At 34.6% G+C, this 119,821-nt stretch overlaps 2 protein-coding genes across 8 annotated transcripts; both read left to right on the top strand.

Annotated features, from left to right (window-relative positions):
* Positions 1-56,919: 56,919 nt before the first annotated feature.
* On the top strand, positions 56,920-67,604 carry LOC131162003 (uncharacterized ATP-dependent helicase C29A10.10c-like). Of its 6 annotated transcripts, none has more exons than XM_058118095.1 (8): positions 56,920-57,084; positions 59,979-61,524; positions 62,836-63,024; positions 63,549-63,644; positions 63,751-63,913; positions 64,042-64,174; positions 64,270-66,036; positions 66,283-67,604. In XM_058118095.1, exons 2-8 carry the CDS (start codon positions 60,129-60,131, stop codon positions 66,580-66,582), a joined length of 4,044 nt encoding a protein of 1,347 aa, XP_057974078.1. In that variant the 5' UTR covers positions 56,920-57,084; positions 59,979-60,128; the 3' UTR covers positions 66,583-67,604. The 6 variants fall into 6 exon arrangements, 5 of the variants coding, with proteins under 5 accessions (XP_057974078.1, XP_057974075.1, XP_057974077.1 ...); XM_058118092.1 differs by having other exon boundaries at positions 56,991-57,084; positions 59,925-61,524; XM_058118094.1 differs by lacking the exon at positions 56,920-57,084 and adding an exon at positions 57,110-58,056.
* Positions 67,605-68,354: 750 nt separating this feature from the next.
* Positions 68,355-97,721, top strand: LOC131162002 (proline-rich receptor-like protein kinase PERK14). Of its 2 annotated transcripts, XR_009138666.1 has the most exons (4): positions 68,355-68,615; positions 76,848-76,983; positions 85,423-85,759; positions 97,340-97,721. XR_009138666.1 is itself a non-coding variant. In XM_058118090.1 (3 exons), the coding sequence occupies exons 1-3, from the start codon at positions 68,602-68,604 to the stop codon at positions 85,702-85,704; spliced, it is 432 nt and encodes a 143-aa protein (XP_057974073.1). In that variant the 5' UTR covers positions 68,355-68,601; the 3' UTR covers positions 85,705-85,927. The 2 variants fall into 2 exon arrangements, 1 of the variants encoding a protein (XP_057974073.1); XM_058118090.1 differs by lacking the exon at positions 97,340-97,721 and having other exon boundaries at positions 85,423-85,927.
* Positions 97,722-119,821: the final 22,100 nt, after the last annotated feature.

Genomic DNA, 119,821 nt, shown 5'->3' with positions numbered 1-119,821 from the left:
ATCATTATTCCCTTGAATTCCATAACCAGGTGGTATTTTCATGTAAACTTCTTCAAATAAATCACCATGGAGGAATGCATTATTCACATCCAGCTGATGAACAAACCACTTTTTAGATGCAACAACAGCTAGCAAGCAACGTATGGAAACCATTTTAGCAACTGGAGAAAAGGTTTCAAAATAATCAATGCCCTCTGTTTGATTGTAGCCTTAAGCTACTAACCGAGCCTTAAATTGCTCAATAGAACCATCTGAATTAAATTTTATACGATACACCCATTTGCAACCAATAGGTTTGTGACCAGGAGGCAAAGAAGTAATGGACCAAGTTTTGTTTTCCTCAAGTGCCTGTATTTCAGCATTCATAGCATCACACCATTCAGGAATCTTGACAGCTTGATGATAATATTTAGGTTCAGAGTGAACAGAGACATTTAATGCAAAAGAACGATAAGTGGGAGAAAGATGAATATATGATAAAACAGAGGATAAAGGATAGGGATTACTTCAGGAATGCTAAAGAGAGCTATGAGAAGAAGAAAGCACTAAGTTAAAATTTCTGGCCAGAGAACAATAATAGTCACGAAGATAAGAAGGTGGATGTCGTGATCATGTTGAATGTCGTATTGGAACTGAAATGGGGTTAGATATGATGGAAGATGGGAGTAAAGTGTTAGAAGAAGATGGGATATTTGATGAAAAAATAGAATCATTAAGAGCAACATCTGTTGGTTGAATGGGCAGAACAGTATTAGAAGTCAATGGTTTTGTAAGGAAATCAGATGGTAAAGTAGCAAAAGGAAAAATATGTTCATGAAAATTGACATCCCGAGAAACAAAAATTTGATGAGTTTGTAAATCAAATAATTTGTAACCTTTGATGCCAAAAGGATAACCAAGAAGAATACAAGGACGAGAACGAGCTTCAAATTTATGACGATTGAAAGGAAGGGTAAAAGAAAAAAAAAGTGCACCAATAACTCTCATGTGAGAATATGAAGGAGGTTTATAAAAAATAATCTCATTAGGAGTTTTGTTTGACAAAAAGGGAGTGGGGGTGCAATTTATGATATATGCAGCAGCTAAAACACAATCAGACCAAAAAACTAATGGTAGATGTGCTTGAAGACGAATTGCTCTTGTAACATTAAGCAAATGTTGACGTTTTCTTTCCACAACTGAGTTTTGTTTAGGAGTAGCAAAGCAGAATTTTTTATGAATAATGCCATTTAAATGATAAAATTCAAACATATTGAATTCAGGACCATTATCAGTTCGTATAATTTTAACGGTAGCCTAAAATTGATTTTTGATTAAAGCAAAGAAAGAATGAAGTAGCATGTAAGTTTTAGATTTGCACTTTATGAAATAAATCCATGTACACCTAGAATGATCATCAACAATGGATAGAAAATAACGAAAACCTTGTAAAGAAGGAATTGTAAAAGGACCCCAAATGTCTGCATGAATCAATTGAAAATTAAAAGTTGATACAAATTGACTATGTTGAAAAGGTAATCTGTGTTGCTTTGCTAGGGGACAAATATTACAAATTTGATGATTATTTGAAGGACAAAGTGAAATATAATTGTGCAACATGTGTAAACGACTATGAGAGAGATGTCCTAGTCGTTGATGCCAAAGATCAAACGACCAGTGTACATTATTTGAAAAAGAGGAATTAACAATAGGTGTAGTAGAATAACTTCTAGTTGAGAAAGGAAGCAGATAATAGAGACCATTAAGCAATCGGCCCAGTCCAATCGTCTTCCACAGCCGCAGGTCCTGAATATAGCAAAAGGAAGAAGAGAAAATTGTTGGCTGAGAGAGAAGAGAGAGAGGAAGGGAGAGTGAGAGAGTAAGGGAGAAGGAGAGGGGCCGCGGGGGCTTCACTGAAGAAGAAAGGAAACAAAATAAATAGGATAAGGGGGAGGCTACCCTACCCAACGAGGATACCCGACCCGGTTGCATGGCCGGGGTCACATCAAATATGGCTTTTCATTTTTATTTTTTTTTTCTTTTCCTTCTTTTTGTTTCACGAAAAACAAGGGTGATTTTGACCCTTGTGGAGCTCGTTTGTCTTGAAGCTCAAAACACTGAAATTTTCAAGATGAGGTTGATGATAATTTGCTAGGATAAATAAGATTGAAATTGAAAGAAGGGATGCAAAGAACATCATGTAAAATTAAGGATGATGATAAAGTAACAGTTCCTATATGAGTTACAGACACACGAGTACCATTTGGTAGATTAACAAAAGATTTAATTGAAGAAGTGATGGTGGTTAAAAAAATATATATATCACTAACCAATGATCCAGGAAGTTGGGGAAGATAAAGAAGAAGAAAAATTGAAAGATATACCTGTCATACACATTGGAGTTAAAGAACTACCAGTAGGAACAGATGATGCAGCCAAAGCTGAGGATGAAGTAGGTGAAGGTTGAAGAAGAGCCAACAATTGGTTGCATTGCTCTTGAGTAAAAGGCAAAGCAGGAACCTCTGAAATGGCTTGATTTACAAAAGACTAGCCTCTTTTTTATTTAGTAAATTTAAAACCTAGCGGGAAACCATGAATTCTGTAGCATTTGTGAATAGTATGGCCAGAAATTCTACAATGAGAACATATAGGCCTGTCTTTCTTGAAAGATTTTGAATTAATGGATGATGGTGAAGCATTTGTAGCCATGGCAGCAAAATCAAAAATTGGTAGAAGTTGCTATAAGCTGACGTTGACCTTCATCTTGAAGAAGAAGAGAAAATACTTTGTTAATAGTGGAAAGAGGATCCCTCATTAATAATTGCCCTCTTATGGTTAAAAATGAATCATTTAATCCCATAAGAAATTGAATTGTGTAATCAAATTGTTCACGATCAAATATTTGCCGAAGTGCTCCGCAAGAACATGATGGTGAATAAGAACAATGAGGAGCTGGACGATAAGTTTGAAGCTCATCCCAAAGTGTTTTCAAATGGCTTTAATATTGAGTGATTGATAATTGGTCTTGAGAAAGATCTAATATCTATTTCTTTAACTGATAGACACGCGGAACACTACTTCTTGAAAACCTTTGTTGCAGATCCAGTCATATGCTTCTTACATTGTTAGAGAACAAGACACTAGAGACAATGTCTTTTGATAATGAATTTGTAATCCATGCGACAACCATTGAGTTGCATCGTCCCCAAAAAGATCAAAGAGGATCATTAACCTCTGGCTATGGAAGAGAGCCATCAATGAATGAGAGTTTATTTTTAGCATGAAGAGAAGTGACAATGGAACGACTCCAAATATGATAATTTGTTTCACTGAGAAGTGTAGTAACAAGGGCAATGCCTGGATTATCCCCATGATGCAAGAAATAGGGATTAGTAAAATCGTCTACCATGGATGAATTAGAGGTAGACGAAGATGCCATGGAAGCTGCAGCAAAGCTTCAAGAAAAAAAAATATAGAGAATACAGAGGAAGTTTAGAAAAGCTCTAATACCATGTTAAAACGGAATGAAAATATATCTCTTTATTCATAATAATAAAAAATTCTTACACAGTGCCTTTTTATACACATTATAATAACAGAATTTGTACAACTGAAGAATATAATTTATAGCTGAAATATTCTTCTGTAACTGATATGTAGCAGCTGTGGGCTGGTAAACTGTTGCTGCTGTATAACGAACTGAAGACCAGGATTGCTAACTACTAATCCGATAAACTGCTGCCGTTGTGTAACTGCTTAACTGAAGATGAAGACAGCTAATACCCTGTGTTCAGAAATGGTTGCGCCGCAAGTTATAAAGGTCATGCGGCCGGGCACCTGACCATTCTAGCTAGATTGGTGAAATTGCATGCGACTTTTGAGTAGGTCAGGTCAGAATGGCCGCCTGGCACCAAATTAATTTGGCCAATATAATTTGTTGATGTTTTCTTCGTAAGACATGATCAAGTCAATAAGTAAGAGAGATCGCATGCCCTGCACCCAACTGTGTCAGGTCGGTGAGTCGAAGCAGCAACCAAACCAAGTCAGTTAGGTCACATGTGACATGCCCAGCATCGGGCCTTGCTAGATGCGGGTGAAACCATACCCAGAGTGACGAGAACTCTGGATCATGTCAAGACGTCCTAGGTTGTGCATATTGCACATGGCACGCCTCTCAAACGCCTTTCATAGCATTGTTTGATAAAATGTTAAGCACCTTTTACCATGATTGTGTGGAGATGGAGAGATGCTACAAAAGAAAAGGTTTTAGGGAACCCCTAGTGATTCCTAAAGGTAGAAAATTTTTTCTCTACATCTCTAAAGATGACAAAACTCATCCCCGAAGTCATTCTAAGAAGCTCTATCCTCAACGGTTTAAATAGGGGAAGACACACGCAATAGTTGTCCCTACATAGGAGATGAAAGTTGTTCCCAAAAAGTGGATAATTTTCATCCCTAGAATGACAATTATAGGGGAGATGTCGGTCCCCATAGCTATTGTAGTTATTCGCAATATAAACAATAAGGGAAAGCATAATACCTTTGAGTACTCATAGCTCAATGTAATTATAATATCATATAAGGGTATTTTGGAATTTTTGTGTGGGACTATATATATATACATATCATAATTGAGGGTTGAAATCCTAAAGGTAGTTCTTTTTTTTCAATGATAGCAAAAATTGCATAGGGGTTCCATGAATGTAGGCACATTGCCAAACCACAAATATTCGTTATTCTTCTTCTCTCTTTTGATTTTCTCTATTTTTCATATTTATTGAATGTATGTGTGCATAACCTTAGGGTGTAATTTCACAATAGGGACAAATTTCATCTCCTGCTCTTACTTTTGGGGACAAGTGTCATCCCTTATTTTTACTTCTAGGGACGAGTGTTGTCCTCTATTCTTACTTTCGGGGATGCGTGTCATCCACTATACTTGCGTATGAGGACAAGTTTCATTCCCTATACTTGCGTATGAGGGATGAATATTGTTTTCTATATTTGTCTTTAGGAATAAGTATTGTCCCCTTTTCCTAGTTTTTGTTGAAGAAATTTGTGCCCTATCACTACAAAAAGGAAGCCTTTTAGTGACAGCTTCAAACCGTCACTAATAATAGAAAACTGCAACTAATAATGGACTATTAGTGACAGTTTTCCTTCGTCACTAAAAAAGTAAGACCATCACTATAACTAACACAATTTTTGGGCTGAAAATCGTCACTAAAGACATACTATTAGTAACGATTTTGAAAACCATCACTAAAGACACACTATTAGTGATGGTTCTAAAATTATCGCTAATAGTCACTATTTCTCAAATTTTAGTGACAGTTATAAAATCGTCACTAAAGAAATACTATTAGTGACGGTTCAAAAACTCGTCACTAAGGACACAGTAATAGTGACGATTTAGAACTATCAGTAATAGTCACTATTTCTTAACTTTTACTGTTCTACCCCAAACCCCAACCTAATTAAAATAGAAAACAAAGTCCACTTGGATTGGGTTCATCATCATTTTCTAGTTAAGTTTTAAAGAAAATATGTCAACACTTGATCCCACAATGGGTACATAGGAAATTTGTTACTTAACAAAAGGTTTGGTCTAAACTATCAATGCCTAAGAATATTGGAGGACATGAACATTGGTGAGTTTTTAAGCTTATTATCCCTTTATTTCTGAGAGTTTTGTAGCCATTGGCTATATTTTGTCCTATTAAGAGTCCATATAGAGATTCACATTTTTTTGCAATAGATTCAGCATGCATATTATACGATCAAGTTTGGAATCTTAGAGCGTCATGTAGGCATGAACGACTCTTGGTTAAAACTAGAAATGGTGCCAAAAGGGAATATATGCATTCAAAAAAAAGAAAAAAAGAAAGGAGAAGCAAAACTGAAAGAACAACTCACACCATGATAATGGGGCAGTTTTGTTTTAATATAGATGGAATTAGCTCAACCTTACCTAAAATTCAACTAATGATAATGCATGCCTATTTTTTTTTTCAATGTTGTTTCATAAGGGACATGATGTTGATCTCCAACTGCTTTCCTTCCTCACTATGGGATTGAGGAAAGGTTATATTGTTGCACTCAATTTTTATTTATAGGTGCCCAACCTTATTTTTTCATTGATTTTCTTAAATCACTAGCTTGACACATTCTTTTAAACCATTCCCATGACATATTGGCTCATTCTATTTATAAAAAAAAAAATTGTGATTTTTCACTAAACGCAAGATGACAATTGACACTCATCTAATGGTGTAATCAAGGGCGGGTAATTTTGATCTTTGATTCATACAACAACCATATAGTGTCCAATGATTCAAAAAATTTTAGAAATACAAAAGAAACATTAACAGAGAGTTAAGTCCTTACATGGTCAATCAAGAAATTTTACTAGGCCCTTATAGTTTGGCATAACTAGAGGCATCAACAATCCATGCGTAATGATGAGGTTTCAAGTAGTGGATGATAACTCTCTTGGATAAGCATTATAGATTCTTTGTTTTAACCTTTACTTCATTCTACCACTTGAGTTGTACACAACCTATTGTTCTAGATCAATCCAAGGTCTTCAAATCCTTGAGGTTTGTTATTTTAGGGGCAAGACAATTCAAGGTCATCCAATCCCTGAGGTTTGTCATTTTCTTTTAAGACATGTCAATTCTAGGTCATTAAATCTTGGAGTTCTATCCTTTACCCTTTTTGTGTGGGAAAATTAGTTTTGAATCATCAAATCTTTGAGGCCTTTTCTTTATCTTTCTTTTTATGAGCAAGTTTGTACATAGTTATCTGAATTTTAAGGTTTATTATCTTCCTAAATGGAAATTTAGTTTAGAGTCATCAAATCTTTGAGGTATTTTCTTTTATATCTCTTAGGAAAACTAGTACAAATGTTTAAGTTCTTCTCTCTTTCAAATAGAAAAGTCAAGTCAAAGTCATCGAATCTTTGAGATTGGTCATCTTCCTATTTAAGGATAGGTCAGTTCTACGTCATCTAATCTCGGAAGTCAATATTCTTGCTTTTCATAATTCAAACTTCCTAAACACTTTAGAGCAACCAATTTGAGTTAGCCAAACCCTTTAGGACAAGTTAGTTCAAGGTTGTCAAACCCTTGAGGACAAATCAATTCGAGGTCATCTTGCCTTTTCACAATTCATTTTGGATTTTTATTCAAATTCTTGCCCAAGCGCATGTAATGGCTTATGGTTTCACATGTTTTTCTCACGTGAATCTTTCCCTAGCACATATAATGGCCCTCATTTCCACACAATTTTTGCACATCAAGTCTTCTCCTGGAATAGGTAATGGCTCTAGACATTCAGATTTTTCATTATAGGTGTTGCCCTTAGTGCATGCAATAGCTCATAACTTCACGTTTTTTTAGGTGGATCTTGCCCAAATGCATGTAATGGCTCCCATTTCCACACACTTTTAGCAGTTCAAATCTTTCCCTAGCACATTTAATGGCTTTCGACTTCAAGATTTTTCGTTCGAGGTCTTGTACTAGCGCATGTAATGGCTCGTGGCTCTACATTTTTCACATGGGTCTTGCCTCAATGCATGTAATAGCTACTATTTCCACACACTTTTTGCACTCTGAGTCTTACCCTAGCATTAATTGGCTCCCAACTTCAAAATTTTTCTTTTAATGTCTTGCTCTATCACATATGATAACTCGTGGCTTAAAATTTTTTCATGCAAGTCTTTCCTAAGAACATGTAATGGATCCCATTTCCATATACTTTTTGCACATCAAGTCTTTCCTTGACACATATAATGGCTCCCAACTTCCAAGTTTTTCAATCCAATTCTAACCCCTAGCCATGTAATGGCTTTTAGCTTCAAGTTTTTTTCACATAGTTTGTTGCCCTAGCACATGTAATGGTTCTTGCTTCCACACACTTTTTACACATGATGTAACAACCTGAAAATTGTATAAACCCAAAAAATAGAAATAATAAGAAAAACAAAGAAAAAGTGGAAAATGGTTTGGTAAGGACCAAACCAGCAACGGTTTTCTGGAGTGCCTATAAAACCGTCGACGGTTTTGTATTTACCGTGGGTTGGTTACAGGTGAAATGGTAAAAAAGGGCGAGTTAAAACCCAAACTGTCTACGATTTTGTGAGGGGTGCAAAAAATCATCGACGATTTTCTCGGCAGAGCTGATTTTAAAGGGAAGACCCGCGAGCTTCATTTGTTAAATCAAAATAAAATCTCTCTCTCTCTCTAAACCCTATGGCCCTAATCCCCTTCTCTCTCTCTCTTTTGCTCCGATTATAGCCCATTTTGACGATCCGAAGGTACCACGAGGTTCATGGGGGTGATTCTCTGCAAATTAACCAGATCGAATCGTTGAGTTGGAGTTTTGGGGCACCTCTCTAAAATCAGGGTAAGTAAGGTATCTTAGGGTTTAATTGTTAATTTGAAGTATATGGGGCCTATGAAATGCTAAATGAGAAATATTCTAGGGTTGAGTTGATTCATATGGGAAAATGTAATTTCAGGGTTTTGAACTTCGAGCACTGCGGGGCGTGGATTTAGGTTTGTTAGCAGGCTTCTCAGTAAGTTAGGTAAGGGAATAGATTAAATCAAGTATTTTCAGAAAATTAATTATTGAATATACAATATTTGACTTAGAAATTTATATATGATTTAGTATAACTTTGGGGAATACTGATGTTGAACTGAGGAAACTTGAAAAAATATTTAATATTATTTTGTCAGCAAAATATGTTTTCCCAGGCCAGATAATTTATTACAGGGTATTACTCACTTGTGTGTGGCATGAGTATAAACTTTACTGTAAACAATGATATTTCAGAATATTTTATGAATTCATAGTAGAAGCCTAAATTGACGATAGTTTTTAGAAAAACTATAAATAGTATAGAGATTATATTTTTAGTATATTATGATATTTAGTCGGCCCAGATGCCATGATTATTCAGTCGGCCCAGATGTCGTAATTATTCAGCCAACTCATATGTCGTGATTATTCAACCAGCCCATGTACCGTAATTATTTAGCCAACCCATATGCCGTGATTATTCAACCGGCCCAAATGTCGTGATTATTCAGTCGGCCTAAATGCTTTGAACAGATTTATATATATATAACTGTTTATTCATAAATTATAATATGACAAATTTTATGCAAAAATATGAAATGAGATATGTTTCAGTTATATATTATATGAAATGTACTATATGGTATCAAAATCCTTGATGGACTAAGTATGTTATGAGCACAGTACTATAGCTAGCTAGCCAGATAAGACAGTGTAGTGTGTCGACCCGCAAAGTGTTGCGGAGAGTAGGACGGGCGGACCAGGTTGGTGTTAGCTGACAGTGTAACCCCTATGTGCCAACCTGAGAAGTGTTGTGGAGAGTAGGATGGGTGGTCCAGGTTGGTGTTAGCTGACAGTGCAACCACACTATTCATAAATTGTTGGGTCAGAGACCGATTAGCCCTGAAGTGTTACGAAGGGTAGGATACCTACTGTGTGCTAACTCGATAAGTGTTCCAGAGAGTAGGATGGGCAGACCAGGTTGGTTGGGCAATCGTGCGTAGTTATGTCATGTTTGACTTCGCTTGGTAGGCTAGTCAAAGTTAAGTCCAGCCCATAGGCCGCACAACCTAATAATGCGGGGTTAATTCATGACATACAGTTATCCATCCAAGACATAATTTCAGTAATATTTAGATATAGCATATTTTTTATATGTATAAAGAGATTTAGTACGATACAGTATGTTATGTTGATTCACAATTTATTTATATTAATACATAACAGTTTTACCTGACTTGTCAAATGCAGTTAAATTATGTACATATTTTCCTTACTTATCAAATACAGTTTATCATGAACAATAAATGTTTATAACAAAATAATACTCATGTTGCAACACACTAATAATAGTCTATTTCTCTTACTAAGAGGTGTCTCACCCCAGAAATTCAAACATTTCAGGAAATCCCATAGACGAGTGGATCGAGCTCCGAGATAGAGGAGACTGATAGTGCTACCTAGGCTGAAGGGTAAACAGTTGGTTTGAAATCAGGATGGATTTTTGGGGGTATGACCCCAAGGTATTTATGGTTCTTTTTGGGATGTACATGTGTATTTTGCTTATAGTATAACTCTGGTATTGTATATAAGGTTGATTAAATCATGGTTTCCATTGCGTAGTTGTCATGTATGTATGGACATGTATATCCCCAATTTCCTTTGGGGTCTAGGTTGATTTAGTGTATATTTTATGGTATCAACGTTGAAAACTAATGTATAGTCCCAAGAGGGGGGGTGAATTGGATTTAAAAAAAAAAAATTCCTTCAAATCTTTTTAAGACTCCTTAACCTCTTTTATTTCTTTTAACCAATTCTTAACTTGTTTGTTTGATTTATCAATCACACAAGAACTTAGTTCCTTTTATACAATCAACAATACAATTACTTAAACAATCAAGTAGCCAATTAATCAACCAAACCAATTTTCCAACCAAACACAATATTCAAACCAAGATATAAGATACAAGATTTCAGCTTTTGTTTGCAGCCCTATAAATATGAAAGTTTGATTCAAGCCATGTGGTTAATGCAATCCTTTTGATAATGAATTGGCTTTGTTAAAGTGATTTTCAACAAACCATTCACTCTCTTCCCAAAATTCAGAATTCAAATAAACTCTTAATTAATTTATCTTTGGGTGTTTAACCAATTAACGTACTCCCTTATGAATTCCGCAAAGTATGGTTTAACCAATATACTCCCTTTCGGTTTCTGCAACCCAAATCAAAATTAGAATTTAAGTTTACTTGATTTCCAAATATACGATGTATGTATGATTAAAAAATTAATTAATCCATGCAATTTATATGTGCTGAAAATAAAGAGTAAGGGAAAGAGAGAGTGAGACCGCTGTTTTTATGAGGTTCAGCTTATCCTCGGCCTACATCCTTGCCTTTGGAAAACCACCAAAAGATTACTAAAATCAGTTCCTTTGCTAAGCGGAACAACACCTTTTACACACTCCTTCAGAAGGCTAGAGCCCACCTCTCCAAACGATATATCCTTATTTGGTCACTCCTTCAATTAGGTTAAAGCAGCACCTCTCTAAACGATATCCCCTCGCTTAGCCAATTATCCGAGCACCTCGAATCGTCCAAGAACTACAAAAGATATGAAGTAATCTCTATGTACAATAGCACTCTCAAAACAAAGTAGATTAGCACAATTTCAACTCTAGGTACTTTAATAATTTAAATACCAATAAGAAATAGAATTGAAGTTCAAGTGTAGAATTCACCAAGAGTTCCTTTGTAATTTGAGAAAACTTAGTATGAGAACCTTAGGTTGGTGTTTCAGTAGCAATTCAGATGATTTCCCTCCAACAAGAGTATGAGCAATATGAAACTTTGAGAGAGATTGGAAGATTTGATGCAAGTATGTTGTGTGATTGCTTGTATATAAATTTCTTGGGATTAAGGTAGTATTTATAGGATTCTTAGAATTAGTTTCCTTGTTCCCTAAGTTTACTTGGAGTGTCCTCCAAGTTTTTATAATGTTCATAATTGAAAAATCAATTTTTGAAATTTTCCTGTTGGAGTTTTAAAAATCAAATCTCGTGAAGTCAGTCGGCTGGACAAGCGACTAAGTAGCATATTTCCACAGGGTCAATCAGCTGGACAGGCGGCTGACACCCTTCTGTCTTCCAAAAATTATTCTGAATAATTGTCAGTCGGCTAGCTCATCACAATTCAAAATGGGTCAGTCGACCGGGCACTGTCAGTCGGCTGCGTATTTTTAGTTTATCGAGTCAGTCGGTTGGACAATTAATTTCCCTATTGATTTTATATTAGTCGGCTAACTAAACCAAGAGTATTTCTGGTTAGTAGGCTGACTAGCCCTTTTTCTGATTTTTCATTTTTGGTTTTCAAATTTATTTTTTCTTTCTTGTTTTGGTCTTTCATAAAATATTTTCCGGGATTTTAAAATAGGTCTCTAAGTCCATGTATTTCCCCTAAAAAGCTTCAACAATTTTTCAAAAGATATTTAAATATTAAAGCACTTACATAAAGACTTCTAAGCCATTTGTCATTCTTAAACACTTAAGTCTTCATGTTTTGGTCTTCTTCTCGTCTTCAAGTTTTAAGATACTTTGAGCTTTTCATCGAGTTCTCTTTAATATCCATGCTCTTATTATCTTCAAGCTTTAGTCTATCATCCATGCCTTTAAGTATTCTTTAAGCTTCATATGATCATGTTTCTTTGGAATATAAGCTTTAATTGATCCTAGTGATTACTTGACCTTGCTTTCACTTATGTGAGATTTGAAATATCATCACTCAACCAAATATGTTAAGTTCCATTTGTTTGTTAGCGTCAAAATAGGATGTTAAGATTTGTAAGACTAACAATCTTCCCCTTTTTGATGATAACAAACAATGAGCAAAAATATAAGTAAGCCTTAAATAGACTCCCCCTTTCAATAAGTATCATCTTCAACATATTTCTAAGATCAAGATTAATATCAACACCATATTTAAGATCATTCAATATCATGCATATCAGTACCAAATGCTCATTGTGAGTATCATGCTAAGGCAATAGGCCATTCAATTGAAAAATGTTGGGCCTTTAAGCATAAAGTACAATCATTGAGAGAGGCTGGTTGGTTAACCTTCGATGTCAAGCAACCAAGGGTCCAGGGGAATCCTTTTCCCAAACACGAGGTCGGAGTGGCGGATATGGAGATGGTTATGCAGGATGGCTGCTCTTTCTCCACAGGTATCTTGTTGTAGAAACTTCTGGTGATTCTGAAACTCTTTGACTATCCATCCTCTTTTAATGCTCTAAAGAATAAGAAGGGTTCCCTTTTTTTTTTTAAGGAACAAGGAATGATTATGCAACTTTGACATCAACTTGCTAAATCAAAAGGCCGTCTGCACTAAATAAATGTTTTACCATGTTTCAATGCTATCATAGGAAATATTCATGCCAGTATTCAAAAGTCATGTAACGTTGATTTTCCAGCTTAGATGACTGTCATTCTCTTCAACTGCCCCTATTTCATCAACCCATGCTTTGATCTCAAGATGGTCTTTAAGACTCGGGACGAAACATAGGCTTAGGGGTGGAGGATTTCAAAATAAAAGGAAAACTAAGGCTCAACAATACCACCCCAAATAATGTTTTATGCCCCCAGTTCGAGTTGAGACACCTCTCGGTAAGATAGAATATATTATTATCAATGTGTGGTGACATGAGTTTTAGTGTTCCAAATATACATCCATTATTGACCTTTTTCTCTTCTTATGAAATCATGTAAAACTGTACACATGCATATAAAGATGTATTTCAAAATACTTGCTTTCCTTTCATTGTATACTATGGCATATAAATATCTCAGTATAAGTAAATACACATATATGCATAGAAGAACTATCCTAGATGGATAAACATATAACGATATGAATTAACCCCGCATGATGGGGTTGTGTGGTCCAAAGGCGAGACCTATCCATGGTTGGCCTAACCAGACTAAGTTAGTTGTATCTGTATCTGTATATGTAACTATAACTACAATTGTGAGTACAATTTGCCTACCCAGCTGGTTCGGACTCTAAGGGGTAACTCTACACTTCAATGGCAAAATTGACTATATACCACCAACACTCTATCTGAGAAGTGTGGTTGCACTGGTATCTGTGAAGCTACGACACCGTGCTTAGTTATGGTCCATCAGGGTTCTTACACCAAATAATGCAATTTCTAAAACTATATAATAACATGATTTCATATTTACAATTCAGTAAAAACTTTCATACTATTAATCTGTACTTAAAATTACTATAATACTATAACTCTGTATAATATGTTGTACTGTAGTTCTATATATAACACTGTAACTCTATATATTATGTTGTGCTGTAGTTATATATAGAACATTGTAACTTTGTATAATATTTTGTGTTGTAGTTCTATATAGAATGCTTCAATTTTGTATAATATGTTGTACTATAGTTCTATATAGAATGTTGTAATACTGTAAATCTGTATATAACTCTATCTCTCTATAGCTTTGTATAAAGCACTATCATATTATACTATTGTATAAGACCATATCCCTATATATATATATATATATATATATACTACCATACAAAATGACAAATTTAATTATACATAACATTCAAACCCATGCCATACAAATTGAGTGATAACTCATACTATAATATTCTGCTGAAAATACTGATATAACCATCTTTAGGGTTTTACTCAACTCAATATCCCAATTTTCTCAAAACATACATTTATCATTTCAAGTTCCCATTTTCAAAAGTTTGTAATACTCAGGAAAACACATATAATATTTTTGAAGTCACATACTATAATTTAATCAGTTAACCTTCTAAAAATGTCTGACATAATCTATTCCCCTTACCTTTTTCCTGGAGATATGCCTACAAGGATCCTAAAGTTGTGCTTGTGGCATTCGCACAAAACCCTTTATTCATATACCTTAATTTAATCAGTTTAAACCTAGAATAATAACCATTTTAGTATTTCCTAGGCCCACACACTCCCAATAACTGAATAAACTTAAAAAATAATTGATTTAATTCATCTCATTTACCCTAGTTTTGGAGTGGTGCCTGGAATGCCGAAACAGCTAAACTGCTCTAGTTAAACTGCGGAAAATCAATGTTGGCATTCCCTAGATGCCATTTATCCTTTAATTCGGGCTTAAAATGGGAGAGAAATCAGAGAGAGAGAGAGAGAGAGAGAGAGAGAGAGATTCGCAGCTTAGAAAGAGAAAGTGAGAGGAGAGAATTTTTCCCAACAAAAATGAACTGCAGCCTGTTTATAAACCTCTGTCCTAGACAAAATCGTCGATGTTTTTCCTGAATCCATTGATGATTTTCCTAAAACCAAACCAATTATTTACCGTTTTATCTTTACTGTGCCGCGGTAACTCAAAACCATCAACGATTTTTTGAGCTCCACAAAACCATCGACAATTTGGTCCTACACCAAACTGGTTTCCTTTTTTCTGTATTATTTTTATTATTATCATTTTTCCTGGTCTCTACACATGAGGTCTTGCCTTGGCGAATATAATGGCTATTGACTTCTAGAATTTCCATTTCAGATCTTACCCCGATGCATATAATGGCTCCTAGCTTCAAAATTTCATATGCAGGTCATGCATAAATGCATCTAATGACTCCCGTATTCACACACTTTTTGCACATCAGGTCTTGCCCTAGCATATGTAATGGCTCCTGACTTCCGTATTTTTATTCCAGGTCTCAGCAAAGCATATGTAATAGCTTCTAGCTTCAATTTTTTTTCATGTGGGTTTTGCCCAAGCGTATATAATGAGCTCCATTTCCATACACTTTTTCCACATTGGGTCTTGCCATGGTGTATATAATGGCTTCTTTCTTCCAAATTTTATTCCAAATCTTGGCCAAACACATTTAATGGCTCTCGGCTTCAAGTTTTTTTCACGTGGGTTTTTCCTTGGTGTATGTAATGACTCTCATTGTAACATATTTTTTGCACATGGGGTCTTGCCTTGGCACATGTAATGGCTCTTGACTTCCAAATTTTATTATAGTCTTTATTAAGCCCATGTAATGGCTCCTAGCTTCAAGTTTTTCACACACATCTTTCCCTCGTACATGCAATGGCTCCCATTTCCAAACACGTTTTGCATATTGGGTCTTGCCCTAGCGCATGAAATGGCTCCCAACTTCCATATTTTTATTTTAGGTCTTATCTAAGTTTATGTCATAGCTTTTGGCCTTAAGTTTTTTTCACATAAATCTTGTTTCAGGGCATGTAATGACTCCTGTTTCCATAAACTTGTAGTACATTGGGTCTTGCCCCAATGTACGTAATGGCTCCTAACGTCCAAATTTTAATTCCATGTCTTGACCAAGCCCATGTAATAGCTCCTAACTTCGAGTTTTTCTTGTGGGTCTTGCTCAAACACATGTAATGGCTCCCATTTCCACACACTTTTTGCATATCAGGTCTTATCGTGGCACATGTAATGGCTCGTATTTCCACTCACATTTTTCAAATCAATTCTTGCCCTAGTGCATGTAATGGCTTCTTATTTTCATATTTTATTCCAAGTCTTGCCCAAGCCCATGTAATAGGTCCTAACTTCAAGTTTTTCACATGGGTCTTGCCCAGGACTTGTAATGGATCCTATTTCGACACATTTTTTACACATTGGGTTTTGTTTTGGCACATGTAATGGCTCCCAACTTCCATGTTTTTATTTTAGGTCTTACCTAAGTGTATGTTATGGCTTTTAGCATCAAAGTTTCTCACGCGAGTCTTACCTTAGCACAAGTAATTACTCCCATTTCCATATATTTTTTGCACATTGAGTCTTGTCTTGGTTGTCACAGGCCAACTATTTTCACACTTTTGTGAAAGGACCGTGCAGCGCTAGCTAAAGCACTCTTGCTTAACTCACCAGTCTATCATTTACCACAATTCATCCATGAAACACTTTCATTAGCATTCAATCAAATATAAGTTGAAGGAATATGCAATAATGAAAGTTGTGGCAAGCAAGTAGTAAAAATTAAAGCAACGCAATTCATTAACAAAACCTCCATTGACATTGTGTGTTAGCAAAAGAGGCAAGTAGGCTAATCACGTTGACAATAGTTAGTGAGTTTTACAAGACTGATGAACACTTACCCTCCCCTAAAGAGCTTTACATGCGAAATTCATCTTGGCATTAAGAAAAATCAAAGTGACCGAGGAGTCATACTATCTTATTTGGCATACAAAGAAACAAATACTAGAAAATAACCTTACCCTAGTATTTACATGATGGAAACCCATCCCAGCACACGAGACAAGCGGTCATGGGCAAGCATAATTTCCTGAACAAGCTTAGCTCATGACACTCCTCTACTTAAGCAGTCGATGTCCTCGTAAACTTTGGCACTAGGTACACTTCAACTTTGTGCATGAACGGTTGCATATCTTCCGCATAAATCCAGTTGATTTCTTCATCACCATAGCCTTTCCACTTCACTAAGAAGTCATGTCATTTTTTTCCTTGAGGGTATGAACTCTCTTTCTATTAGGATATCTTCAACCTCACATCTGTCAGGTTGCACTATCTTCAACTTTACTCTATTTGACTGACTTTTGCTTTGATCGTCTCGGTGTCGGCGTTGAATGGAAGGAAGTAGCCAACATGAAATACATTATGCACTTTCATCCAATTGAAGTGTTATGGTCTTCCCTTTGATTTTCCCACTCCTTCATCTAATTATAAGATTTCTCTAGATAGGCTCGAGCAAACTCTGTATTATGTCTCCATTTTCTAGTGAAGATGTACGTCTTGGGACTCTTTCCTCTATACGGTTCACCCACTGTGTGAGGTAACAGTGGTGGTTGGCATGTAATAAGCTTAAAAGGGCTCTTGTTATTTATTGAGCTCCATTGGGCATTGAAATAGAATAGAGCCACATCAAGTAGTTGCACCCAATTCTTCTGGTTGTCGTTGACGAAATTGTGCAATTACTCTTCCAGTAGCCTATTGAATCTCTCTGTCTTTTCATCTATCTGTCGGTGATAACTCAAAGAGATGTCAAGGTCTGAACCGTGGATCCTAAAAAGTTCTTTCAAGAAGTTGTTAGTGAATATTAAGTCTTGGTCACAAATAATATTTTGGGGAACACCCCCAATATCTCACAACATTCGTAACGAATAATTGTGTCTTCTCCTTTACCAAATAATACTTTGGTGCAGCTATGAACGTATCATACTTCGAATGCCTATCTATAACTATAGACCTTGAATCTCCTACTCTGGGCAGGTTGATGATGAAGTCCAGTGAGACACTTTCCCACTGTTTGGATAGTAGTGGTAGGAGCTCCCACAGCCCTGTACTCTTCTTTCACTTCCCCTTGTCTTATTGGCAAGTAAGACAAATCTGGGTATAATCAACCACATCATCACACATGTGTTGTCAATAATACCACTTCTCCATTAGTCCTATCATCAAAGTCAATGTCCATGAATACCCCTCAATGAACTTCCTGTAATAGCCGTTAAGGCCTAGAAAGGAACTCAAATCCTTCACTATCATGGGGATCTTCCATTCTTGAATCACCCTTACCTTCTCCATACCCCTCCAAATATAACTTTTCTTGACAACTTGGCCAAGGAATTTGTTGCTCCGTCGAGCAAAATAGCACTTCCCTTTCTTCACAAACATATTGTTTCCGCTCAGCCTGTCAAACACCTTCCGTGGATGCTCCCTATGTTTCCTATGAAACAACACTGATGCTCCCAATGGTGCTTTAGAAGGGCAAACATATCCCACTTCCAACAACTCAAGTTGTTTCCTTCACTCTGCTAACTCTGGAGGCACCATCCGATATGGCCCTTTAGTAGGTAGTTTCACTTCCAACAACAACTCGAACTTATGCTCCATTGTCCATCATGAAGACAAGTTATGAGGTAGCTTGTTCAGCATCACCTCCTTGTACTCATCCAACACTGCTTGGATGGTTGTAGGCACTAGCTCTTGGTCTACTTCTTCATCTACCACCACCGTGGCTAGATGTGTATGCTCACCCCTTCTCAATCCCTCCTTGAGTTGCATGGCTAAAGGGGATTTCCCATCATCTCCTTTAGTTGCAATGACTTGCACCATACAAGGGTGATCTTCCATCAGACATAGGGAACCAGTAGAAGGAATCAACATTACATTTGTCCCCCTTAGGAACTCCATTCCCAAAATGACTAGAAAGTCATCCAATGGCACCGCTGCAAAATTTGCATGACCTTCCCACTGTCCAAGCTTCACATTCACTTGCTTGGCTACTCTTAGAGTAGGCTAGGCTACAAAATTAAGTGCTTTCATGCGTCTTGTATCCTTCTCCAAGAATAAGTTGAGTCTCCATGCTTCCAACTGTGAAACCAATTATGAGTAGCCCCTGTGTCCACCATAGTGCGGGTACTCTTCCCATTGATCCTCAAGTCCACAAAAATTAGTCCTTTGGCTTGTGTAACTTTTAGGGCTTTCGCCTACTTTTCCAATGCGCTCACCTGATGCATTGTACCCACCCTTGGGGTATCCTCCTCTTCCCCATCGCTTTCCACCCCTTGTCCCAAAGTGGAAGCTTCTAAGGCATTCAGTGATCCCTTGTGTGGCCACTCCATAACTCTATGAGGGCCTCTACACAAGTAACATGAAAATTTCCCCTTTCCATTGGGTGTGTTGAATCCTTGAGACTATGAAGCTTCCTTTGAAGTTGAGGCCTTATTGTCATCTCCCCCACTCTTGGGTTTGCCCTTCTTGAAAGACAATCCATTGTTTCCCCCTCCACCAAACTCTTTGGACAAAGCGGTGCTATCACTAGCATAGTCAGACAAGCATTATGCAGTAACTTGCATGGTAGACAAGTATTGAACTCTTTGCCTATGAAGTTCAATTCTTGTCCATGATTTCAATCCCTCAGAAAAATATAATAGCTTATCATTTTCCGACATGTCCCAAATATCCAACATCAAAGTAGAAAATTATTTCATGTATTCCCTGATTGACCCACTATGCTTGAGTTTTCTGAACTTTTTCCTAGCATTATATTTAACGTTCTCAAGAAAGAATTGAGCCTTGAGCTCTCGCTTCAATTCCACCCAACTATCCACAACAAAGCGTCAATTTTCAATCTCATTACACTTAGTACGCCATCACAATTTGGCATCACCGACCAAGTACATGGTTGCAGTATCAACTTTCACCTATTCTAAGACCATCCTCACAATGTGAAAGTACTGCTCCACATCAAATAATAAGTTCTCCAAATCCTTAGCATCTTAGGCACCCCCATATGTCCTAGGTTTTGGTACATTAGTATTACTAAACTCCCAAGTGTTAAGAGTTTCCCATATCAAGAACCATCAGATTAATATTTGCATCCAAATCACATATCTAAGATTGCAAAGTTTCCACAATCTAGTGAATGTCCTCTGACATCTCACCTATCAAACTTGCTTGATGTTTTTGTGATCCCATCACTTCATCAACAAGTTCCCTCAGTTGGGCCACCTCTGCGGCCACACTATTGGTTGTTGACTTAGTCTATGCTTCTAGCACGCTGATTCTCTCAGTATTGGTTGGTGCCATGGTCACTTACCAAAGCTATACCAATCTCACAACGAAGGTAGCTGATTTCATGTAGCAATTAACCATTTCTTTGATACCAAGTGTCATGGACCGACTATTTTCACTCTTTTGTGAAATGACTGTGCAGTGCTAGCTAAAGCACTCTTGCTTAAATAGCCAGCCTATCGTTTACCACAATTCATCTATGAAACACTTTCATTAGCATTCAATCAAATAGGAGTGGAAGGAATATGCAATAATTAAAGTTGTGGCAAGCAAGCAGTAAAAATTAAAACAACGCAATTCATTAATAGCACCTCCATTGACATTGTGTGTTTAGCAAGGGAGGCAAGTAGGCTAATCACGTTGACAATAGATAGTGAGTTTTACAAGAGTAATAAACACTCACCCTCCCCTAAAGAGCTTTATATGCAAAATTCATCCTGGCATTAGAATAAATATCAAAGTGACCAAGGAGTCATATTGCCTTATTTGGCATACAAAGAAACAAATACTAGAAAATAACCTTACACATGTATTTACATGATGGAAACCCATCCCAAGCACATGAGACAATGGATCACAGGTAAGCATAATGCCTTGAACAAGCTTAGCTCATGACACTGGTACATTTACCCAACTACCAAATTTTAATTCGAGGTCTTACCTAAGTACATGTAATGACTCCTCACTTCAAGCTTTTACGCGGGGATCTTGCAAAAACGTATGTAATGACTTCCACTTCCATATACATTTTGCATATCAAGTCATGCCCTAGCACATATAATTGCTCTTGGCTTCTATATTTTTCATTCCAAGTCTTTCCCTAGCTTATGTAATAGTTCCTAGCTTCAAAATTTTCCATACCGGTCTTATTGTAGTGCATTTAATGGCTGTATAATTTTCACACACTTTGCACATAAGTCTTGCCTTGGCATTTGTAATGGCCCCTAGTTTCACACACTTATAGTTTTTTTGGGTTTACCTTCATCTATGTTAGAATTGGTGTATTCCTAAAAAGGGGGTGAATTGGAAATTTTAAATATTTCTTCCTAGGTTCAACTAATCCAACAATAGTATTTCATAACCTAGGGTCTGTCTAAGCAAATACCAATCACCCAATAATAAATAAACTAAGAAAATAATCAAAGCAAATATAGCAAGCTCAATTTATCCCAATCATTCACAATATTCAAATTATACACACATTCATAATTAATAAATATAAGCATACATGTGCAGGAAATTAAAGCTCAAGAATTTAAAAGGAGACACAAGATATGTTATCGGGGTTTGGCCAATCCTACCTATGTCTCCGCCTCTAGCTCACAAGCCCAAGAATTCCACTAAGGCTTACTTCACCACTGGAGCGACACCGAATATAATACAAGGTCAAATTATCGGAGCTAACCTCAACCTTTACATACAATCCTTCCGGGCTAGATTATCATCCCTCCAGGTCACGCCTGGAATATAGCAGATATTTCAATACAAATTTTCGTGTACAAAGATATGTGCTTCTCCAATAAGCAGATTTGTACAAATATAACTAATGCACTTCACAATGATGAGATTTATAAGCTCAATAAAGCTAGTATTACAACTCTCAAGGCAATGTCAGTGTGGCAATCAAAGTGTGAGAGTGTGATATGATAATATCTTTGAAACAATACGTATAAGTATATCAACCACAAATAGGGTTTCAAAGATTTCAATAGTATAAACAAATATCTCAAAAAGATTTGCATAAAATCAAACACAAGAGATATTTAACATAAGCTTGTCAAAAATTATTTTCTTCAAAGAAAACACAAGACAAACTCATTAGTCTTGTAATAAAAATGCAAAGACTTATAAGCTAATAAAAGTTTCCCCACAAAACGGATTTATGAATTAAATTTATGGGGAAAAAATTTTCTACTTAACTCTCAATAAAAATCAATAAGCAATAACAACAAAGAGAGTTTAAGCTTATAGGATATCTCACAATACTCTCACAAAATATTATTTTTCAAAGGAATGAGCAAAGGAGGAGTATTTGGCCTTGTATGTGAAAGAAGAGCACTTGAAAAATCAGAGAGAATATTTCTTAACCAAATTGCTAATCAACTCTTAACCTTTGCAAATGAGGGTATATATATAGACTCTATCAAAAAAATGACCGTTGGGACATTTAGGGAATAATTAAAATTGTTTTAAAACGTTTTAACCTTCATTGAGCCAAGTTATCGTAATTAAAAATATGGTAACCCAAGAGTTTTGGTCGCTAGAACACTCACAACATGAAAAGTTGAATTTTCAATTTTGGGTGCCCGATAACAGGTTCGGGTTGCCCAAGGCGATTTTTTTAACGCTCGAGGTTCGGTCACCCGGTTCATAGTTCGGTATGCTGAACACCTAATTTCGGTCACATAGGGTACATTTGATCATTGGGTTCGGGTGCCTAGGAAAGGTGAAAAATTTATTATTCGTGGTTCAGTCAACCATGAACATTGTGTTCATTTTGGGCCGGTTGCCCGAGCCAAGTCAACTTTTTGGCTTTTTAACTATCCAGTCAATCGAGGCATTTTCAACGCACAGGTTCGGTTGCCCGAAGTCCTTTGAAACTTAACAACTAGGTCCTGATTTTAAGTGTGGTTTTCTTTGTTTGCATGAATATAATCTGTAGAATAGAGGGAATTTTTACAAGTGATTTGTGTAGAGGCCTAGGGTCGATCTAGGGTCTTTGAGCTTATAGTCTTATCATGCATGTGATGCAGATATTATGGACCATATTAAATATTACCGACCCAAAAAGAATAAAAGCAAATAGAATAAAGAGAGAGGTATTCAATACTTCGCTACTTCAAATGCCATATATGAATATGCCGGGAGTATGTGCTCTTTAAGGTCTTTCTGGAATCAATTTCACTTTCATGGATGTGATCTAAAAGATTAACCTGTTCAAGTACTTAGGCACACACATTAGTAACATATGGTTTGTCGTTAGAAAATTGGTTTAAGCTTGAAAAGGCTCCCCCTAAGAATATGCATAATTTGAAGATAGACAATATAGCACAAGCATATACAATAAAGAAGGCATTTCAAATTGATTATGCATATAATTTTTGTGTTTAAAGCACACTTAAGCTCAGACCATTCAAATTATGAGTGTAAAAGATATGCAACATTTTGCTCAAACAATTCTCCCCCAAAAGCAATTAGCTTAAAACCACTCCGCCTATTTGATTTGAAATTTGGGCGTAGCAATAAAGCACACAAAAAATGGTATAACTGGTCATTAAAGATTGAAATGACATAATAAACAAGGTTAGATCAGAAATATACACAAACCATTGCAATTGAAACCTATCATAAGACCCGTGAAAGATTTGAGTTTAAAGCACGCGGTATATGATAGCAAATAGTTGGTTTGAGCACAATTTCAGTCTAACTAGTTCGCATGCATTTTTGTATGTAATTACTGAACCAATTATGCAATTTTAATATGTGTGTGTGTGTGTGTGTGTGTGTGTGTGTGTGTCTATATATATAAATAATAAGGCACGAGATAGAAAGTTTTAGTTTTGAAAATAGTTCTTGCCATAAAGCAAGAAAAAAATTATTTCCTCCTTTAATGTTTTCAAAAAGAACTGGGGCTGTGCTTGCTGAAAAAGAAATTTTAATTTAATGATACTCATAACCTAGAACAATCTATATCTATTCATTGACCTTTAAGCATTGGATATGATGTTCGGGGTTTTTTGAAAAGCCTCAATATTCAAAAAGTGAAGTGATGCATATGAGTTCTTTAATCTCTTTCTATAAGGATGGAGCTGAGCTCCCCTAATTAGTTCAATGATTATGTGAGAATGAAATTTGATTATTCAATTAATTTTCACTCATCCTTTCAAAAATATTTTAACTTTCATTTTATCATAATCATCTTTGTACATGGTTTTATTTGGGAAAATTTTAATGAAATTTCAACAGCATGCCGTCTATAAATCAAACATTTTTCCATAAAATATGTACCTAATAAATGGTTTTTTCAACAAAATAGTTCATATAAAGCATGTAACAACCTTTAATCTACTACCAATGTGCAATTCACATCCACTGCATTTGTCATGCAGGAGACATTCAATTACAAGCATGCAAACCAGTAGTAATCAATAGTTTTTTTAAAAAAAAAAAAGAAAAACAAACAAAAAGCTATCCATCAAAGATATTTAACCAATCAGTATGTTATGGATAGTAATTTGCACTGCGTTTATCATAAGGGGATATTTATAAGTCACATATATGACTATTGTGTACTACTACTTGCCACTATATGAACAGGTTATTAACTTTGTGGTATATGTGCATGAAAGAATGACAAATTCATACCGAGTTAAGACCTGTTGGATATACTGTCAAAAATATTGGATATACTGTATACTTATTGGGAATACTGGTTATATGTTGGATATTCTATTAAATTGTTGGATATACTGACTCTCATTGGAAAAGTTCAATTTCTGCTTGCTAATTCATATTAAATGAACTTTCAAAACTCTATATGATTGTGCAATATAAAGTTGAATACTTTTGTCATGCAAGAAATGCATACAGTAAGAGGGTGGAATGTTTGTTAAACTTCAAACAAGTATGCATATTTTAAGATTGAGTTTTTAAGTTGTGTCCTACAAGAATACTGAAATTAGAATAGTGTTCTTAAGAGGGGGGTGAATTGGGTTAATTAAAAAAAATTAATTCTTTTTAACTTCTTACTTGTTTAAGTGCAACAACAAGAATGTAAGTAAATCAATCAATTTATAACCACTGCCAAATCAAACCACAAAGTACTGAAAATTAGAAAATCCAATCAACCACAATATGAAAATCAATCAATTATTCAAGAACTTGACGCTTTAAGCTTTTTATAGCAGCCCTGTGTTTATATGCAAGCCTTGTTTTGATTTTGATTTTTAATGTGCTCTCTTAACCAAGATTTTCACAAATTAACGAACGTACTCCCTTGTGGGTTTCCGCAAAAGGTTAGTTAAAACGTACTTTCAAAAATTAAGAGTCTTCTCTAAATTTTTACTTAAGCCCTGTAATCAGCAATATGCATTCAATAAATAAAAATATTGTGCAGAAAGTAAAGGGTGAAGTAGAGAGAAAAACACCAAGTTTTACTAGGTTCGGCTTATTCCAAGCCTACGTCCTCGGCTTTGGAAAACTACCAAAGGATTCCACTATATTAGTTCCTTTGCCGAGCAGAACAATACTATTACAACCACTCCTTAATTAGGCTAGAGCCCGCCTCTCCAAACGATATTCCCTCGTTTAGTCCAACGATCCAAGCACTTGAATCGTCAATCTACAAAACAAGATTTGAAACAAGGTGTACAAGAGATACTCTCAAAAGAGCTGATTAGTACAAATTCAGAGTTATATACTTCAAAAAAAATCAAATATGAAATTCAGATTGAAGCCCCAAGAGTATATCACCGAAGGATTCTTTCGATGGATTAAAGAAATTGGAATTGTAGCACAATACTAAAGATTGAAAGTCAACAAAGCCTCGGTATATTTTATGCAAATTGAGAGTGAGAGGGCCTTTGAGAGTTTGAGGACAATTTGAGAGAGTATGAATGTTGTAATTGATACTTGGTAATTGAATTAATTGTTCTTGGGTGTATTTATAGAGTAAGAAAAGTATTTAACTTGATCCCCACATTTACTTGGAGTAGTGTCCAAGTTTTGAACAAGTTTGAGCCCCAAGAAATTAATTTTTCAAAAATATGTTTGTTATAAATTTTAAAATCTTCTGCATGGCAGTAGCATGAAGGCTTCCTATTAGGCGCCTGTCAATGTATTTCACTTATAAATAACACAGGCAATAGGGTGGCAATCGCCTGTCACCTAGTTGTCAGGCGTTTGTCACTGAATTTCTTAGTTTTAACAAACAGGCAGAAGGGTGACAGCAACCTGATGAAACCTGGACAGGTTTATCAAAAAACCTCATCAGGCGCCTATCAAGGTCCAGGCAGTAGCCTGATGACCTTCTGTCTATGTATTTTAAAAGCCTTTATATCAGCAGCCTACTGACCATATGCAGTCAGGCGCCTGGCAAATGGAAAAACTGACTTTTAAAATATTTGTTATTCTCTCTCTCTCTTTTCTTATTTATTCTTGGAATATTAATTTGTTTTCTTTGAAAAATATGTTCCAAGTTTTAAAATTAAGGTCTTTAGGTCTCTTCATTCCTAGTGAGCTTCAAAATGCAATTCATAATTTGAAAATACTTGAAGTACTTACAAGCATGTCTTACTAGACTCTCTTTATTTCCTGAACTCTTTTTCAAAAAAAACTTCATCAAGATGTTGCTTTGAGTTCCTAAATTTTCAGTATTGATCACTTGTGTTTGATACGAGCTTTCAATGTCCTTGTGATTTTCAAGTCTTTCCATGTTGGTCTCTTGAGCTTTTAGAATTGATCACTTGTGTTCATGAACTATATTTTTGTTTCAATATTTGAAATATCACAACTTTGAAGGACATTAGATAACCTTACTTCGTTATCACCAAAATCAAGAGTTGTAAGCCTTGTTTAGTCCAATAATCTCCCTTTTTTTATGATGACAAATAAGGAGAAAAGATAGGTGAACTTTAAAAGTTAATATAACATTAAAGCACAATTTCTAATACTTCATAATTCATCATTTCATAATCATCATGCGTACTCCCCCTTTTGACAAAAACAAAAACATATTCCAATGTATTCCAAAACATACATACCATAACTATCTTTTGCTCATACACATACTCCCCCTTTTGACATCAATCAAAAAGATTAAAAAAAAAATGATTAAGTTCAAATAAAATCACATTTTGAGCATATTATCAAACATGCATATCAAACATATGTACACACTCAATTTATTATTTTTCAATATAGCATGTGTAGTGTGTTTTAATAGTCATGCATATGTGTTGTAACATCTTTACTAACAACATTCTCCCTTTTGACATTATTAAAGATACCAATTGAACTTTTGAATTGTGATACCAAGTAAGACCTTAAAGAATAATACCAATTGAAATTTGAAAATTATGTTACCAATTTAAAATTTCATTAATTCATGATATCAATTTGAAAATATTGAAACAATCATAATATAAGTAATAAGTCATAATCACTCCCCCTGAATTTAACACATTCAAATTTGATATTAATTATGCTTTTAAGTTTATCATCTTATGCTTCAAATATTGATTTATATCATGTAGGTGCTTATAAATACTAATATCAATTACCATGTCAATATCATCAATATCTACATGCTCATGGATACAATTATGTTAGTCATGCTCAAATTTCAATTGACTTTTTAAATTGTGAAATCAATTGAGCTTTTTAAATTGCGATACCATTTAAAGTATTCATCGATACAAATATACTTTATAAATACCAAAGCTAATATTATATCATGTATAGCTCATGGATATCATATCAGAATTTCATGCTTCAAAATCAAGCTCAATAATTTCATGCTCAAGTTTTCAATATATATAGTGAGCCACAAATCATCAATCATTTTCAAGATATACACATGTAACATATAGCATATCAACACATCACATAAGTAGGGAGCATATCATTATCATTATCATTATACTACAATTTTGCTCAAGTTGTTTCTTATTCTCAAATATCAACATGCAATAAGCTTGCTTTACATTTTCTTCCATATAGGTTCCCAATATTTATATTTCTTTTCAAGATTTAATACTTTCTTGTATGAATCATACTATGATTTTGGCCAACAATGTTATTTTTATTTTTATTTGTTTCAATAAGCTTTTAAACTCTTCTTTGATATTTTCCATACAAGGCTTTTTATCTAGGTACCCATACTTTCTTGGGCCTCGATGGTTTAATAAAGAATGTTTCTTTAAGTCTCCAAACTTGTTTAGTTTTCACATCCTTTCTCTTAAATGGACATTCAAACTTTATATGTCCCTTCTTCTTACATAGGTAGCATGTGGTGTGAGTGTAAGCATTTGAAGAAGTGCTTGCATAGTCCTTGGAGGCTTTTGTAAAGTACCCCATATAGAGGTTCTTCTTCCTTGTATTTTCAACACCATTAAATCCTATGCCTTCTTTGTTTAAGCACATTCTTTGTGATCCTATCATTTTGTCAAAGTTTTCCTTTTCTTTTGTAAAATTGTAAATGATCTTTTCTTTATCTTTGATTTGACTTTTGAGATCATTTATCTCAATATCTTTCTTGCCATCAATATTCTCTTGTGATTTCTCTAGATCTTGAGACATTTTTTCTGATTTTATCCTCTAATTCAAAAATATATTTATCTTTCTCATTTTCCATAGAGGATTGGGATCGAAGATCTTCTATTTCTTTCATCATCTTTTCATTCTTGCTTTCTAATTTCTTGATTTTCAAATCTTTTTCCTTTTCAGCAAGATTTATAGCTTCTAACTCTTTTATCACAGTTTCATTTTTTATTTTCTACTTTCTTTATTTTTGAATCTTTTTCATTTGCAGCAAGTTTAAGAGATTCTAACTATTTCATAACTCCGTCATTCTTATTTTTCAATGAAGTATATCGTTTAGTTACTTTGACTAACATTTTATGCACTTTGAATAAATCATTTTGAAATTCTTCATAAGATAGCATGCTCTCATCATTGGATTCATTTGATGAATCACTACAAGAACTATTAACCGATTTGGATGAAGGGTTTTGTTCTTTATCATCATCCCATGCCATAAAGCAAGTATAAGCAACTTCTTAGTCACTTGATTCATTATCAAAATTACTTGAACTCATATTGTCCCAAGTAGTGGCTTTCATTGCCTTTTTATTTTTCTTTTTAAAATCTTTCTTAAGTAGTGGACATTCCGGTTTAATGTGCCCTTCCTTCTTGCAATAATAACATGTGGGGATTTTATTCTTTGATTACTTTATATTAGTTTCTTCTTCATTTGATTCAGAGTTTTGGATTCTTCTTTTAAATTTGTTCTTCCTTCTTAGTATTCTTGCAAATTTCTTAGAGATATAGGCTAGTTCATCTTCATCCATCTCTTCTTCACTACTAGAATTTTCTTTTGAAGCTTTGAAGGCTATAGATTCTTGGGGTTTGGTTTTACCATTCCTTTCATTTTTTGACATTTCATATGTGAGGAGAGAACCTATAAGTTCATCTAAGGAGGTATTTTTCAAATTTCTTCTTTCGGTTATTGTAGTGGCTTTTGGTTCCCATATGGGTGGAAGACCTCTAAGAATTTTTCTAATCATTTCATAAGTAGTGTATGTTTTTCCTAAGGCATTGAGTGAGTTAATTATGTGTGTGAACCTTGTATACATACTAGTGATTGATTCATCTGGATTCATTTTGAAAGCTTCGTATTCACTAGTTAGCATGTCAACTCTATTGTCTCTAACATCGACCATTCCTTCATAGGTTACCTCTAACTTATCCCAAATTTCTTTGGCTATTTTGCAAGTCATGACTCTATTGAATTCATTAATATCTAGAGCACAATACAAAGTATTGATAGCACTTGACTTAACTTGTAGCATTTTGTGATCTAAGTCAGTCATGTCCTTTTTCTCCTTAGGGACTTGTTTTTCATCTACTAGTTTGAAGGGAATTTGGTCACCATCCATGACAACTTCCCATGCTTTCCAATCCATAGTTTAAAGGTATATTCTCAAACGTTGTTTCCAAAAAGTATAGTTCAGTCCACAAAAAATTGGTGATCGGGTTGAGGATTGACCCTTTCCGAAGGGAGCTATTCCTATTTGTGTCATTTTGATCTATATATATCTTCTTGTTAAGATTTACTATAACTAGACTCTAATACCAATTGAAACTAGAATAGTGTTCCCAAGAGGGGGTGAATTGCGTTAATTAAAAAAAATTAATTCTTTTTAACTTCTTACTTGTTTTAGTGCAACAACAAGAATGTAAGTAAATTGATCAATTTATAACCACAACCAAATCAAACCACAAAGTACTGAAAGTGAGACAATCCAATCAACCACAATATGAAAATCAATCAATCATTCAAAAACTTGATGCTTTTAAGCTTTTGGTAGCAGCCCTGTGTTTATATGCAAGCCCTGTTCTGATTTTGATTTTTAATGCGCTCTCTTAACCAAGATTTCTGCAAATTAACCAACATACTCCCTTGTGGGTTTCTGCAAAATGTTAATTAAAACGTACTCTCTAAAATTAAGAGTCTTCTCTAAATTTTTACTGAAGCCCTGCAATCAGCAATATGCATTCAACAAATAAAAATATTGTGCAAAAAGTAAAGGGTAAAGTAGAGAGAAGAACACCAAGTTTTACGAGGTTCGGCTTATCCCCAGCCTACGTCCTCACCTTTGGAAACTACCAAAGGATTCAACTATATTAGTTCCTTTGCTGGGTAGAAAAAAACCATTACAACCACTCCTTAATTAGGCTTGCCCGCCTCTCCAAACGATATTCCCTCGTTCGGTCCAATGATCCAAGCACTTGAACCGTCAATCTACAAAACAAGATTTGAAACAAGGTGTACAAGATATGCTCTCAAAAGAGCTTATTAGTACAAATTCAAAGCTATATACTTCAAAGCAAATCATATATGAAATTCAGATTGAAGCCCCAAGAGTATATCACCGAAGGATTTTTCAATGGATGAAATAAATTATAATTGTAGCACAATACTAAAGATTGAGAGTCAACAAAGCCTTAGTAGATTTCGTGCAAATGGAGAGTGAGAGAGCCTTTGAGAGTTTGAGAACAATTTAAGAGAGTATAAATGTTGTAATTGATACTTGGTAATTGAATTAATTGTTCTTGGGTGTATTTATAGAGTTAAAAAGTATTTAACTTGATCCCCATGTTTACTTGGAGTAGTGTCCAAGTTTTTAACAAATTTGAGCCCCAAGAAACTAATTTTTCAAAAATCTGCCGCATGGCAGTAGCCTGAGGGCTTCCTGTCAGGCGCCTATCAATGTATTTCACTTATAAATAACACAGGAAGTAGGGTGGCAGCCGCCTGTCACCTAGTTGCCAGGCGCCTATCATTGAATTTCTTAGTTTTAACAAACAGACAAAAGGGTGACAACAGCATAATGAAACCTAAACATGCTTCTCAAAAAACCTCGTCAGGCGCCTGTCAAGGTCCAAGCAGTAGCCTGATGACCTTCTTTCTGTGTATTTTAAAAGTCTTTAAATCATTAGCCTACTGACCATGTGTAATCAGGCACCTGGCAAGTGGAAGAACTGACTTTTAAAATATTTGTTATTCTCTCTCTCTTTTCTTATTTATTCTTGGAATGTTAATTTGTTTTCTTTGAAAAATATATTCCAAGTTTTAAAATTAAGGTCTCTAGGTCTCTTCATTCCTAGTGAGCTTCAAAATGCAATTTCATAATTTGAAAATACATGAAGTTACAAACATGTCCTACTAGACCCTCTTTATTTCTTGAACTCTTTTTCAAAAAAAACTTCATCAAGATGTTGCTTTGAGTTCCTGAATTTTCAGTATTGATCACTTGTGTTTGATATGAGCTTTCAATGTTCCTATGATCTTCGAGTCTGTCCATGTTGGTCTCTTGAGCTTTTAGAATTGATCACTTGTGTTCATGAAGTATGCTTTTGTTTCAAGAGTCATAAGCCTTGTTTAGGCCAACAAATACTAATGGTTTGCTATTATCGAAAATGGGGAGATTGTTAACCTTAGTGGCCAAAGTATCCCAATCTGGTAGGTTTTGATGATAACAACTCATTTTTGATCCTCGGGTTATCTAATCTTTGAACATCAAGTGTAGTATAGGTCAATAGGACAATACTAGAGCAAGCACAAGGATATGGTGAATTTCAATGAAGCAATGATCAAAGCTTACACAAGGAATACCCAAGCACAACAAACTGAAGTCATAGTAAGTCTTACATATATAATGGGTTGTGTGTGAGAGATATCACTTCTTGTAACTCTTGTGGTTATGATGTTTGTTAGAATATCTAGCAAGAGTTGAGCAAATGCATATGCATATTAGTTTATACTGAGTGTATAGAATATCAAAATGAGTTTTCATACGCATACTAATTTATTCTAGCATATAAGATATTAAAATGAGCTTTCAAATATAATATCACACACAAGATATCTTATAATATAATGGAACTTTGTAAAGACAAGCTTTAATTATCATAAGTATCAATATATTTCATAAACTCTTGTCCTAGAATGGTTTAATTCATTAAAGAGCATATTAGTATGAAAAAATAGGACGATTAGTCGACTAATTGACCCTACTCGTCGACCAATTAAACCAAGAGCTAAATGGAGTTTTCAGCCCTATCAAATCGTCGACAAATTGGTATGACTAGTCAACTAATTAGGGCAACTCATCGACAAATATGAGCAAATTGTTGACGAATTTTTCTAGTAGCTTAATGTGTTTTTTTGCCTAGGAAATCGTCGATGAATTGGGGTAAATCTTCAAAGAATTGGGGCAACTCGTCGATGATTTGGGTCTCATAGTCAACGATTTGCATCAAGAAACTTGAAACAACAAGCTTAAAACGGCTAGTTTTTTACTTGTCCTATCACACTAAATGCCCAATGACCAGATAATGGCTAGCTTGTCCCTTTGCCCATAAATACAACCTGCTTGTGTTTATTAAACACAATGATTAGTGGTCAATTGGTTGTGGCAAGCATTCTAGGTCTTTCATTGCTTAAAACTCTCTTGCTTGTTATTCTTGTGAAGTGTCATTTACTCAATAGAGTAGTGTGAGGTTTTATATTGTAATATCAACTCAAGAAGGAGCACTCTTTGTATCATCTACACTCTTGTGATTGTAAATTAGTTCTTGGTGAATAGGAGTTCTTGGTGAACTGTATCAAAAGAGGTTCTTGGTAAACTTCGCGTATTGGCTCTTGGTGAGCATTAGCGATTGGCTCCCGGTTTGTAAAGGCTTCTCCGTCTTGAAAGGAGATTGAATAGTGGATTTCGCAATCCTTGAGTGTGTCTCAAGGCATGGACATAGGCTGGGTGTCAAACCACGTTAAAATCATGACGTCAAGTTTTTCTCTCTTTCTTCTCCCTTATTTACTTGTGTTATTTAATTTGCAATTATTATGATTTAAATTACTTGCATCTTGCCAAGTTTTATTGTTTTGTATAAAATATTTAATCCACGAAAAGAGTCTATTCACCCCCCCCCCTCTAAACACAACTCTTGGGACAACATATATACCTCAGCTGATTAAATCAATTTAGAATTTGCAATTTTCAATAGCATTTTATTTACAAAGGAAGCCTAAATCATTCACAATATCCACAAGTCTATCTAAGCACTCACAATATCCTCAAATCAATCTCAGTATTCAACAATTCCCAAATCAATTTTAATTCATGCACAACAAATAATTATCAATTTATAATTACAGGAAAGTAAAGAGATTAAAGGAAAGAAGAACACCCAGATTTTCTACAAGGTTCGGCGGCTTGCCTACATCCTTACCTCAAGCAACCCGCCGCGAGGATTTCCTTTACTCTCTACGATCAATAGGTTGAGTTGCCTATCTCTTTTTAGTAGGTAGAGATACCTCTCTAGCAAGAACAACCTTCTTGCTAGTTCAATTCTTGCCAAATCGAAAGTTCAATAAGCAATACAACAGATTTTCGTACAAGCAGAACACTCTCTAAGAAGAGCAGATTTGTACAATATATAATCACTAAAAACCTCTCAATAAGAATATATATTGAAGCTTAGGATAATTCTAGGGTTTTCTGAATTGATAAATATGTAAAAGGAAGATCAAAACCAGAGTTTGATTTTCAACAAAATGGCGCATAGCAGCTAGAGCAAGATGAAAATAGTATGATTTGTGTGCAATTTGATTGATTGAGGTTGCCCTAATGTGATTAAGGTTGCTCTTAAATAGTGGGTTTTAAAATTTGACTGCTTTCCCAAAGTTTGGAAACAATATATTCTCAAAATAGTAAGAAATCACACTGTTTAAAAATTCAGTCGCGAACCTTCGGTCGCCTGAACCTTTAAGAAAAAGAATTTCAAAACAGGCGGTAGCACTTCGATCACTCGAGCCTATGCCTCCGATCGCCCGAACTTGTTCTGCCGCTAGGATTATCAGTTCAGTTGCTTGAACTTACACTGTCCAGGCTTTTTCACTGGCAGTACCAGTTCGGTCGCCTAACCTTAGAGTCCAGTGGCCCGAACACATTGATTCTAGAGCAGTTTGTTTAGTTTGTTGTGAAATTCAATGTTCTTTATTCCAAAACTTATTTGTGTTCTTTTAAAACTTATTTCAACTTTGAAAAGACATTTTTTGAGTTTTAATAATAGGTCTCTAAGTCCAATTGCATCCTAAGAGCTTCATACATAGTCTTAACATAAAGAAGTACTTACATGAGACTCCTAAAACAATACCTATGAAATAAAAGTTGAGTCCTTATGTTCTTGAAGCTTTATCTTCATCCAAGCTTTAGGCAATTCCCATTTAGCTTTTTGTTAGCCTTACAAGGCTTAATATCCTATTTTGATACTAACAAACAAGTAGAACCTAACATGCTTTGTTTAAGTGATGTATTTTCAGGACTCAATAATGAATGCAAGGTTAAAGAATTCATGAGAACTTGTACTTTAGATAAGGATGATTATATCAAGCTTGAAGTATGGATTTAAAGATAAAACCTGAAGATCATGAGAGCATGAGGATTAAAGAGAACTTGATAAAAGCTCAAAGAACAATGAAGATCAAAATCTGAATTTTTTGATGAAAGATCAAAAGAGATAAAGAATTGAAAGCTCACATATATTTAAGGATCATTGAAGCTCAGCAAAGAAGACAAAGAGAACTCAAAGCAATGAAAAGTTAAATGAGTCTTTAGGACAAGTCTTTGTAAGTACTTCAAGAATGGTTCAAATATGTTTTTCATTTTGAAGCTCATTAGGCAAAGACAGACTTAGAGACCTCAGTTTAAGTCATGGAACATGTTTTTTTCAAAGTTAAATAAGTTTATATTCCAAGATTAATTAACCAAAAATGAGAGAGATAAACAAATTTTTAAAAGAAGGAAAATACTGATGAACAGACGACTGGCAAGTTTAAAGGATTTATTTAAATGGACAGACGACAGTCAAGTTGTTGACAGATGACTGCCAGTGACAAGTGAGTGGTCTATGTGTGTTCTGCCAGCTGACTGCCACCCTTCTAAGTTTTTTTTAAAACTGAGTTGTTATGGTGATGGACGACTGCCAAGCTGAGGACAGGCAACTGCCACTTATCTGTTTGTGAATTTTATAATTGTAATACATGGACAGTCGACTGCCAGTGACTACACAGTCGTCTGGCTCACGACAGATTTCAAAATTTCCAATGGGCATATTTTTAAAATTTAAATTATTTGAAGCCCAAACTAATTTACAACTTGGACCCTACTTTAAGTAAACTTGGGGAACAAGCAAGAAGTCTTTCTACATCTATAAATACCCTCAAGTTTCATTAATTTAAACACCAAGAGAGATCAAGAAATCAATTCAACACTCATATTTCTCTCAAGCATTCTGAAATTATGAAAGTACTCTATTGCCCACATCTTGCACGAAGTTGCTAAAAGTATTGCTGATTCTCACTGAGATTGTGCTTCAATTACTACTTCTTTCATCTACTGAAAGAATCATATGGTGATACAACTCTAAAGCTTCAATCTAAATTTCATATTCTGAATTTTATTGAAGTATTGTATTGTGCTATAATTGTTGTACTAATCAGCTCTTTGTAGGAGCAAATTCTTGCACATGAATTTTGGTTGTATTTCTTGTAGATTGACAATTCCAAAGATTGTTTGGATCGTTGGCTAAGCAAGGGGATATTGTTTAGAAAGGTGGGCTCTAGCCTAATTAAGGAGTGACCAAACGAGGGGACATCGTTTGGAGAAGGCAGGTTCTAGCCTTAACCAAGGAGTGTTGTAAAGGTTTGTTCCGCCCATTAAAGGAACATGTTTAGTGAATCCTTTGGTGGTTTACCAAAGGTGAGGACGTAGGCTGCGTATAAGTCAAACCTCGTAAAAATCCCTGTCTCACTCTCTCTTTCCCTTACTCTTTATTTTCAATAGATTTAAATTGCATGGATGGTTTAATTGAAAATCATATAAACTACGTATATTTGGAAATCAAGTAAACTTTAAGTTCAATTTTGATTTGGGATTGCGGAAACCTAAAGGGAGTATGCTGGTTAAATTCTTTGCAGAAACCATATGGGAGTATGTTACTTGGTTAAACACCCAAAGATAAATTAACTGAGAGTTTATTTGGATTTTGAATATTGGGAAGAGTGTGAATATTGAGATGTTTGGGATTTGAATTGTGGATTGCATTGAAGAAATCATTTCATATATACAGGGCTTATTTCAATTTTATACCCAGGTTTGACAACAAAAGCTTTATTGTGATTGAATGGTTTAAAGCTTGATATTGAGTGGATTGTGTTTATATTCCAAAGAGTACTGAATCTTGCAAGCTTCCATTAATTTAATAGTGTTGCAGTTAACTCATACTTAGCAAATAAATTGATTGTTTCGGTTTGGAGATTGTGCTAAATTGATTGGTTATTTAATTATGTTGTTGATTGGATAAAGGAAATTAAGTTCTTGTGTGATTAACAAATTAAACAAACAAGTCAAGAATTGGTTAAAAGAAATAAAAGAAGTTCAAGGAATTTTAAAAGGAATTAAAAGAAATTTTTAGAATCCAATTCACCCCCCCCCCCCCTTTGGGACTACACCTTGCTTTTCACTTTTGTTTCTCATGGCTTTTAAGCTTTTAGTATGGTCCAATGGACTTCTGAGTTATGAGACCTGTAAATTTACTTGAAGTACAATTAAAATCCTTAGTTTGTTATCATCAAAACAGAGATGAAGCCTTGTTAGGTCAATAGTCTATATATGGAAATCATTTTTGAATTTGTGCTCCATGAATTATTATGTGATATTTATCTCCTCCAAAAAAAAATTCATGTAGACGTTTTGCAGTTATAATGTAGGATTAAAAATTAATACAATATGGTTATTTTGCAATACCATAAAGTCAGAAGCAGAAATAAGTATGTTGTAGTAAATTAGACATATCTTACTATAGAACATTTTAAAATATTTCATTCTTTTATAGGGCTTTCATAACATTATTGCACACTTAATGTGAATAAATATTTTATTTGTTATGAATTGTACAATTCAGCCAATAGATTCTGACCTCTATCATGAAAACAACTTAATATATCTGTAGTGTTTGTATTTTGTCTGTTCAAAAGGCTACTTCAATCTGCATGATTCTTTTTTTTTAATTGGAAACTAGAATTGTTGATAAGTCAATTTGAATTTTTGTAGAATTTTTTTGGTATTTGCATAACTATTTGTGATTTTATAAAATATATTATTTCACCAGAAAATCACACTTCTTGTCATATCATTGATTGTTTAGCTCTAACTTTAATCACATAGAGCAAAAACCTCTCCAAAGTTTAGTGGACAATTTTGGCTCTAAAAGAGTCCAATTTCAAGGAAGAAGCACAAAAGCAATCATTATAAAAATGGTTTTCCATTCTCCTCCATATTTCTAAGTGATCGAGTGTTTTGTTCTTGCTAAAAAGAGTGCTTTCTTATAAAAGTTCTTTTAATTAGTTTTAGCTCGCTTCAAGTTCCAAGTCTCGTTCCTCTGAGAGAGTTTGAGTTGTATGATTGAGTTGTATCATTTGTAATTTTTCATCATTGTAAGTGTTGTTTGAGCTCTGGTGAAAGGCTCATTTTGTATTATAGTCCTAGTGAAAGGCTGGGTTTTGTATTTGTACTCATGCTTCAATTGAAAGACAAGACGTGTGCTAGTGGAACCTCGGCTTGGATTCGATCGAGAGAGTGGATGTAGGTGCTCGTGAAGGAGACCAAACCACTATAAAAGAGTTTGGGCATTTCTCTCCATACTCTCTTACATTACTTATTATTTGATTGAATTAATTGCTCAATTGTGTTTGTGCATATTTCATACATTATCTTGGGATATTGAAGCATCTAGGGTAAGTTGTGAGTGAACATAAACTTATTCTTATCTAAGCTTCCGCAACACATTCACTAGAATATACATACTAGACTATTACTCACTAAGAGTTTGATAAAAATAGTAAGTGTCAAAAAAAATTAGAAATAGACCCAATTCACAACCCCCCCCCCCCCTCCTTTTGGGTTTCCTAAGGAAGCAACAAAAAGGAGGGGTTTCCATGTCGCAAGGGAGTTAAGAGGGAATATGCTATGGTTAGGAGGAGGGATAGGTGTATGTGAGTCCATGGCAACTTAGGTGTGAGGGACACAAGGGGAAAGATTGTGTGTGTGTGTGTGTGCATGTGCATTTAGTGTATATGTGTGTGACTAATGAGATGAAAGGCTAGGTGATGTGATTTAAAGAAATATTGGTGTGGAAATTAAATGTGATAATGGTGAAATTGGGTGAAATTAAGTGTGGCGTGTGAAATTGTAAATGTAAAACTTCTATTGTGTGAATTGTGGGTGTGTAATGTGAGAGAAATTTGTGAATTAGGTTTCAATTTGGTGCATATGGTGTCAATTTGTGCTCAAGGCAAGATTTTGTTTCCGAATTGAGTTTAAAATGTGGACGTGATTGGGGTTTTATTTTGTGACTCAAGGTTCAATTGAGTTCAATTTGAGAGATTGAAGTGCAATTAAACCTCAAATTTCAAAATTGAGGTCCAATTTGACCTTTATTTTGAAATTAATAGTTAATTAATCTAGTGCATGTAGTGTCAATTGGTGTTCAATGCAAGATTTTGGTTCTGAATTGAGTTTAAAATGTGAATGTGGTTGGGGTTTCATTTTGGATTCAAGGTTTAATTCAGCTTAATTTGAAAGATTGAAGTTTAATTGAGCCTTAATTTTCCAAATTGAGGTTTAGTTTAACCTTAATTTTGAAATTAATGGTTGATTGATCTCTAATTCTAAAAATTAAGGTTCGGTTGGACTTCAATTCAAAATTTAGAGGTTAATTGAGCCTTAATTTGAAAATTTGGGTCAAGTTTGGTGAAAGTGAAGTTCTATGATTTGGATTTGAAGTTTGTACAAATTTGTTGTTCTCTTAGGTTTTTGTTAGGTTTGTGTGATTGAAGTTTGATCATTTTGTGAATGTTTTGTAGGTGAAGATGGAGCTTGTTGATTTTGTACTAGTTTTGTGATGTTAAGACCGAATGTAGATGTTTTGAGTTGTGACGATTGAATTTGAGAAGGTGAAGGTGTAGCACATGCATGCAATGAAGGAAAAGACCCCATTGACCCTAAATAAATTGAGAGATTGCCAAAAGATAGGGAAAAGGGAGAGAAGATATCATTTTGTGGCAACATTTTTTTTTTAATTTTCTAATTTATTAGTACTTAATACGAAGAAAATGAGGAAGCTTTTGAAGATTTTGTCAAAATCAAATTTATCTATTGGAAATGAAAATGATGCAAAAATGCAAAGCAAATGCATTGAAAATGGCCAAGAGACCTTATTAAAAGAAACCAAGCTCATTGACCCCTTAAAAGGGGTAAAGAGAACCTAAATAGGGTTCACAAGGGCTCAATGTGGACCCGGATGAAATTGAGTCCATACACTAAGTCTACTCAAACTATTGATCAGGCACTTCACTTATTTTCTATCACAAAACTCTTGAGGTCTTGTGAACATCAATAACTTGAAAGGTACTATATTATTCCAAAATATGGTTAAAAACACTACATAACACTTAACATCCACACAATCATCAAGATTGAGATTAAAAATAGAGAAAAAAATAATAGCAAATCTTCAAGTTATTATTCCACTAATTGAAGCTAATATGATACAACTGCCAATTATATTGTTGGAAGAGTTCTCTCGACCTTGACTATAGTAATTTCATATACTAGGCCATTTTTGAATGTATATTATTGGTTGCCTTGCATCCCCACCCTCATCTAATGCCATTGTTGGAAAAAAAAAAAAAAAAAAAGGAGAAAAAACACAATTGTAGGCACCCCTCTTTAATATATTGATATGGCAAACTTTTTTTTTCTTACCTATGTTGTTAGTGTTTAACATCAACTTTATTCAAGTACTTCATGCTGAAAATAAATTATTTATTTCACTAAGATGTCATAATTGTTAGGGATTTATAATGAAAGACATGCTTTTATGTAATCTATTTTAGTATTTATTAATAATTTCAGTTATTCCATTTTAATGAGAATCTTTGTGTTGACTTTTTAAGTCTGATCCCTGGTTTTGATAATGACAAATTGCAAGTTACTTATGTGTATTCAGTGCTTGAGCAAGCTAAATATTTTAGCGCACACATAAGGACGAGATGGAAGCCAGGAGGAACATAAAGACCATATCATCCGACGTATTCCATGACAAATCAAAGGAACAAAAGAAGAAGGAGAAGACATTTGTTTTAATTGTAAATGCATTTTTGTTTCATAATTTGTTGGGTCTGTAATAACTATGGTCTGTAATATTTGCATCACATGCATGATAAAGATAAAATTCATTATAACCATAGACTAACCATAGGGAACCAAATCAGAAGGTCGACCGACGTTGGATTTTTAGGGTCAAATCGAGGGCAAAATTGTAAGTTAAATTATACTCAGTCGACCGACCGCTTGTGCATAATGATACCATGGTTGGCCAAAACACTACTCACACACTGAGTCAAACTTTGACCTTCCCTTGGTTGACCAAACCCTAGGCAGTGTAAATGCCTCGGTCGACCAAACTGACCAAGAAGTCAAAATGTTGACTTCACGGTCAACCGAACTGATAGGTGTTTGACCCTTAACTACTTGGTCGACTAAACTCATAGTTTAAAATGACCACGGTCGACCAAACCATATGAGCGGTCAACCAAACCTTAGTCATGGTCGACTAAACCTATGAAGGGTTCAAAATCGCCCTGAGACGGTTGACAATATCCTTAGTTCAAAAGTGCCACGGTCGACCGAACATAGCAATACGGTCGACTGAATCCTCAATATGGCCGACCAAACCTCTCTGGTTGGTCAGATTTTTTACCGAGGTTAAACAAGGTTACTTTTCATTAAACTCAATTAAACAATTTTCAAAATACCCTTGATGTCCCCGATGGTTATATTTCTGTCCAACTCTATATATACCCCCTCATTTGTCATAATTAGCATGAGATTAGTATATAGATTAGCAAATTTTCTCTAAAAATTTTATTGAGCTAAATCTTTCATACTCCTACCTTTTTTACAAGTATATTGCCAAAAACTCTTTCTTATACTCATTTGATCATATATCTTTAGAAAGAGTATATTTTCCTCACCTTCTTCATTTGCATATTGATTGCATTTCGAAGCTAGGTGGAATGTTATTCTTTTGTGAGAATATTTCATACTACTCAAAAGCTTATCTCTTTCTCATACTTACATTTGTTGTGTATTGATTTTTGGAGAATAACTTAAAGTTTTTCCCACTGTATTTTATTTATAAATATTGGATTGGGAAAAACTCTTCATTGGCTTAAGAACTTGCATCCTTATTAAAAGTTTCATAAGCTTGCTTTGTGTTTTGATAAAATCATTTTTAACAAGCTTAAACCCTAATATATCTATTGTGTTTGATACTTGAAAAATATTTTTGAGATATTTGCTTAGGGTTATAGAGATGCTTTGAATACTCATATTGCAAATATATTATCTTAAAATCAAAGGTCTCACTCTCACATATGCATACTAATACACATATTGTTAAGAGTTAACACATTGGTTAACGAAATCTCACTTGAGTTTAATATCTTATCATTTGTGAGCGCATTAATTATGTTAGCTTTGGTGCAATCCCAAGAGGGGGGTGAATTGGTATTTAAAAATTCTTTTTAGGTTTAGCTAATCCAGCAGGTAGTATTTCACAAACCTAGGGTCTTTCTACATATTCACAATCCCAAACAAATATTCAAATAATAAACATAAATATACAGGTGCAGAATGTAAATTGTAGAAAATGAAATCAACATCAGATATGATATCGGGGTTCGGCCAATACTGCCTAGGTCCCCACCTTGGCACACCCCCACAAGGATTATACTATAAGCTCACTTAATAGGTGGAGCGGCACCATTTACAACCAGGTCAATTCAAGGGGTTGACCTCAACCAATACGCCTTACCTGGATAGCGCACCTAGCTTTCCTAACAGGGTCTAAACCAGTCCGGGACTATTCCACAAGGCTAGTCTCCCTCTTTAGGCTTATGCCCGGAATACAACAAATGATATGAAATTTTTGTACAAGGAAATACGCTTCTTCACAAGCAGATATGTACTACAATGCGCACAGTATAATCAATACACTACCAAAATATAGGATTTGATAAGCTCAGTGTAGTCTAAATGTCTACTCTCAAATATTTATGCAAATATTGCAATCAGTGCGTGAAAGTGTAAATGATATGATCTTTGTGTCAAATAATGATTTCAATCACAATGTACAAACAAAAATCACAAGCACACTTCAAATATCTCAACAAATATTTTTTCTCAATATAAACCACAAGAGATATTCAAAAATGGTTTGCAAAAATTTATTTGATCTTTGTATCAAGATGATAATCTCAATCAAAAGGTACAATAGCAAAGATCTTTTAGCACTTAAGCAAATATCTCAATATATATATATATATATATATATATCTCAAATATAAGCACAAGAGATATTTTGAAAATGATTTCTAAAATATTTTAGCAATCGAAACACAATATGAACTCATGAGTATTGCAATGAAAATGCAAAACTCGGAAGCTCTAAGAAGTTTTCCCACGAAAGGTTTATTTACGAAGCCCCCTAGAAAAATTAGAAGTTTACTCTCAAAGAAAAATTAATTTCAATCAAAACGAGCAAGTGAGAGTTTAAACTTGGTGAGGTGAACACAAAAGCACTCTTACTAAGTGGTATTTGCAATATGGATGAGCAAAAAAGGGAGTATAAAGCTTGAATATGAAAAATAGGCTTTTTGAAATTTAGAAGATATTTGCTAATTATATTTGTTAATCTCTCCCTAAGTTTTGCAAATGAGGGGGTATATATAGAGTTTCCCAAAAATATAACCGTTCAGGACAGGTAGGGTATTATTAGGATTATTTAAAAACATTTTAGTATAATTAACCATGATTAAAAAATTTAATCGCGGTAAAAATAATTGTCCAACCCGAGAGCACCGATGGGCTAGACTTGAAGTTTGGTTGACCAAGTGATTAAGTTCGGTTAACCGTGGGAAATTTGAATTGAGAATTCAGTCGACCGAACTAAGTGTCTCAAGGGCAATTTTTCAATTTCGCGTAGTTCGATTGACCAGGTGATTTTGAACTAGGTAGTTCGATCAATCGAAAAATTGGGGCTTCTCCTGAGGATGTTCGTTCGACCAAAGCATTGGAGTTCATTTTCTGGTCGATCGACCGAATAGTCAATATGTTGACCTAGGGAAGTTCGGTTGACTAGGACTTGTATATATTCTTCTGGTTGGTCGACCGAGCGGTCAACATGTTGACCCGATGGAGGTTCAGTCGACTGAATATTTCTGCGTGTAGAAGTTTGGTTGACCGAACATGCCCTTTTTGTGCATTTTGAGTAAGTTTGAGCATTGAAGTATATAGACAAATAATCATCTGAATACAGGAAATGTTTGGAAAAAGATTTTTAGAAAATTCGACAGCATGTCGTTTGAAAATAGAAAATTTCCCAAAAATCTCTATAAACAAATGACCTGATTGAGTAATATATTTTCAAGATATCCACAACTACTTAAACAGTTTAGTATTCTCAAAACATAAATATAACTATCAATCATGCAAGAGATATGATAGTCATGCATTTCATAGCACAGACAAATTCATAGAGTATAAAGCAATGGCTGGTTTAGTAATTAAGCACACAAACTATATAACTGGTTATTAAAATATTTAAATGACATGAAAAACATAGTTAAACCAGAAATATCCTCAAACTATTGCAATTTAAGAATTTTATGAAACCCGCAAAAAATTTGAATTTAAAAACATGCAACATATAAAGAATAAGTTTGAGCATAAACACAGTCTAACTAGTTAGCATGCATTTTTATGTGTAGTTACTGAACCAGTTATGCGACTTTGAAACATATATGTATATAATAATAATGAGACGAGAAAAAGTTTGAGTTTTGAAAATAGTTTTTGCCATGAAGTATTACAATATATATATATATATATATATATATATATATATAAATATGTATCCCCCTTATGATGTTTGCTTAAGGTACTAGGGGTTGCTTGCCAAAAATAATTCAAATATCATGCAAGCAAGCAACAAATTTTCTAATTTGTCAATAAAGTACATACTAAAATATAACCAGAAAACCATAACCATGATGATCCTAAAGATTTAACAATCACATGCAAGATCATATGGCTAACACAAACAACTTATAACAAAGCAATATATGTCAACTTAAGATTTTCACAAAGATCATTTCATTTAAGCACATGCCACAAAGAATCCGCAATAGGCCTCACAAGTTGGAGAGCATATTAAGATGGAATTTTATTTTGGATGCCCCCCCCCCCCTCTATCAATTTGAATTATAGCTTAGATGAAATAAATTTCTTATACTTTACAAGGAATTGATTTCATTAGATATGCCAAAGTATAAGCGAGCACTCAAACAATTCTTCAACAACTATACTGGATATTTATGAACCATAATCATCTCTAATCAGTATAGTCGTCCCTATAAGCCATAGATGCATCAGAGAATGTATATTAAGGCATACTTTGGAATTAATGACATATAAACATTCCATATCAAATTATAAAGCTTTAAGAGCAGGATATAATGTTCAAGGATATCAGAAGAACCTCAATATTTTGATAAGTGAATTGATGCATATGAGTTCGTTGATCCTTTTTTATACGAATGGAGCTAAGCTCCTCTAAATGTTTGATGATTATGTGAGGATGAAATTTTATTTTCATTTAGTTTTCACTCATCCTTTCAAAAATATTTTAACATTTATTTTATCATAATCATCTTTGTATAAGGTTTTACTTGGAAAAATTCCTGTCGAAATTTCGGCAACATGTCGTCTATAAGTTGGACATTTTCCCATAAAACTTGTACCTAATAGATTCAATTTGAACATGCAAAAACCTATAATCCACTACCAGCATGCAATTCACATCAACTGCATCCGTCATGCAGGAGGCATTATAAACAAAGCATACAATCAGGTAGTATAATTAACTGTCCATATAAAATGTAAACCATCCAACTAGATACCATGAACAATAAATAACCATGGATAGTTAGGAATTCAGTGCAGTACTCATATGGACATTTAGGCATGAAATGAAAATATGAGAGCATTTTAATTTATATAAACATGAAAGAATATATGCTCCCCCTGAGTTATGCGCTAATTCATATTATGCCTTTTCTTATTTTTCAGGTTCTTTAGCTAAGTGTATTAAGATTTTCAATGATATAAATCTTGGCTTTAAATGCTTTCAACTTAGAGGACCCAAAGGTTACAATAGATATATCTTTAAGTGAACTAAGCCAATATTTCCATTATTGATATGAATTTTAATGCGTGTGAGAGGCACCAAGTTGGAATGGCTTTCGATTTAAACTGCATGTGCATAGGTTTACTTGAATTTTACACATTCATCTAGACTGAGACCTAGACAATTTTATTAGTCATTCAACTCATCTCTAAGTATATAAAGTTTTAATGGGTTTGACTTAGTGTTTGAGAGCTTTGTCTGAGAAGTAAAGAATGAATACTCTTAAAGATTAAACATTTTATTTAAGTTCAAGAGAGTATTCAAAAGTAGGACATTTGTCAATAAGTATTCGTTCTAGTTAATATGTCTTAGAGTGATGACTTGATTTTTATTTAGACTTTTAAGTTCAATGATGGGTTTAGGATTAAATTATATATAGTGTGAGATGGATTCCCTAAACCACAAGCTAGTGCAATGGACAAAAGATATGCTTAACTTTAGATATTCATATTTGAGAGCGAGTTAAGCAATTTAAGATTTAAATACAGGGCAAACATGCCATGTCCATTTGGAAGTGAATTTTTATTCAAGCGTCCAATAATTTCATATTTCAACCAATGGATATTTGCATTAAGTTCGGATTGGTTATTTTGTTTGAATTTCCATATTGGCTTAATTTTTCAAGATCCTTAGTATGTACAATTTTGAATAGTGGACAAATACTAAGTTTTTACGGTTTCAACCCAACCACTTCCTAAGTCTTTAGACAACACTACCCCCTATAGCTAATCTTAACTACTAAAGAAGAATTATGTGATCATGTAAACCCTATCTGAGTAGATTCTTCCTTGAATTTCAAGGGGTTTGTTTTCTTAACAACTCATACCATTTTTCTATCTTTTATTCTTGACGGGTTAGGAGTCAGTGATTCTTTGACTTTCCATACTCATTTGGGTTTCACACCTTTTCTTTTAAACAAGTAATCAAATTTTATGTGCCCCTTCTTTTTACACAAGACACATGTGGTGTGAGTGTATGGACTAGAGAAGGTACTAGCATAATGTTTCGATTCTTTTACAAAGTACCCCATGTATAGGTTCTTCCTTTTCTTATTTTCAACTCCATTAAAACCTATACCTTCTTTATATAAGGTCATCTTTTGTGAACCTAACAATTTATCAAAGTTTCCTTGCCTCCAGTGAATGTGTAGATGATCTTAGATTGGTCTTCTATTTTCTTCTCTAGTTCTTGCATTTTTTAGTTTTTAAGACCCTTGCAAACATCTTGAAACTTAATGAATTCCTTAGACATATTGTTTGCCTTTTGTTCAAGTTTTGCAATCAAATGGTCTTTATTATTATCATTAGAAACTTTAGATTTCAAGACAGTCAATTCCTTTTCTAATGATTCATTCTTTCTTACCAGTCTTTTAATTTTCAGGCCATTTTCTCTTTCAGCAAAAACTTTAGATTCACATTCTTTCTTGCATGCTTTATACTTGTTTTCCAAAACAGAATATTTCTTATTACATTTGACAAGTAACTTATGAGTCCTAACATATTCAATTTGCAATTCTTCATAAGTTGCCATGCTTCCATCATCAGTACTATCATATGATTCACAACTAGACACATCATTCAAATCAGCACATGAATCATTTTTAGATTTATCTTCTAAAATAGAAGGAATAAAGATAACCTTATTATGAGTTACAGCAACAAAGCACTAGTTACCTCCTTCATGATCAATAGAGCTTGAGTCACACGGAGAGATCAACTTGTTTTGCATGGGTGCTCCATATCTTCTCTCAAGTTCATCCCAGATCTCCTTAGCATTAATACACGCCATAACCTCACATAAAATATTAGAATCTAAAGTATGTAGTAAGGTATTCATGGCATCAAAATTAACCTGCGCTAAGTTCCTATCATGATCATTCAACTCATACTCAGATTTACAAACACTAGTACAACCAATGGGTTTAACTGGCACACTATCACCCTGATCAATGACATTCCAAAATTTCCAATTTAAAGTTTCACATACACAGTTATTCTTGTTAATTTAGGTGAAATCCCAAGAGGGGGGTGAATTGGGTATTTTTAAAAACCTTTAATACTATTTACCACTTAATCCTTATTTCTATATTTAATTAATTAACTGTGGGGGGTTTGACACTGATTCAAATTACTATCTCAATGAATTCTATTTTATCCAATTAATTATCAAGTGCGTGGGGTTATTCAACATACACACATGCAAGACAAGTAATGAAATGCGTTGCGAAAATTAAAAAGAGTAAAGGAAGAGAGAAGGCAAACACAGTTTTTACGAGGTTTAGTCAACCCAGCCTATGTCCTCGCCTTGAGCAACCCACTCAAGGATTCCACTAAATCCCGGCTCCTTTAACTGGGACGGAGCTTCCTTTACATCTGCTACTTACAAGAGCCACAACTTCCTCCTCACCTAGTTCACAACCTGAACCGTGATTATAATATAGAATTTCAAATATGCAAAACAACTCAATATTACTTCTAACAAAGCTAGTGAGTACAATTGAAACCCTAACACATATCCATATGATGAAATTTGAAGCTCAATATGTTTGTAACGATATAATCGTTATATGAATGGTATGATTCACCAAATTTCCCTTTTATCAATTCTCCCAAAATAATTATATAAGTAAATGCTTTAGAGAACTTAGGGTTCTAGTTCAACTTTCTAGATGCACGAATACCAAATGTGATCTTATTAAAAAATTTGCTTTGAAGATTATAAAGATCTAGATCAACAAGCTTTCTTCCAACTATCCAAACACTATAAGATCTTTGTAATATGTAAATATATATGTATATAAATATATATATATATATATATATATATATATATATGATATGAGTTCCAAAAATCAAAAACCTAATATAAGATTTTTTCAGAAAATATCCCTCAAAAATATATATAGTTATGAACTTCTAAGGATATTTAATCAAGTGGTTTTGTAATATCGAAAATATCGAGTCTTTAAATGAATACTCACTTGAATCAAAATAATTTAACCAATGGAAAAACTTTTCTCAAGTAGTGATCTTATCAAATACAATCTAATATAAGCACACTCAAGATCAATCTCTCAAATAATATTCAATAATGGATTTTGAGATGAAAAACTCTTTGAGAATAAAGATTAACAAGCAAATCGATTTACCAAACCTCAATACCAAGTTGAATGCACAACAATAACTAGAATGACTTTTGAAGATCAAGATAGCCTTAGCTCAAATTTGCCGTATAAACTTTAAAATCTAAAGCAAAATTTTTAGCAATGTGTTTCCCAAAGTTGTGCTAATCTTACAATATGCTCAATCGTATGCCAAAAGTTCTTTCTCTTAGGGGGCACTAGGGTTTAGATGTCGATTATATAAATAACCTTGCCCTTAGGATGAGTCTTAACTGTTGGATCAACTTGGTTAAAAAATAACTCATGTGTTCTCTCATTAAAAATTAAAATTTTAACTTTCCCGCAGGTTCAAACAACTGAGGGTTAAGGCTCAGATGATTGAAGTTCCTTATAACTTTGAAAAATTAACCTAGACACAGGGTCAGATGTCTGAAGTTGGGGTTCAGACTTCTGAAGTTGCAGGTTCGAACGACTGAAATCAAGGTTCAGTCTTCTGGTGTGCTTCTACCTGTTTCTATGTTTCTCCAATAATTCTTCAAACGACTGAATTTAATCTTCAGTCTTCTAAAGAAATTCTTCAGACGACTAAACTTAAACTTCGGTCTTCTGAAGTTGAATCTTCATATGATTGAGCTTACACTTCAATCTTCTGAAGTTGACACTTCAATCTTCTGAAGTTGACACTTCAATCTTCTGGTCAGGAAGTTCGGTCTTCTGAATAGAATATTTTCTGGATTTTTCTTTTTAGTTTCAAAAATCTATTTTTGCTCCCTTTCTTTGCTCTTTTATAAAATATTTTTTGGGGTTTTAAAAGTCTCTAAGTCCATAAATATCCCCTAAAGATGTTCATGAGATGCATGAGTCTTAAGGTTAGTCTAGGGTATATTTTGAGCTTCAAATTAAATCATATGAAATATGTAAACACATTCAATTCTAAATACCCATTCCCATGACGATCTTGAACTTGGCGCTTGCATCTTCATTCTTCAACTCTTTTTGTTCCATGGATTGTGCCAAGATGTATATACTTTAATCTTCATGACTTCCATGACTTTCTAACCTTTCATGCATGCTAAGTATTGTTCCTGTTCACAATCTCAATGCACAGATCAAATAGCAAGTGATTTTTCATTATCAAAACCAGATTGGACTCATAGAGTCAACAATTCTGAATATCCATACAACATAGTTATCACCACAGAATACTAGTGGGTGTTTGACCAATCTTCCCTCATATGAAAGAGATGCACTAACAAGAGCCATCATGATCTTTTACTAAATGATGTTTAATTTTAAGTTACAAGGCTCTGATACCAATTGTTAGCTTTGGTGCAATCCCAAGAGGTGGTGAATTAGTATTTAAAAATTCTTCTTAGGTTTGGCTAATCTAGCAGGCAGTATTTCACAAACCTATGGTCTTTCTACATATTCACAATCCCAAACAAATATTCAAATAATAAACATAAACATATAGGTGCAGAATATAAATTGCAGAAAATGAAATCAACACCAGATATGATATCGAGGTTCAGCTAATATTGCCTACGTCCCCACTTTGGCACACTTGCATAAGGATTACACTATAAGCTCACTTAACGGGTGGAGCGGCACTGTTTACAACCAGGTCAATTCAAGGGGTTGACCTCTACCAACACACCTTACTAAGATGGCACACCTAACTTTCCTAACCTGGTCTAAGCCAGTCCGAGACAATTCCATAGGGCTAGTCTCTCTCTTCAAGGTCATGCCTGGAATACAACAAAAGATATGAAATTTTTGTACACAGAAATATGCTTCTTCACAAGCAGATATGTACTACAATATGCACAGTATAATCAATACACTACCAAAAGATAGGATTTGATAAGTTCGGTGTAGTCTAAGTGTCTACTCTCAAATATTTATGCAAATATTGCAATCAGTGCGTGAGAGTGTAAATGATATGATCTTTGTGTCAAATAATGATTTCAATCACAATGCACAAACAAAAATCACAAGCACACTTCAAATATCTCAACAAATATTTTTTCTCAATGTAAACCACAAGAGATATTCAAAAATGGTTTGCAAAAATTTATTTGATCTTTGTATCAAGATGATAATCTCAATCAAAAGGTACAACAACAAAGATCTTTTAGCACTCAAGCAAATATCTCAATATATATTTCTCAAATATAAACACAAGAGATATTTTGAAAATGATTTCTAAAATATTTTAGCAATCAAAACACAATATGAACTCTTAAGTATTGCAATGAAAATGCAAAATTTAGAAGCTATAAGAAGTTTTCCTACGGAAGGTTTATTTACAAAGCCCCTTAGAAAAATTAGAAGCTTACTCTAAAAAAAAATTAATCTCAATTAAAACGAGCAAGTGAGAATTAAGCTTGGTGAGATGAACACAAGAGCACTCTTACTAAGTGGTATTTGCAATATGGATAAGTAAGAATGGGACTATAAAGCTTGAATATGAAAAATAGGCTTTTTGAAATTTAGAGGATATTTGCTAATCTCTCCATAATTTTTGCAAATGAGGGGGTATCTATAGAGTTCCCAAAAAATATAACTGTTTAGGATATGTAGGGTATTATTAGGATTGTTTAAAAACTTTTTAACACAATTAACTCTATTTAAAGAATTTAACCGCGGTAAAAATAATTGTCCAACCCGAGAGCATTGGTCGACTAGACTTGAAGTTTGGTTGACCAAGTGACTGAGTTTGGTCGACCGTGGGAAATTTGAACTGAGAGTTCGGTCAATCGGACTAAGGGTCTCAAGGTCGATTTTTCAATTTCACACGGTTTGGTCGACCAGGTGATTTTGAACTAGGTAGTTCGGTTGATCGGAAAGTTGGGGCTTCTCCTAAGGATGTTCAGTTGACCAGAGCGTTAGAGTTCATTTTCTAGACAATCGGCCGAGAAGTCAATATGTTGACCTAGGGAAGTTCGGTCAACTAGGGCTTGTATATATTCTTTTAGTCGGTCGATCGAGCGGTCAACATGTTGACCTGGTGGAGTTTCGGTCGACTAAATATTTATGCGTGTAGAAGTTCAGTCGACCGAACATGCCATTTTTGTGCATTTTGGTCCTTTTCTTCTTATAAAATTACCCCTATTCTCATGATAATAAACACTAAGATTATAGGGGTCATTTTCATGTAATTTTGTGTGTCCTATGGTCGATCTAAGGCCTTTGAGTATGCACCCTAAAAATTCGGCATCAGTCGATCGAAGGGTGATCCCTAAGGTCCATTTATGGTCTTGAACTTATCTATCCTACCATGCAAGTAAGACATTAATTATTATAGACCATGTTCCTTTGTTGCTATTATATACCCAAAATGATAAATATAAATTACGATAAATAAACATTCTAAGTCTTCGTCTTCTTTAAGATCATGTGAATGCACCATATGATACTTCAGATTAGTCCTACACATAAACTCATCAATCATTAAATATCAAAGTATTTGTCATAATCAAAATGAGATATGACCTATAAGGTCAACAAATTACATTGTGCGTATAGTGGTACATATCTACTTAGTGTAAGAAGCATACTTGTTTGTACAAAAAATTGAATATTTGTTGTATTCCCGACGTGTGGTCGAAAAAGGGAGACTTGCCCTGTGAAAAGTCCCAGACTGTTCAGACCTGGTTAGAGGAACTAGGTGCACCATCTTGGTAAAGTGTTGTATTAGGTGTCGCTCCACCCGTTAAGCGAGCCATAGTGGAATCCTCTTACTTGTAAGCTTGAGGCAAGGACGTAGGCAATATTGGTCAAACCCCGATAACATATCTGGTGCAACTTTTGTTTTTTCGCACTTTCAATTTCAACACATGTATGTTTTATGTTTGATTTATTATATGCAGTACATGTGTTTGATTGTTTGAATATTTGATTAGGTTTATGATTATATAGAAATACCTTAGGCTTGTGTAATATTATTTATGGAATTTGAATTGACTTAGGAGAAAATTTTTAAATACCTAATTCACTCCCCCTCTTGGGAATACACCAATTCCAACACTTTGTGAGCAGTGTTTGCCTAACATTATTTATTTAATGATTATGCATGTGTCTTTTATTCTATATAGTAGGTGATCTAGTGTGTAGAGTACGACTTATACACAGAAAATTAGATCATTAGTTTTTATAGAATATAAGTTTATTGTTCACAGTCTTAAATGAAATTGGACACACCATTGGTAGGACTTTAGTACAAGATTTTAATAGATCTGTCTTGACTATTGGGAATGGTACATTTCCAACTCCTTGTGCTAGTACACTTTGTGTGTATTGAACATGATCGTCTTGGGATAATTGTTTTTATACTGATTATATAAAATAATTAATATCTCATGGTTATTATGAGTGCTTATGTTCTTAATCCTGATATAATTAGTGGACACGTGCATATAGTGTTTATTACTTTGATTCATAGAAGAGTGAGATTCTTTATGGGTCAAAAAACGCAGTGAGTTGGGTGATGACATTATGTATATGGTGAACACTAATTATTGATGGAATCCATGTCCCAATGTCAGGATTGATGATACCCCCTTGAAAAAGCTTATAAGTTATGATTAATTGTGTCAAACTTTGCAGGTGGATTTTGAATCCGACACATCAAATAAGTTAAGTGAAATGTCTCAGGGAATTAATATGTTAATCAATTAAATTGTCAGTAATTTAATTTAATAAACGGGTATCTGTAATCTTTACGTGCGGAAATAAATAAGCATTTAATAATAGGAGCTCGAAATTTAATTTTGAATATGACAAAGAGTGCAATTATAATTCTTTAATGGTATGAATTATAATTAAAGTACTTAGGGATGAATTCGGGTCGGATTAGGAATTTTTAATTACGTGGGAAGCTCTAGTCATATTTACCCAGAAGTCCCTACTGTAACCTATATACACACGCTTCATTCAGCAGCTAGGATGAGACGAGCGAACTCTCACAGAAGCAGACATTTTTCGTGAGAGAAGAAAACCCTAGCAGCCACTTACGAGTCCATTATCTTAGGAATACGACATGTTCAAGGAATATAGTAGAAGATTCCTGGTCGTTTTCAAGAGCTCATTTTCATACTTACAGATTCGGGCAGATCTCGCAGGTATAATCCTAATCACGTAATTAGGGTTAGCATGATCAAATCATTATTTTTTTTGTTAACAGTATGCACTACAACCAAATCTTAGGACTATTCCGCAAGTCCCTCCAATAATCTACTAACAAATAGGATAATAGTGGGATCTAAATGAAGCTGCAAATGATGCATATCCAAATCACGCCCTTGATGGCTCACCAAGAGAACATGTTCTATACTAATTTTATGACAACTCTTTGAATTATTATCCAATGGAATAAGCTTTGTACTTCCTCTCCAAATCAACAAATATGTTGCTACATATAACTGTGGATAGTACATTCAAGTATCATATATTTGAGAACGAGAAGACTAATGTCATTTGAATGTTCTTATCATATTGTATTCTACAAAAGGATTCAAATCCAAGTATGCTCCATCAAGGAAAATAATTTCATGCTTAACTTTAGAATATCATGGACACAATTGATAATCATGACATTGAATAATTATCATATGAAACAATAGTAAAGGGAATAGGATGAAACAAATCGGAAGAACAAAATTTCCTTCTTGTAATGATAATAAACAATATGGTCTCTGTGTTGTTTCATTTCCCAATTTATGGTGTTAAGTCCACTTAATTATCTTGTTTCATATAATGCTTCTAGTTGTTTTTTAATCTCTAGTATTCATGTTTGCTTTAAAACTTCTTTGTTATTTGGTATTTTCAATTGATTTTGTATGCACTTATATATATATATATATATATATATATATATATATATATATATATTCCAAAAAATAATGAGGGATGTAAAATTTAAAATGTCACACATAAGAAAATTGGCACCACGTGCATCACACGTGCACCACACTATTTTTGTTAAAAAGGAAGAAGATAAAAATGGGGAGGAAGAAAATATTGCTATTATTTTATTCATAATAAAAAAGTGCATCATTAATTATTTTCTAGATTTTTAAAATTGTTTAATGTACGTCGTTTATTTATTTAATTTTTTGGTACATCAGGAAGTCTAGTAGACATGGGCTTTCGGTAGAGATAGCCCATCCCTATTCTAAACCCCTTTTTATCCTTTTATGATCCTTTATGTCATGTTCTATTCTCTTTATTTTTGTAAGGTCAATTTTTCTTTAGTAACTTACAATGCATCTTTTAATTGAAAAAAAATCAGACACTTTATAGAAATTGCATTTTATGTAAAATAATTATACATAAAAGAGAACAATTGAATATTTTTTAATAAAACAATCAAAGTATTTATTTATCAATAAATTTATAAAGAACAATTTTTAAAAGTCCAACTCTATTAAGCAAAAAGATAATGATTGTTCATAATTATTTGTCCATTTAAACTTGGGTACACATTTGATATCACAAGGGTTGAATTGATGTAACCAATAATTTAGTCATGTCAAGTATGCACATCAAAACTTACTGATTTTTTAATGATAACCTATCTTATGAAGAACATATATTTATTAGGAATTTGCATTTTAGTCCCAATCATACACTACCCCTTTTAAGGCATGTATTTTTTTTTTAAAAAAGAAATTAAATCTTAGAGAACAAAGTAAGGATTGGATTTTGAAAACTTAAAATATCTGACCAAAAATAATACACTTGAAGTTTCGTTTTATTGGGATTTTTCGTTGAAATCTATTTTTACAAATGAACGATTGGAAGATCTATTGATTCTAACAATTGAGATTGGTATTTCTATTTTTTAAGTGATTGGAAAGGAGGGGTATAAAGGAGTACCACTAGAAAAATAGAAATGAAAGTGGAATGAAGTTGCTGATACAACCTTTCCTTAAAAAATACTGAATGAAATAGCCACTTGTTCTTTCAATGGTTGTTGCAAGAAATTAAGAGAAACAAAATGTAATATCAAATTGATGGCTGCATTACTTCGTTATAAAAATATTTTAGGCAAAAATTCATAAGCCCTTATGTTTTTTGAAAGGAAATTTGTAGATACGTCTATGTGTCTTATGTAGAATTTGTTTATTGCACTCTTGACGTGAATTGACAAAGAATATTTTTAAAAAATATCAAAGACTCATGAGTATGCATACATGTTAATAAGGGAAGGTTCATAACAATTCTTCAAATTAATAAAAATTATGAATATATAATTACTTCATTACGATTTACAATCACAATAGATTTATTTATTTAATTATTTATTTATTTATTTTTGGGTTGGACTTGATTAAACAAGTTTTTTTTTTTTTCATTTTTCTTTTAAAAACTGGCCTATACAAAAAAAAAATAAAAAAAATAAAAATAAAATGATAAATCCATTATTCAAAGGGGTTAGGACACTACCACGAACAAAAGATGTAACGAGAAAAAAGGATAGATTTTATACCTTGTTTTCACCATTTTGCCAACTTCAATTTTTCACTTCTCAATTAAAGTTCGCCCGCGGTTAATAATTATGAGCTGTAAGTTTTTCTTTTGGGTAAAAGTGCACATGGTGAAAATGTTTTATTGCCAAATGCCACCTCATTGGAATGCGTGCCCAAATTAATTTAAGTATTTTCTATAATATTACTCTTCAATTATATTCTAAAATGAAAGGTTTTCTAAATAAAATATGCATCTATTTTTTTTTTATTTTTTTTTTGGGTGAGATGATCCTCGTCACGCTAATTGGATAAAGACAAAATAAATCATGTTATTGATGCATAATAGTTTAATATTTACACCCTATTAAGTGGGACCCAATCATTTCTACACAGCATTTTATTGAATCTAAAATTTAAAAAGTTAGGTACTTATTTTTATGTTTCTGAATTTAAATTTTTTGAATTGATAAAAGAAAAAGCACATAAATAAGATTAAACAAAGAATGGAGGAATGAAAATATTTTAGCACAGTGGGGAGAGGGGCGCGAGATTTTCTATATAAGGCCATCGCTAGACCCGCTTTTCCCTCATATGTGCATCTCTACGTTTCTGTCTCTCTCAAAAGAAGCCCATCGCTGCGTCTCTCTCTCTCTCTCTCATCTCTTTCCTAAGACTTTGAGGTAAAGTTCTCTCTCTTTTATTTTTGATATTTTTTGGACAGAAGGTGTGTAAGTTATTTTGGTGGGTCTGAGTGAGGGAGAGGCTTCTCTGACATTTGGGAATTCTACTGAGGTCCCTTTGTTTTTTTTAACTGTTGGGGGTATACTATTGGGACATTTTTTCAAACTGAGGGAACCATAAAACGCCAATCTTATATTCTTATTCATGTGAAACGGCGTCGTCTCTGCCTCTTCTTCGTCATCCTCCTTCCCCCATCTTCTTCGCTGCCTACCAAACCCAGCGCCGCCCCGGCCTAGCACCGCCCATGGCAAAGCAGCATTTCGGATGAACTTCCTTGGCATCCGCGACGCAACAGTCCCTGTTCGACTAAATCGGTCCTTCAGTGTCTAGAAACGCCGTTGCTCAGTTGACAAAATCCCGCTGATTGATTCTCTCGATTTTTTCAACAATCTGACGTTTGCGGAAAGCGAACTACTGAGGTATAACACGTTTCATGGAAGCCACGGAACAGATCCATGTGATGGAGATGCCTCTGATAGTTTTTAGGGAGACAGGAAGAAAGAGGAATGAAGGGATGCTTCATTAGAATATAAAATAATAGACCCACTTCCCCCAATCCATCACTCTGTTTTGCTCCGATCCTCTTTTGCGACTTAAAATCTTTTCCCAGGTCTATTCGTTTCCGTGGTTTCTGAGTTCAATTAGTCCGCAGTAGCAGATTCAAACCCTAGAACTCAACCTCCGAGCATTCGATCCACGAGTCTTAGCAGATTAATTGTTGTAAAAGGATGCTATTTTGCCATGAGTAACTGGTCCTCGCCTTAGGCCCCGAACCTTTCTTCCCCGTGAATGCCCTTAGATACCAAAATTTTCAGTCAGATTTTTGCATTTTACTTAGTGATCCCGAAGTCAGAGGTTGAGGAAGGCTGGGTATTTTTTAAATTTCAGGCGATTGACGAAATTCAGGGAAGGTTAGTGTGTTTTGCGCTTCAGTTATGGTGCATTATTTTGTGTTCTGTAATTTCAGAACTAGGTTTGGGTTTTACTGCTTTTTCTGGGTATAATGATTTATAGGTATTGGATGTATGCTTTTATGCCCTGAATTAGTTTTGTTGCTTTTGCTATAAGGATGTGCACTGGTGAGAAAGAATGATTGTGGGTTTTTACCTGCTTCTTGGAGCCCTTCGAAAATTCTTGGTCAGCTTATGAGGGGCTTGAATTGAACTAGTTTGATTGGAGATTTGGCACTTGTTTATGATTTGTTGTGCTGCTTTCTAGGTTGATTATTGGTGTTAGAATTTTTAGATTTGTAATTATCTGTGGATTGTTTAATGTGTGAATCTGTGGTTTTATCTATGTCAAATTGGATTTTGCATTAACACACATTAGGATTTTGATGTTTGTGGGAAATGTAAGGTTGTTCTGCTAAAGCATGAATAGAGGCTTTGATTTATAGAGTATTTATATGGGTTGCTTTTATGATATCATTATTGCTTGTAATCTATCTATATATATGTGTGTGTACATATACATGTGTGGTTATGCATGTGTATGTTCACTGCATTAGATATTGAATCCTGTCTGTGTTTGTATAAAACAGATATATTTATGATCCTATACTATTAATGGCTATATACATAGTTACCGTACTGCCACAATGTGTATGCTTGTTATCTTATGAACTGAATTGTGTCTGCACGACAAGTTCTGTATGGTCAGCCCCTCCTAAAAGTTTTTTTTAAGAGAATGAGAAAAAGAAAAGCACTGTCCGTTAATTGATGATATTCATTCTATTATGGCTCTGGGAGGTGATTTTGAGTAACTTCAATTATGCATGTAGTCTGTAAGAAAATGTGTGGGAGGGTAACTTGATTTTGTTGTGGTTTTGATGAGAGAGAGAAGAGTGGCTTCATTATGCGCCATGGAGCTAAGTAGGTGTTTAAGCATGTTGAGGAGCAATGCATCATTGCATCTTGTGCTTTGAGTTAATATTTATGCATGAGTTAAGTATCTTTGTAAGTTTAAGTAGGAGTTCAGCCCTTTTTTGGAATGTCGTAAGAAATAAGTACTTTTTCAGAAAATACTTTTTATTTGTACGTATGTCAATAAGTAGTGTTTGGTTTACACTTAAATAAGTACTTATTCCAAAAAGTTACTTTTCGAAACTACTTTTTTTTTAATAGGAAAATAAGTATTTTTTAAAAAAGTAATTTTTTTTTTTTTTGAAAAAAAGTACTTAGTTGTAAAAGCACTTATTATAAGTAAGTACTTTTTCAGATAAATGCTTTTTCCAAAAAAAAACTTTTCTGTAAGTGGTTCCAAATGATTGGTTATACAGGAGCAATAGGTCATAGTATCTAGCGATTCAAGTTAATAGTTATGCATGAGTTATGTATCTTTGTGAACATTTAGCATCATTGCCTATTACGTTTTTTATTTTTTGTGTGCTGTTTGCTTTTAAATGTTAAGGCTTTTGGCATAATCTGTTTTGAAGGGGTTGAGACTTGAGAGTTTGGATATCTTTGTAAACTTGTTCTGATTGCATTTTCTTCCCTTGGCTCTTTAGGTTAATATAATATGAAGTTTGTTTAAAAATAACTATTGTGTTTATCTACTTGTTTTTCTAGAAGGTCAATGAGTTGAGGATTTTGTACATTTTCCTTTAAATTAATTTTCCAGTTGAAGTGGCTGTTGCAGCTTGAAATTTAGCAGTCTCACTCATCTGTTAATTCTGCGAAACTAGTTCAATGATTGTTGGCTTCTCTCATCATTATGTCTTCAGTGTTTTCATATTTATTTATATTACTAAATGTTTTTATTATGCTTTCATTCCTTCTAGGTTTTACATAGCTTTTCAGAACTTGACTTGCAGAAGTTGTCATGCTTATTAAAGTTTTACAGATAATTAATAGACTTGAGGATTCTTTGTGACCTGCTTGCACTGTTGGCATGTCATATCCATTTCCTGCTGAGAGAGAACCACACAGAGAGTCAGGTGTATTTGTTTGGATAAATAGTTTAGTTTGTATGCATTTAATACAAGATGGGATCTCGTGGAAGGCAATTTTTTGATCTTAATGAACTTCCTGCTGAGGAGGACGAAGAGGATGATAATTTCCTCCATTTCCAGCCTCAAAAGGCACTTCCTACTTCAAATTCCCACCCTTCTGATATGTTTGCAACTCAAGTTGATCCCCAGATAATAGTCAACAACAATGCCTTTTCCCATGCATCTTTTGTTTCGGGTTTTCAGCCTTTTTTCAGGCCCAAATGTACCAATGGCTTGGAAGAGAGTGTTGAGCAGAAGGGAACATGGGATCAAAATTCCAAGGTTGCCTTGACAACAAGCTCAAGAAATGCTAAGGAAATTAAAGTTTCTCAACCACCAGATTTGGGTTCTGCAAATGCTCAAGCTGTTGCAAGAGAAGAAGGAGAATGGTCAGATGCAAAGGGCTTTGCTCATGGGTACAAAAGTAGTAATATCAATGAGAATACAACTTTTGAGTATGATAAAGTTAAACAAGAGGGCATGGTCGAGATGATGGATAATCGTGCATTCAGCATTTCCCCTGGGAATATTCCTTGTGATGTCAAAACTCACAAAACTACAAAAGACAATAATAATAGTTATAATTCTTTAGAGTTGGATCCTGAAGCACAAGATCAGAAAATCAATTGTAACGAGAATCTGCAAGCCAGTGCTAAAGGTGATGCATCTATCAGTGGTCAGGTAGAACCTGAGTTGGTTCTGAAACTAAGAGAAAATAAAGGAGTTGAAGCAAGCCATGCATTGAAATGTGCCAATAATCCTGGAAAGAGGCAGAAGCTTGATCAGCAGAAAGAAGCCATGCTTGGAAAAAAACGTAGCAGACAGACAGTGTTTCTTAACTTGGAAGATGTTAAGCAAGCTGGTCCCATTAAAACTTCAGCCCCAAGAAAGCAGAACCTTCCATTACCTGTTACTACTCGAACTGTGAAAGAAGTCCGTACTGTTCCTGTGCCTGCTGAACGCACTGGAGAAAAGCAGAGTCAGACAATGACTAATAAGGATAAGCAAGTTGATTTATCAACGGATTATGGAGGCTCACACATGGAAACTGGTGAAACCAAAGCTGAATATAATGGTGAAATGAGTTCTGGAGTTCTAGGCAGGCCTAGAAGAATAAATAGCACCAGTGATCTCTCTGCAGGGATATACCCACCGCCCAATCCAAGGCAGGGTTCATGGAAGCATCCCTCAGATTTGAGGCAGCCGAAGAATTTGCAGGTGTCCTTGAGGAAGCCTGCTCTGGTTGGTCAAAGTTCAATGGATCTTAAACTGGGAAACAAGAAACTTCCACCCCCAAAGAAGCAAGTTGGCGTTAATACCCAGTATCAAGATACATCAGTGGAGCGCCTTCTGCGGGAGGTGACCAATGAAAAGTTTTGGCACCACCCAGGTATGAAATTACATTGACTTGCTCTATTGATTGTTATTTCATGGTGGTTGATATAAAGCATTACTTTTGGGATCATGTAACAACTTCATGTCATATATGAGCCTTTTGGCTCGCTAAACTCCAATTTTGATCCTTATCAAAACATAAAGAAATTTGGATAGTATTTATAGTTTTGGTTAGTACTTTTTTTTTTCCTGTTTGTGCCAGAGAGATTGATTTAAGTGTTAAAGAGTTTCAGTGTACTAGGGGATATTGATGGATTAATATCAATGTTTCATTGTATTTGATTGTATTTGTTTTGAGAGACTGAATTAGACTAGTTTTGCTATATTTGTTTTTCGATGGTTTGATTGTCTCTAAAAATATGTATGCTTCTTTTGTATTATGAATTGTGATCCTTGTATTGTAGGCTTTAACTCTATTTTACTACATTCAGAGAGAATGCTGTTGTTGCTGCTTCAGCTGCTGTTGTTATTATTATGATTATTTTGTAATTTCCTTTCTTGAGTGGCCCTAATTTCAAGTATTAATGGCAATCTCTAATCATCAGAGAAGTGAAAGATGTTTGCATTAGAAATGGAAGAAAGCTCTGTCACATTGGATCCATGGCACTAGTTAAGTGTGTTAATAGAGGAAGTTTAACAATACTCTATATGTAATTCATGTTTGTATCATAGATTTAACGATTTTAATCGTGATTGCTTATTGTAATGTAGATTTGTGGGTGACCTGAGATGCCTGGTATTAGTTTATTAATAAGTAAAGGCTGTTGATTGTATTCCTCAGGCCACACATTGTGGAGGTAATTCTTACAGGATCATGTGGAGGGTGTCCAACTGTCATGAGTACATGTTGGATGGAGGAATATATCCGTCATTCTGAAGATTTTTGAGCAATTTAGCCACCGTCATAAATTTTATTTTCGAGGGTCTCTCAAGCTAACATAATAAAGCTGATATAGTTGTGCTTACTTTATTATTTGCTGAAGAAGTGTTTATTTCTTTTTTAGCTATATTTTTTAGTATTGATATGTGATATCTAAGAAAGTTTTTCAACTGTTGGGCTAATAAGAAAAAATTAGTTTGTTATTTAGTTGTTTGGCTCATGTGCATGCAAATGAATTTGGAGGCAGTTTGATGAAGTTTCCAGTTTTTTTGTTGTTGAGCCCTTTTGTAATAGGTCGCTGTATTGCATGACCTGCTAGTGCTGTGGTTTTCGTTCGCAGGTTTTGTTGCCTGATTTATCTTTATTTCTACTGTAACACTGTCTTGTTTCTCCATCTGTACTAATGGATAAATTTCTGTTTATCAGAGGAGACTGAGCTCCAACGTGTTCCTGGTCGGTTTGAATCTGTGGAAGAGTATATCAGAGTTTTTGAACCTTTGCTTTTTGAGGAGTGTCGAGCTCAACTTTACAGTACTTGGGAGGAGTTGACAGAGATGGTTTCAAGAGATCTACATGTAATGGTTCATTTAAAAACTGTTGAAAGACGAGAAAGAGGTAGTAATCCAAATACTTCATTCATTTTGCGTTGTACCTTTAAGTTGATATTGAATAAGCTACCCCTATCTGTTGTCTAAAAATAAAAAGTTCCGCATATTTAAACGACAGTGTGGCTATGCCAGTGATCAGGTGTTTATTCTAATGAAGAACAAATTGTTGTAGCTTGATCCTCTCTATGGCTGTGTTTGCTGTTTAAGGTATGCGACCAAGCTTCAAAACATAGCTCCATGAATAAGGTTGGCTGTTGGAGATTGGGATGTGTTCTTTAGTTGTTTTCCTCGCAATCTTTTTTGCTTTATAGTTTGCTGAAGTCTTTCGTTATGATAGTTTATGATGGAGCTATGTTTTGGAATATGGCCATATGATTATGATCTTTGACTTTGTTGCAAAATCCTTGGTATATTATTATTATCGTTATTATTATTTTATTTTTTTTATTTTTTAGAAGAGCTTTGTACTTCAGATATATATATATATATATATATATATATATATATAAATTTTTTTTTTGGTTGGATTAGGATGGTATGATGTCATTGTGGCTTCTGCAAATGAATGCAAGTGGACATTTAAGGAGGGTGATGTCGCAGTTCTCTCATCCACTAGGCCTGGATCAGGTTTGAAATAATAATTGAACTTTGCCTTGTCCAGATTAATACTACAACTGTAAATTTATTCTCAGTTTAAATATACAAATCTTAATACACATATGATGTTGAGCAGTCAGAACAAGGAGGGCCAACACGATATTGGCAGATGATAGTGAGGATCCAGAGATTAATGGACGTGTGGCTGGCACTGTAAGGCGACATATACCTATTGATACTCGTGAGCCTCTAGGGGCTATTCTTCATTTTTATGTTGGGGACTCATATGACTTTAACAGGTGTCTTCACGACTTTCTATCTTTTTTCTTCCTGGTTATTTTGAATGTCCTAACATTGAAAATTTTTTGTTCTTTTATCAAATGTTGCGTGCTAACATGTTGATGAAGCATTTTCCCCCCTCTTACAGCAAGGTAGACAACGATCATATTTTGAATAAACTTCGTCACAAAGGTGTTTGGTATCTGACTGTGCTTGGATCTCTTGCAACCACCCAACGGGAGTATGTTGCCTTGCATGCATTTCGTCGCCTCAGTTTACAGGTGTTAAAATCAAGTTTCAAATGAAAAAAAGGCTTATATTAATGCACAGAATGCTTGTATGAATGCGAAATTAACTGATATTTTTCTTTTGGTAGATGCAAACTGCAATTCTTAAGCCTAGTCCAGAACAGTTTCCAAAATATGAGGAGCAGCATCCTGCCATGCCCGAGTGCTTTACTCCAAACTTTGTTGATTATTTACATAAGACTTTCAATGGACCCCAGCTAGCAGCAATTCAATGGGCTGCGATGCATACAGCTGCTGGTACAAGTAGTGGGACAACAAAGAGGCAAGATCCATGGCCCTTTACTCTAGTTCAAGGGCCTCCAGGAACAGGTAAAACACATACAGTTTGGGGAATGCTTAATGTGATCCATCTTGTTCAATATCAGCACTATTACACTGCTCTGCTTAAGAAGTTAGCTCCTGAAAGCTATAAGCAAGCTAATGAGAGCATTTCTGACAATGCTGCCATGAGTTCAATTGATGAAGTTCTTCAGAACATGGATCAGAATCTCTTTCGCACTCTTCCAAAACTCTGCCCAAAACCTAGAATGCTTGTTTGTGCTCCTTCTAATGCTGCAACCGATGAGCTGCTTGCACGCGTTCTCGATCGTGGATTCATTGACGGTGAGATGAAAGTGTATCGGCCTGATGTTGCCAGAGTTGGGGTTGATACACAAACACGTGCTGCACAGGCAGTGTCTGTGGAACGAAGAAGTGAACAGCTTCTAATGAAGAGTCGTGATGAAATATTTGGTTGGATGCACCAGTTAAGACATCGTGAAGCTCAATTGTCTCAGCAGATAGCTAGTCTTCAAAGAGATCTCAATATGGCAGCTGCTGCAGGTCGTTCCCAAGGATCTGTTGGTGTTGATCCTGATGTGCTTATGGCTCGGGACCAGAATCGAGATGCATTACTGCAGAACCTTGCAGCAGTGGTTGAGGGCAGGGATAAAATTCTGGTTGAAATGTCCCGCCTTATTATTTTGGAAGGCAGATTCCGCGCTAGTAGTGGCTTTAATTTGGAAGAAGCCCGTGCTAATCTTGAGGCAAGTTTTGCCAATGAGGCTGAAATTGTTTTCACTACTGTGTCAAGCAGTGGTCGCAAGTTGTTCTCTCGTCTCACCCATGGCTTTGATATGGTTGTTATTGATGAGGCAGCACAAGCCAGTGAAGTAGCAGTTCTTCCTCCCCTTGCTCTTGGTGCAGCACGGTGTGTTCTTGTTGGGGATCCCCAACAGCTGCCTGCTACAGTTATCAGCAAGGCGGCTGGAACTTTGTTATACAGCAGAAGTCTCTTTGAAAGGTTTCAACAGGCAGGCTGCCCAACAATGTTATTGTCTGTGCAGTATAGGATGCATCCTCAAATCCGCGATTTCCCTTCCAGATACTTCTATCAAGGACGCCTTACAGACAGTGAAAGCATTGCTAGTTTGCCTGATGAGATATACTACAAGGATCCATTACTGAGTCCTTACTTGTTCTACGATATTACACATGGTCGGGAGTCCCACAGAGGTGTATCTGTCTCTTACCAGAACATACATGAAGCACAATTTTGTCTTCGTTTGTATGAGCATCTCCAGAAAACTCTGAAATCGTTGGGTGCGGGGAAAATCTCTGTTGGCATAATTACACCTTACAAGTTGCAACTGAAATGCCTTCAGCGTGAGTTTGAGGATATTTTAAAGTCAGAAGAAGGGAAAGATTTGTATATTAATACTGTAGATGCTTTCCAAGGTCAGGAACGCGATGTCATTATTATGTCTTGTGTCCGTGCCTCAGGTCATGGGGTGGGCTTTGTGGCTGATATCCGCAGAATGAATGTTGCGCTTACTCGTGCAAGAAGAGCTCTTTGGGTATGGATTTCTATTTCTCCTCTCACCTGTTGATGCCCTTGCACACACATGCATGCACAGGCATGCTCATGCACAAGCAGATGCATGTGTACAAGCACATGCACACGCGCGCGCGCACACACTATAACAAGACCATGACCTTAGAATTCTTGATTACGGAGAGTAATATTAAACAGCATAACATGTCAACTTATGCCGAATGCTTCATTGTAAGTCTTATGATAATTAAACTTGGTGTGTCGACAGGTTATGGGAAATGCTAATGCTCTAATGCATTCTGAGGATTGGGCTGCGTTGATTACTGATGCTAAAGCTAGGAATTGTTATATGGGCATGGATTCTCTTCCCAAGGATTTTTTGGCAACAAAGGGACCAACCTACCCTCACGTGCCAAGTAAAATCTCCAACATGAGGGTTCTGAGATCAGCCGGACCAAGACTTAGATCATTGGATATGCAGCAACAGGTGGAATCCAGGTCAGGAACCCCATCAGAAGATGATGAGAGGTCAAGTGCACTATTAGTTTCTAAGAATGGGAATTATTGATCCTCAAAAGTAACCAATGGAGAATTCTTTGCATGATTCAGATCAATCTTCTGAAAAATGCTGAGATGACTGGCAATTTGACCTTCAGAAGGATACATATGCTGCTGAGGGTTGTGAGGAAGAGATATTCCTAGCTGATGGTTCTCACTTTTGACTGACTGCAAATTCTCTGTGAGCATCTGCGGAACTTCTTGGTGTTATTTAATTTCTAGATTCCATGATGCAATGTCCTCACCCAAATGATATTGGAGTATCAGTTCCTTGTGCTGATGCAGAGCAGCAAATGGTTGATTTGAAGTGAGTTCGTGCTGAATAATTTGCAGGTAACCAAAAGACAAGGGGAAAGGGAGTTGGAAGAGGATGTTGAGCTTATGCAAGTGGCTTGTTGCTCTTGTTGAACCGATTCCTGTGATTTTCCTGAAGGAGCTGCATTGGGTTGGTTGCTGGATATTTACTGTTGATTCCACCATTTTACTGGGCCCTATGCATGGCATTGACTATCTCTCTTCTGTGCAATAGAACATGCAAGTTGCTACTTCTCACCTGATGAGAACTTCGCCAGGGCTTCCATCTCTTCCTCTCTCTAGTGAAGCTTCTGAGTCGAGCTCCCGATTTTGTAGTTCTGTTCTCACAATGTACAGCTGCTGACTAATTTGATATTCAGAACTTTGATGAATCGGCTAATCTCCAACACGGTTCACTATTGAAAGTTGCTGAAATATATTCTTGGGATGGGCAAATGTATTCTTGGTACAGGGAGACACTTCCGGATAATGTCTCAAAAGTATATCTAAAATCTTGGGGGCTAATTGAATCTTCCTCTTATTTTGATTGTTTAATGAGCCATGAAGTGTGAAATTTGTTTCAACTGAAAAAAAAAAAAGGTATACCAAAATTTCTGTATAGAAAGGTCTTGTTCAAATATTGTATTAGATCCTTTAGAGGCATTTGGAACGTCGGCAGATTTGTACATACATCTTCACCTGCGGAATAGAAGAATTCTTTTGATGTTTTGTTTAAAATTTGGAATGTTGCGTCTTATGAGAGCAGTCTCTGCTATAAATCCTTGCTTTTTAGACATTTTTAAAGATGTTATTACTTGTTAATTTGGACCCAAATTGTCGGCATGACCATTCATTCACAGGTAAAGTAATAGGGCATTGTATGGATGTTGGTTACGATTCAAAGGAGAGTAGGGTCAAGATGCAACCATGTGGATTTCAGGGTTGTGATTATCTTGAGCTTGCGTCTTAATTGACATTGGCAGAGTCCTATCTCAGAGCGCCATACCTTTGTAAATTTTTGAGAATTGGCTTTTTCCCCATTCCTATGATGCCATTTCATAACGTTGTTATTCTATGTTTGATATATTAGAATGGAAAGGATTGAGATTAGAATTAAAGAAAATTTGTATGATTGTATAATTGTAAAGATCAATTCCTTTTTATTCTATGTCATTCTTGTCTATCAAACAAATTGAAATTTTTATAAATAAATATGACAATAAGATGTCATGAGAATGATATTTTAAATCTTTTATTTGTTTGGTAAATAAGAATTGGAATGAAATTTATTTTCATCCTCATATTCATGACTTTTAAAATGAGACACATTCAATGCTCATTGACTCCCACTACAAGTGAGAATGGGGATTCCAATGGGAGGAAAGCTGATTCTAACCTAAAACTAGAATCGCCTCCAACTCCCTCCCTGACTCGCGCCGTACTCCCCTCGTCTCTTCTCATCCCTGACTCTCCTCGATACTCCCCTCCCTCCCTCCCTCCCTCTCTCTCTCTCTCTCTCTCTCTCAACATTCTTCCATCCCTTCTATTGTTTCAGCTTCTTTTGCGGGGATGAGCTTCTGGGAAATTTGGTTGGAAGCAGTGTGCTTTCGGGGGCAGTGATTAGGGATTTTCTTTGTTGTTTCGAGCTCTATTTGCGTTGCAGAAATTGATCAATTTGGGCGAGTAGCAACTAATTTTCTTCAGTTCAGTGGCGTTTGGGTGCTGCAAGTTGTGTATGCTGATTTACAGGTGAAGTTTGGAATTGTAGTTTAATTCTGGGAAATACTTTCATTTTAGAAGTTCAAATTCTTCCAAATATCTATTTTTTTTTTTCCTTTTTGGTTTGCTGCTTCATTATGCTAATGGCTTGGGCAATGACCTAGAAAGGGCAAAGCATTTGAGTAATCCCTATTCTTTGAATTGTTGTTTCTTTCTTAGAGCTATTGAGAAGCCCAACAAAAAATGTCGGCAGCCTGTCAATCCTTCCATTGTTGTTTTCTTTATTGTGTTTTTTTTGTTAGGGACCATTTTGATTAAGGTATGAATAATTTGTATTATTATGTGTGATTGGTATTTGTAAATCACTGGTTACGGCTGTGTATTTGACTATAAAATTGAGTTGCCAGATGGTTGTGTTGTGTCAAGGTGTCTGGCAGGCAATAGATATATATAGAACACAATCCTGAGATTTGCTCTTTACTGAAGAAAATTTGCCAACCCAAAAAATTAATTGTAGTATGATAATCTTAAATTTCCTTAAATTTCTTGATATTGTATAACCTTCCGTGAATAAGTTTTAGTTGTAGCACAATCATAATCTGACAATCAGAGCACCTAGGTCTATGTAGCTATAATCACGGGAAAAAAATGGAGCTACACTGTAGTTGAAGGGCCCTTTTTTTTTCTTTGTTGTTCATATAATTTATGAAGTAGAACAAAAAGTAAAGATACAATATTTGTAGGATAATAATGCTATTGCAGTTGTTTTGCTAGTTTAGAATATGTGAATACCATAGTTGAAAATAAAGCTGAAAAACAATGGAAACAAGCTAGCTAGGCAGTGTATGGCCACCAGAAAAAAACACACAACCCCCCAGTCTCCAAAGTTACAATCCAGCAGTATAAGATCATATTGCAGGTATACATTAATACCTTATCAAGCCAAGAATAAAATAGGGCTGATCATTTCATATCACAGATGTTTACAAAACTCCATGACCCAAGTGTTGAAAGCATAGCAAGCCACTCGAACAACAGAAAAGCTAGCCCTTTTGGCCAGAGCCTAAAATTCCTTCATGGTCCTCTCTTTGCCGGAGTAATTTCCAAACATAAAACAAAGTTTTTTTTTTTTTGAAAAAAAGTAAGGAATCTAGAGATCATTATACATGTGGCTTATTGGGAATTTGTGTGCTGTTGGTTACATGATAGCTAACCGAAGGTGCTGTGGTTTTCTGCATGTTATTGACTTCTGCTAGAAAGTTGAAGGTGCCTCTTTCTATGTTCTGATTTGTGTGCTTTTCTGCATGTTACTGACTTCTATTTGAAAGAGCATGGAAAATAAGGAAGTTGCTTATGGGGATTCGTAGTTTCTTAGGTCTCTGAGGGCATGTTTTGAAATATCATTCACCACTTTCTCCTCGGTACAAGTGTAATGTCCAATTATCTCTGGTTCCTATTGAAATTGTTGACCTTTTTAGATCCATGATCCTTCTAATCTGGTCTGTAAAGAAGTGCTAGAAATTCTGCTAATCTAAACCCCCATTTTTTGATATAATTCTATGAACTTGGTTATTGATATCAGCACCTACTTTTATTTGGGTGTTTCTTTTTTTAAGTCTTAAAATATATTATCTGTGATTTTGTACTTTGTCACCATATATTGAAGTGTGTATAACCATATACTGGTAGGAATTTTCAGTTGACTTGATTGTGTGTGTTTTTCCTCAATCCTTTAATCTAGGACAATTTGTGGGCGTGTCTTTTCCAGGCTTGACTCCTTATAGTCATCCTCTGCTTACCTTTTTTGAAATTAGAGATACTGAGATTGGTGTTGTGAATACTATGCATCTTTATTTAAAATAGGATTTTTCTCTCCTCATTTTTTTGTTTGGAGAGACAAATTAAGATTGAGCAGAATCCATTTGAAACCCCATATACCAGTGTAAAATACCATTTCCCCAGGATTTTAGTTCTGGGACAGTATATAGAAACCAAGGGTGCTGGCTATTGCCTCCAAGTGGAGAAGAGGTGAGAGCCACATATGAACAGAGATGAGCTTTTGGTGTGTTTGGAAGAAGGAATGGTCGGGTCTTAGATTTATATTCATGTAAAATTCATTTTCTGATATTCACAATTTTGAATTCAAGTTTGATGTCCTATTCCCAAGCACAGGGTTAGGCAAGTTCTATTGATTTGGTATTTGGGCTTGGCTAAAGGATGCCAAGGACAGTATCTTATTTAGCCCATTTCCCCCTGTCTGGGCTTTCCATGGCCCTGGCCCAGTAAAATCTGGTAGTAGCTGTTATCTAGGTATCATCACTATGGTCTAGTTAAAGCTTATTATTTCCAAAGTCCAATTTTGCTTTTAGAGTCCATTAATAAGGTTTTTTGAGTGGAGAAGTTAGAAGAAGCTTTAGTCAAGAATAGTCATTTCCCTAGGCATGTGCAAGTCTGTTATGTACTTCATTTATGCAAGCCTAGACAATGAATAGCAATACAGGAAACACTGCAGGGATTTTGTTTGGTTTGTTCATTACTATTGTTATTTGAATTTTTATTTATAAATTTTTATTTTGAGTTTATTTATTGCAGTTATGGTACTTTTAAACATAGACAAGAACTTTTTGATAAGACAAAATAAGTTGGTAGTAATACTCACATACAAAAAACATGCAATTTTGTCTAATTTTTTCTTTTAAATTCTACATGTGCATTATGAATGAATGCTTTATTTTTTTTCTTTAGTTAAAAGTCATCTTCGAAAGAGTTAATTTCTTTATAAAAAAAAATTATTAGATTTATCCATTCTAATATACTTTTAAAAATTGATGAGTATTCCATTTCATTATTAATTACTTATACCAAACATGAGAATGGAATGGAGAATGGGAATCCCCATTCTATTCTAGTGTGATTCTATGTTTGGCACCAAACAGTGGAATGTGACTGATCATTCCATTTGACTCCGATCATTTCATTCGACTCCCAATTCCATTCTATTCTCCAATCCATAACATTTTTATCCCATTCAAGTTGTCCGTAGCAAACATAGTGTTAGAAGATATTGCAAAAGAAACACTCCTTAAAATGTTTGGCAATTGGATGGGGGATTCATGAGCAATCTTGAGTCTGCAAATCTGATCTCTAGTGATAGTTTGGTTTAGTCTTCCATTGTTAATGTTGCTGTGTTTCTCGGTTCTACAATCTTTGATGGTTGTATTCTAATACTTGATGCTGTATGACTTTATAACCTTTTTCCCATCTTGTTTAATATGTGGGCCTTCATTCATTCTTCCTTTAAAAAAATAGAGAGAGAGAGAATGTTTGGCAGTTTGATGGGGGATACATAAGCATTCTTGAGTCTGCAAATATGATCTCTAGTGATAGTTTGGTTTAGTCCTCCATTGTTAATGTTGCTTTGTTCTTGGTTCTACAATCTTTGATGGTTGTACTCCAATACTTGACGTTGCACGGCTTTATAACCTTTTTTCCATCTTGTTTAATATGTAGGCCTTAATTATTCATTTTAAGAGAGAGAGAGAGAGACAGAGAGAGAGAGAGGGGAGAGGGAGGGGGGAGGGAGGTACTAACACCCTTTCAAATAGATATTACATAGTTAATTGTTTAATATATAGGCCTTATTTCTTCCTTAAAAAAAATTCTCCTAGAACAACATGAGAGAGAGAGAGAGAGAGAGAGAGAGAGAGAGTTTGAATGATGAATCTTGATTAAGACCTCATATTTTTTAACATGAAGAATTACTAATAATATCCTTTCAAATAGATATTACATAGTTAATTCTAATAGTCATTTCCAAAGAAACATTATCAAAAATTTAGTTATTAAATTTGAGAACATTAATTTCAAATGTAAGGACTTAAATTTACATATGAAGGTGCCTAGTGTTGGCCAAGAGATAAATATACATATATTTATACATTTATCTTTAATGAAACGATCCCTATTTTGATTATGACAAATCATAACATCTTATTTGTGCGTTTGATCTTTGAATATATTTATGATGTAGAAAGCGTAAATGAGGGATGCAAAATGGAAACCAAGGAGTACCTAATCAAGCACAAATTATGGCGTATTCCATGGAGTATTAAGGAGCAGAAGCATGAAGATTTTATTTATTCTTTAAGTTGTTATAGTAATTAGGTTTCAACTTGTGCATGCATAATCATATGATTTGAAATGAAGCTCTCACAAAATGACCAAAATCTTAGATTGATTTTAGGGGCATAAACTTTTCATGAAAACATTTTTTTTCTAAAATAAGTTTTTTATTTTTTTTTTCAAAAAACCTCATCATGTTTTTTTTGTCGCATTAATAAGCACATTTCTCTATTAGTAACTCCTTATTTTAAAAAGTGTCCAGTATAAAAGTTATCGGATTTTCCCTTAACTTTCTGTTGATACCAAATTTGTATAATTTGAAGTTATATAGTAAAAGTTATGTGGCTAATACTAAAGAGTGTCTGTAGTAGAAAATTTTTTTTCATGTTTCTTCTATCTCATTGATGAGCAATTTTATCAATCAAAAACTTCTTATTTTAAAAAGTGTTCAACATGAAAGCTGTGAGATTTTCTTTTAGCTTTCTTTTGATACTAAGAACGTTCAATTTAGAGTTGTATAGAAAAAGTTATGTCTGAAAAACTAAAAAGCATCCACGCAGAAAGCGCCTAAACGGCCAAAAGATGGTTAGTACTCAAATTTATTTATATTTTAATACCCCCAACGGTCATAAAACAGTTATATCTACAATTTGCCTATAAATACCAAGTCTATACACTTGAGAAGACAAGAGAGACACTTGGAAGCCTTGGATTATCATCTTTATACTCTCTTTGAAGATCAAAATTTATTTTCTCCTACTCTTTCTTTTTGAAAATTTTTTTGGAAAAATTTTTTTGGGTTATACAAATAAGGCTTGAGCATATATTCTCATCCATATATTTTGCTTGAGAGTCTTCTTACTATTTGTTTTCAAAGGTCAATCTTGAAGAAATATTCTTCTCCTACTCTTCATTTTGAAAAATTCTTTGGAGAAAATATTTTGAGTTTTACAAGGTAACTTTGAGCAAATCATTTCACTCTTTTATTTTTACTTGGAAAATATTTTTAAGAGGAATATCATTACTCTACTAAGTTTTAAATTTACAAATCATTTGAGAGTGCATTAAGGTTTTTACATTGTACAACTCAACTTATTGAAAAGCATAATTGTATGAAAAATTTATTCCTTATATCATTGGTATTTACAGTTCGAATTGTGAACCGTGGTGAGGTAGTTACCTCTCATGTGGAAGCAGTGGATTGTAAAGAAATAGTTACGCCTCGTGTAAGCAATGGATTGTAAAGAGGTAGTTACGTCTCGTGTAAGCAGCGGATTGTAAAGGGAAGCTTCGCCCTAATAAGAAGCAGATTGTAATGGGAAGCTTCGTCCCAGTTTTAATGAGCGAATAGGGGAATCCTTGGGTGGTTTGTCCAAGGCGAGGACGTAGGCGGGAGTTGTTGAACCTCGTTAAAAACTTTGTGTTTGCATTCCCTCTTCTCTACTCTATTTAATTTTCATACTTTACTTTCCGCACTCATATGCTTATGTTCAATTTGTACTGAATGTTATAATTATATTAAATATTTGCATACATTATTATTTGTGAGTATTAACTTTTTGAGTCTGATTCTTGGTTTTGATTATGACAAACTATCTATTATTAATGCGTATGCCTAAGTACTTGAATAAGTTAATCATTTAGATTACTTACATGAAAATGAAGTGGAAGCTAGTTTAGACTTGAAGCACATTATCCTGGTTGATTCCATAAAAAGTCAATAGCAAAAGAAGAAGATATTTGTCTTAATTGTATATGTATTTTTGTTTCATTATTTGGTATAATAATTTATGGTTTGTAATAACTGCATCACATGCATAATAGATATTTATGCTCAACATGACCGTAGATGAACCATAGGGAACCAAATGACTGTAGGTCACCCTTCGGTCAATCGATGCTGAATTTTTAGGGTTAGTTTTCAAAGATCATAAATTGACTTTAGGTCTCCAAACATCACGTGGCAATGCTCCTATAACTTAGAAATTACAATTATGTAAATATAGGTGACTCTAAATGTGAATCAGGACTTATATACACATTTTTAATGTGTTCGATCGATCGAACCCAAACCTACATAGATTATTTGGTCGACCAAACCTCGAGGGTCAACATGTTGATTATTCAGTCGACCATTTTTAAAATGAACTTACTTGTTTGATCGATTGAATTAGCATGTGGCTGATTCCCAACACCCTGGTCGACTGAACTTCTAGTTGAAAAATAACCTAGTCGATCAAACCTTAGAATTTGGTCAACCGAACATATCCTGGTTGATCGAACCTTGGAGTATCCAAAATCACTAAAATTTGGCCGATTGAAACCTCAGTTCAAAAATGTCACGGTCAAATGAACTTAGTGATATGGACGATCAAACTTCAAATCTAGTCAATCGAAAACTCTCGAGTTGCCTAATTTTTGTCGAGGTAAAGCAAGGTTAATTTTTATTAACCTCAAACTTTCTCAAAAATACTGAATGAGTCTCAAACGATTATATTTTTTAGAGTATCTATATATACTCTCTCATTTGGTTTGATTAGCAATGGATTTGGAAAATCATTAGTCATAAAATTCTCGAAAATTCTTTTTGCTTATACTACTTATTTTGAACAAATTCTTTCAATCTTTCAAAATATATTTGTTTACGAGCTCTTTGATTTGAAAAACTATTCTTGAAGAGAATCATTTGTTCATACTCCTTATTTTACAAATAGATTTCAACTTGAAAGGGAGTTTGAACCTTTGAGTATTGTGCATATTTTCATCCGTTTTCAAGCATACAACTCTCATATTGCATAATCTTTGAAAATTATTTTTGAGAGTTAGCTTAGAGAGTTTTTCCCATAGTATTTTATATTGATAAATATTAATTGAAAAAACTCTAGATTTGCTTAAGGTCTTGCATCGTCATTGCAAGTATTTAAAGCTTGCATATTTTTATTAATATATATATATATATATATATATATATATATATTTGCAAGCTTTTATCCTAATCTTTATTGGGCATTGAGAAATATTTGTTGAGAGATTAAGTTTCTCAAGTTCCTTTGATTATTTGTTAATTATAATATCTTGAATTAAAGGTCTTACACACACATTGATATACTTAAATTGTTGTGAGTTGATATTTTCACTTGACCAATCTCACATGAGCATAACTACTATTATTTGTGAGTGCATTGGTTATTGTTTGAGGGCATCGGTACGTATCTGCTTACTATAGAAGCACTATAATTATACATGTTGATTGTGCTTAAATTGTTATATCTATTGTATTCCTGACGTGTGGTCGAAAGAGAGATACTTGTTCTGTGAAAGTCCTAGATTGACTTTGACCCGATTAGGAAAACTATGTGCACGTCCTCTTAAGGTATTGTATTAAGTGCCGCTCCACCCGTTAAGTGAGGTATAGTGTAATCCTCTTACTTGTGAGCTTGAGGCGGGGACGTAGGTAGTATTGGCTGAATCCCGATAACATATCGTGTGTCTATTGTTAATTTTCAGCATTTTATATTTCTGCACATGGATGTTGTATTTGATATATTGTGAATGCGTGTGATTTAATTTTCGCATATTAATTTAATCTGCGCAATTGGTATATGCTTAGAAAGAACCTAGGTTGTATATTACTGCTCCTGGTTTAGTTGAACTTAGGAAGAAAAGTTTTAAAATTTTAATTCACCCCCCCTTTGGGAATACATCAATTCAAACAATTTGTATCAGAGTCTTGTTGCAAGAGACTTAAATGTTTTTACAAAAAATTGCAATGACTCAATTTGGTGTATCCCCATTCGGAAAGGGACAGAATTCCAACAATATGTATCAGAGTCTTGTTGTAATAAACTTAAATGTTTTTACAAAAAATTGCAATGACTCAATTTGGTGTATCCCCATTCGGAGAGGGACAGTCACATTTTAGGTCTCTTGTATTTTGTGGTATCGATTACATCACTTGAAAAATTAGAATGGGCGTATTTATAAAATCAATGCATTGGATGGCCTGACGGGTGATTGTTGATGGAATTCGTATGCCCCTTGATGAAAATGATATTAGGTTAATGCATGTGAATTCATATGTCATGGATTCATTATGCTGCGCTTTAGATTTTAATATTCTTATATTATGACATGTAAAAGTGCACAACAAATTTGGGAAGAGCTGGAAAGGAAATATGGAGAAAGCAAAGAAGAGGAGTCTACTTCTACGAATATTTTAACTCCAAAGGATCAAGAGGAGATAAATAATGGGCCTATAACATTTATTAATGACAAGGTATATGATTCACTTTTTATTTTAATTAATGATGTATTTGATGATGCTTGTTTTATATCATGCAATACATCATGCTATGAATCATCTTATGTTTATTGTGATGATAATGCATGCATTGATTAAGGTGGTAATTCTTGTATTAAATCTAATGTTGAATCATCTGCGTCTAATTGTGGAAGCATGACATCTTATGAGAAATCGAAAAAGAAATTCCTTAATGCTCATAAGATTACTGTGAGGATGTCTAAGTAAAAGATCTTTCTGAAAAACAAAAGTAAAAAGATGGCAATACAATTAGAAAATCTAAAAGATTATCTTGCCACATTAGAAAATAAAAAGATTGAGAAAATATTGAAAATTATATGCTTGGAGAAAGAAACGGATGATTATTCTAGATTTACATTTAATGCTAAAAATCAAAAGAGTAATCAGAACAAACCTTTAGGATTAAGAAGAAATATTTCTTTCAAAAAGAGTTCATCTCTTAAATCCCATAATCTTTTTCATGCCTCATTGAGCAAAAGCAGAATATATAAACATAATCCTTCATGTATATACAGAACATGCTTATTCTGGAAAAAGGAAAGGGCACATATGACTCAATTGTTTTCTTAGAAGTGCCAGAGGCATTGACAAGGGAATGATGTGGGCAACTATGAAGGCAAACCCCTTAGGACTTGAGGAAGATTGGTGTCAAATAGGTATAACATAATTATTTAATGCTTCTGTAGATCTTATGTTTAGGTATAGAGGGTAGTGATTTCAAAAGACTTGTGAAGTGGTATGTGCTTAAAATGAAAAATCTTAGTATATGCATTAATTGCTATCACACTATTGCACCATAGACTAAATCCACTTCAAAATGGACAGAGGCATTGTTGTCTGCTATATATTTCTAAACACTTAATCCATGTTTGAGTATAAAAATCTTAAGCATATATTGTCCATTGCACATATTTGAGCTTTAGGGAATCCATCTCAATACATATTATTTAACCCTAAATTCTTTTTGAATATGAAAGCCTTGATCAATTTTTGTCATCATTCTAGGTTTGAAGCATTAATGATAATAAATTTCACATCTATCCAGTGCAAATAAAAAAAAAATCATCATTTCTCAATCAAATTAGGGGCATCCACTAAGGGAATCAAGTCTTCTTCTAGATATCGTAAAATTTTCCCTTTGAGTTTAAATTGTAAACCCTCTAATTTTGGTTTATCTCATTCATAGGAAATATTTACCAAATCACGATCATATTAGGTAAAGATCTATTCTTCCCTTGGTTTATATCCTTGCTTAAAATAGTGATCATACTTAAAAGATACTTTCCAATCACCAAAGAGTTACAATCAAAATTCATATACTCGTCTATGCTCTTTGTCTTAAAGGATTGGACATTTTTGCTTGCATGCATATTTTTTATTATCCTCTCGTAATCAATCCAAAATACTTATCTGAATCATTTTTTCAAGAGTATTTATGCATACTCCTTCACAAGCTCTCAAATTAACTTCAAATCAGTTAGAGCTTTTTGAATAGCTAATAAGATTATTGTAGGTTTCAATTCATTTAAAGGTTCAAATTTCAAAAGAAACCTATGCACAACCAATTGAAAGCTATTTGAACATGAGTCTCTCACGAATTGAGATTCATAAGAAAAGAGACTGAAGTAAGCTTATTACACTTAAAAGAATCTTCATCGTGACTTTTTGGTCCGACAAGCCTATGCATTCAAAGTCAAGTCTAATTCATTGAAAATCTTAGAAGACTTGGCTAAAGAACTTGAAAAATAAGACATAAAATGAATAAGTACATAACTTAGGGCGAGCATTTCCATTTCATGACTATATTCTTTGAATGCGCTCATGATATTTATATCCATATGCGCTTATGATAAACACAACAAATTTCTATCCATTATTTGATTATATCATTTGTTGGATAGCATATATTTGAACTACTGAATTGCATGCTTGTATTTAATGTCTCCTGCATGACGGATGCAGTTGATGTGAATTGCATGCTGATAGTAGAATTTAGGTTGTTGCATGCTATGTATGATCTATCTTCTGAGAATAACCAGTTATCAAGTACAGGTTTTATGAGAAAATGTTCAATTATTGTCGAAATTTCGACAGGAATTTTTCCAAAGTAAAACTTTGTACAAAGATGATTATGATGGAATAAGTGCTAAAATCTTTTTAAAATGATGAGTGAAAGCTAAAAATATATTAAATTTCATCATAATATAATCATCAAAGGTTTAGAAAAGCTCAACTTCATCCCTATAGAAAGAATATAAATGATCTTCATGCATCACTTTCGTTTATTGAGATATTGAGGCTCTTTTGAAATCTCTGAACATTATATTGATTCGATATGGAATGTTCTTGGGTCATGAACTTTATAGTATGCCTTAATATATATTTTCTAATGCATCTATGGTCTATAGGGACAATTGTGCTAATCAAGTGATAATTATAGTTGACAAATATTCAGCATAGTTGATTTAAGAAGTTCAAAAATAATTGCTTATACTAGGCATAATCAAATAAATCTCATATTAGTATATGTAGTTCATTCATCTAAGTTATGTTTCTAATCGATATGGTGAGCATCTAAAATTAAATTTCTATCTTATTATGCTCACCCACTTATTTAGCTTAGATTTGTTTTGGATTCATTGTGGCTCATGTGCTTAATTATGATGTTTGTATTGAATATCTTAAATGAAATTAAATTGCTTAGCCACAAGTTCTTTTGTCATGCCATATGATCCTCATTTTCAACCTTATGATATTTTTGGGATTTATATGGTTGCTTTTATCTGGTTATATTAAGGGTGTGTTTAAATGCTTAAGCAGATGAATATTGTTTGCTTGCATTATATTAAAGTTATATTTTCAACAAACGATCCACAGTACTTTTTGCAAACATCAAAGGGGGATATATATACATATATATATATATATATATATATATTTACATATATTTTTATTATTTGGCAAGAAATGATTTTACCTGTGACATTTTATTTCTTGCGTATGTGCTTAAATGTAATATTTTTAAAACAGTTTTAAATTTTTACATGCCCTTTTACTGATGTTAAAAAGGAGAGAATTGTTTGAACAAAATATTGCATATATTTTATACTCATAATTTGAATGGTCTGAGCTTATGGGTGTTTTAATAATTTAAACTAAATGCATAATTAATTTTAAATGTCTTCTTTTTTGAATATGCTTGTATTGTACTTTTTATCTTTCAACTTTGCATATTCTTAGAGGGAGCCTTTTTTGGCTAAATCTCATTTTGTTTCGATGCGTTTGTCATCATCAAAAAAAGGGATAATGTTGACCTTTTGGATCCGATCCCCAGTTTTGATTATGAAAAATTGCATGTTACTAATGCACGTACCTAAGTACTTAAATAGTTTAATCATTTAGATCACACACATGAAAGTGAAGTGGAAGCCAATTTGGACTTAAAGCACACTATCCTAGTTGATTCCATAAAAAGTCAATAGTAAAAGAAGAAGATATTTGTCTTAATTGTATATGTATTTTTGTTTCATTAATTGGGTTGTAATAATTTATGGTTTGTAATAACTGCATCACATGCATAATAGGTATTTATGCTCAACATGATCGTAGATGGACCATAGGGAACCAAATGACTGTAAGGCAGCCTTTGGTCGACCGACGCTGGATTTTTAGGATCAACTCTCAAAGACCATAGATTGACTTTAGGTTCCCAAACATCACGTGACAAGACCCCTATAACTTAGAAATTACAATTATGTGAACAGGAGTGACTTTAAATGTCAATTATGACTTAAAGACACATTTTTAATGTGTTCAGTCGATTCAACCCAAACCTACATAGAATATTTGGTCGACTGAACCTCTCAGGGTCAACACGTTGACTATTCGGTTAACCATTTTTTAAATGAACTTAAACTCTTTGGTAGACCGAATTGGCACATGGCTGATTCCTAATGCCCTGGCCGATCGAATCTCAAAATTTGGTCAATCGAACCTCAGAGTATCCAAAATCACCAAAATTCAATCGACCAAAATCTCAGTTAAAAAATGTCATGGTCGACCGAACTTAGTGATACGGTCGATCGAACCTCAAATCTAGTCGACCGAAAACTCTCAAGTTGCCCAATTTTTATCGAGGTAAAACAGGGTTAATTTTTATTAACCTCACTTAAACTTTCTCAATAATATCGAATGAGTCCCGAAGGGTTATATTTTTTGGAATGTCTATTCGCTCATTTGGTTTAATTAGCAATAGATTAGGAAAATCATTAGCCATAAAATTCTCTAAAATTCTTTTTGCTTATACTACTCATTTTGAACAAATGCTTTCAATTTTTCAAAATATATTTGCTTACTCTCCTCACTCTTTGATTTGAAAAATTATTTGTGAGGAAAATCATTTGTGCATACTCCTTATTTTGCAAAAAAATTTCAACTTAAAAGGGAGTTTGAACCTTTGAGTATTGTGCATATTTCCATCCATTTTTAAGCATACAACTTTCATCTTGCATAATCTTTTGAAAATTATTTTTGAGAGTTAGCTTAGAGAGTTTTTCCTATAGTATTTTATATTGATAAATATTGATTGAGAAAATTTTAGATTTGCTTAAGGTCTTGCATCTTCATTGCAAGTATCTAAAGCTTGCATATATCATATTTTTGCAAGCTTTTATCCTAATCTTTATTGGGGCACTATATTGAGAAATATTTATTGAGAATATTTGATTAGGTTTCCCAAGTTCCTTTGATTATTTGTTAATTATAATATCTTGAATCAAAGGTCTTACACGCACATTGATATACATAAATTGTTGTAAGTTGATATTTTCACTTGACCAATCTCACATGAGCATAAATACTATTATCTGTGAGTGCATTGGTTATTGTTTGAGCGCATCGGTATGTATATGCTTACTATAGAAGCACTGTAATTGTACATATTGATTGTGCTTAAATTGTTATATTTGTTGTATTCCCGACGTGTGGTCGGAAGAGGGAGACTTGTCCTGTGAAAAGTCCCAGATTGACTTTGACCTGGTTAGGAAAGTTAGGTGCACCATCCTGTTAAAGTGTTGTATTAGGTGCTACTCCACTGATTAAGTGAGTCATAGTAGAATCCTCTTACTTGTAAGTTTGAGGCGGGGACGTAGGCAGTGTTGGCTGAACCCCGATAACATATTGTGTGTTTATTGTTAATTTTCAGCATTTTATATTTCTGCACATGTATGTTGTATTCGATATATTGTAAATGTTGCGCATTATTTAATTTTCGCATATTATTTTAATCTGTGCAATTGGTATATACTTAGAAAAAACTTAGGTTGTGTATTACTGCTGCTGGTTTAGTTGAACTTAGGAAGAAAATTTTTAAAATTCCAATTCACCCCCTCTCTTGAGAATACATCAATTTCAATAGTGGGATTCATGCTTGTTTAGAAAAATCTTAGATTGTGTTATACTAATTGTAGAATTAAAATAGGGATAAATTGACCTAAATTTTTTTTTTAAATACCCAATTCACCCCCTCCCCCTCTTAAGAATACCCCATAACTTTCACTAAAGAAGTTAAAAGTATGTTTTTATTTCTTTTTGTAATCTGGAGTACATCGAGATGTTTGATGTGCAATTGCACAATTTTTTTTTTTTTTTTTAATATCGCCGAGTGTCCACGTGCGTTTTACGCTCCGTGACTATTCCGACGCCCTGTGGAGTTGACCCCACAACACCACGGGGAAGGTAAGTTTAGGAGCCTAGGGGCGAGAATCGAACCCGGGAGGCTTTTTACAAGCTGACCGTCAAGCGGCACTCCCAAGAAATGCCTTGTCACCTGAACCACGCCAAGGGGGCAAATTGCACAATTTCTTGATAGAGTGTCAAGAGGGCGAGCTAGTTGGCTTAAGGGATGATTGTCTAGTGAAAGTGATTCTCTTATGTACAAACATGGAAGAAATAGTAGAATACTATATAAAAAATAAAAAAATTTGGTTTTTAGTGATGAAAGTATTAGTAACAGTTTCAATTTCGTCACTAAAAGTGTTTTATTAGTGACAATTTCTAGAAGCCTTCACTACTAGTGTAAGTATTAGTGATGATTTTATTAGCCGTTACTAATAAGACATTTTTAGTGACGAAACTGAAACCATCACTAATACTTTTGTCAATAACACCCAATTTTCCTACGCAAACCATCGCTGGAAACCACTGTTCGTGCAACAACTATCTAAGGAAAATATTAGTGATGTTTTTTTAGGGTATTAATAGCGACTTAAAAGCGTTACAAAAAATCACTTATTAGTGACAGCCAAATAATCGTCACTAATAGAATTATATTAGTCACGGTTCTATAAGCCGTTACTACTAATGCATGTTGACTGTAAAAAAGTCAACAATATTAGTGATGGTTCTCAACAACTGTCACTAAAAATGGATTATTAGTCACGGTTCTTATAAACTGTCACTAATAGTCCTTTATTCGTAACGGTTTACATAACCATCATTAATAATGTTTTTGTTGACTAGGGAAAAGTCAACAATATTTGTAATGGTTTATTAGAATCGTTAGTAATAGTCTATTATTAGCAATGAATTTGTTAAACTGTTACTAATAGTGTTTTTATTTAAAAAATATAAAAATTATTTGTTTAAAAATATTAGTGACGATTTTCAAACCGTTACTAATAGGCTAGTATTAGTAACGGTTTTTGAAACTGTGACTAATAATACATTTGTTGACTAGGAAAAGTCAACTATATTAGTGACGGTTTATGAAAATCGTCACTAATATCCTATTATTAGCGACGAATTTATTAAACAATCACTAATAGTCTTGTATTAGTCCCTCCACTAATAATGCATTTTTTTTTATCGAGAAAACAAGTAGATTAGCTTATAGATAATCCAAACCTTAAAGTTAGGCCTTCCCACAGAGATAGAGATGGCGAAGGAATCACATCAATCGTCGTGCCAGAAAAAGACCCATGCGAGCCCCATTACTGTTCTAGGTGGTGATTAAGTGGCCAAGATGCATAACAAATGAGAATCTGGATAAGTTAAAAATAAAATACAATGAGAAGAGCATGTCCTAGGTTTAATGGGACTAAAACCCTTACACATCATATTATATATATAGCTTTTCGCCTAATTAGGAAGTCCCAGTTAATTTTATCATGTGCGGATCGAAGATTTTTCTAATTTCTTTGAGATAGACTTTGTAGTATTATGCAAATTAGGTTTCATGGAAGCATTACTCATTTTAAGCTTTTTCAATGAATTAGGTCTTGAAGATCTTTTCTCCCTTTTCATAATAGAAGCAACAACCTCTTTCAAATTTGAAAGAAAGATCTATATGTCGGGGCATGGACTAGGATTGTTCTTAATATAGTGGACGAAAAAAATAGAAGAGTTGTCATTGATCGATAGTGAATATTGGTTGAAAAGATTCTTTAAATTTAAACTTTTTCAAGTTCATACCTTTTGGAATGACTGTGTACAGACCAGAGAAGGTGTAATGAAGTTATGCAATAATGATTGGACTGATTATTTAAAGCCAATAGAGTTTGAGAGATTTTTTGAAACTGTTCATCACGTACAATAAAAGGAATGGGATGCATGAAAGAGAAATAACGTGCTTTGTTCAACTGTCTATGCATATATGGGTAGGTTTCTCATAAAGATAATTACAATTCAGTAGGGTCAGTAAGTTAAGAGGCTATATATCTTCGTAGCGCGCAGTGGACAAATAATTAAAAAGAGTTGTTGATATTGTCTAGTATGCAAAACTTAACATCGCAAATGAGAATCTGGATGGAGTTGAAGATAAAATACAACGACAAGAGCATGTCCTAGGTTTCTTGCGCACAGAGCCCTTACACATCATATTATATAGTTTTTCCCCTAATTAGGAAGTCCCACTTTCATCATCTGCGAGCGAAAGATTTTTTTAGTTTCTTTAAGACATACTTTGTAGTTGTAGACACCATATTTTTGTTCGGACAAAATACAACAAAATTATTATTATTATTATTATTACCACAAAAAAAAAAAAACAATAAAAATAAAAATAAAAAGATAAGAAGCAAGGGGGCGGAAACCCTAGGGTTCCTCTGCTCCCCCTCCCCCTTCTATAAAAAAGCACAACTCTCATCTTCAACGACATAACCGGGGGCGGAGCATTCAAAAAAAAAAACCTAAGCTTGCTCTCCTTCACTCTCCTCTCCCTAGCAAGCCAGCCCCAACCTCAATTCCATTCTCCTCCACAACCATCCAGCCACCACCCAGCCTCCCACGACCACGACACCATTTTGACACCATTCTGGCCACACCTCTGCAACAGTAATAGCAACCGCCGCCACCATTCCTCTGCAGCCCCACTCACCTAGCCTCCCTCATTTGCAGGCATCACTCACGGACAGCAGTCCCTCCGGCAAACCACCCGTTCTCCCGTCGACATCTCACTTGGACTCTCAGGCTCTCCCTCACCATCACAGTTTTCTACAGCCTCCACCCTCACGAAGCAGCTCTCCACCTCCCACGGCCACAACAGCAACGCCAGAAGAGTTCTCTCCACCATCGCAGCAGCCTCTTTTCCACTGTCGCTGTCGTCCATTTTCCTCGCCGTCACCGTCGCCACCCCGCCGTTCACCGTTGTGCCCATCTCCCTTTCCGTCTCTATCTTAGTCATCAGAGCTTAGGCGACCCAGCTCTGTTAGCACACAGATTTTTTATTGTGGAGGTAAGAATTATATGTTTAATATTTAAATATGATAATGTGTATTCTTTTATATATGTGAGTAATATTTGACGTCGGGTAGGATTGTTAAAATTTTTTTTATTGGCATGTATTCAAGGTATTTATTATACGAAATTTTTATTATCGTATATCACTAGAGTTTTCTTTTATTATTACTGGTATGTATAAAAGTTTTTAATATTGTTTATCGTTCATAATCAACAGTGTTGTACATTCAGTTTTAATAATTATTATTTGTCATTGTTACCTTGTTCAATGTCTTTATCATTGTTATATGTATGCGTGTATTTTGTAGTTATATTATTTCTAGTTTTGTATTTATTGTTAAATTATTTAGGTTGCGTTGTTATTATTTAGTCTTTTAGTCTCTATTTAATTTCTTTTTCCTGTATTATTATCGCTGTGATATCGTACATACTTAGGATCTAGATTACGTCATGTTCACATTTATTAGGATTTTGATCACTTCATAGTATTTTTGTGTACTTGTAGGGTTTATATTGTTTTCATATAGATTATGTATAGGGTTTTTGATTGGTTTCCATGTTTAGGATTCAATTACTTACCTATAATTTGTGTGCTAATTTTAGCGATTCCATAGTGATTTTAAGGGTTTCCATATGATGTATATTAACTTTTAGGCTTCTATATTATTAGGTAGAATTCAATTTATTTACCTATTTATTTTTAAGTCTCCCATTTTATGGCATATTGGTTTCTCTAGAGATTATGTATATTTCATATTAGATTTGTGACTTGAATTATTTCCATAATTTCTTTCTTTTTCTTTACATGTTTATATATTATATATAATTTATTGAGTTCAATTATTTCCATACTATAACATATCAATAGGGTTAGATTGATTGTTAATACTTGGGGTTTTATCATTGAGATTTTGACTATTATGATATATAATATTTACGTATTATGATTTATAGTATTAGTAGTATATTATTTTCTTTATTAGCTATTTTAAATTTCGGTAAAATACAGAAAATCATAAAAAATAGAAAATTAGGAGAAAATTCTAAAAATATTTATGACTTGACTTTCATTGTTTTCTTTACTTGTCTTTTTGCTATTTCAAAATTCAACAAAGTGTGGAAAAATATTTAAAAAAACAGAAAAATAGAAAATAATCAAGAAAAATATTTTGAGACTTGTAAATCATTTTTTGACACCATTTGAGTTACAAAAACCTCCCAAACTAGTATTTTCATATTTAGAAAAATCTTATAAAATTTCCAAAATTTGGGAGTGTATTTTGTAAAGTATTTTCTTGATTTTCTTCCCTATGATTTCAAAAGGGGTAGGGGCTTTCAAGCTTCACGTACCTTAGTTCTGAGAGAATATATATATTATTTTTATGTGTATTTCAAAAATTTACTAAAAGGGAGTAGTTTTAAAGATTTTTTTAAAATTTACTTTGAGATAATTTCATAATTAATTAGGTACCGTTCGTAAGAACGAGCGCGTAGGGGGTGCTCGTACCTTCCCCTCATGTAACCGAACTCCTAATCCCAGCTTTGGTAATGCAGACCGATTCTACCTTTAATTGGGTAGTAATCAAGTGTTCTAACCACACTAAAAGATTAGTGGCGACTTCATTCCTGTTTTTACCAAAAATTTAAACCACAATTTTTATTTCACCGACCCCAAGACACACGCGCTCCGAGACATCGCGATAGTAGTGTTAATGTGCATGCAAAGGTTTCACAGAAGCATTACTCATTTTTAGCTTCTTCAATGAATCAAGTCCTGAAGATCCTTTGTCATTTTTCCTAATAGAAACATCTTCTTTCAAATTTGAAGGAAAGATTTATATGTTTGGCCATGGACTGAGATTGTTTTTAACATAGTGAATGAAAAAAATGGAGGAGCTGTCATTGATAGTGAACCAGGCGTACGTACAGATTACCAGGAGTCGTCTAAGTGGAGGAATTTGAGGTCGGTATCGGCCGCAGTTAAGCCGTAATGAGATTTTGTAGTAGCCATGTCGGTTCATGCATGGGTGGGTTGCTCGTGAAGATGATTACAATCCAAATGTGTCAGTAATATGAGACTATCTTTGTAGCAGTGGCTAGATAGGAACTATTGCTACGGCTTATACTGTCCAAGAAGAAAGAACGTCACTATTATATTAGTGACAGTTTTTAGAACTGTCACTAATCATTCATCTTAATTAATTAAGCAACCCATCTATTAATTTCATTAATAAAATTAATAAAATATAAATTAGTGACTAAATATGGAATTATCAAAACACGCGAGAGTAGCTTAAATTTATATTTAAGTTTGTAATTAATTATTAATTCGGGTAATCGAATTAAAAATTTATATTAACCGAGCTGAAAACCAATGAACCAAAAAATTGGTAAAATTGTAACCGAATCAAATCGACCCTATTTATTGACTAAATCAAATTAATTGAAATCGGTCGCTTAATTTGGTGAATTCGGGTTTCCCTAAATTATATGCTCACCCCTAATTAGTACAATATATTTAATTTTAAATGACAAACTATTAGTGATGGTTCTCTTAAACCATCACTAATAACAAACTATTACTGATGGTTTTTATGAGTTTTAGTGATGGTTTTAAAACCGTCACTAATAGTCTGGTTAATATCCCAATTTGACCCAATTGTGCGAGCCCCTCGATCATTTTCCTCCTCTCCTTTCCCTCCCTGCATTCCTTGCCAAAGCTCGCTGAAGCTCCTTCCGTTGCCGTTGTTCGCCAAAGCTCCTCCCACCGTCGTTGTTCGCCAAAGCTCCTCCCGCAACCATTGCTCGCCGAAGTTTGCGAAAGCTTTTTGGCTATGTATGTGTGGCTCTACGTCTTCTTCTTCTTCTTCTTCTTCTGCAAACCGTGAGTTGTCCATGTGTGCGTGCGTGGTGCGTGGGTCTCAATGTGTGTGACTATGTGTGCGTGCGTGTTTGTGAGATACCATAGAGGCTTCATTAATACAATGAAGCTATTAATTGATCATTGTTCTAGATTTAAAGATAGATTTTTTTTTTTTTTTATGTATATAGGATGCAATAAATTTTATTTAAGAAAAAACATGTTTGTGGGTTGCCTATTATTGTTGGTTAGAATTGTTTTGTTTTGTTTTTGAATGTTTTGTTGCTCTCTTGAAAATAATCATTTTGAGTTTTAAAATTATCTTAATGCTCTAGATTGGATTCTCTTTATTGTTTTTCTTCTCCTAGTTTTCTTAGGTTTGGGTAGTACGAAAAGGAGTTGAAATTACACACATGGTTGCTATAGGACTAAGCGCAAAAAGAAGTTTGGGCAGATGCACTAGGTAGTAGAGAGAGAGAAAAAAAAATTAAGAGAAATTGAAGAGAGACTTAAGAGAGAAAGGGTTAGGGAGAGAAACCAACATAAAAGGAACGGTGGTTTTGATTGCTTCCAACAAGAGTTTAAAGGAGATGCCCATGAGGTGAATGAATAGTGAATGAAGATAGGCTTGGCTCACACATTACAAATAACCCCATACATGAGTATGTGAGTGAGTGACTGAGTGAGTGAGTGAGGGGCTAATTGAGCCTAATTGGGCCTTAAGGTATGGATTTTAATTGTTAGTTTATGTTTGGGTTGAACTAACTCAAAACCCAATTGAGCCTGATATAGGTAAATTAAAATGGGTCTTGGGTCTTAAATTCAGTTGGGCTTGGTTGGTTGGGAGCCTAAACTTATTAGGAATTGGGTTTTTGCTAAGTTAAGTTAAATTAAGGCTAGTTAATTAGGCCGAGCTCAATAGGACTTAATATGAGAATGATTCAATCTTGTAAATAGGTCTGGCTTGGGCTAGTACAAGGCAAATGGGTCCACGGTCAATGGATCCATTGATAAAGTTGACGTGGGTCCTAGGTCTTCAAGTCTAGGGTATTTGGATTTGAATTTATTTTTAGACCCAATTATGGTATTGGTGATTGCTAGAGAATTTTTATTCAATTTTTTTTTAAATCAGTTTGAATTTCTACTCTTAAGGAATACCGATTCCCTTGAATTTTTAATTTGCTGAAATTAAATAATTATATCTCTTTGATGGATAGTTTATATTTTGACATGAACTATATTGGATTATACTGAATTGCTTAAATATCCTGGATTGTATATTTGTATGGAACGTCAACTGCATGGTTGATGCAGTATTGTGAAATGCATGTTAATAGGTGATAATAGGAGTGCATGCTAATTGAATTGAATGTCATCTACATGGTTAATGTAGTGACTTGTGTATTGCATGCTGGTAGACATTTTTAGGTTGTTGCATACTTAATGTGAATTATTTGTTGTAAATAACTAGGTTTTTGGAGCATGTCCTTATGGGAAAATTTTCTATATACAGGCAGCATGTTACCTAAATTTTGTTAGAATTTTCCCAAAATAATCCAAAGTCCATAAACCATGCACTAAAATGAATATGCTATACTGCATGCTAAAATATTTTTGAAAGATATGTTTGTATTTCAACCATTCTTGAATTGTCAAGAACAATTCAAGCGTGATTCAATATATAGAGTAAGATTTAGATATGGGAGGGGAAACTTCACTTATGAATAGAAACATTGGCTATGACCATTTTGTGTTAATTGACAATTTGTAGAAAACTTGTCCCCAAGAATAGTTGTTGAATTCCTACATAAGCAGACTACCATATCAACACAAGTTTGCATTTTCCCAAGCTTGTCTTCAGAGACATACATGAGGGGAACCATCTTGTTGGATTCTAAAGAGAACCTGGAGAAATTATGAAAATTTTTGGAGAATCCAAATTACATTATAACATCTTCAATAGGAAGGTATCTACAAATGCATTATTATTGTTGATTGTACAGTGTCCGCTTTTTTTCTCTATTTCTATATCGGATTATATTGGATTTGGAGTAATTGCTTTCATTAGAACTTATATTTTCCTTGTCAGTTAGTTTTCATTATTTTGTTCATTTTCTACAAGTCATGGGTAGCAACTAAAAAGATACCAAGGCATGAAGTGTTTAAACCATTAATTGGAAACCTGAAAGAGAAGTCCCTAGCAATTTCTTTCATTTTTTTTATTTTATTTTTAGGAAATATCATTAACTATAAAAATGAGATTTTGTGCTACTATTGGAGCTCTGTTGTGGAATTGCATAATTGATTTTATGATTCTCATCTTGCAGTAGGAATTATAGAGCCCAAATGCTATAATTGGCAAAGAATTAAAGTTCTATCAGTTAGGAATTGTAGAATATATGATAGCTAAGTAGCTAAGGGATTTTTCGTGGAGTTTGCAAATCATCAAAAGTGAATGCACAAGAGGCTTGCATTGGAAGAGAAAAAAATCTTGAACCCGTCTGTCCCAAAAGTTCTTGTGAATGTGTTATCTATACCTATATTATGGTAATGTTCAATGTCATTATTTTTGTCGATACTTTTATAAAATTAGTACATGCATTTTTGGTTCATAACACACACAATGATCTTCCTAGCAAATCTTGCTATAAAATTTAGTCCAAGCTTGAATACCTTCTCGACTAGTTGATCCTCCACACTTGGGTCTATGTAACTAGATATTATATAATTATCTATATATTCAAGAAGTTCAATATTCCTATACATGTTATAAAGCTTTGTGTCTCATTTTTGCAAGCTGAGTGTGGTCAGTCCCAACACATCCGTCACATTGACGTGGACGTGTTGAAGCTGACAGATCCCAAAAACTCCTCCCTGATTGAAAATTATACATTTTGAGGTAAACTTATTTCATTTTAAGCATCCAAGTGTCCAATTTGGGCATGCAAGGTCCAAACTGATTGGGTTCAGTCCTGACACGTCCGTCACATTGACCTGCACATGCCGGAGCTGACAATGCTAAAAAACTCCTCCCTGAGAGCTTTTTCCCCACTTAGAAGCAAAGTTAAAATATGAAACATAGTAACCTTAGTTCATTTTAAGCACTCAGGTGTCTAATTCAAGCATATGAGATCCAAACCAAGTGGGATCAGTCTTAGCACGTTCGTCACATTGATATGGATGCGCCAGAGTTAACGGTGCCCAATAACTTCTCTCTAGAAGCTTTTTTTACACTTAGAAGAAAAGTTAGAATACAAACATAATAAATTTAGTTCAATTAAAGCACCCAGGTGTCCAAATCATGCATAAGAGGTCCAAACCGAGTGTGGTCAGTTCTGACACGTTCGTCACATTGACCTGGACGTGTCAGATCTGACGAATCCCAGAAACTCCGCCCCAATTGAAAATTATATGCTTAGAGGCAAACTTAGTAAACTTAGTTCATTTTAAGCACTTAAGTGTCCAATTCGAGCATACGAGGTCTCGAAACTGACTGGGGTCAATACTGACACATCTGTCACATTGACTTGGCTGTGTCAGAGCTGATGGTGCCCAAAAACTCATCTCTAAGAGTTTTTTCCTCACTTAGAAGTAAAGTTAGAATATGAAACATAGTAACCTTAGTTTGTTTTAAGCACTCAAGTGTCCTATTCTAGCATACGAGATCCAAACCAAGGGGGATCAGTCCTGACACATCCATCACATTGAGATGGACGTGCCAAAGTTGACGGTGACCAAAAACTCCTCTCTGGGAGCTTTTTCTCACTTAGAAGTAAAGTTAGAATACAAACAAACTTAGTATACTTAGTTCATTTTAAGCACTCAGGTATCCATTTCAAACATATGAGATCCAAATCGAGTGTGGTCAGTCCTGACATATCCGTCACATTGGCCTGGACATGCCGGATCTGACAGACCCCAAAAACTCCTCCCCGATTGAAAATTATACGCTTAGAGACAAACTTAGTAAATTCAGTTCATTTTAAGCACCTAAGTGTCCAATTTGGGCATACGAGGTCCAAACTGACTAGGGTTAGTCCCGACACGTCTGCCACATTGAGTTAGACGTGTTGGAGCTGACGGTGCCCAAAAACTCCCCCCAAGAGCCTTTTTCCCACTTAGAAGTAAAGTTAGAATATGAAATATAGTAACCTTAGTTCATTTTAAGCACTCAGGTATCCAATTCGGGCATACGAGATCCAAATCAAAGGAGATAAGTCCCGTCACATTCGTCACATTGAGATGGACGTGCTGGAGTTGACGGTGCCCAAAAACTCATTCCCATAAGCTTTTCCCCCACTTAGAAATAAAGTTAAAATACAAACAAACTTAGTAAATTTAGTTCATTTTAAGCACTTAGCTTACAATTCGAGCATACGAGGTCCAAAATGTAAGAACCCAAACTCTGATATAGGGAATTAATTAATTAAGAGAAAGGTAAAATTGGAATTTAAGTAGGTTTCGTCGATGAAGCCAGAGTTCGTCGACGAAGGTTTTGTAGTTCTCGGCAACGAATTTCAGGTGCTCGTCGACGAGGAGAAGCCGAGAGGTTTCGAGAAACTGGGAATTTCAGGCTCGTCGATGAGGTCATCGCTTCGTCGATGAGAATGTCATTCGTCGACGAGGACAGTTGAGTCAAAGATACTATAAATATATTTTTTCATTAGTTCTCAGCTAAGAAAACTCAAATTCTCTCTCTATCTCTCTAGAAACTCAACGTACTCTCCCTCTCTCTAGATTTCTGTGCTATCGGTTACGAGAATCATTGATCCAAGGTTACCACGAGGATCGTGGCTGGATTCTCTACAGGTTCTACGGATCAGATCTTTGTTTTGGGCGTTTTCGAGTTTTGACTCGAAATTGAGGTAAGGCTCAGTTTTCAGTTCTGATTCAGTGGTTGTGTAGAGAATAGGGTTGTGAGCATATTTTGTATTGTGGTGTGTAGGTTTTGGAACTCAGTTCACTATTTAGGGGCCTTGGAATTCAGGATTTGTCATTTAGGAAAAGGTAAGAGGATTCAATTTATATCAGTTATTTTTGAAATCGAACTCGAGCAGTATTTTCAGGAGTTAAAGCACCGGCTGGTTACTACTCCGTTTTTGACCATTCCTTCGGGGGATGGCAGATTTGTGATTTATAGCGACGCGTCTTTGAAAGGTTTTGGTTACGTGCTTATGCACTAGGATAAGGTAATAGCTTATGCTTCTCGGCAACTGAAGGATTATGAGAAGAATTACCTTATGTATGATTTGGAATTAGCTGTTGTTGTATATGCACTGAAGATCTGGCGACACTATTTGTATGGTGTGCAATGTGAGATTTTCAATGATCACAAAAGTCTTAGGTACTTTTTCATGCAAAATGAGTTGAATATGAGGCAGAGACGGTGGTTTGAGTTGATTAAGGACTACGATTGCACCATCAGTTATTACCTAGGAAAAGCTAATGTGATAGCCGATGCGTTGAGTCGGAAGTCGGATCACGTGGTAGTATCTGCAGTTGTAGCTTAACATCACATTAGACAGGATCTGGAGAGCTCAAGTATAGAGTTAGTGCATGGTGATCATCAGGCTTTTCTTACCAGTTTGGTGGTCCAGCCTACTTTGTTTGAGCGTATAAAAGTCGCGCCAGCTAGTAATGCCAAGTTAGCTGAGATTGTAAAGAAAGTGCAGCAGGCGTTGGCTGCGGACTTTAACATCTTTGAGGGAGGTGTGTTGAAATTTGGGACTAGGCTATGTGTTCCAAATGACGATGAGATCTAAAGGATGATTTTGGAGGAGGCGCATCGTTCGTTGTATATAGTACATCCGGGTAGTACGAAGATGTATCGGATTCGTCTAGTGGAGTGGTATAAAGAGGCAGATTGTTCAGTTCGTGGAGCATTGTCTGATGTGTCAGCAGGTGAAAGCTGACATCAGAAGCCGGTAGGACCGTTACAGCCCTTAGCTATTTCGGTGTGGAAATGGGAGCATATTTTCATGGACTTTGTGACCGGATTGCCGCCAGCACTTCACGGGCAAAATGCTATTTGGGTGATCGTGGATGGGTTGACAAAATCTGTTCACTTCTTACCGATGAAGGTTAACTACCCTTTGAGTACGCTAGCAGACATGTATATGCATGATATAGTTAGAATGCACGGAGTACCGATGTCCATTGTATCAAATCGAGACTCGAGGTTTACTTCTCAATTCTAAACGAGTTTGCAAGAAGCATTGGGGACGAAGCTTACTTTCAGTACAGCATTCCACCCCTAGACTGATGGACAATCGGAGAGGACGATACAAATCTTGGAGGATATGTTGCAGGCTTGTGTGTTAGATTTCAGCGGTAGCTAAATACAATTTATGTCACTAGTAGAGTTCACTTATAACAACAGCTTCCAAGCTAGTATCAGGATGGTACCGTTCGAGGCTCTGAATGGTTGTAGGTGTTGATCTTCTCTGTATTGGAGTGAGGTTGGTGAACGTCAAGTGTTAGGACCTGAACTTGTGCAGCAGACATCTGAGAAGGTAGGTTTGATCCGAGAAAGGATTAAATCGGCTCAAAATCAGCAGAAGAGCTACGCAAATGTTCGCCGCCGTGAGTTGGAGTTTGAGGTGAGGGGGTGAGGTATTTTTTAGGATCGCTCCAATGAAAGGGGTGATGAGATTTGGGGAAAATGGCAAGTTGAGCCCGAACTGCATCGGACCATTCGAGGTTCTTAAGTGAGTGGGTCCGGTAACCTACATGATTGCACTACCCCCAGCACTCTCAAAGGTCCACGATGTGTTTCACGTATCCGTGTTGAGGAGGTACGTGTTGGATCCTTCACTTGTTATTAGTTACAAGAATATGGAGATTGGGGATACTTTAGCGTACGAGGAGATACCTGTTCAGATTTTGGACCATAAAGTTCAGAAGCTACGTACCAAGGACATATCTTTGGTGAAGGTATTGTGGCGGAATCACGAGGTTGAGGAAGCTTCTTGGGAATTGAAAGCAGAAATACACCGGAATTATCCATAGTTGTTCTGAGTTATGTACATTACCCTACTTTGTATTCGAATGGGTGGTTGGTCTTGGGGAGTGTGTGTATTTGTGAACTCCTAAGACAATTTATGTTTGTAACCATAGTGTTCCTCCGCCATAAGTGAGGGTATGTATATATTGTGATGGGGCTACGTTGTAGTAGTTGTCAGTTTCGTTTTAAAGTTGCATGTTTGTGTTTGAGTTTATAAATGAGAGATAGCAAATTTCGAGGATGAAATTTTTGTAAGGAGGGGAGGTTATAAGAACCTGAACCGTGATATAGGAAATTAATTAATTAAGAGAAGGGTAAAATTGGAATTTAACCAGGTTTCATCGACGAAGCCAGAGTTCATCAACAAAGGCTTTGCAGTTCTCGACGACGAATTCTAGGTGCTCGTCGACGAAGAGAAGCCGAGAGGTTTCGAGAAACTGGGAATCTCAGGTTTGTCGACGAGGTCACCGCTTCGTCGACGAGGTGTCTACATGGGCTTGTCGATGAGGACGCCATTCGTTGACGAGCATAGCTGAGTCAAAGGTATTATAAATAGATATTTTCATCACTTCTCAACTAAGAAAATTCAAATTCTCTCTCTATCTCTCTAGAAACTCAACGTACTCTCCTTCTCTCTAGATTTCTGTGCTGTCGGTTGCGGGAATTGTTGATCCGAGGTTACCAAGAGGATCGTGGTAGGATTCTCTACAAGTTCTATGGATTGGATCTTCATTTCAGGCCTTTTCGGGTTTTGGCTCGAAATCGAGGTAAGGTTCGGTTTTCAATTCTGATTCAGTGGTTGTGTAGAGAATAGGGTTTTGAGCATATTCTGTATTGTGGTGTGTAGGTTTTGGAACTTGTTTTTCTGTTTAGGGACCTTGGAGTTCGGGATTTGTCTTTGGGGAAAAGTAAGGGGATTCAGTTTATGTTAGTTATTTTTGAAATCGGACTCGGTAAAACTGTGGTTCATGGTCCTGTGTGCGTTGTGATTACTCATTTGGGGGCATTTGACTGGTAAAATTATAGGTTTTCCATGTTACAGTTTTGGGAAAAAAGGGGTATTGGGTTACATCCTGAGTTTTGTTGGAAGCCGTAGGTATATGGTGATTTATACTGTATAATAGGGATGACCGTGCCTTGACTTTATTTAAACTGTATATGTTTGGAAAATCATGATTTTTGGATTACCAAATGGGTGTGGTTATCTGGTTATATGAGCATGCATGGTTGTGTTTTGGTGGAATGTAATTGGAACTGGGTTCTAAGTTGTTCTAGGTACTGAGAGTGTCCAGCTTTATATCCGAAAGCATATGAAATCGCTGGCCATGTTTGGCAAGAGTGTCCGGCTCTATATCTGAGGGCGTGAGCCTTGTCGGCTGATCACCGAAGGATGTGGATACACCAATTTGTACCGGTACGATGCCATGGGAGCATGTGGTTCACCATGTGCCGGGGACTCCGTGTATCGTAGGCCGGCTACAGGCCGACGCCGGGTATTGCGGGTCGACTACGGGCTGAAGGGTGTGACGACACCGGGTTGATCATGTGTGTGTGCGTGTGCATGTATGCACTGTTTTGAAACTAGTACTGGAACTGCATTTAACTGTGTATTTTTTGCTGTCATGATAACACTCAAATGCCACACACTGATATAATTTGTATATGCCGTATTGAGAGCTGTCTCACCTCTGCCATATGTACATATTTTTCAGGCCCGTCGAGTAATCGAAACTAATGTCCTGGTGTGGGAGCGTAGCGGTCAGTGTACTACGAGAGGTACTTGGGTAAGTACTAGGACTGTACTGGGTGGTCTTTTGGTGGTTTTGGCTGACACCCGAGGTTGTGTGGTATTTTGTGGAGTTTGACTCCTTTGTATAGACTCTGGTATGTTACTATGTATGTATAGAAAAACTTATTTTTCGTTGTGTATATGGTTGCATATGAATGTGTATAGGGTGCCTGGAAACCCCACGGGGTCAGACTCTCATTCATCGTACTGTATCTTTGGTGATTTGTGTAATACAGGGACATATTAGATTACTATTTCACCCCTGGGTCCCATTTTCGGGTTCAAGGCGCAAGAGATTGTTTTTCAACATCATTGTTTGATGGAACCAACTACACATATTGGAAAGCTAGGATGTAGGTGTTCATTAATCTCATAAGGGCAAGAATCGATTAACAAATGTATGGTAAAGAGTAGATAAAAAGAAGAACCTAAGGCATGAGATTTTGGACTCATATTTTCAGAAGTAACATTCAAACTCCATTTGAGAATTTATTTCATGTAATTTTTGTAACTATAGAATCAGAAGAAGATGGATGTGTTGAAAAATAAGAATTGTAAGTTAAAACAATTGATTGGTAAAGATGAATATGCTACAGTTAAGGAATTTTATTGGGATATACTACAAGCAACAAGATTGTTCTTTAATAAAAGAACTCATAATTGAGAAGAGCATTTATGGGAAAATATGTCCAAGCATGGAATTGATTGAGGATCTCTCTTGCTTGATTTTAATATATTATAATCTTGAGAAGTGAGTTGAGAACTCCTACTTCCTTTGTACAAATGTGTCATGCTATATGAGAAAGAAAAAAAAAAAAAGGTAATAAGGGAATGTTTTGGGGGATGTTATGAAAAAGAAAGCCTACAGAGTTCATATAAAATAACTTTTGTAATAGTAAAAAGGGAATTAATGCTTAATGTGTTGAAGATACATGTCAAAGTTTGTAAGGGAAATACATGTGAAGAAAGCAGGAACTAAACCTAAAGATGAATCAATTGAAACTACAAAAGGATAAATAGTTGCCTTAGTAGATATAGGAACATGTATAAATATAGATGAATCAATTGAAACTACAAAAGGATAAATAGTTGCCTTAGTAGATATAGAAACATGTATAAATATAGATGCACCAGCACATGTAACAACAGATTGAAACATAGATGCATCTGCAGATGCTGAAACAAACACATAAATAGATGTAAACTCAAGAAAATTTATTTGAGTGATCACTTTTTGAAGACTTGCTCCTCAAATATCGATAAGGATTAATTCTCATCTTATGTTAGGTTCGATTTGTGATTAAAGGCTATATCTTATTAAGAAATCTATTTGTGCACTTGAGGAAAGTACAAATGAGTCTTAGAAGATTACTATACAAGAAGAACCGAAGAAAATGACAATAAAACCTTGCTTATATAGTAAAACAATGCTAATTATGTAGGTATATGTAGCTTCTAATGCTACTAAGTTACACTTGGGTGAAGAATCAATTCCTATCAAACCTTAGAGATATCATTTGATTGTAGTTTAAAGTTCTTTGATGCATCTCCTGGATTGTAGCATCCAAAATGAACTGAATTAATTTTGTCAAGATACATAGTTATTGACCTCATAGGATTCAAAATTGATAAGAAAGCACCAATGGGAAGTATCCATTTATAGGTCCATATCTTAAGAAGATGTGATGTCGGAGAAAATAAAACATTACAATTAGGGAACTAAAAACCAAATAATTAACATTTTATCTAAGAATATCGAGTTTAAATAAATATTAAATGTGTTTTTAAGTTCTAAAGTAAGATTATTTCAAATCAAAATGGGGAGAGAGGTGTTCCAAACAGTAGTTTGTAGGAACCTTTTGATCCTTCAACATCCCAAACCCTAACCCGTTTTTCTCTTTTTGAATCTCAATTGCCTCCCTTCACATTCTACTATTGTACCTGAAATAAGGAGAGGAAAAAGCTATAGTCTAAGGAGCAAGGTTATTGGAGGAAGTTCCTCAAAGAAATAGAAGATGACTGTAGAGGTGATAGATGACACTACCATGGAGAAATAGAGCTCTACTCACCATAATCTTACCCATTCCCCTAGTCATCATATAGACTCTTTGCTCTAGTCTTCAGACCCTAGTGCTCCATCTCAAGTTATAATGAGAGCCAAGGTAAGAAACCCATAAAATATAAATCTTAAGGGAGAAGAAGAAGAGTATGCCTACCGATTTCCATCTTTAATTATAATAGGACCAAATTTCAAGATATTCGTCACACCTAGAGGTTAGTATCTTTGTTGAAATATCTTTATTAACAATGGGTTGATTCCTTCTAGGACAATAAACTTTGAATACTTTTGAAAAAAATGATATTTATAAAATTTCTAAAGAACAAAGGTGGACCAAGTTTTTGTCAGCTGATGTCTATGTGAATAATGCATTATTAATCAATTCTAACGTTGAGCAAGCTAAAACTCCAATTTTTCCTATTCTTATGTCATTTATGTTTCAACATAATATAGATCTAAAATTTATAGGCATGAATGTTAGGAATTGGGGATGGTCCATAACACAAACACAAGCAACCAATCACAAGAAACACTGGAGTTACGTGGTTCAGCCAAACTCGGCCTGCGTCCACGAGAGAGAGGAAGTTTCACTATATCAATAGGAAATATAGTGAAGGAGTAACACACTCAAACTCAACTTTCAGCTTAACCTCTCTGTCTCTCAATCATAGTTTACAACACACAGCTCACTTGCTCACACCACCGATTACACTTATACATATTCCTCTACAACACACAACCCATTTGTTGGCCTAACAACGCTTATGAATCTTATTTTGATGATAACAATTCAAGGGAATTTAACATATTTTGGTTAAGTGATGATATTTCAGGAATCAAGTATATGAATTCAAAATCAAAAGCTTACAAGTTTTATTGAAAGTTTATACTCCAAATACAGATGGTCAAATGAAAGCGTAAAGAATATTTTTAGCTTCGATTCAAAGAATAGAAAAATTTGATGAAGCTTAAAGTATATTGAAGTTAAGACAAGATGGACTCAAAGAAAGACCAACATGAAGACTTAGTGCTTAAAATGTTTTAAGTCTTAAGAAGTTTTATGTAAATACTTCATTTAATGTCGATATGGATGCATTGAAGCTCTTAAGTTTCATTATTGACTTAAGAGACCAAATTTTGAAAACCCTAAAAAATGTTTTCAAAAATCTCAAAGCAATATGGCAAGTATAAAAGTTAACAAAAGTTTTTGGAAACAAAATTGTAAAAGCATATGTTGTTTCACGATCAGGCAACTGACATGTGGTTTCATCTGGGTTCATCTTGAAAGTCTCATACTCGCTTGTGAGCATGTCAATTTTACTATCTCTAACATTTGTAGTTCCTTCGTAGGTTACTTCTAGCTTGTCCCAAATTTTTTGGCTGACTTACATGCCATGAACCTATTAAAATCATGAACATCTAAAGCATAATATGATGCATTCATGGTACTAGAGTTTACTTACATCATTTTGTAATCATTGTCGGTCAAGTCTTTTTCTTCTTTAGGAACTTCTTTGTCATCTACAGTTTTAGTAGGAATGTAGTCACCATGTGTGACAACCTTCCATGCTTTCCAATCCATGGTTTGAATATATATCCTCATTCTTTGTTTCCAAAAAGTATAATTAAGTCCACAAAAAATAGGTGGTCTAGTTGAGGATTGACCCTCTCTAAAGGGAGCTACTCTTAGGTGTGCCATATAGATCTATATATAAGTTCTAGTTAGGATTTGCTACAACCCCGCTCTGATACCAATTGAAAGTTAAGGTGTAGTCCCAAAAGGGGGGTGAATTGGGTTATTAAAAATTTTTTTTTAATTATTTTCAAGAATCTTTAATCACTTGTTACTTTATCAACTACACAGCTTGAAGTTAATTACTTAATCAATCCACAAACCAATACTTAACACACCACAAGTGAAAAAAACTTAAACAATCAACCAACCAATCAACAACTAAAGTATAAATCACAAAATACCCAATTAATATATGATATTCAGCCCTTTGACAAGTTTCAGCTTTTGTAGCCCTATGAATATATGAGTCCGTTTCAAGCCCTGTATTGAATGAAATTTGTTTGCACTCTCTTAACTAAGATTTCCGCAAACGATTAGACAATGTACTCCCTTTTGGATTTCCGCAAAAGTTTAATCAAAACATACTTTCTTATATTAAAAGGCTTCTTATTCTCGGTTTTGTTTTTCAGCAACCTGCACTTTGCATAAACTCCACACAATATATATATATATATATATATATATATATATGTATGTATGTATGTATGTATGTATGCTGAAAGTAAATAGAAGGGAAAGACAGACACCGAGATTTTTAATAGGTTCGACTTATCCCCAGCTTACGTCCTCGCCTTAGGTCAATACCACCTAAGGATTTAACTAGAACACTCCTTTCCGGGCATAGCAAACCGTTACAAGCAATACCCCACGCTTAGTCACTTCTTCAATAGGTTAAAGCAACGCCTCTCCAAGTGATACCCCATACTCGGTCAAACGATCAAACAATCAGGAATCGTTCAAAGAACTACAAGAAACAAGAAACAAGAAACAATATGGTGTACAAATACACTCTCACAACAGAACTGATTAGTACAATTTAAAAGCACTAATGTACTTCAATATTTAAATATCAAATTAAAATAGATTAAAGCTTAAGAATGATTTCACCAAGTTCCTTTTCCATATGAGAATCAGCAATTAGAACTTAGAGTGGGATAATCAGCACTTCATATTTTCTCAGCAATTCAGTTGTGCAAAAAGTGAGCAAGAGAGTTTCAGCAAAACTTTCAGCTTATGAATAGATTTTGGAATAAAAGTATTTTTGTGTTACCCAAAATTACTTGAAGTGTTTCCTAAGTTTTCATAAAATTTGGAGCATAAGAAACCTTAATTTGAATTTTAAAACTTAAAAAAAAAAAAAAAAAAAATTAGCTGTTAACAGTGTTCAATAAACTGAAGTGTCGGGTTCAGTCTTTTGAAGTACTTTAAAACTCAGTAAATTTGAATTAGAAATAGGTTTAGTTGACTAGGCTGACCACTTCAGTTTTCTGAGGGTGTACTACGTCTTCTGTTTTTCAACAGGAAATATTTTAGCAGACTGAACTTATTCTTCAGTCTTTTGAATAAATTCTTTGGTTTTTTGAAGTGAAACTTCAGTCGTCTAGGCAGTTCATTTTTTGATTTTTCAGTTTAGTTTTAAAAATTCTTTTTGTTCTCTTGCTTTGATTACTTATAAAACATTTTTTGGGTTTTGAAATAAAGTCTCTAAGTTCCTAATCAACCCCTAAAAAGTTTCAAAATATTTCATGAGATATTTTGATATGAAGTACTTACATCATTGATCTTAAAGCCTAAAAACTCTAATCTTCAAGTCTTCCATGGTATTTTGCTTTATGTCCCTTTTGACTTGAGCTTGAGTCAGTTTTAAATTCCCACATACACTTTACTCATGTTGGTGTTGCTTGAGCTTCTTTTGGATCACTTATAAATGAGGCTTTTAAGTCCTTAGTGATCTTGAGCTTCCCATTCCTTCTCTTTTGAACTTTGTCTTTTCTGAAACATCATCATTCTAACAAGCACATATTAAATTATCCTTCATTTGTTATTATCAAAACAATATTTGAAAGTCATGTTAGGCCAACACGACAAAGGTGAGCCCTAAGGTCAATCTATGGTTTTGAGCATATAAGTCTATCATGCATGAGATGCATTTATTACATACCACAATATTACAGACCGAATAATGAAACAAAATGCATTTTCAATTAAAAACAAATGTCTTCTTCTTTTACTCTTGACTCTTCATGGAATGCGTCAGATACATATGATCTTGGAATTTCTTCTACCTTCCAAGTCCCTTGATCTTATGTGTGCTAAAATTTAGACCTGTTTAGATACTTAAACAAACATAAGATACTCGTGATTTGTCAGCATCAAAATAGAGATCGAACTCAAAAAGTCAACACACAAGACAAAACTTTTGGGTCCATTGTTGGATTGATTAGGGTTTTCATTATTTTGACAAAATGAATAATAATAATAATAATAATAATAATAATAATAATAATAATAATACAAACAATGAAGAGAGATCAACCAGCTAATGCATGAAAAGGCAAGTCAAAATACCAAACACAAGTAATTCAATTCACAATCAAAGCGAGTGATGCAATCCAATCAAAAATTGCCCAAAATAATAAGAAAGATTGCATAATAGCCCCTAAATCAAGAAAATGAGATCACATGAGACCCTTGCCCTAATCGAGAAAACGAAACTAAGCATATTCAACCCTGATTTCCTATTTTGCAAGGTTTTATCTTCCTAATTTACGAACAAATAAAAAAAAAATGAAAATCTTTATGTACAAAAATTCTCAATTAGTATTTTTCAATCCTTTTTTTAAACAAATATGAAAACCTAATCTATGAAATATATAAAAAAAAAAAAAAAAACCTTAGAAAGCTCCTTTAATTTTCATACATTTTTTAAAAATATTTTTAGATTTTATAATTATTTAAAGTGAATTAAAATGAAAAAAAAATGGTAAAATAACGGTAATAATAATATAATTCTAATGAAGAAATAAAGATCAAAACAATTTGTGACCTTCCAATATTTTTTTTTTGGAGCTTTTAAGGATAGAAGCAAATAATAATAATAATAATAATAATAATAAAGCTAAATCACTTGATAAAACTATCGTAATAATCTTCCATTTTTCTAGTATTTTCCACCTTTAGGTCTTTTTAAAAAAAATTAATAATCATAATATTATTAATAATAAAAAGAATAGATAGATACACAAAAGTCATGAAATAAAAGACTATAAAATAAAAACTAAAATACTATATTTTTTTAAAAAAAATTAATTTTTATTACTTATCAATAATTTAAACTAAAAATGGAAATAATTTTGGTGTGCACATGCATGTGGAGAATGAAAGGCACCATTTTCTTCAACTTAGCTAGGGTTTCATCCCTATTTGTTGCTACCATTGTCACCAAGGCTTTTGCACTCCTTTAACTAGCCCAGTTCCAGTGCTACCTACCAATGGACACCATCATAGTCATTAGAAAAGCATTGTCGACTACCATAACTAAATCGAAGGTCTTAATTGTGCAATGAAGCCCCCTTTGTGTACAATATGTCTCCTTTTCACAACTGGAGAAGTAGCTACCAACCATTGTCATTCAGGTGCTTGCAGCCCACAACCACCAAAAACCACTTCCAAATACCCGCCCTTGTCATTGTTAATGAATCACTAGCCAAATAGATTCCAAGGCCATTGGAAAACTCAAGGGACATGTTGCTACATATTCTTCTCTTAGCTAGTTACATCAAACTACATAGGTACTTTGGCTAATATGTATAGGTTGTCACGTCGCTATTACAAGCCAACGCCTGGTTCACCACTAGAAACCATTGTCATCTATCATAAGTCATTGCCAAAAGTAGGGAAACCATGTTGGCAATCTATACTATACTAAATGACTTCCTATGGACGGAATGTCTCTTTAATATTACTCTCTCTCTCTCTCTCTCTCTCTCTCTCTCTCTCTCTGTGGAAGAAGAGAAGGAAGAAGAAGAAGAAGAAGAAGAAGACCTTAGAGAAAGTAGAAATTATACCTTGATAAGCACAATGAAGTGAAGAAAGCCCCAGAAAACCAAGAAGGAAACCTTCCTTAGTATGCTTTGAATGTGTACTTCCCCTTAGGTTAGCTAAACGTGAATTCCCCTTTCTTGGTGTATCCCGAAGTGTTAAATGTGACCCCCTCTTTAAGCCTCCAAAAACTATTTCTATAGAGCAAGAAAGGGTTAAGGTTTTATCCTAATGAGCCCTCTCCCAAAAAAATCCTTTAGGGTGCAAAGAATTCCTTAGTTGTCCAAAAAAAAAGTGGTGGACACTTTTTCCTCTTTTCTCAATAGGAAAATGTTATCTAGGTCAAGAATGTCCTCCTATTCTAATAAAAGGATTATATAGAAGTTCTAAAATGCGAAATTGAAGCTTGAAACCACCCTAAACCCAAAATGTGTTTGCTAAAGATCAAGAGATGAAGGGCCCCTTTTTGATTGCCTTTTATTCACTTTTGCTTATTATTTGCTTAATTAACCCTTGAATAAGACCAAAATTTGGTCTTGAAGCCCTACAAAAAGCATGTTGACTTGTTAGTATTTAGAAATTGAAGTTCAGAGTTAGCCTAGACAAAAGTGGGTGTCAACAAGCACCATCAAATGTTTGAGGTTTTGAAAACTTTACCATATTCCATCCATCATTTGAGGTGTTTCCAACAACTCAAAATAAAATGTTTACCCTAGTGGTCTTTCCTTAGTGTTATATAGCATGGTTTTCCATTGCATCATGCAACTCTTTTTCTTCAAATCAATAATGGAATCTTGTTTAGATTTTGGGTTCCTTCAACAACATAGGTAGCCAAGTGGTTCATCTCCATGCATGACAATTTCACCAACATGGAACTTGGGGCTTTAAGTCATTGAAGTACTCATTTCTTGGAGTGATGATTCTTTGGAGGAGTAATTTCCCACTAGTGATTCAATGTACACAATTGAAAAATAACTAAATCATGAAATGGTAAACCAAGCTTTGATAATAGTTGTTGATCGGTGCAAAACTGCAAGCGCAGAGTATCATAGTTTTATAATATAGTGATGTGAAGAGTATCGTCCTTAGGGATTGATGTCTTAATTTTACCAAGTACCGAAATTGTACTAATCTTGATTTTATTTAGAAAGATTAATAATTTTAGAATACAAAATTGAATAAGGTTACTTTAAATAAACTATTCAAGAAAAAATAAAACTGGTTGCCATGTATCAAATTAATGAGGGGGAAAACTTCTAGGAAACCGATTTCTCCTAGTTTCTCACTATGCTTTACTCATTTAGCTAATTCGACTTCGTTTTCTCTGCTTGTTAGCAAATCTCTAATTGTTTTTCCAAAAGCTTCTTTCGATAGTCAATCAGAACCTATTCTTGTTTATTATTTAACATAAGAATATGCAAATTAATAATGGAAGAATGCAATAAGACCCTCAATTTTTTTAACTCTACGTAAGTTCATACAAGTCTTTCGATCTCTATATTCACCTAAGTTGAATTATCCTATATCTATCCTATAATTCCCCTTTTTGGTAGCAAATCAAAAAACCAACATCATCTAATTAATGGCCAATTAGTTAAAAGCATTAAGCGCAGAATAACTCAGACAAACAATTAAGAAAACTACTTTAGATTAGCATCGAAGAGCAAGCATAGTTTAAAACTGGGCTACATCATTTTCCTAGAATACAAAATTTAGTTCATGTTGAAAATTAAATCAAACATAAACATTTTCACCATGTGTTCTTTTATTTGGAGAGTAGAAGAAAAAACAACACCCACAGCACCACCGTCGCACACCGCAAGCACCCCGAGCACCACCGTTGTTCGCCGCTTATTGGTTCCCAAAAAGATCTTAACTTTTCAGCGTACCGCCAACCACCTTTGTTGTTCATGTGTTGTGTTTGTGCAGCACCCCAAGAGAAACCAAAAAATATCTCCTCCCCAAGAGCAACTGCTGCCCCCTTGTTCGACCTCCTATCCGTGCGCCCCCCAAAAGAAAAAAATAAAAACCCTACTTTTCTTCCTCCCCTCTGTGCGTCGCCCCCCAGCAAGCTTTATCAATTTTGGCACATGGGCTCCCTGTCCACATGAACGTGGTCACATCAAGTGGGCTGCCTCTCCTTTGCATTTTTAAGCCTATTAAAATCTTATAAGCCCTTTTTCTCTTCTTTTTATTCCTCCCAAGCATAGCTCCAGCGCCCCTCACCAATTGAAGACCCAACCCCTCAATGCATGGCTAGGTCAAATCATCTTTTATTGGTTAATTAGGATAATCATTACACTTCTTTTATTGCCTTCATACCACCAATGGGAATTAAACTCGAATAATAGTCCATGAACTAAGTCTATCTCTAAGGGTGGTTCAGTCTTCACAACTTGAGTAGGTTACAAGACCTAAGTTTCTATCTCCCCACTAGATGTCACCTCTAGGCTAACAAGTCAAAAACAGAGACTAGTGTACAAAGAGTATCCAAAAAAAAAAAAGTTGAGTTTCATAAACTCTAAACTAACGTCAAAAACTCAAAAGAGATAAATGGCTCAACAATACCTCACAAGGTTTCATAGTCGCCACAGGCGCTCTCTCAGTGCTCACAAGGAACCCTAAGTGCTACAAGTCACGTGAACATGTATTTTCAGCCTTATGAGATACCATGTAAATATAAGAATTTATATAGTTAGATTAACATGAATGAACTACCAATCAATTCTTCAAGGAGTTACAAAATCATATAAAGAGAAACTATACATAAATGACTCAAGTGTGCAATTCTTAGGTTATATGCAAGTATGTGAAGGGTATAAATCAGTGTTAATTATGGCATAAGTCAATGTAATTTCTCAATACTCTTTCTTTCTTTCTTTCTTTCTTCCTTCTTTTTATTATTATTATTATTATTATTATTATTATTATTATTATTATTATTATTATTATTATTATTGTTAATTAATACAAAACCCAGAAAGTGGACGTGCACAGTGTCATATGCAAATTATCACCCCCCCCCCCAACTAAAGTGGAACATTGTCCTCAATGTGAAAGTATAAGGGAAATAGAATAAATGTGCACGGGAGAAGTAGAGTGTACCTGAGTGGAGAAGTAAGGGAAAAGAAAAACTGAAACTATAGAAAAACGTACCTGAAAATAAACTAAAAATAAAGAAAGGTAAAACAAAATGAAAAGAAGGGAAAGAAAAACATCACAATCGATCTAGGGGAGCTTCTGGAGCAATTTCATCTTGTGGGTACAAGTCTATAAATTGAACCGACGAGTCTCCAAATTTGAGTCGCCACAACGAATTTATCTTGTTACCTACGCAAAATTTTGCCTCAAATAAATCAATACATTCTAAGGTACCAGACAAAACATGTGCAGATTGTTTTCCTTGTTTTAACAACAAGGGATCTTTATTCAGTATATTTTCCAAGGATTTCACTTCTTTAAGAACTGATCTTTGAGGCAAAGGTGTCAAAACAGTTACCTTTGGTTCATTAGAAGCATTAACATTAAAAGTTTTACCTGATTCCTTGAAAGTTAAATTCTCACCAATCTGCTTACCTTCTTTATCGAGTGTACCCATCACCTTACCACTACGGGGATTTGATTCAGCATTGCAGTCCTTGAAATTTAATCTAGTAGGGAATAATGGTTCCATGGCTGTCAATCTCTGAGGGTAAGGTACCATAGTTGGTACTCCTTACTGGTCTCAATATCCACGTTAACTGACTTCTTCAATTATGGGCTTACTTCCTCTAATTTTTCTTTGACCCTATTTATCTCAATTGTAACTTCAGGTGTCGGGACAACTATTGGTCTGTTAGTGAGTATCTCAGGTTAGGGAACTTCTTTTCCACTTCTCGAAGTAATAACGGCATTCGTTATCTCAATAGAAACATTATGTATTTATTGTTGTTGGTGCTGGTATTCTTAAGGATTAGACTAAGGTTCTACCGAAAATTTCTCTTTTTCTAAGATATTCAACTGCGTGCTCATCTCATTAATAGTGTCCCACAATTCATTCATGGCCTATGTGTACTGATTGTTAGTTGTGACTTGAATTTGCATAAACTGCTGAAAGGCATCCTCAAGAGACTTCTCCAATGGAGCAGGTGCTGCATAGATTGAAATTATGAAGGTGCATAACTTTGAGAGATTTGTTGTGACTCATACTGATACTGAAAGGCAGTATGATGATATGACGACTGATAAGGGGGTGCATAGGATTGGGAAGGTTGATTCCAAAGTTGTTCTATACTATTCTCCTTTTCCATCTTCATAGCCTCCACTCTTCTAGTGAGTTCAACCAGACGTGCCTCAACACAAAAATCATCTTTCAGTTCATACCACTCTCCACCATGTATTGCTCTCAATGATTGAGCTGCAATTGGTCTTCTGTCAATCCTAGTGTTCCATTGCTGAGCATAGTTAGCTAAATGATCCAAAAAATCCAATGCCTCATCAGGCTCCATGTCGAAGAAATATCCTGAACACATAGTATGAACGAACTACTTTGATTCAGGAGTCAACGCAATGTAGAAATAGTTGATCAGGCGTCAAAATTCAAATCCATGGTGGGGACACATACTAACCAAATATCTAAATATCTCCCAACTTTCATGAAATGTCTTATCAACTCCTTCCATGAATCGACTGATCTATTCCTACAAAAATTTAGTTCTCTCTAAGGGAAAAAATTTATGTAGAAATTCATTTCACCTATCAACCCAATTAGAGATAGAACTAGGTCTAAGAGAATTAAACCACGTCTTAACCTTATCTTTCAATGAAAAAGGAAATAGACGCAATCTAATTGTCTGATTAGTAGCAGTCTCATCTATGAATGTAACACATGCAAGCTCAAAATCAGTTAAATGCTGATACAGATTTTCACACTTCATCCCATAAAATTGAGGTATCACAGATATCATTCTAGGCTTGTAGTTAAAGTTCTGTGCATTCTCAGGCAATATGATATAAGATGGTTGTGGGGTTCGTGTGGGCTGCACAAATTCCAAAACCATGCGCGGTGTAGGTGCAGCCATATTTTCTTCAAAACTCAATTTTTTTCTTTTTTTTTTTCTTTTTTTTTCATGAGAAAAATTAAAATAACCGGAAAAACACTGGTTTGAAACTAAAACTGACATTCCCCGGCAATGGCGCCAAAAACTTGACTCACTCTAAAAAATGAGCAGCTTAGAAGCTATCCCAAGTATAGGAGTTTTGTCATGTAAGATTTAGCCCAAGTGCCAAATCGTCTCCTCGAGGAATGCAGTTTAATTTCAAAATTTTGCGTAGTTTCAATCGAAAATGAAAAGTCACCGAACACAGTTCAGATTCGGGTTTTTCAAGGTGTTTGAGATTTTCTTTTACTAATTAAAAGAATATGCAAATTAAATTCTAAATCCAAACACGCACTAAGTTGACAATGAGAAATGAATATTCTACGTTTAATAACCAAACAAGAATTGAAACACGCATTGAACTTCGGAAAGAGATTGAAAACAATAGTGTTAAGAACAACTCTAGCATGCAATAAAAAAAGAAACCCAACACAATTTAATTTCTAAAGAAATACAACAAATTTAATTCACAAAAAAAATATTTTTTTTTCTTTGATATTTTTATTCTTTTTTTTTCTTTCAAGAGACCAACCCGAACTTTAATCAACTAAAAACTACTCAAGCATAAAATTAAATCTAATGCGAATGATAATTAAGAGACAAAGGAAAGAAATATATTTTAATGATTACATTCAAATAAAATTTAAAAATTAAAACTTTAAATAAATTCCCACCCAAAAGAAATTAACAAGCGTTCAAATCTTTAATATCAATAACAAAAGACAACCAAAAGAAAAGAGAAAGGAAGAGAGAGAGAGAGAGAGAGAGAGAGAGAGAGAGAGAGAGAGAGAGAGAGAGAGAGAGAGAGAGAGAGTTAGAGGAGCTGCAACTGTGAGGGGAGTTCTCGGGTTGATGGAGGGCAGCACACAACAAGGTGGAGGGTCTTCTCGGGTTGGACACCTTCAGCTACACAGCAACACAATAAAGGAGCGGCGGAAGTGCAGGGAGTAATCCTCTCGGGTTCCAAAGAAGAAGAAGAACAGTCACAGCAGCAGCTATGGAGGCTTCGGCGAGTAGCAGCAGCAACAGCTGAAGGAGGCTTCTCGGCTGTTCTTGAGTAGATACAGTAGCACGGCAGCTATGGAACAGTAGCAGCAAAGTTGGACTCCTCGGCTGGCAGAGAGAGTGAAGAGCAGCAGGTAGGGAGAAGATGAGAATGAGGGAAGCAAGAGGGAAGAGAGGAGAGAAAAGGGAGAAAGGAGAGTTGAGCGTAGAGAGAGAGAGAAGGAAGAGGGAGATCAAGAGGGAGAGGGAAGAGAGTTGGAGAGGGTGCTGGGAGGAAGAGAGAGCCAAAAGTGAGAGAGAAGAGAAATGAAGGAGAAGGAGGAGAGTTGGAGGCTGGGGCGGCCTAGAGAAGAAGAGAAATATATATAGAGGAAAAGGGAGCAACCCTAGTGCACAAGCAACCGAACGAGGACTCAGACCTAGTTGCATGGCCGAGTTACATCAGGTAATTATTTATATATATATATATATATATTTTATATTTCTTATTTCTTCTTCTTTTTATTTCTCAACGAACAATGGCGATTTTGACTTTCCTAGAGCTTGTATCTCTTGAAGCTTAAAACATGAGAGTTGTAGACAATTTTCTCGACTTTCCACAGAATTTTTGAATCATCTCGATCGGAACTCAGACAAGAAAATTACACACAAATTACGAAATAGTGTCGGTTTTAGCTTCCAATAATCGCGTTGTAATAAAAAATACCAAAAATTCATAAATTACTCAATAAAAATCAAATATTATAAATAAGATACAATATTAAATTATTGAGAGTAATTAGATATTTAATTAAAAATATACGTTTCAATGCATGAATTAAAACACCTAATCACGCAATTTAAGCACGTAATCAGTCCCTCAAAGAAAAAGGGAACAGTTTCAGTCTAATGGCGTCTTCAGTAACACCATTAATCTTTACAATGTCACAAATTTCCAGAAATATTGCCAGATGGGTTTTAGGATCATCAAGTGGTGATCCACTGAATTGGGCCTGCTGCACCATGCTGATTAATGCGGGTTTGAGCTCAAAATTGTTGGCATTAATGGGCTAGCGTCTGATACCCGAATAGTTGTCATTCACAACTGGCCGTACATAATTTTTCAGGACGCATGGCTGCACATTTTGTTGTTCGTTATCCATAGCTAGTACCCTATTTTTTTTCTTAGTGCTCTAAGTGTTCTTTCAATCTTCAGACCAAAAGGAGTAATGTCACGGGTTCTAGCACGGCGCATCCAACATAAAAAATACACCTGAAATAAAGAAGATAAAAAAATGAAATAAAACAAAAGGAAAAGAAATAAAATAAAATTCTCAATTAAAACCAAGATTACTTTGTATTGATATTGGAAAAAATAAGAAAAACTCAATCCCTAACAACGGCGCCAAAAACTTTATCGATGCAAAACTACAAGTGCACAGTATCGTAATTTTATAATATAGTGATATGAAGAGTATCGTCTTCAGAGATTGATGTCTTAATTTTACCAAGTACCGAAATTGTACTAATCTTGATTTTATTTAGAAAGATTAATAATTTTAGAATGCAAAATTGAAATAAGGCTACTTTAAATAAACTATTCAAAATAAAATAAAACTAGTTGTCACGTATCAAATTAATGAGGGGGAAAACTTCTAGGAAACTGATTTCACCTAGTTTCTTACTATGCTTTACTCATCTAGTTAATTCGACTTCGTTTTCTCTATTTGTTAGCAAATCTCCAATTTTTCTAAAAGTCTTTTTCGATAGTCAATCAAAACTTATTCTTGTTTATTATTTAACATAAGAATATGCAAATTAATAACGCAAGAACGCAATAAGACTCTTAATTTTTTCAACTCTACATAAGTTCATACAAGTCTTTCGATCTCCATATTTACCTATGCTGAATTATCCTAAATCTATCTTATAATTCCCCCTTTCGGTTGAAAATCACAAGACCAATATCATCTAATTAATGGCCAGTTAATTAAAAGCATTACGCGCAGAATAACTCAGACAAACAATTAAGAAAACAACTTCAGATCAGCATTGAAGAGCAAGTATAGTTTAAAACTGGGCTACATCATTTTCCTAGAACACACAAATTAGCTCATGCCGAAAATTAAGTCAAATATAAACGTTTTCACTATGCGTTCTTTTATTTGGAGAGTAGAAGACAAAACAACACCCACAACACCGTTGTCGCACGCCGCGAACACCCTGAGCACCACCATTGTTCGCTGCTTACTGGTTCCCGAAAAAGATCTTAACTTTTCAACGTACGGCCAACCACCCTTGCTGTTCTTGTGTTGTGTCTGTGCAGCACCCCAAAAAAAACCAAAAAATATCTCCCCAAGAGATGTTGCTGCCCCCTTGTTCGTTCTCCTATCCGTGTGCCCCCCCAAAAGAAAAAAATAAAAACCCTACCTTTCCTCCTCCCCTCTGCGTGTCACCCCCCCCCCCCCTTAGCAAGCTTTATCAATTTTGGCACATAGGCTCCCTGTCCACGTGAACGTGGTCACATCAAGTGGGCTGCCTCTCCTTTGCATTTCTAAGCCCATTATGTTAATTTAGGTCTAATCCCAAGAGGGGGGTGAATTGGGTATTTTTAAAAATCTTTAATATTATTTACTACTTAATCCTTATTTCTATAGTTAACAAATTAATTGTACAGGTTTGAAGCTGAATCAAATTATTATCTCAACGAATTCGGTTTTACCCAATTAATAATCAAGTGCGTGTGGGGTTATTCAAACATACACATATGAAATATAAGTAATGAAATGCGATGCGAAAAATAAAAGGAGTAAAGGAAAAGAAAAGGCAAACGCAATTTTTACGAGGTTCGGCCAACCCAGCCTACGTCCTCACCTTGAGCAACCCACTCAATGATTCCACTAAATCCTTGCTCCTTTAATCGGAAAGGAGCTTCCCTTACATCCGCTGCTTACAAGAGGCATAGCTTTCTCCTCACCCAGTTCATAACTCGAACCGTGATTACAATATAGAATTTAAATCTACAAAACAACTCAAGATTTGCATCTAACAAAGCTAGTGAGTACAATTGAAATCCTAACACATATCCATATGATGAAACTTGAAGCTCAGTATGATTGTAACGATATAATCGTTATATGAATGATATGCTTCAACCAATTTCCTATTTATCAAATCTCTCAAGTAATGATATAAGTAAAAGCTTTGGAGAAATTAGGGTTCTAGTTCAACTTGCTAAATGCACAAATATCAAATGTGAACTTATCAAAAGATTTTTCTTGAATATTATAACGATCAATATCAATAAGCTTTCTTCCAAATATTCAACAACAATATGATCATTGTAATATGCAAATATACATACATATATGCATACAATATGATTTCCAAAGATAAAAAAACTAATATAATATTTTTCAGAAAATATCTCTCAATAATATATATATAGTTATGAACTCTATGGATATTTAATCAAGTGATTTTATAATATTGAAAATATCGAGTCTTTAACTGAAAACACACTTGTATCAAAACCGTTTAACCAATGGCAAAAACTTTTCTCAAGTAGTGATCTTGTCAAAACAATCTATATGTAAGCACACTCAAGATCAATCACTCATCTCATATTCAATAATAGATTTTGAGATGAAAAGTTCTTTGAGAATAAATATTAACAAGCAAATCAATTTAGATGAAAAACTGTAAGAGAATAAATATTAACAAGCTAACCGATTTATCAAACCTCAATACAAAAATGATTGCACAACAATCACAAAAAAAGTCTTTTGTAGATCAATGTAGCTTTAGCTCAGATTTGAAGTATAAGATTTGAAATCCCAATCAAGAACTCAGTAGTGTGTTCTCCTAAGTTGTGCTAATCGTACAATATGCTCAATCGTATGCCAAAGGTTGGTTCTCTTCTTCCTTTTGTTTCTCCTCTTGGGCACTAGGGTTTAGATGTTGATTATATAGGTGACCTTGCCCTTAGAATGAATCTTAACCATTGGATAAAAAAATAACTCACGTGTTCTCTCATTAAAAAATTAAATTTTTGAACTTTCCCGTAGGTTCAGATGACTGAAGGTTAAGGCTCAGACGACTGAATTTCCTTAGAGCTTCAAAAAAATTAACCTGGACACAAGGTCAGACAATTGAGGTTAGGGTTCAATCTTCAGAAGTGTTGGTTTCAGATGACTAAAGTTTAAGTTTAGTCTTCTGATGTGCTTCTGTCAGGTTCTGTGTTTCACCAATAATTCTTCAGATGACTGAACTTAATTTTTGGTCTTCTGAAGAAATTCTTTAGATGACTGAACGTGGAGTTTGATCTTCTGAACTGACCATTTTCTGGATTTTCCTTTTTAGTTTGAAAATTTTGCTTTTGCACTCTTTCTTTGCTCTGTTATAAAATATTTTTTGGTGTTTTAAAAATATCTCTAAGTCCATAAATATCCCTAAAAAATGTTCATGAGATGCATGAGTCCTAAGGTCAATTTAGGGTTTATTTTTAGCCTCAAATTAAATCATATGAAATATGTAAATACATTCAGTTCTAAATACCCATTCCCATGATGATCTTGAACTTGCCACTTGCATCTTCATTCTTCAACTCTTTTAGTTCCATAGATTTTGCGAAGGTATATATATGTTAGTTTTCATGGCTTCCATGACTTTCTATCCTTCCGTGCATGCTAAATATTGTTCATGTTCACAATCTCAATAAACAGATCAAATATCAAGTGATTTGTCATTATCCAAACCAGATTGGATTCAGAGAGTCAATAATCTCCCCCTTTTTTATGATGACAAATATACGAGCAAAAAATATAAAATGGGTTACGCCTAACAAGGCTCCCCCTCAAATAATACACAAATATTCAGCAAATGAAATATGGTCATGTCAAATGAAATATGAATGAAATATGCTCATGTTCATACACAATTAGTTTTGCCAACCATTTTTGCCCATTTTTGTTATTGCCTAATTCTTCTCCCCCTTTTGACATCAACAAAAATGTGTATAATAATAATACATGAGTGGACATAACCGTATGTTCTTCTCCCCTTTTAAATCTTAAAGTTTTAAACTTGTTCAACCAGTAGATTTTAAAAGTTGTACTGTGAAATGTGTCTCCTTATGTTAATTCAATTTACTTCTCCCCCTTGCTAATGCAGAAAACTGTGTTTTTGAATGTAAAGTGCAATGTGAACATACACAGTGTGGCAAATTTCAAAGATTATGTGATGATTAACATGTGTAAGTCAATAAACTCTTACCAAGATGTGAACAAATGTGGTACTGAATGAGAAAAAATGAGTTGAATATGAAATTTGTAGCCAATTGTGAATATTAAGTAGCGTAGCTCCCCCTGAATTATGTCATCTAATATAATTCTAGGCAACCTCTCGACTATGCATTAGGCCTAATTCACACCTAATTTGGATAAACCTATCCTCCGCAAGTGGTTTCATGAATATGTTTGCCCATTGTTCATCTGTGCATACAAACTCAAGTGTCACGTCGCCCTTTTGCACATGATCATGAAGAAAATGATGTCTTATTTCTTTATGTTTAGTTCGTGAATGTAATATAGGATTCTTTGAGATGTTTGTTGTACTCGTATTGTCGCATCTTATTGGTATTATGTCATAGCTTAACCCAAATTCGTCAGTTGTTGCTTCATGCATAATGTTTGAGCACAACAACTTCCTGCCACTACTTATTCTGCCTCAGCTGTGGAAAGAGCTACTGAGTTCTGTTTCTTGGAAAACCAAGGGACTAACGAATGTCCTAAGAAATGACATGCATGACTCATGTTTTTCCTATCCACTTTGCTACCAGTAAAATCGGCATCTGAATAGCTAAAAATCTCAAAAGATGTATACTTAGGATACCATAACCCAAGTTCCACGGTTCCTATCAAGTATCTAAGTATTCATTTGACAGCTAACAAATGTGACTCTTTCGATGTTGCCTAAAATCTTGCGCACAGACATACACTAAACATTATGTCAAGTTTGTTGGCAATCAGATAAAGTAAGCTACCGATCATTCCATAATAGAGCTTGACATCTACAAGTATACCTTGTTCATCTTTGTCTAATTTCAAAGAAGAGCTCATATGTGTTCCTAGTATTTTTCCATCTTCTATATTAAACTTTTTGAGCAGATTTTTAATGTACTTTGATTGATTTATAAAGATCCCATGTTTTTCTTATTTGATCTGAAGTCGTAGGAAGAAATTTAGTTCACCCATCATGCTCATTTCAAATTCGTTTTGCATTGTGTTTGCAAACTCATTACACAAGTCTTTATTTGTAACTCCAAATATGATATCATTTATGTATGCTTGAACTAGGAGCGTGTCTTCTTTCTTAGACTTTATAAAAAGTGTTGTGTCTATCCTCCCTCTGATAAATCCATTGTCCAATAGAAAACCACTTAGTCTCTCATACCGAGCTCTAGGAGCTTACTTTAAATCGTACAAGACTTTTGTTAGTTTCTAAACGTGATATGGATTCTTATGGTTTTCAAAGTCTGGGGGTTGTTCTACATATACCTCTTCACTTATGTAGCCATTTAAAAACGCGCTTTTGACATCCATTTGATATAACTTGAAAATAAGCAGCATAGGCTAAAAGCATTCGAATGGCTTCCATTCTAGCTACAAGTGCAAAGGTTTCTTCAAAATTTATTCCTTCTTCCTGGTTATATCCCTGAACTACTAGTCTTGCCTTATTTCTAACAACTATCCTATGTTCATATTTCTTGTTCTTATATATCCATTTTGTTCCAATAATTGTCTTATCCTCAGGTCTAAGAACTAATGTCCATACTTTGTTTCTCTCAAACTAGTTTAATTCTTCTTGTATGGACAACACCCACGATTCATCCTCAATTGCTTCACTCACATTCTTAGGTTCTTCTTGAGATAGAAAGGCAAAATGATTAATCATATTCCTAAGTGAGGATCGAGTGGCTATTCCATGTAATGGTTCACCTATTATTTGATCAATGGGATGATTCTTTATGTAATTCCATTCTCTAGGTAGTTCATTAACTTCATTTTCAGTTTGATTAGTTTCAGCGGATGGTTCCTTAATTTCATTTTTTTTTCCTGAATCATCTTTAATGGACAATTTTTCAAATTCCTTATTTATCTCAATTTCATCTTCATCAGTCCTTTTAGAAAGGGATTTGACTTATCGAACACTACATGAATGGATTCTATAACGGTTAATGTTCGTTTATTGTATACTCTGTAAGCTTTACTATCTAAGGCATACCCTAGGAAGATACCTTCATTTGATTTCACATCAAACTTTCTTAAATGTTCATTGTCTCTAAGCACAAAACATTTACAGCCAAAGATATGAAAATATGATATGTTTGGTCTATGATCATTCCATAATTCATACGGAGTCTTATTAAGAGAAGGTCTAATCAAAACTTAATTTAGAACATAACAGGCGGTATTTACTGCCTCAGCCCAGAAGTACTTAAGTAGTCTATGTTCGTTGAGCATAGTTCTTACTATTTCTTGTATAGACCTATTCTTCCTTTCAACTACACCATTTTGCTGTGGGGTTCTAGGAGCCAAAAAATTATGAGTTATTCTTAATGAATTGCAGTATTCTTCCATGCTTTGATTTTTAAATTCTCTACCCCTATCACTTCGAATTTTAGTGACACTATAACCCTTTTCATTTTGAATTTTCTTACACAAATTTATGAATTGTTCACATGCTTCATCTTTGTGGCCTAAAAAGAGTACCCATGTATATCTTGAATAATCATCAAATATGACAAATGCATATGATTTTTCTCCTAAACTCTGAATTGGGTTTGGACCAAATAAATCTAAGTGTAGCATTTGAAGTGACCTAGTAGTAGAGATTACTTTCTTCTTCTTAAAGCTCGTTCTTGCTTGTTTTCCTAGTTGGTATGCATCATAGATTTTATCTTTCACGAATTTAGTTAGGAAATCCCTTAACTAATTCTTCCTTAACAAGTTTAGATATTAAATCTATGTTTGTGTGTCCTAGTCTCCTATGCCAAATCCAACTAATCTCATTTATAGCAAAGAAACACGTAACATGTTGAGAAGCAAGGTTATCAAGGCTTGTGATGTATACATTTTCATGACGATCAGCAATAAACAGTATTTCGTTTTCAGATTTGTTCTCTATATTGCATTTGTCATGTTCGAATGAGACTTTATAACTTTTATCACATAGTTGACTTATACTCAATAAGTTATGTTTTAATCCATTAACTAACAACACATTATCAATGACAAGTGAAGGTTTCTTACCAACTTTACCAACTCCAATGATTTTACCTTTAGAGTTATCTCCAAATGTAACGAATCCTTTATCTTTGGATATGATAGATGCGAATTTTGATTTATCTCTTGTCATGTGTTGCAAGCATCAGCCATCCACATACCACTTGTCCTTCAAGGAGGACAATCTCAAGCACATCTATAGGACATAATCAGGTAACTACTTTTGGTACTCAGATTTTCTTGGGTCCATGGGGATTAGTGCTAAATTCTTCTTTAACTTTCTAGACTTTCTTAAGTTTGACATATTTATTTTTGAAAGGAC

Source organism: Malania oleifera, chromosome 8 (assembly GCF_029873635.1).
Source record: "Malania oleifera isolate guangnan ecotype guangnan chromosome 8, ASM2987363v1, whole genome shotgun sequence".
NCBI lineage: Eukaryota > Viridiplantae > Streptophyta > Magnoliopsida > Santalales > Ximeniaceae > Malania > Malania oleifera.
This window is presented reverse-complemented; position numbering and strand designations above follow the sequence as displayed.

Coding starts and splice junctions, on each gene's coding strand:
- LOC131162003 (XM_058118095.1), top strand. CDS start 60,129: ATGGGATCTCGTGGAAGGCAATTTTTTGATCTTAATGAACTTCCTGCT. Junction 63,025..63,548: donor TGTTGAAAGACGAGAAAGAG/GTAGTAATCCAA, acceptor TGGTTGGATTAG/GATGGTATGATGTCATTGTG. Junction 66,037..66,282: donor GTGCAAGAAGAGCTCTTTGG/GTATGGATTTCT, acceptor GTGTGTCGACAG/GTTATGGGAAATGCTAATGC.
- LOC131162002 (XM_058118090.1), top strand. Junction 76,984..85,422: donor TAACATTTATTAATGACAAG/GTATATGATTCA, acceptor CCTCATTTGCAG/GCATCACTCACGGACAGCAG.